Source organism: Microtus pennsylvanicus, chromosome 2 (genome assembly GCF_037038515.1).
Source record: "Microtus pennsylvanicus isolate mMicPen1 chromosome 2, mMicPen1.hap1, whole genome shotgun sequence".
NCBI classification, from domain to species: domain Eukaryota; kingdom Metazoa; phylum Chordata; class Mammalia; order Rodentia; family Cricetidae; genus Microtus; species Microtus pennsylvanicus.
Genome location: NC_134580.1, coordinates 106,892,487 through 107,011,244, shown reverse-complemented (window position 1 = coordinate 107,011,244; position 118,758 = coordinate 106,892,487). Strand labels below are relative to the sequence as shown.

The following is a 118,758-nucleotide window of genomic DNA, read 5'->3' as shown; positions in this document are numbered from 1 at the left end:
AATTGAACTCAGGACCTTTGGAAGAGCAGGCAATGCTCTTAACCTCTGAGCCATCTCTCCAGCCCACAAATAGTGTTTCTTTATAGAATCTTTCTCAGGCTGGTGATAGCTCAGCAATTAAGAACACTGGCTGCTCTTGCAGAAGAAAAGAAAATGAAATTTATGCCTGACCTGGGTTCAATTCCCAGCACCCACATGGCAGCTCACAACTGTCTGTAACTCCAGTTACAGTTCAATACCCTTATATAGAAAAGCATGCAACTTTTATCATTGGCTTATAAACAGTAGCCAGATTATATAGTTTTATAAAATATAAATGTGTGAGTTTCAGAATGTTTTGAACACAGCATACAATAGCATTTTCCAGGTATAGATGCAATTCTAAATATATGTGGAATGCATATTAGACAAATACCATAAGAGTTATGTTTAGCACCCTTCTGATACACAGAGTTCATCATTCTAGTGACTCTACCTAGAATCCTATTGAAAATACCAGCTAAGATTATTTTGGTTGTAGTTGGAGCCTACTGAATCAAGAAAGTAATTGCTTATGGTGCAAGGATCAGATAGGCTTAAGAAGGGAGGATACCGGAATAGATCCCTGGAAGCTCAGGAGGTTGTCTGAGAGTGAGCCTCTGCTCAGTGCCCTGTGGCTGCCTGCTGAGCTGATTGCTCCCCCGAAGGTTCACTAGAAGGTGCCAGATAAAAATTACAGAGGAAACCTCAAGGTGGTGGCTCACGCCTTTAATCATAGCACTCGAGAAGCAGAGGCCAGTGATCTCTGAGAATTTGAGGCCACTTTGGTCTGCAAAGCAAGTTCCAGGACAACCAGTGCTGTTACACAAAGAAACCCTGTCTTGAAAAAACAAAAAAGCAAAAATTAGAGAACTTTCCAAGGGTCTTTTTAAAAAATATTTATTTATTTATTATACAATATTATGTCAGTGTATATGCCTGCAGGCCAGAAAAGGGCACCAGACCCTATTACAGATGGTGTGAGCCACCATGTGGTTGCTGGGAATTGAACTCAGGACCTTTGGAAGAGCAGACAATGCTCTTAACCTCTGAGCCATCTTTCCAGCCCTCCAAGGGTCTTTTACAAAGCCTTAGGTCGTAAATTGGTGGGAAGGAGTGTTGTCACTGCACATAGGATGGATGCTTTTTCTCTTCTCTGAAGACCAGTTTGAACTGTAAGGAATTCAAGATGATCCTGTGGTTTATTTAAGACCAAGAAGAGTGTTGAGGGGCTTTACAGTCAAACAGAAGTTGGTAGTCATCACACCTTTCAATGAAGTGTTTTGAAGAGGTAAGCATACCTGCCCATGAAATCTATTAACTTGGTTTCAGTCAGTTTGGCAGAGACACTTTCTTAAATATGTCCTGTACATCCACACTAGGTTTCGTGTTCCTTAGCTGAGTCATTGCAACTCCTGCCAAATTACCGTGTTTCTTCTGCTTTCCTTGCCTACAGTTAACCATGGTTCCTAAGAGTAGGTTTCCTAATGCATGATGTCAGCCATGCCTTCATTGTGTAGCACCACCCTGTCCGCCTGGTTTTTAATGTTCTAAAAGAAGGTTGACTATCACAGCCGTAATCATAAGGACTGGCTCATTAAGAATTGTAGTCTAGCCAGGCAATGGTGGCGCATGCCTTTAATCCCAGTGCTCGGGGAGCAGAGTGAGTTTGAGGCCAGCCTAGGAATGTTCCTTATTGATCCCGTGGCTGTGACAAGATACCCGCCACAAAAGCAGCTGAAGGAAGCAAAGTCCATTCTGGTCCTCAGTTCAAGGACACAGTGTGTCATCTCTCTCTAAGAACAAAGGATTCTGAGGTTATGGAGAGAGTAGCTTAGGAGCGAAGTTTTAGTTAGGCAGGCGAGATTGGTTGGTGAATTGAGCTGGTGTGGATGAAAGGGAGTGGGGAGACAAGCTCATCATATTCCTCAGTTTTCCTTCCGGAAGTGTGGCCAGTACACTGGGGGTAAGAAAAGGCATTCCTAGACTCAGCAGGTAGAGGAAAGGGAGGGACTCAAGCCAGGGAGAACTCCTGCCCTAGCACTAGGGTTTCCCTGGATGCAGAGAGAACAGCAGTGAGGGCAAAGGAGTCCATGGCACAGTCTTCTCAACAAGACTCCTTCCCAGGTTTCAGCACCAGGTACTAAGTTTGAGGGAGGTAAGGAGAAGATATCTGACAGAGAAAGGCACCGAGTCAAGCTGTCTTCCAACGAGAGTTTATTAATACTAACAGCATATCAGAATTCCAAAGTAAAAAGCTTCGGCCTGCAAGGAGAAAGCAAAGTGTCTGCTTTAAAGGTCTGGAGATTTTTGTTGTTGTTTTCAGGGAGGCTGGAGAGATGGCTCAACAGTTAAGAGCATTGACTGTTCTTGCAGAGGGCCCAGCACCCACATGGTGGCTAACAATCACCTGTAAGTCCAGTCCCAAGGGATCCAATGTCTTCTGGACTCCCACAGGTACTAGGCACACACATGAAACACAGACACACATACAGGCAAAACACCTATACATATAAAAATTTGTTAAAAATATATTTTGGACTGAAGAGATGGCTCAGCCCTTAAAGACTAGGCTCACAACCAACTCTCTCTCTCTCTCTCTCTCTCTCTCTCTCTCTCTCTCTCTCTCTCTCTCTGTGTGTGTGTGTGTGTGTGTGTGTGTGTGTGCCTGGTGCCCATGGGGGCCAGAAGAGTGCACCAGATCCCCTAGAACTGAGATATTGTTAGCTGCCGTGCAAGTGTTGGGAATTGAAGCTGGGTATTCTGCAAGAACAGCCAGTGCTGTTGAGCACTGAGCCATCTCTTCAGCCCCTTTATTATTATGTTCTGAAAAACAGTCAGTAACAGTGTTAAACAGTTGCTGCTGGTTGTTTTGATCAAATAACCCACCAGTAAATCTATTTAAATCTATCTAGCTGTTTTGTGTTGGGATCCAAACCAGGGACTGTGTATGTTCGGCGAGTGTTAGACCCCCAGCCTCCAGAGTCAGAGAGCCCTCTTGACACTGGTCATGTGAGGGCAGTTCCTAAGTGTGCAGCTTTTCCAGTAAGCCATTGAACAGACCCAACCAACAGTGATGCTTTGAAAGTAACGGAACACTCAAAGCATCATCTACCCACTCCAGCAACGGTTACTAGGAATCTTTCACAGCGGTAAAGTGCAGGATTTCAGGGGCTAGGGAAAGGAGAATATGAGGGATTTCACCCAGATTCATCTGCTTTGCTTGAATACATTCTCTTCAAATTCTTATAAGCCATTAGTTCATTTTCAGAATTCTGGAAAACATTAATTTGATTATTTTCTTTACCAGTTCTCAAGCCTTTCATAAAGAGTTTTAAAAATCCTCTTTTTTGCCATTCCATAAACAGAAAGCTTCATTCATTTTTAAGTATTGTTTGTACCAAAAAATTCAGACATGTGTGATGACATCTAATTTGTAAATATTTGTTTCTAAATATATTTCATATAAACAGATATGTATAAATAAATGAATAGAATAAATAAATAGAAAAAGAAATAGCTGTGTGCATGTGTATGTTTATACATGTGTATAGCTGGATAAAGGCTGACTGTGTGCTGTTCTCCAGCACTTTTCATCCCAGAATCCCCCTTCCCTGCCTGGTGTGCCCAGGCTCATCTTCTGGGAACGCAATCCCACACGGAAGGACGAGACAGTAAGCAGCCACCAAAGTGCATGTGGCCATTGGCAGGAAGCTCCTGTTTCCTGTGTCTTTTGACCTTTATACTGTGTTCCAAGATTTTTAAACTATCTATTTTTAAGAATGTTTTTTAAATTCATTTTTATTTTATATCTATTGTCTTTTTTTTTTTTTTGCCTGCATGCATGTCTGTGTGAGGGTGCTAGAGCTCCTTGAAGTAGAGTTATAGACAGTTGTGAGCTGCCAAGCGGGTGCTGGGAATCGAACCCTGGTCCTGTGCAAGAGCAGCAGTGCTGTTATCCACTAAACTATCTCTCCAGCCCCCTAAACTGTCTTTATAAGAGACTCTATAAATAAGAAATGGTCTTATGATCCCTGTGATTTTAAAATAAATACATGCTTTGTATCTCAGATATAGCCTATGCAAAAATATTCTACATGTGTTTCTTGGAATGTGTTGTATATACACTAGACCTTAATCTTGGACTTCTTGAAAGAATTTCCGATTCCAGACCCGTGTCTTCTGACACCAGCTCTTTCCAGTCTTCCAGATGCCTCCAGATTGCAAGCCAATTTAAACTTCCTCATGTAGCCGAACTCAGTTAGGCAAACCTAGAATCAACAGAAATGACCCTAACCTTAGCCAAATGTACATGAAAACAGCCATTGCAGCTCGCAAAGAAGGACTGCCTGGTCCCTGTGAATTCCTTATTGTCTCTGAGGCTGAATGCCTGTCCTTATGTGGCTGTGAAGGGTTCTGTGTTCTTGAACGTTGGAGAGGTGATGTGAGCAGCCCCTCAGGAAATAGAAGCTTGCCCAGCCTCTCCAGCCCCTCCAGCCCCCACCAGCTCTTGGCTTCCAGGAGTTCTAGAGAGCTGTGTTCCTTAGGATGCACCCCACAGCTCAGTCTGAGCCAGGAAGATGAAAGATGAGGGGAAAAGCACCCCATTTTAATATGACGTGCAGACTTTCTTCACTGGAGGCCAAGGTGATAGAGGGTTCCCTGGAGCAATTGGAGAGACCTGAGAGACACTCAGGTGGGAGACACTGCAGGGGCCGTGGCCTTGTAAAATCTTGGGAAGAAAGTCATAGCTGTCGGGGCTGGGGAGATATTACAGTGATTAAGAATAGCACTGGCTATTCTAAAGGACCCGGGTTAGATTCTCGGCACCTACCTGGCAACTGATAACTGTCTGTAACACTAGTTCCCTGGGATCCAATAGCACAGTCACACATGGAGGGAAAACACTTATACACATATAAAATAATAATAAAGAATACCATACCTGTGGGTGAGCTGCCATGTGGGAGCTGCATGAAAACCCAATAAACAGACTTCTTTTTTTTTTCTTTTTTCTTTTTTGTATTTTCGAGACAGGGTTTCTCTGTGGCTTTGGAGCCTGTCCTGGAACTAGCTCTGTAGACCAGGCTGGTCTCGAACTCACAGAGATCGGCCTGCCTCTGCCTCCCAAGTGCTGGGATTAAAGGCATGCGCCACCACCGCCCGGCTATAAACAGACTTCTTGTGCCCACCCAGGAATTAAAGTTTGTTGTTCACAGACTTTGTTAATCGGTCACCCCTGCTATCTCTGAGGCCTCACCCCCTTTGCTGTATTACAGAAGGACTCAATTGTCTGTTGAACAGGCAGAGACACTCCTTACTCTCTACCCTCATGGGCCTCTTGTGTTAAATTGCCGTTGGGTATTCTTGAATATGAAGCACAACCAAGTTGTGTGCTCAAGGCTATATTTCCTGCAGATTCAGATCAAGAGAAGGGACTTGTTCAGTATTCATTGTGCCAATAAAATGTAAAAAATTTTTTAAAGGGTTTTCTTTCCATTGTAAGGAAAAATTAGAGTTTTTAAAAACTAATGTACAAATGTTGTCATAGCAAGGTCAGTTCATGAAGCATCACATACAGGAGTAATGTACGTTATACCCAGTCAATTCAAGAATTTCCCTGATGCATAAATTAAAAAGGGTACTGAGAATGCAGCTCAGTAGTTCCCTATGTGTGGACCAGGAACACAATATGACAGTTGTGTGTCCCCATGGCATTGCACAGTTCCTGAGTGAGCTATGTTCTTTTCTAACTTCCAGATTTGAAGATTTTTTTTTAATTAAATTTATTTATTACACATACAGTGTTCTGCCTGCAGGCCAGAAGAGGGCACCAGAGCTCATTACAGATGGTTGTGAGCCACCATGTGGTTCCTGGGAGTTGAACTCAGGACCTTTGGAAAAGCAAGCAGTACTCTTAACCACAAAGCCACCTCTCCAGTCCCCAGATTTGAGGATCTTAATTCGTACTAGCTACCAACTCCCCAGCACACGCTTTAAAGCTGGTCCCTACATACTGGTGGATCTAAGGACAGCTGTGGCAACTCGTGGCTGCTCGTGTTGGGAGTTGATGCCCATCAGTCAGAGTCCATCAGGAACCCACTAACTGTCAACAAAATAAGGTTGATTTTGCTACAAAAGAGAGTTTGCATATATGGGGGAACTGGGGATACATCAAGAGGAGGAAGCTAAAGATAGTGACTGGGTGTTTGAGATCTCCAGATGATTCTGGAAGGAAAAGGCCAGAGGTCATAAGTAGAAATATTTTTATATTACTAGAAGAGTCTGGTTGGCTGTGGGCCCCAGGGTTAGGAGAGTGCGGGCTTATACAGTTTGGGTGCCCTCGCTCTGAATGAGCACAGTCCAGGAGTGTTGCTGTGGAGGCTAAAAAATGCAGGCCCATTTCCACCTTGTCTGGTGGTCAGACAGTTTGGAAATTTGACAAGCACAGTTGCAGGTCCTAACTCAGGAGGTGATGGCTTGGGTCTTCTGGAATGAAGACAGCTCATTCTAGTAAGTCCACATCATCCTGACAGGTGTCAGAATATGCAGATGTACTTGTGCTCCTTGTATTGTGACTATGAGGTCACCTAGGGGAGGGCGGTCTTCAGCATACGTGACCCAGAGCATATTAGCTACCTAGACGACAGAATGCTAAGGATTTGATGTCTCAGAGTGATAAAGCCATGGACTGTGTGAGTTATCCTTTGTATCATATTAATAAAGTCTTTTGTTACCTTCTCCCCTGTTCATGCTGGGTATAAAAGCTGTGGAAAAATAAATGCGGGTGAATTTTAGGATTTCAGTCACTGGAATGCCCTCCCAATGCTTTCTATATTTTCTGTCTCATTATTTTTATGTCTCTTCATATTCTTTCCTTATATTTCTTCAATTCCCATGCCCCTACCCTGGTAAGAAGTATTTTTGTGAAGGCCCAGAGAAGCATGTTGGTTTCTATCTCAGTTCTTACTTCTAGTGATCAGTTTTTCTCCCTATCAGGAGGAAAGTGTAGCAAATGAGTGAGTTGAAGAGACTGAGGAAGGACCTCCGCACCTCACGTTGTCCCCCACCACACAGTGTTGTAAAGGAGAACCTCAGGCCCATCAGAGAGTGGGGAGGTGCCTTCTCGGGAGTGAGGAAGATTGACCTGGGAAGAATTTCTGTGGAATTCCCTGCCATTTGTTGTTTGATTCTTTCTTAAACTGGATCTCACTACATAGCCCTGGCTAGCCTGGAATTTCCTGTGTAGACCAAGCTGGCCTCAAATTCAGAGATCCACTTGCCTCTGCTTCCCCAGTGCTGGGAAGAAAATCATGAGCCTCCATGGCCTGGTGTGATTCACTCACACAGTCCTTCCCTTGTCCTATGCTGTCTTCTGAAGCTAACAAAAGCAGAGACTTTGGTGGGGAAAGCAGGCTGATTCTTTCCCTGGTAGACTCTGGGAATGGCAGCTGCCCTGGCTTTCGTCAGGGGATGGCTAGCTAGCTTAGACTGGATGGGTTATAATAACAGAATTTTATTTCTCATCATTTGAGAGCCAGGGAAATGAAAGATCAAAGTACCAGCAGATTCAGGGGCTGGCGAGGGTCCACTTTTGGTTCATAGATGCTGCCTCCTCATATGGTGAGAGGAGCAAACAGAGTCTCTGGGTCTCTTTTATCAGGATGGTCATCCCATGTGTGGAGGTAGCACACTCCTGACCCAATTGCTTCCTGTCCTCAGCTTCTCTTCACCATGATAAAAAAAAACCTCAGAAAAGAATCGACTTAAGGAAGGAAGGATTTGTTTGGGTCCACGGTTTCAGAGTTTTCAATCTGTTGCCACTAAGGGCGTGGAAAGATAGAAACATCATGGAGGAAGGGCACGGTGCAGGAATGCTGTTCACCCTGTGGCCTCCAGGAAGCTGAGAGGACGGGAGCCTTAGCAAACAAACCACTTCAATTACCTCCTAATAGCTCATTACAAACCTGTCAGTAGTGCCGGGCAGTGGTGGCACACGCCTTTAATCCCAGCACTCGGGAGGCAGAGGCAGGTGGATCTCCGTGTGTTTAAGGCCAGCCTGGGATACAGAGTAAGAATAAGACCAGCCAGGGATACACAGAGAAATCCTGCCTCAAAAAAGCAAAAGCAAAGAACAACCCCCCCCGCCCCCGCAGCAAAAACAAACCTGCCAGTGGATATGGAGGTTGATGCTGCCATCTTGGCGGGATCTAGAATAATCTAGAAACAGACCTCTGAACTTGTCTGTGACAAAGGGTCTAGACTGGAGTAACAGGAGTGGGAAGAACTCCCCTGTGTGTGTCATCATTCCATGGTCTCTGGTCCTGGACTTAGAATAAAAAGGAGGAAGTGAGCTGGGTACCAGCTTCCATCTTTGTCTCCTTCCTGACTCTAGACATGATATGACAAGCTGCCTCACACTCCTGTGGCCATTCCTTTTCTGTCATGGTGGGCTGTACCTTACAAAAAAAATTCATTTTAAAACAATTCTTTGGCAGGACTGGCTCAGTGGTTCAGAGTGTGTACTGCGCTAGCCAAGGGTCCAATTTCAGTTCCCAGCACCCAGGCAGGTGGTTCACAACTGCCTGTAACACCAGTTCCAATGGAACTGACCACCTGTTCTGGCCTCCGTGGGCATTCAGTCACATGCCCCTGCCCACACACAGTCACACACGCATAACTAAAAATAAAGCCAATCTTAAAAGTTTCTTTGGTTTATGTTACATTTACAATTTATTAAAGATGAGAGCAAATTTACGTACACATAGGATGAATGTGGATGCTATTTTTATGTAAGAATTAGATATTTGGGGTGGGGAGAAGGCTTTGTCAGTGAAGTGTTTTCCACGCAAGCATGAGGGCCTGACTTTAAACCCTAGCACCCATGTAAAAGCCAGGAGTAGTGAAAGGCAACTATGTAATCCCAGTGCTGCGTGGAGGGTAAGCACCCCATCCCTGGGAATTGCTGACGGCACTGGTGAACCCCAAGTCCAGGAAAGACCCTGTCTCAGTAAAGCAAGTGGAGAGTCTGGAGGAAGATGCTCAGTGTTAACCTCTGGCTTCCACACACATGTGCACATACATTCAAGTACACATGAACATGTACATGCACATATATGGCAAGAAGGAAGTGTTAGCCAACTACTTGACAGAGAAGGACATAAATCATCTTTCAGACTTTTCAGTGTTAACTGATATTTTGAGTCTGTCATCGTGTATACTGAACTTGCTACCTCACTTCACATAAAATATGGAGTAAAGTGATGCACTATGGTAAAAATATCTCACGTTCTAAGAGACTGAAACTTTTGCTGGACCTCACTGATGGAGGAAGGTCATTGGCTAATAAAGGAACTGCCTTGGCCCATTTTATTGGTCAGAGCATAGGTAGGTGGAATAAACAGAACAGAACGCTGGGAGGAAGAGGAAGTGAGCTCAGACTCGACAGCTCTCCTCTCCGGAGCAGACGCCTCAGAGAGACGCCATGCCCCAGCTCCGACCCAGGATGGACTTAGGCTAGAATCTTCCCGGGAAGACCGGTGCTCACAGATTATTAGAGATGGGTTGATCGGGATATCAGAATTAGCCAGTAAGGGCTAGAGCTAAAGGGCCAAGCAGTGACTAAAAGAATACAGTGTCCGTGTAATTATTTCGGGGCGTAAGCTAGCCGAGCAGGCGGCTGGGGTGTTGGGGACGCAGCCCCGCCGCCCATATTACTACACCTCACCTCACAGACAGAGTTAATAATATACTTTGAAGTCACTTGAGACTTAAGGCTGATACCCTATTTGTCTAGCCCGCGTTTTAAGAGAATGATAAAGCAGACAACCTTCCTCACCCTGGATTTCCTATGTAACCACCATTTACAGCCTATGGTAATGCATAGATGAAATATTGAGTTATTTATTCTTCTATGCCACTGATCCAGAGTAATCACCCATGTTCTAATACTCATCTGCTGAAAGCAGCAAAATAGAGGTTGAAAACAGTTTTAAAAAGGAATATCCATCATAAATGTCAAACACAACATCTGAATATTGCTGGATAAACAATGATGTTTGTAATACTGTTTGTTGTCTAGGTCAGTAAGAACCCGTTGGAGCTAGTGCCTTAATTCCTTATGAAACCTGGTTAAAGGTGTCTGTAAAGGTATCCCATTTCTTCCCATGCAATGCTTTCTGTGCTGTTCAGTAAATATGAAACCCTTTATTAGGAAAAGACACACATTCACACTGATATATATACACACAGCAGATAGACAAACACCCATGGAGAGAAACAAAAACCAGAACAGGGACAGATTGACAAGACAGCTTTCCAGCAGGCACAGATTCAGACCCATCCAGCAAACAGTCAGAAGGCAAAAGACACAGAGAGCAAGAAGCAGAGAATTCAAATCTGGGCTCGCTCTTTGTTAAATGACACCAAGAGGAAGTGCTTTTATTTCTTTTCTTAATATAACACCAGCACATTGTTGGTGACTCACAGTTCATCACTAATGTGTTAAATTCATGAAACATAATACAAAATAACAAAAATATGCTTAGGACCATTTCAGAAATAATTAGAATTTCTTTTTACTAATCCCAAGCTATAATTTACTGATTATTTGTCTTCTGAGACTCAAGTTGCAACTTAAACAATAATTTTCAAAATCAAACATCTGAGGACAATACAATCTAAAGAAAGAATAATTTAATATTTGTAAACAGAGAAATGATAAAGGAAAACATTGCATATTAAAAGTGGCTTATGGGGGCTAGAGAGATGGTTCAGCAGTTAAGATCACTGGCTGCTCTTTCAGAGGACCCAAGTTCAATTCCCAGCACCCACATGGCAGCTCACAACTGTCTGTACTGCCTGTTTCAAAAGACCTGACACCCTCACACAGATATACATGCAGGCAAAACGCCAATGTACATAAAATAAAAATAAAAATATTTTTTAAAAAGTAGTTTGTGTTATCATGATTCTATTATGTTTCTAGAAGAACAGAAAATTTAGTTTGCACAGCAGAAACTCTGTTCTTGGGAATACGACGGCCTCATCTCAGCCCAGGTATTTCAGGTGGTGTTCGTGGGCATAGTGTAGTGTGACAGCCTACATAGAGACAAACGCATAGATTGTGTGTTCACAACCAAAGCCACACTGAAGCCGCAGGCACACCTGGAGCTGCCAACACCTCAGATTCACTGCACATTAGATTTTGAATTAGCTTTTGATCATTGCATATTCAGAAACTGCTAAGAGTTGCCATAGGAGTATACAGCAGGTGACAACTAGTGTTCAGCAGGTCCACCCACCAGACAAATGACTCTGTGATGGGAAGTCCCACCTGGAAAGGCCATGGAGTCACTGACTGTAAATGACCAGCTGCTCTTGTTGGTAATTTCTCTCACACGCCTCTTCATTTCTTCCCTGAGAACTGCATTCCTTCCCTAACAACAGCTCTGGGTATTATTCTCACTGCTTATGTGTTTATTTCATGAGTATATTCCATCTTCGGGCACACATATAGCTGTGGATGGTCAGGAAGATGAGTTCTGCTTAACTGTATAATTTTGATGATTAGAAATAACACTAGGAGATTTTTCATTATTCAGACTGACATAGGAAAGTAATAGTACTTTCAGTCACCAAGACAATTAATTTCAGACTTAGGAAAAAGTTCAAAGCAAATCGGTTGGTTGCCCCTGGAGACAAATATATGAGGTTATTGTCCCAGGTGTTTGTTGCTGATTCAAGGTCTGGCTTGAGGCAACTTTAGTAGACATAACTCTCATGCAGAGGTGACTTTCTGCATGTACTCCCTGCCACTCAAGGCCCAGCTAACCAATCGTTCTTGTTATTTTCTGTCTGGGAACCCTCACCAACTGAGAGCTACGTGCTGGCCAAGTGTCACTCACTGGCCAGTCCATGGGACCTCCCTAGCCTGAGAAAAACTGTGTGACTTGTCTTGTTTGATGAGACTGGATTGGTCCTGAAAATGTCACACATGATTGTCCAGAGTTCGGCTGTGAAAGGAAGGCCGTAGAGCTAGAGATGTGGAGTCTGCGCAGAGCTAACTGGGGAGGCTGCTGTGTAGACAATGGGGAGCAGCGTCGAGCTAATTAGCGAGGTGTGTAGAGCTATGTAGAGGAGCAGAGAGATTTTTCAGAGAGGACTTTTTTTCAAGATGAAGAGAAAGTCACCATCAAAAAGTGTCTGTTTCTTTATTTACTCCTCAGATAGAAAAGTCTAGCACTGCCTCATTTGTGGATTTTTTTTTTTTGCATACCCTGATGCTAACTGAAGGCTGGTTTCCCTAGTTAGCAATAAGACACCTTGCTGTGGTGTGTGTGTGTGTGTGTGTGTGTGTGTGTGTGTGTGTAGGGGGGGCAGGCAGCACCACCTTCAGTTACCATCCCACGAGCAGTTGCAGCCTATAGTCCTGCGGTTTGAGAAGCTGGGCTCTAGGCTAATCCAGGGTTAGGATTAAGAGTCCAGATTCCTCCCTATTTCTGTATTCAATGAATCTCTTTATGAAATCTGCTGATTGAGCCCCTTGTTTTGATTTTTGCTGCTGAAGTAAGCAGAATTATGTCATTATCAGATATAAAACTAGTCAATGTCTCTTTCAGAAAAAGAAAAAAGACTGCAATGTTTAAGACCTGGCCTGCTGAGTGTCCTCCTCTGGACTCCCATTGGACTCCCTGCAAATGGCTGACCTCTCTTACTAAATTCAACAGCAATTACACTAATAAAATCACTGTCTTGCTCCACATTCTTGGCAAAGAAAAGAGTGACTTCGTCGGAAGGGGCACTGTGAAGAAATGTGTGTAGTTAGCAGGTGGTGGTCTCCAGTGTTCCCCAGGATGACTCTCTCCCAGCAAGGGGAGGTGGCGGACACAGCTGATGTTTGGGGGATCTGTGGCTAGTTCCTCATGCTACCTACCATTCCAAAGTCATACAGACTGGGTGGCTTAAATAACAGAGATGGATTCTCTCATGGTCTTGAGGACTGCAGTCCTAAAAGGTATTAACAGGGACACCTTTCCAGAAGGGATTTCCCACTGAAGACTCTAGAGAAGACTTTGCTCTTGCTTCTTCCTTGCTTCTGGATGTTTCCAGCAGCCCTCAGCTATCACATGACCGTCGCAGTACAATGGCAATCTGACCACCATCTTTCCTCTCTGTTGTGTCTGTTTTCTCTGAAACACTAGCCACTGAACTAAGGGCCCGCCTCAGTCTAGAATGGCTTCATATTAACTGCTTACATCTGTAGAAGACCTTGTTTCCAGTTAAGGTCCTCTTGAGGAGTGGCAGGTGTTAGGACTAAAGGTAATATTATGTGGTGTACACGTCCACCCTCAGCACAGGTTTATTATACCCCCCAGGAAAGTGTTTGGGATAAAGCTAGGGATTGCTCTTAAGAACCTTTTCAAATTCATTCTAGCGCCAGTTTTGCAATTTAAAGACAATTTATAAAGCAGGTGGAAGGAGTTGAATACGTTCAGTGTCTTAGTCCACGGTGGGATCTTATTGTCAATGATGGTAGGCGTCTTAGTTCATTTCCCCCCTTTTTGTCTGGATTGCAGTGCTTGAGTAACAACACTACAGCCTTAGTGAACAATACCATTTCCACCCATGCCCGTAGGCATCTACAGCAGCAGCTCACTGTCGTAACTCAGGAAGTTGAGCTAATGGAGCAACCACCACCCGGAGTGGAACCAGTTGCCATGTGAAGGAGAAGTGCACTCTGGGACTTCCAGCATCTTCAAGCCGCTGTACCACTTTTTCATCCAGTACACATAACTGCAAGGGGGCAGGAAGTCCAGCCTGCCACTGGGCTCCGAGGTGGCCAATTCACTATTGCCAGCCTCAGACGCCAACTTTTCTTCTGTGACCTGTCCGTCATCTTGTCCATGGTACAGGCAGGTGCCGGGGCTGCTTCAAGGTGCTCGCCCTAGTGGAGTTGGGATTCCAGCTTGTTCGGTCTGTAAGGATGCTTTTAGCATCGATGAAAACTTCATCTGAAATCACGTCAATCCTCTGTCGTCTCACATAGTAGGAAGCCCAGAGGCAGGAAAGACTCCACGTCCATCCCTGCTGGGAGCCTATCTCCATGTTCTTGGCTCTACTCACCAGGACATTGTGTCCTTTCCTGGCTTCCTTTGTTGCTAAAAAGATGGCTTCCAGCAGCAGCTGTGATGAGATATTTCCTCTCATTGGTGGAAAAGAAAAAGGCCATTCAGAAAGAAAATTCCTTCAGGGGCTGGAGAGATGGCTCGGTGGTTAAGAGCACTAACTGCTCTTCCAGAGGACCCCAGTTCAGGTGAGCACACATGGAGGCTTACAACTTTTTGTAACTCCAGTTCCAAGGAAATTGATACCTTCTTCTGACTGCTATGGGCACACACATGGAGTACAGTCATACACACAGGCAGACTATCCATACACATGCAAAAAATAATAAAAGTTATTTTAAGGATATTTATTTTAAAATGATTTTCCTCACTCTCCCTAAGACTCTCCCTGTAGAGATGCAGCGGCCGTCTAGGAATGCCATTCATTCGCAGCTGCTCTAGCCTGAGTTTCAGCTGATAGTGACTCACAGTGCTTGCCTTTGGTGTCTGGAGGGTGCCAGGTGAGTTGGTTTCCACGGAGACACAACAGCTGCCCTCAGAAAGTATCATAGCCTTGATGAGCTAAACCATAAAAGTTCGGGGATGACAGCATACAGATCTAGTGAGTAGGCAGCCAGACATAAGCCAAAGAGATGTCACACAAGAAAGCACCCATGGCCACGCCTTGATTTCACGCTTCTAGTTTTCAGAGCTATAAAAGAATAACTTCCTGGTAACTTAATAATATTATTATTATTACTTTTATTTTTTTATGAGACAGGATCTCACTGTGTGCCCTAGCTGGCCTGGAACTCGCTATGGAGAACAGGTTGATCTCAAACCCACAGAAATCCACCTTCCTGTGCCTCCCAAGTACTGGGATTAAAGGTGTGCATCATACTGACCAGTTTTTTTTGTTCTTAAGGTTGTGTGTGTGTGCCTGTGAAATTCAGAAGGGGCCATCAGATCCTCCGGAGGTAGAGTTACAGGCATCATAGGCTGCCTGATATGGATGCGAGAAACTGAATTCCAATCCTCTGAAGGAGCAGTGAGTGCTGTTTCTTCAACCCCGAACTTATCAGTGCAAGAATTTAGGGGCTCATTCCTGTATCCTCCAGCCACGGAGGGAACATAGCAATCCCGTTTGAAGATGGAGTGTGTGGAGCAGCTCAGGGGCCAACTTTGCACAGCTAAGTGTGGCCCACGAATAGAAAGACACAAAGGCAAGCTATTTATTCTACAAGTGTACCCATGGTGGCTGTGAGTCCTACCATAGGGTAGAGCCCACTTTCTCCCAACAGGGACTCTGGGAAGTTTTGTTGGGGAACATTATTTTAAGGTGTGTTTCTTTTGTTTATGCTGCATTTGTTTAACTCTGCGAAGCTGTGATTCTTTGCCTGTTTTAAACACCTGATGGTCTATTAAAGAGCTGAACAGTCAATAGCGAGGCAGGAGAGATAAATAGGAGGGGCTATCAGGCAGAGAGGATAAATATGAGGAGAAATCTGGGAGAAAAAAGAATCCAGGAAGGAGAGAGGAAGGAGGATGACCTTAGGAACCAGTTACACAGCCAGACACAGAACAGGAAGCAAAGAAATGACATACAGTAATAGGAAAGATAAAAGCCCTGAGGTCAAAAATAGATGGAATAACTTAAGAAAAACTGGCAAGAGATAAGCCAAGCTAAGGTCGGGCATTCATAACTAAGAATAAGACTCCATGTGTGATTTATTTGGGAGCTGGGTGGTGGGCCCCCCAAAGGCCAAAAGAGTAAAAGAGCCAAAACAACCAACAACAAAGTTTCTTTGAGATAAGGAACTAGATGTCTAAGGCCTTACTTTTTATTAGGAGAGGGTCAAACCCACTTGGCATCAATCGGACGCTCCTGTTTGTGAGTCAGCTTCCATTCCCATGACTCTGCTAATACTGGCTTTTGTTGGAAATCCTTGTATCAGAAGGATGGGGCCTGTGTTTCTCATCAAATTTACTTTAAAGAGAACCATTTCAAGTGCCAGCTTCTCCATGAACTATCTGTGACCCTTCCAGGAAATGTCCCTTCTGCTGGAAACTTGAGTCATGGTGTCAGAAGTCCAATTACGTGGAGGCCACCGTGCTCTGAGAGGGGCTAAATCACGCAGGGGCCCCAAGGGTAGGCACCCCAACTGTTGGTCCGTCTTTAACTCAACTGAGCCCACAAGAGTGACCAATCACCCTTGGGTAACCAGAGCCTCAGGCATGGAGTCTTCCCAGCTCAGAAAGTGTTATGGCTGGTGGACACCATACCCTAAGTGCTCTAGATCCAGGCTTCTTCAACGGGGTGATGACCTCATATGCAGCCATAAACTAAAGGTAGGGGTGCAAAATATTTGACACCAGCAGAAGGTTTCTGAGGTGGTAATGAACAAAAATGAATTCACAATCAAGCATGTGAGGAATCCGAGGGGTTTCTGACAGGGCTCACATGTGTTTCATCATACATCAGTATAGCCTTGGTTCAGAACACACAACAGGTACGTTATGTATCACATATAAGATAGAGTCGTACCACAAACCACCATTGGGTGCTGTCTGAAATACTATAGCACAGATTTGAGACCTTTGTATGTTGTGAAATGCAGTTATTTTACATTTTTTTCTGCCATTACAGAAACATAATGATTTAATTATGGAAGCAAAGTCTTTTAATATTTTTCTACTCTTAGTACCAGCTTAGTGTATCTTCGGATTGGATTGTGGTAGAATGCTCGATTTTATCATTTTCATCTTTCCCCCTTTTTCATTTTTCGTGTGTGCATGGTCTCTATCTGTGTACACATTTTTGCACGTATGTGGCCATAGATATGTGTGGGTGGCCATATACATGCACACAGAAAAGTCCAAGATTGATGCTGGAAGTATCCTTGATTATCTTCCACCTTACTCATTGAGGCAGGGACTCTCAATCAAACCCACAGATTGCCAAGTATGAGTAGTTGTCCTATTTAGCTTTATTTGTCAGCTTGGCAGAGGCTAGAGTCAATTGAAGGACTACCCACATCAGACAGAGCCTAGAGATAATTGAAGAACTCCGCACATCGGACTGGCCTGTGAGCACATCTGTGTGGGATTATCTTGGTTATTAGTTGATGCAGGGGGGTTAGACCCTCCCGAATCAATCACTATTAGTGAAAATATTCTTCAGGCTAGCCTATAGATTGATCTTATGGAGGCCTTTTCTTTTCTTTGGGAACGGGGGTGGGAGTGAGTGGGTGGGTGGGTGTTGAGACAGGGTCTCTCTGTGTAGCCTTGGTTGTCCTGGAACTTTCTCTGTAGATCAGCCTGATTTTGAACTCACAGAGATCCACCTGCTTCTGCCTCCCAAGTTCTGGGATTAAAGGCGTGTGCCACCACCATCTGACTGGAGGCATTTTCTCTATTGAGGTTTTTGTCTCTCAGATGACTATAGCTTGTGTCAAGTTGACATAAAACTAGCCAGCACACTGTATCTGAGGTCATGTAAACATTTCCCAAGCACAAAAGCATTAAGAATGGAAAAAGTGAGGCTGGAGAGATGGCTTAGCAGTTGACATTTGCTGATCTTAGGGAGGACCCAAGTTCACTTCCCAGCACCCTATCAGTCAGCTCATAGCTGCCTCTAACTCCAGTTCCAGATGCTCTGATTCCCTCTTCTGGCCTCTGAGGACAACTGCACTGTCACATGTATATCCTCACCCAGAAAAACACACACAGAGACTAAAAAGAGTAAAAATAGTTTTCTTTTTTTTTTTTTAAAGAATGGAAAAGGTTTAAGAAGCCCCACTCTAACTGAACTCTTGACCCACAGAATACATGATGATGCAGTAAGATAATAACTTAAAGTCACTGAGTTTGGGGCTACTTCATGTAGTAGTGAAAATAGATACTTAGAACACAAAATTATGCACTAATCCTCAGAGTCTGCGTACCCATTTTTCTTCTCTTCCTTTGTCGGCATCATTACTTTCTGTACCCTGACCAGGGGCCTTTTCTTCATGCATGTGAACTCGATGTGATCATACAGGCTTGGGTTTACGTCCTGATTGTGCCTGCAAGAGATTCTGAGCCGTAATCCCAAACACCACGGATGTGTGATCCAACTGCCACCACATATAATCTGTGTTTACAGCATGCAGGTTGCGTGGATGATAGATATTCAGTATTTATATACAACTTGTATGCATTTTTTTGCATGTTCATAGCCCTCTTTTACTGTTTTAATTTTACTTGTTTATAGAAAGCTCTGTTAAGTTTATTGGAATAGTCAAGACTGTAGCAGACTTAGGGAAATGTAATATTTTCTGACTATTATTTAATTGTTATTATTGTTTTGGAGGCAGGGTCTCATGTGTAGTCCAGGCTAGCCTAGCACTCACCACGTAAGCCAGACTGGCCTTGAACTCCTGTCTCAGCCTTCTAGGAGCTGAGAGTAAAGGTATGAGCCACCACACCTGGCTTGTTTGTATTCTTGCAGGCCCTGTTCCTCTTTGGTGACATATTTTCTCATCTTCACATACATTGTAATCTCCTCTGGTAAACATAAGCGTCAGCAGGACTGGAATTAGTGGTCTCATCATCCATTGCATCTTCAGGAAGCAGAGCAGGGCCAAGTCCTCAGTGGATACGCAGGCTGTCTTTGAACAAGCCCAGAGTTGGGAGGGCTCATCTTTCTAGCCCTGCCACGGGGACTTGGCCAAGCTGGGACAGCGGCTGGTGGAAAAGGATGCATTCCAGTCCCATCTCAGACTATAAACCCGTCAGGTTGATGGTGACCCTGGGATGGCATTTTGGGGTTTGGCGTATTTTCCTTTTTGTTTGCTACTGTTGGACAGGCTACAATTTAAAAATAGAGATTTTTAGAAAGCTCATCCAAACTCCTACTTAACTTTCCACTGCTCGACAGCTCATGACCTCCTGACTGGTCACACTCGTCTTCCTGGTGGACTGCTCCTCAGAGGTCTGAGACAGACAGTGGGGCAGGCTGCAGTCAGCCCTGTACTGGGGCCCCCCTTTTCTTAAAGCAGGGTCTGCTCAGGAAGCAGATGTGGCAGTGGTGTTGTTAGGACCCTCCCCCCCTTAGTGAGGAACAGGGCCTTTTTGGGGGGTGGAAGGCTGCCTACGTCTTGTGGAGGAAATATTGGCATCTAAGACATGAAGGCAAAAATATTAAAAGCTACACACACTGATGTAACATTTTCAATGGCAAAGGACTGAAAATGGCCTTGCTGTCATCTCCAAATGACTAGATGAAAAAAACCATGCTAAGCCGAGCGATGGTGGCGCACGCCTTTAATCCCAGCACTCGGGAGGCAGAGGCAGGCGGATCTCTGTGAGTTCGAGACCAGCCTGGTCTACAGAGCTAGTTCCAGGACAGGCTCCAAAGCCACAGGGAAACCCTATCTCGAAAAACCAAAAAAAAAAAAAAAAAGAAAAAGAAAAAGAAAAAAACCATGCTAAATTCTCAAAGTAGACAATCAATATGGGATATGGCTATGAGAAGTGATAACCAATGTTATTAAATAATAATTTTAAAAAGGTCAAAGGAAGCATTGACTATTATATTATCTATCATTAATTTATATTATTTTACTTTTAATTTTATTGTTATTAACATCAATAATGTATTTGTATTGTTTTATTTTTGTGCGTATGTGTGTTGTGTCTGTACACACAGAAAAGAGTGTTGGATCTCCTGGAACTGTACTTACAGGTAGTTGTGAGCCACCATGTGGGCGCTGCTAGGAATCTAACCTGGGTTCTCTGCACGAGTAGCTGTGATGTTAAGTAGGGAGCGTTACCCCAGTCCCTGGCATCCATCCCAGCATCCCCAGATCTGGGAGTTGTGTTGGTCTGAACTCCAAATCCCAGCATGCCAAGTCCTGACCCCTCCCCTCAGTGAGTACTGGGTCACACAGGTGGAACACAGACATACTTGCAGAGATAACACATCAAATTCAATTAAATTAAAAACCAAAAATCATGAGCAATTGCTAAAACATCAGGGCCAACAAGATGGCTCAGTTGGTAAATGCACTTGCTGTCAGGAGGGGTGACCTGAATTTGATCCCTGGAGCACTATAGTCAAGGATCAAAGCGACTCTTACAAGTTGTCCTCCACAGGCACGCTGTGGCACTCGCCACCCCTCTCACAGACGAATAAGTGAAAACTGTTGGAAATTTTAGCAAAATGAAATGTAACTGTTCTGATCGTAGTTTGAGACGGAGACACAAAGAATGATTTGAAGTGATTTGACAAACAAACCAGCTATACAACACTCATGCTTGATGACAACAAACGCTAGGACAAAACAAACAAACAAAACATGAAAGGATCATTGTAACCAGCAGTACTGGCGATGCTTTTCTGGGAGATATTTCCAAGATATAAAATTATTACTGTTTTGTTTTGAGACAGGGTCTCATTGTGTATCCCTGGCTGACCTGGAACTGTGATATGGGTTCTAGGAACCAAACCCAGGTCCTCTGCAAAAGAAACAAGTATTCCTAATGGCTGAGCCATCTCTCCAGCCATAAATATACTAAAATTTATTTTTAAAAAGAAAAAAACAGATACTAGGTGCCTTCCACTTGAGGAACCAGCCACTACTGATAAAGTCAATCCAAGTCTCACTAAATATCTGACTAGAACCTCAAGGGTAGATGGAAAAGAGAGGACAGAAGATCACAGTCACAGGTTCTGTAGAATAGCTCTCAGGAGGGGCTGGAGAGATGGCTCAGTGGTGCTCTTCCGGGGGTCCTGAGTTCAATTCCCAGCAACCACATGTGCTCACAACCATCTGTAATGAGATTTGGTGCCCTCTACTGGCCTGCAGGGATACATGCAGGCAGAACACTGAATACATAATAAATAAAGAAAGAAAAGAAAAAGAAAGAAAGCTCTCAGGAAAACCCAGAGTGTGAGGAAATTCTACAAGGATGCTCTAGGCCAGTCAGGGCTACTGGGGAGGCTGAAAAATGCAGGCCCATTTCTACCTTGTCTGAAGGTTAGAGAGTTTGGAGATTTGACAAGCACAGTTGCCGTCCTAACTCAGGAGGTGATTACTTGGTTCTTTTAAAATTAAGAGAGCTCAATGCCACCCTGAACAGTAGTCAGGATATGCAAATGTGCTTCTGCTCCTTTCTTTTGTAACTATGAGGTCACCTGGGAAAGGGCTGTCTTCAGTCTCTGTGACTCGGTGGACTTGACATGGTGCACCTCACTACCTAGGCAACAGAATGTCTCAGAATTAACCTTTCATATCAAGTTAATAAAGTCTTTGTTACCTTCTCCCCCAGTTTACATTGGATATAAAAGCTGTGGGGGGAAAACGCGGGTGATTTCAGGGCCTGAGTGATTCCTGAAATGCGCCCCCAATACTGTCTTATGTTTTCTGTCTTATTATTTTATGTGTCTTCATATTTCTTTTATTTCTTCCCACGCCCCTACCGTGGTAAGAGGTGATTTTATCGAGGCTGGTCCTTGACAGGATACATAGTGAGACTCTCCCCAAAAAAATCAAAAAGCAAATAGAAAAAAGAAAAAAATAAACAATCCAATATTCTGCCTCTAACAAACTTCCAGGCCATTTGGTAGAAGATGAAATGTGAGAATTCCCTGCTACATATTAAAGTTTATCAATAAATTATACTATATGGACCTAATTCAAGCAAAGGAAAACCCCAAGTCGCTCAGAGAAATTTAAACAATGATTAAATGGCTGGAGGTATTGAGGAGTCATTGTTAATTTTCTGTTTTTTAATTGTATTATTTATGTATTCATATATGTATGCATTTACTTATTTGTGGGTGTGTGTATGGATGCGCATGTACCACAGCACAGTGTGGGGGGTCAAAGGACAACTTGTAGAAGTTAATTCTCTTCTTCCACCACGTAGGTCCTGGGGATGGAAGTCAGGCTGTCAGTCCCCGTAGCTAACACCTTTACCAGCTGAGCCATCCCGCAGGCCCTGCTGTTAAATTTCCAGATAATGTTGAGGTCACACTTTAGAGAAATGTTTTAGAAATACACAATGAAATACAGATAGAATGATGCCATGTCTAGGACCTCCTTCAAGTTGTCGTGCCGAGGAGGGGGAGGAGGGACTGCAGGCAGGCTTTGACAGGGCTTGTGATAACACAAGGGGGTTCCTTATGCTATTCTAGCTGTGAATCTGCAGCACTTGGATCTGTCTTACCCAGAAAAACGGGTAAACGCATACACGTTGACAACTGGTCACACTGACTTAACAAAGACTGTAGCCTTAAGAGGACCCGGAAGCAGATCTCTGAAAGTAACAAGGGAGCATTGTTGTACTTTGGATCCAGAATGTCTACCTGAAAGCCCATGTGTTTGGAAGTACTGGGGAGAGGCAGGGCCTAATGGAAGATCTTTGGCCCATGAGGGCATGTTATTGAAGTAGATTATAAGACACGGTCTTCTGCTGTCTTTACTCCCGGCCACGAGGTGAACAGTCTTTGCTCTGCCTCCTGTCATCATGATGATGTATCACCTCATCATGGCTCCAAAACAAGAGAGCCAGAGGATCACGGACTATTATCTGTGAGCAAAAACAAACAAACAAACAAAAACAAAACCCTTTTCTCTATGAGTGGACCATCACAGCTAGTTTGCTACGGATAGGCCCATATTACCATATGGCAGGGCAGCCAAGCCATCAAGCCATAGGCCACATCTGAGATGGGTCGCTAACCTAACAAAAGATCAGGATGTTTTTGTTCCTTTCTTTGTAATTTGGAGGATGCCTGATTGAGATGTGCAGACAGGTAGTTGTGGACATGACAAAAAGCCATTCACCTGGTTACCTAGGAGACAGAATGCTAATGTATTTCCCCTAAGTTAAGTTTTGGTATGAAGACTGTTTGGAGAATAAATGGAGAATTTCTTCAGGATGTGAACTCAGGATTTCATGAGGGACCACTGAGAAAGAATCTCCCTCCCGATGAAACCGTGTGAATTGTGTCTTTATTCCCGTCTCCTCCATGCCGGTCCAGAGAGGGAAGAGTAGTTTATGTTGGGGCTTCAGACCCTGACAGCTACGGCAACACAAAGCTGACTAACACAGTAGAGAGAAGAGGAGGAAGGTTCTAAGGACAATCCACACGATGGAGCGAGATAGTCAGGCACTCAGACCAGTAAGTACCACAGGGACTGAAGCCAGGTGATTTCCTAAGTGGGAGGCAGCTTTGACGATGACAGATCTCAGTAGAGAAAAGTACTACTTAACACTGTTTGAGACCAGAATTGCTATCGGACACCACCATGTTACCATCTAGAAACGAAGGCTCTGGATAATGTTTTAAGGAGTCACATAACGACTGGAATAGCAGATCTTCAGGTCCTCGCCTGTGGTTGGAGAGCCTACCTCTGCTCCACGGGAAGGGTCTCGGCCTTTGTCTCGGGACAAACTCTTCTAGGGGCTTCACACTAGACTCATCACTAAACCAGGGACACCTAGTTCAGCTTCCTAGCGGCTGCCAGGACAAATGCAAAAGTGTATTTAGATGGGAAATAGGGAGCTGGCGTATTTTCTTGGTTTCTGTTTGATAAGAGTTTCATGTAGTCCAGGCCTGCCTCAAACTGGCTATGCAACCGAGATATGTAGAACCGTACTCAGTTTTATGCAGTGCCCGAAAATGAACTGAAGCCTTCGTACATGCTAGGTAATAACTCTCCCAAACAAGCTACGGGTCCAGCCCCCTTGTCTTGTTTGGGACACAGTCCCACTGCGTTATCCAGGGGGGTGTCCTCGAACTCACGATCCGCCTGTCCCATCCTCAAGAAACTGTTTTTAAATAAAAGCTATAAAAAGCAATATCAGTAGATTAATGCATATTTGGACTCTGTAACTCCTCTCAACCCATCTAGTTTTAAATTGGAATTGAAGGGGTTTCCCCCATCCCACCCAGTTCTCAGTGCTAGGGAGAGTTTTCCTGCTCTGTTCATCTAGAAGAAGACATCACCACTTGGTTCTTCCAGCAGCGGCAACAGAAGAAAGCCATGAAATGAAAGACGATTTGAGTATTCTAAACATGCCATGACCAGATGCCATCCTTCCTGATCTCCCATGTGACCAACCTATAGAGAAACGAGTGAAACAATTGGAAACATTACCTCTCTCACTCTCTTGTCCTTCTATGTCCAACCTGGCCTGGAAGAGAGCTATCCCATGCCAGAATGCGCCCTCCAGCTCAGGGAGAAGTCAGATGGGCAGAGAGGAGAACTCTATTTCCACAGCCATAATACCAGGTCATGTTTTTGAGACATGTTTTCTCTAAAGTGAAGAAACTCTGGCAGAATCCATGATTGAATGTTGACTCCTTGGTCTAGTAGGATCCGCTGGGGGTTCCTAGGCTCTCCTACAGCCTCCCCTCCCCAAGAAGGCTCACAGGGATGTTAGACCGTTCACAGAGCTAGAACATGCTCAGCCAGAACAAGCGTGGCAACCTCAATGCAGAACAGTCAGCCTGTATCTCAGGCAGGCCCCATGAGCTCCTTCCCCACCTCAGCTCATTCAAACTCACACAATCGTTCACACAGCATTTTGAGATTCTGTGCTGTCTCCAAAGAGGAGAGCTGCAGTGGGACTTAGAGCAGAAAAAACGAGAAGAGCAATGGTGGTACAGCATTTGTATTCTGGCTTCCCTTCTGTGCCGGCCCGTGGGACAAAGCACAGCACATTGCTCTAGAAGCCCTCCCTGATGAACAGGCAATGTGTGTGGGAACACGACAAAGAGGAGAAATGGCCAATGACCGTCGCAGCTCTTGCCTTCAGCTGTGTCGTTGGAGAAGAGAAATCAACCCAGATCTCAAATCTCAGTCCTCCGACTACCATGGCGTCCTTAGAATTCATAGGGAGACACAAAGATGGTGATTTTGGCAGTGTGGATGGCCTGGTAGGAGCGGACTAGGTATTCTGACATGTCAACGTCCACCTGCACAGTCTGAGGCCCTTTCAGGGTCTGTTTAAGGATGAGCTCCCCTGTCTGCCGGTCTGAGCGCTGTATTACAAAGTAGCCACGGCTGTTCCCACCCACAATTCTGAAGCGCAGGCTGTTGGGCCCAGACTGGCCAGGAACTGAGGCTGTGGCCATGCGGAAGAGCGTGGCGGGCGTCTTCAGGTTGGAAGGTAGAGAGAGGTAGTGGAAGGTGACGGTCTTCGGCATGTGGCGACACAGCCTGTTATCCATGGGACAGGGGCTTCGCTCGCACTGGCTGGAGCAGAGGTAAAATGGAGACGGTTAGGCTTGGGGAAACTCAAGAGGGGCTGCCCCCTCTGCCCTCCTGAAGAGGCCACACTCCTGTAGACTCTAGCATCTCTTTGGAAGCACAAAATGTCTGCGCTTCATGTGAGTTGGCAGTTGTAGGAGAAATGGAATCTCAGAGAAGCTTCTCTGTCTCTCCTATTTCCTGTGTACGGTGAAACTATCCTCCCTCCCCATAAACTGCATGCCCAGCCGTGGCCATGGATCCATGCTCCGGATCTACTCACAAGAGAGATGTCTTCACGTAGCTTATGTTGCCGCTGGCCTCAGGGCACTCAGGTTTGACACACTGGAAACTTCCTCCAGTGTTAAAGCATGTGGTCCCTTGGGGGCACGTGTGCTGTGAGCTCACACACTCATCAACATCTGTATTTCAGGAGATACAATGAAGGCTGTGAATCTTCCTGCCTTTCCTGTCTCAATACAGCCACTTGAAACCCCAATAGGCAATGGGATGGGAGACTCCACCAGGGATGAACTTTCCAAACACCCAACACTTACTCTGTGTGTCATGCATGTAGCGTGTATGTATTCAGAGACCAGAGGTTGACTATTTGGGTATTTTCCTCAATTACATATCCACACTGTTTTTTTAAACGGGGTCTCTCACTGAATCTGAGATTCACTGGTTCCGCTAGGTCGGCTGGCTAGTGAGTGCCAGGAGCCCACCCCCTAAGAGCAAGAACCTATCAGGTATTCTGTTTTCTTTCAACATCTGAAACTGAGGTCCTGCAGATGTACTCTAGGACTCTGGGGGTGAAGCCCCTTCCCTGGGATGCTGTCTTCTTTTCCTGGGGTGTGACAAGTGGTAGGGGTTCGTGTCAACACCAAGTGAGTCGCCTGCCTGCTTCTCAGCCCTAAGTGCTTTTGAGTCTCCTTAATGCCATGATCAGACTCAAACCTTTAGGGATGCCTGCCTCTCATACTAAAAGCAAACATCCCTGCTCAGTCGTTTTAAATCAGAGTTCTCTGTGCCCTTTACAGACATCCAGTGAGTTTATCCGGCTGGAGGCTGTCCCTCCCCAAGCCCAAGGACTCCGATGTGGACTCCTATGAGCCCTGTGAGAAGGAGATGGGGCGGATGGTGGAGGATAGATCAATGGGTGGGTGGGTTAGTGGAAGTATAGGTGGGTAGGTGTGATAATAGCTGTCTGGGCATCTCCTATTCCCCTGCTGCCCACTCCTCTACATACATTGCAGTCTCATAAGATGTCACCAGAGAACCACCTCTCTCTTTATATTCCAAGTCAGTCTGTGACTTAGCCCCCAGCCCTTTCTCTTGGCCTTCTCCAGTAATTCAGAGCCATTTTTTTGATGCCTGCTGGGTTCCCTTCACTGTGTCTCGTCCATGGAGGAGTCAGGCCTGGACATCCTCCCAGTGTGAGCCTGAAGCAGCCGCATTCTCCCCAGAGGTCCCCCCCCCGAAGCCCCAAGCCCCAATAGAGCTAAGTAAGAGGAGACTCTGCTTTCCCTTCAGGCCTGAACTGTGTACAGCAGCCCCAAATGACTTACCTGTGGCCAACTGTAGCTTGAAAATATTAAATAAAAATCTCTAGGGGCTAGAGAGATGGCTCAGTGGTTAAGAGCACTGGCTGCTCTTCCAGAGGTCCTGAGTTCGATTCCCAGCAACCACATGGTGGCTCACAACCATCTGTAATGAGATCTGGCACCCTCCTCTGGCGTGCAGTCATACATGAAAGCAGAATGTTGTATACTTAATAAATAAATAAATCTTTAAAAAAAATCTCTAGAAACAGGTAATTCATTGGTTTTTTAAATAAATTTTATTATAATATATTATAGTTATTTATCTTGTCATTAGTTATTGTTTTTGCTTGATCTGCCTACTTTATAAATCAAACTTCACGCTAGGTAGGTACTATAGGACAGAATCGTTGTGCAAGTAGGGTTAATACCGTTCAACTAGATTTGGGTATTGACCCATGGACGGAGGGAGGGGCTGCTGTATTCTGATTGTGTTAATATGGAGAACTGATGTATCTATGTTATTGATCTCTATGTTTCTCTTCAGAGGAGGTGTGGCAGCGGAAGGCCTCCTGTTGGTGTGCCCAGCCTCCGCTAGATTTGTCTGCTGTCCATGAAGGGGACTGCAGCTTCAGCCTCTCCTTTCTATGCCCCACTTGCCCTGCAGACACTCCTTGCTGGTGAAGGGGCTATCTGCACCGTTTCTGGAAACAGAGAACCCTCAGCCCTGTCATCCAGGGGGTCACAATGGATGGGTGGCCCTTAGGTAGAAGCTGAGGTGTTTTGCATTTACACCCCATGCTCTGATCTATTCTCTGTTCCTGGGAGACTGACTGGCCCGGCTGTCTGCCTAGGCTCTCAGGCCTTTTGGCCCCCAGGCCCTCTTGTTTTCAGGCCTCAGGTGTCTAGTGGAGCCTGCATATGGAGGCTGAGCAGCTGTGGTCTCTGTTTTCAGCCTGGGGGCAGCCTGGTGGTAGATGTACACTCCAGCCACAACTGTGGTCAGGCTCCTCTGAGGCCGGCCCCTAACCCTTGCCTGTCACTGCTGGCTCTGTGTCTCTGTTGTCCTAGCTAGCCACCACACGTGGCCAGTGCTGTAGAGCCTGGCCATGCTGAGGTACAGCACCTATAGTCAGAGGACACTAGTGGGTGGACACACAGGGCCATGAAGCCTCCTAGGTCCCTTCAGATTCCAGTAGAGTGGACTCTGGCTGGCTTTTTGGCCTTTGGGTTCAGGTCTGGCTGAAGGTATTGCTGAAAAAGAGGAAGAGACCTTCCCCAGAAATGTCACTCACATGAGGTCAGAAGAGGCTGGCTGGTTAAACAGCTAATTTGTATAGAAGATATATAACCTGATCTTTGAGAGTTCTCTTGATTAACTTCTTTTCCAAGATTGAATGTGTACCCGGCTTTGATTCTTTTAGCCTAATCCCTCCCGAATGGGAATCGGGTGAGAGCAGGGGTGACCTCTAGCCTGGTGGTCACCCGCCTCTGCTGCGGCCTCACTCACCCTCACAGGTCTTGCCATCAGCCAGGACCCCGTATCCACTGGGGCAGGCACAGCGGAAGGAGCCAGCAGTGTTCACACAGGTATGCAAGCAGAGCCGGGGGCGTCCCTCCTGCCCGTAGATCTCACACTCGTTCACATCTGGGGACAAAAGTGCCCTTGATTCCAGGAGGCTGTGCGGTCTCCATCAACTAGACTCGTTGGCAGCTGTGCCTAAACAGCTGGATGAAGCGACAAGCTACATCCCAGATGCTCCTCTTCCCCCAGTCTAGGGCCAAGAGAGCTGAAGGGAGGATTGGGAGGAGCTGATGTGGGCGACCCTAGGAGGGCTCCTCAGTCTGACTTGGGAAATGTTACAAAGTCTAGCAAGTCAGGTACCCCACTGGGAGAGGAAAACCAGATTCTGACACCTAGCTTAGCCCTCCTCATTTTCAGCAATGGAGAATGAGGTAAGAGAGACCCTGCAGCCTGGGTGTGGCAGGTCTGTATGCTCAGCATTTGGGAGGTTGAAGCATGGATCTCCATTTGAGGCCAGTCTGGGCTGTACATTGATATCCTCTTTAGAAGGCGATGGGGAGTAGTTTTACTTCTAATGCTGTGAAATGAACCTCTTAGCATTAACTGGCCAGATCTCAGGATGGCACTGTTGTCTAGCTGTTATCAAAAGCGGAATCTAGAGTTAGTTAAACTGAGGAGGTGACTAGGGAATGAATCTCAGGTTGTGCCCATGGCTCTGTCTGCCATAAATGTTCCCAGCGACTCGCTGGCCACGCCCCCCAGAGGCGGGGAGGAGGCTGTAGACACTTGTAGGCAAAAGGCTCCTCCAGGCTATCACCCCTTGACTGTCTTCTTCCTCCCCTACCCGCTCCTGTGTTACAGAAGATGGCCTTGAACTTTTGACCCTCTTGCCTCCATTATCTCAAGTGTTGCAACGGCACTCCAAGTTTAAGCGGTGATGAGGTTGCACTAAGGGTCTTGTGCATGCTAGGCAAGTGCTCTAGAGACTGAATGCAAATCCCCAGCACTCTATCTGCTGTGTATACTGTCTCAGAGAAGGCCCTGGGAGCCAGCCGTGGGAAGATAAGAGTGTACACTGGGAGGAGACCCAAGATGGGCTCGCAGCCATGTCTTTCTCTAGAATCCCCCTGAAGTCTACCCGTTAATTTCATTCATCTTGGCAACCCTTATCTAAAGGCAAATCACAGATATTTCTGAGACCATGCCCAGGGAGAACCTCGCCCCACCTCGCACTCCGCCCCAGGACTGCAGAGGGGACCGTTTGTTCCCAGGCTCACGTCCTCAAGTCTCCTCCCGTGGTCCCCGCTCCCCCGCGGAGCCCAATCCTACCCAGGCAGACGGCGTCGCTGCCCAGGGTGCCGCTCAACTGGAATCCCGCCTCGCAGCTGCAATGCTGCTCCTGCCCCACCTGCGTGCAATGCGGCGGGTGACTGAAGGCGGAGTCGCTGTGCATGCCGCCTTCCGGGGCCCCGGGGTCGCTGATCACACCATCCTCTGGGGCCTCTGCGGGAAGAAGACACACTCAGCGCCTGACCCGCCCCACCCCTCCAGCACCTGCTGTGCTCCCCAGGACGGGCGAGACCCTATCTCCCAATGTGTACTCCACAGAAGGGAAGGAATGACAAGTGAAAAGTCCTGAGTTCAATTCCCAGCAACCATTACTTTACCAACTATCTGTAATGAGATCTGGTGCCCTCTTGAGGAGGAAACTTCATCAGCTTAGACCATGAAACCCAATTATGGACAAGTTCAACAGAACCGCCATATACCGGTTGCCCACGCATGCTTCAGCATTGCCAGGGCATAAAACTCATTTTCATTTTCAACCTAAAGAGAGGGACTGCGACCCGGACAGGACTCGCAAGAGAGTAGAATGCAATAGCGGGACAGCCAGGTGTACTGCAGTATGAAGTCCGAGATTCATTTTACAATCTTGTGTAATACCCACAGTGCAGGGAGCACAATGCCCACAATGCCCACAATGCCCACAATGCCCACAATGCAGGGAGCTCTAAAGTTTAAAAATTTGAGCCTCTTCTTTTTCTGGTGTGTGTGTGTGTGTATACACTTGTGTATACAAGCTTGTGGCCTCCTCAATAAAATTGTTCTTTTATTACAGTTTTTGTGTCTTTCCAAGAACAGACAGTTGTTTTCAAACCACAATAAAAATAAAGTAAATGGGAAAAAAACAAGCAAAACCAGGGTCTCACTATGTAGGCTGGCCTAGAACTCACTGTGCAGACCAAGCTGGCCTTTAACTCCTGCCTCTGCCTCCTGAGTGTGGGGATGAAAGAATTTTTTTAAAAAAATATTATGGGTAAGTGCCTGTGTGTATATATGTACAGTCTGTGGTGCCTGGTGCCCATGGAGGCCAGAAGAGGATTTCTTGATCTCCTTGGAACTGGAGAGTTAGTTACATGTGGCTGTGGGCACCATGTGGGTGCTGGGAACCCCTGACCTCTGCAAGATTAGTACCTGCTGGAACTCACTAATCAAATGTCTGGTTATTTATATCTAAAACACCTTGCCCTGCTAACTCTGCAGGGTGTGATAGGAATGGGAAGAAAAAGTGATTCTGCTAGTGGATGAAACACCAACCAGGCAAAGGTGCCCCAGTGTGTCTTCCCAGGTCCTAAGACGCATGCTGTTAATTTGGAGTCTATCTCTCCAAAGGAAGGATCAATAATCTTTATAATCTCTGGTTATAAAAAAAGAGCTAATGGGACTGGAGAGATGGCTGAGAGGTTAAGAGCACTGGCTGTTCTTCCAGGGGACCAGGGTTCAACTCCCAGCACCCCTGTGGCAGTTCATGACTGTTTATAACTCCAGTTCCAGGGGATCTGATACCTTCACATAGACATATATGCAGGCGAAATACCAATGCACACAAAATAATAAATAAATTGTAAAAAAAAAAAAAAGAGCTAAGCCCATCCAAATGAGTACCTTAGGGATCAGTTCAATGCATGGTAACCAAGAATTCCTGACGTATCTGCCTTTGGTGACCATGACCAGCATCCTTGCCAGCCCCCAGGGGAGCATCCTTACCAAGTCCCGCAGTGGCTACATACCAGGCTGGGTCTGATTCTGACAGTGGTTGCCAGTTTTCCCTGGAGGACAGATGCATCTGTACTGGTTGGCTCCTTCCACACACGTGCCCCCATTGTGACAAGGCTGGCTAGAGCACTCACTGGCGGCTAGGAAAGGAAGTCAACACGTGATTACGCAGATTCCAGTGTGAAATCAAGCAAAAACCAACTACGGGTTTTCCCTTACATGGTAGGACCACTCCAGCTTCCTGTCTGGCTTGGGTTCTGGTTTGTTTTTGAGACGAGGTCTCATTATGAAGCCCAGCTGGGCACCCTTGCTTGTGATCCTCCTGCCTCAGCCTCCTGGGAACAGACTTGTTCCACACCACTACCCCGGCTTTCTCCGTTTTCACCTTGTCCTTGCCCTCTCTCTACCTGTGGGAACTGCGGAGTAACCGGGGAGCTGAGTGCAGCCCCTGCCTCACACTATGCCCACACGGGGCTCTGTGTGCAGGAACTGCCAGAGCACCATCCAGGCTCCGTGAAGAAACCCGGTGCTGTAATTTACGAGGGTGTAGTGTACACAGCCGCAGCCAGGTGTTGGCATCTGCTTGTGAGGGAGACCCTTCTGCTCTTTAACGCTGCTCCAAGGTGGAGCCCAGGCTGGCCTTGAACTCCCTCTCTTTGAAGGCAAGGATGAAACTGAATTTAGGGACTTCCTGCTTCCACCTCCTGGGTGCTAGGATTAACACTTATGTATCACTATGCCCGTTTTTATTTGATGCTGGGGCTGGAACCCAGGGCCTCGTGCCCGCTAGCCTTACTCTAACTGAGCCGCATTGTCATCCCTGGATCATCTTTCAAACAGGAGCTAAGTTCCAAGAAATTAAAAGGGGGAGAGAGGATGGTTCAATGGAATATCCAGAGATGACGGAAATTAACTCTCTGAATTTATACTCAGTACCCCTGAGCTCCATCAATGGGGGAGCTGTTCCATGAAGAAGAGAGGAGAGAAAAGGAGGGGAGGAGAGGGAAACGGAGGCAGAAAGAAAGAGAATTTTAAATGTTCAATAGATTTTTTTCCCCCCTGAGTTAGGTAGCTCAGCAGTTGCACACCTGCCCTGCATGCACAGGAAACTTGAGTTTCCAATTTTCTGTGCTAGGTTAATGGGTGGTTTTTTGTTTTTCGTTTGTTTGTTTTTAGTTTTTTCTCATTTATACTTTTTGTATTCTTCCCTTTTCGACAACAAATACTTACAAAATGTCTTACTTTGGAAAAGATGATTTTGTAAAACCTTCACTGTTCCAAATGTCCCAGGCCCATTTAAGCACAGGCACACAGGAGCCATTTCTGTCCAAAAGGAGCTTTGTCAGCTCGCTAACTTCGCTACAGTGTAGAACAGTACTTGCTCTTAGCCTCTGAGCATCTCTCAGAGGAGGGAGACACGAGAATGTCCCCTTCAGGCCTAATGACCTTTCTCTGTGTGTCTCTCAAGAGGAAGAAGCAGGGGCTCTGCGTCCAGCGAGAACCACAGCCTCATTCTGGGTCCCTCAAGACTCAGGCTGTCCACATCCACAGAGAAGGCACTATTTCCATCTCCCCGTACCCTCGGGTTGATGACATGCTTCCCAGTCAGCCTGTTTTGGATGATCAATTTCCAGGAATGCACTCAAGACCATACCATGCACAATTGCCCCCTCCCCCCAGGCCCTGTCAGTCTTCCAAGGTCTCTCAAGGTCCAACCCTATCTTTGCTTACTGCCCCCCTCTGAAAGCGGGCAGATCAATAAACCATGAAGGTACGGGAAGGAAGCCAGAGAGTGTGACCGTTTATATCCCTCAGCTTGGTGTCAGCACACCACAGCCGTTATCTGTCCTCGGGGAGACTCCAGTGGAAGACACTGAGCCGCGCTTGCACCTGAGCCCGTCAGGAGGGGCTAGGGTGACCGAGATGTGAACAGGTGCCCCGCGTATTCATTTCTCTGCAGGCTCCAGGCAGACGTTCTGCGTTTCTTATCTTGACGGGCAGTCAGAGGTATTCAATGGCCTGATGCCCAGGCAGGCAAATGCTATGTCCCAATTGAAGGACAGTTGTCATCACATTCAAGGGTATCCCAGGATGTGGCATTCAGTTATGACTTTAGAACTGTGAAGAGGGCCATGGCAGTGATGGGAAGAAAGGCTGGCGAGTCAAACAAAGCGTGGGCACAGTTATGGTTCTGTCTCCTGTTTCATGAATACTTGTGCTTCATGAAAGTGAATTGTCATAAGTATACTCTACCTTTTTCTCTCTTAAAAATATTTATGTATGCATGTATATATGCATGCATGTATGTATTTGAGTCGGGGTCTCCAGTAGCAGAGGCTGGTCTTGATCTTAATATATAGCGGCAGATGACCTTGATCTTTGATTTCCTGTCTCCTCATCTTGAGTGGTAAGGTTACAGGCCTGAACCACCATGCCTGATTTGTGTGGTGCTGGGCTTTGAACTCAGGGCCTCATGCACACAGAGCAAACACGCTACTGTAGTACAGCTACATTCCCATTCCTTTCCCCACCCCTTTTCCTTTTTCATTCTACTTTTTCCTGGCTTCTGAACTTCGTTTTAAATTTCCCATTATTCCAGTGACTTTATTTCTAAGATTTTCTTATTTTTAATGTTGCTTTTACATTTCATTATTTTGATTTGGGGGGAGGGCAGGGAACACATGAATGTCATGAGTGGAGAGGTTAGAGAATAACTTTTTAAGAGTTTGTTCTTTGCATCTACCCTGTGGGTTCCAGGGATTGAACTCAGGTCATCAGGCTTGGGGGTGAGAGCCTTTCCCTGCTGAGGCTAGATGTTTCGTAGTCTTTATATTTTACAACCTTCTATTGACTTGATCCGAAGTACTGGCTTATAATTTCCTTCTGTTTTAAGGGAATGTATTTCTGGCAAGTCTTTGTTATTTATGGAAACTTGTTCTCCATTTATTTTTATTTTTATTTTTGTACACCAGCTTGCATGGGTTTAGCAGGAGTCCTTTCTTCCCCCACTCGTACTTACATGAAGTAAGTTTCCCGTGGGCCTTTAGCACCTTCAGGCCTCTAAAATTTCCTTTCCTGTTATTTTTCTATCATGACCAAAACCAGAACCTCCTACCTCCTCAGCTCTGTCTTGATGATATCCATTTTGTTTTTAGATCTATTTTATTATCTTACGTGTTTGAGTGAGTTGCCTGCATGTATGTGCATGTGTATCCCATGCATGCAATTCCCATCAAGGCCAGAAGAGGGCAAAAGATTCCCCAGGCACTGGAGTTACAGATGACCGTGAGGGGTTGTGCATTCTTGGAACTAAACCCAGGTCCTCATCAAGAGGAGCAAGGACTTTGAACGGCTGAGTCAACTCTCTGACCCTCCTGATGGCATCTTTATGTGAACAACAATATCTTTTTTTGTTTTTTTTTTTTGTTTTTGTTTTTTTTGTTTTTTTTGTTTTTCGAGACAGGGTTTCTCTGTGGTTTTGGAGCCTGTCCTGGAACTAGCTCTTATAGACCAGGCTGGTCTCGAACTCACAGAGATCCGCCTGCCTCTGCCACCCCAGTGCTGGGATTAAAGGCGTGCACCACCACCGCCCGGTGAACAACAATATCATATTTGCACTTGTTTTCTTTGTGTTCAACTTGGGTTCTCGTCAACATTTTGGCGTGAAACTTTTGGGGATTCTTGTCCAGACTCCCCCTGGCACTAAGGTTTTCTATTAAAGAGTCCTGGCTCGGGGTATAACCTAATTGGCAGACTGCTTGCCTAGCATGCATCAGGGTCTGGGCTTGGTCCTCAGCATAAAACTGGGTGTGGTAGCCTATGCCTGTGATCAGATGCATAGCATCTAAAAGAGTCAAGGGAGCAGAAGGTGAGATGGCCAGTTTTACCTCCAATCAAGCTGACCTTTAATAGATTGTCTCTAAAATGTGTGAGCTCAGAGAACCAGCCCTGAATTTTTCTTGAAGTATCAACCAATGAATCTCAGAAGGAGAACCCAAGGGACACTTCCAGAGACGTAAGAGACAGGACAACCAGTTAGAAATACGGTCTGGGTTCCAATTCAAACAGTGTTAAAAACAATAGGGAAAATTGCATTTGAGCTAGACATTTTATGACACTAAGAAATTTACCTTGTGAAAGTTACTGGAGTTTTAGTTTATAAGATCTTCCTTCTTTACTTCTATGTGTTAAATTTTTTTCTTTTTTAAAGTATATTTTTATTTTATGTCTATGAATTGTATGCCTGCATGTATGTGTGAGTACCACACGTGTGCAGTGCCTGAATCCCCTGAAACTGGAATTACAGACAGTAATGAGCAGAGCTGTGGGTGCTGGGAACTGAACCCAGATCCTCTGCAGGAGCAGCTGGTGCTCTCGGCCTCTGAGCCATCTCTCCCTCAATGGTTCTTTTCCGTTCCTTTCCTTTCCTTTCCTTTCCTTTCCTTTCCTTTCCTCTCCTCTCCTCTCCTCTCCTCTCCTCTCCTCTCCTCTCCTCTCCTCTCCTCTCCTCTCCTCTCCTTTTCTTTCTCCTTCTCTTCCTTTTGAAATAAGGTCTCTCCATTATGTAGTTCCCACTGTCCTGGAACTCACTATGTAAACGAGGCTGGCCTCAAACTCACAAAGATCCATCTGTCTCTGCCTCCTGGGTGCTGGGATTAAAGGCATGCACTGGCATCACCTGGCTGAACTTTTTTCTTAATGAGAGAAAAAAATGTCTAAAATGATTGACACTTTTAAGCCTATGAAAACAGGAGAAAGGTTACCTAGGAAAGTATTGAATGGCCCCTGTAGGGAAGTGCTTCATGACTGTGGTAAGCGGCAAAGGGGTTTACTGCTCTGAAGTGTTTCCTTTGGTTTTCCCTGGGGTCAAAAGAGTCAAAATGAATGGCTATGACTTCTCCAACTCAGGAAGCCGCACACCCTAAAAAAACCCACCCTTGGACTGGAGCTGACACTCAGCTGATGGAGCTCTTGCCTACCATGGACAAAGCTTTGGATTTAATCTCTGGCACCACAAAAACTCAGTGTAATTGCAGCAGCACTCAGGAGGTAGAGGCCAGAGGGTCAGAAGATCAGGGTCATCCTTGGCTACACATGGAGTTCAAGGCCAGCCTGGGTTATACGAGGCTCTGTCTCAAAAGGAGCAAGAACAAGAATAACAACAATGCCCTTCACAGAGACCCGCAATGCCGACTGGCTGCTTTCCACTCTGGATTTCCAGAGCTCCTCTGTCTGCTGCATCTTTAATGGTGCTGTTATATATAATTTCCTTCTAGGCCAAGTAGGGTTCATCACCCTCTTTCCAATCAGTTGACTGCGGAGTGGGCACTGGACAGTTATTAAAGCGCTGCCAAGTGTTTCACTGGCACTGAGATTTTGTGTCTTGACGTGAAGGGCCGTAATTAAGATTTTTGTTCCCCGTGGTCACAACACACAGCGACAGAACTGCTGATGTGGAAATTGAACTGGGCACACTCAGCAGCTGCTGGTCACCAGATTGCTGAGCTCCAGCCCAATGGAACTGTCTTGGCAGGAGAGGAGGCGTTCTGAAGACATTTGGAATTGACACTCCCACCCATTGGCTCTCATAGGACTGAGACAAAGGACAGCAAGAATTGGAATTTTTCCAGGAATCTCATCCTGGGGGAAGGAAAGGCTAAAACATGGTGCCAACCAGAGGAGGAACTTGTCTCCCAGGAAGAGACTGTATACAGTTCTTTGTTGTGTGTGTGTGTGTGTGTGTGTGTGTGTGTATGTGTGTGTGTGTGTGTGTATGTGTATGTGTGTATGTGTGTGTGTGAGTGAGTGTGTGTATGTGTGTGTGTGTGTGTGTATGTGTGTGTGTGTATGTGTGTGTGTGTGTGTGTGTATGTGTGTGTATGTGTGTGTGTGTATGTGTGTGTGTATGTGTGTGTGTGTGTATGTGTGTGTGTATGTGTGTGTGTGTGTATGTGTGTGTGTATGTGTGTGTGTGTATGTGTGTGTGTGTGTATGTGTGTGTGTGTGTATGTGTGTGTGTGTGTGTGTATGTGTGTGTGTGTATGTGTGTGTGTGTGTGTATGTGTGTGTGTATGTGTGTGTGTGTATGTGTGTGTGTGTGTATGTGTGTGTGTGTGTGTGTATGTGTATGTGTGTGTGTATGTGTGTGTGTGTGTGTGTATGTGTGTGTGTATGTGTGTGTGTATGTGTGTGTATGTGTGTGTGTGTGTGTGTATGTGTGTGTGTATGTGTGTGTGTATGTGTGTCTATGTGTGTGTGTGTGTGTGTATAAGCGTCGCATGCCAGAATAGGGATCAGGAGTCAACACTGAGTGTCTTTCTCTACTGCTGTTCATGTTTAGATTATTCCATGTGAATATGTGTTTTGTCTGCATGTATGTCTTGCATCGTGTATATGTCTGGTGTCCACAGAAGCCAGAAGAAAGCATTGGATCCCCTGGAACTGGAGTTATAGACAGTTGTGCGTGAGCCACCACGTGGGTGCTAGGAATTGAACCCAGGTCTTCTGGAAGTGCAGCAAGTGCTCTTAACCACTGAGCCATCTTTCCAGGCCCCCTGTCTTAGTTTTTGAGAACTCAGAGCTCATCAATTCCACTAGCTTAGCTGGCCAACAGACTCTGATGACCTGCCTGTCCCTCAGCCCCCAGTGCTGGAGTTACAGATACACACCATCACACCCTGCTTTTATGTGGGTGCTGGGGCCCAAGCTCAGGCCTTTATACTTGGTTTTCACTACTACTTGTCTGTTTAATTGGCCCATCAAGGACAGGTGGCCAAGTGTAGTTAAGGCTGCCAGGGCTGAGTTCTGATCCTAACAACTCCAGCAACGCTAAGACTCATCCCCAGAATCAGGATGGTCATAGTTCCCTGAGAAGATTCAGTAGCAGCTATCTGGCATTGCTGTGCGGCCCTGGCTGAAGACAGCACCCATGTGTGCCAATGCAGGCACAGCGTGCCAACTTGGAGGAGGCTGAGCCTAGCGGCTTGTTGATCCAGTTGGTTGTAACCTAGTTCGTGCCATCAGTACAGTGTAAACGTCTAGGCCCAGTTTACACTTAGTGAGACGAAAAATATCCAAGATCTCATCTTGAAAAAGAAATTAAATATAATCACTTTATTCTAACCAACTCGCAAGTCAAGCATCACACAGTTGGTTTAAGGCAACCACCCACTGGCCCAGTCCCAATTCTGACCATCTCAGGAAACTTATACACAGAATGGCCACTCTGAAGCCATGGAACTTCGCTTGGGCTTTTACACTTTCACAATCAATTACTTTGGTTATTTATTTATTATTTATTTGTTTGTTTATTTAATGGTTCTAGATACTTCAATACCAAGAAATTCAAATTCACTTTTCCAACATGAATATATATGTGTATGTATACACACACACACACACACACACACACACACACACACACACATATATAGTGGCTCACAACTATCTATAATGAGATCTGGTGCCCTCTTGAAGAAGAGACCTGGTCAGTTATCCTCATCAACTTAGACCATGAAACCCAATATGAACAAGTTAAACAAAGCCGCCATGCATACCTCAGCATTGCCAGGGCATAAATTTCAAAATTCCATATGTATGTATGGACATATGTTTGTATGTATGTACTTATGTGTGTGTATGTATGTATATATGTATGTATATGAGACAGAGTTGAAACCAGAGAATAAAAGCTCTATAGTGTCTTTATGGCTCATGTGTCTTTGCCTCCATTCCGTGTGTCCTTCTTTATCACCTAATATTTTGGGGAAAATTTGAAAATGTTCATTTATGTTATATGCACGTGTGTGCCTGTCTGTGTGTTCATGTACCATATGTGTGTAGTGACCACAGAATCCAGAATAGGGTGTCGGATGTCTTGAAACTGTCCACTTTATTTCAAGACTTGGAGCCTTCTACTTCAACTAGACTGGCTGGCCAGTGGACTATGGTAACCCTGCAAGTTTGCTGACCGGCCAGCCTGGTATACACAGTGGCAAATAATGAGACTGAGGACAAACCGACAACCTACGGGTTAATCCATGTCTTTACCTGAACTCTCTGTCTTTCTCTGTCTCTGTCTCTCTCTGTCTCTGTCTCTCTGTCTCTCCCTCACACACACACACAAAGAAAAGAGAGAATCAGATGTCTCTGGCATGACCCTTTTTGACCAACACACCCACGCTGTGTGGTGTGGAGGGGGCAGAATGGCCATACCTCTGCAGTGCGGCTTTTCTTCATCCCAGGTGCCGTTAGCAAGACACACCACGCTGCTGGGACCAACCAGCTGGAACCCAGGGTTGCAGGTAAAATGGACTTCATGATCCACTAAGTACTTGCTTCCGAACTTCCTGCCATCAGCGGGGGCGTCCAGAGCAGGGCAGGAAACTGTAAGGTAAAGAGGAAGGGTTAGGAGCCCTCCTCCTGGGCTGCAGCTGTGGAGGCATGGATGCCACTCACAAGATCTCTCTCTCTCTCTCTCTCTCTCTCTCTCTCTCTCTCTCTCTCTCTCTCTCTCTCTTTCTCTCTCTCTCTTGAATGATTGCTGCAGACTAGGCATGGGGCTACACCTTTTACATGCCACATCTCATGAAGACCTCCCAGTGTTCTTGGAGAGGAAGAGGAGGGAACACACAGTTGGCCCATTGAAAGCTGAGGAAATTGATGCTCAGAGACACGGAGGGTTGTGTGTACAGGGCCTCACAGGGCGGTGCCGAGCATCAGGTTGATGAGACCAACACTTACTTCCTCTGCTCTCTCTTGTCTCCCGCCTCCTGGATGTCCTAAGTCTCCCGAACAGGCTCAGTTTACCACCAGGCCAGCTTCTCCTTGCTCTTCAGGTCTCTATTCAAATGTCACCTCTTCCCAGAGGGATCCCTGGCTGGCATGCATCTCCGTCCCTGTGTGCTTTGCTTTCTTCTTAGCATTTGTGACTACTGCACATTTGTGTCTTCATGCTTACTGTCAGCGTCCTCTGCCTAAGTGTGATCTGGCCTATGTTCTTTCTGTTGGCCCCAGCCAAGTGCTTGGCACACAGAGTATGTTCTATAAATGAGCCTTGAAAGAAATGTGATTTATTGAACCAATGATGAAAGCCTTCCCCAGGAAATGTGACTTCACATAACAGAGAAGGCCTTAAGAAAACAGTCACAGGGGACCAATGATGTCAGGTATCCCACAGGTTCCATCTCCTGTCCCCTAAGCCCCTAGACCAGGAGAAACCCAGTGCTCACCCCCAGGCCTAGAAAGTGAAAAGCATCACCAGGAAAACATGACCCAGTATTAGAGCCCTCCCATTGGTGGAGGGAATTGGGGTGTCCCATGGTCCCCCAGACAAGTGAGACTTACTCTGGGGGCCCTTATTCCCATACCAACTGGGTGAGTCACTGGAGAATGTACTTCCGGGCAGGAAAAGCCAGAGCCATGCTGGCTCGTGGAAAATCACAAGGGCTGTAGTGCCACATTCTGGGCAGGTCAGGGTGGAAGTGTGCCTGTGTGGAGGGCACAGGTGGGAAGGAGCTGAGCCTTCCAGGCTGTGAACTTCAAACCAGCCAGACAAAGAGACGTTACACCAAAAATGAAAACAGGGACAGAAGCAGAATGAGAGTGGACCGTGCTCTCTGGGGAGGAAACACACCTCTGCTTGCCGAGTGATGCGCCTGACAATTCCGTCAAATTATAGGTTGCTACCTATGTGGCTATTAAGCCTAGAATAAAAGGTGTAAGAGGAAAGGGGCTGGGTGTGGTGACAAACCATAGCTCTTGGGAGGCAGAGGTGGGAGGATCAGGAGTTCAAGATTATCCTTGGGGGCCAGGAGAGATGGCTCAGTAGTTAAGAGTAGTAAGGTAGTAAGTAAGTTAAGCCTGCTCTTCCAAAGGTCCTGAGTTCAATTCCCAGCAACCACATGGTGGCTCACAACCATCTGTAAAGAGGTCTGGCGCCCTTTTCTGGCCTTCAGGCACACACACAGACAGAATATTGTATACATAATAAGTAAATAATTATTAAAAAAAAAGATTATCCTTGGTTACACAGCAAATCGGAGGTCAACTTGAGCTACATAATATAAAAAGGAAACAAGGGGGCGGCAGAGATTTCTCAGTGATCAGGAGGGCTTGTTGCTCCTGAAGAGGACCAGGGATCCAACGCCCTCTCTGGCTTTCTTGGGCACATGCACACACATGTGCATACACACAGGCACACATAAATAAATCATTTTTTTAAAAACTGGAATAAATAAATCATTAAAAAAAACCCTAGAAATAGGTGACTATCAAATATAGGGGACAGGAGTAACTTTAATGTGTGCATGTGAACAGACACGCAGACACGCCAGGGGGAAACTGGATGGAGAGCTGCAGGGAAGGTTCTTGAGTGTAGTAGGGCTTGGCCCTAGCCTGATGATTTCGGACCCACCTGGAGGTGCACCTGGAACCATTTTGTTCAGAATAATTTGCAGCGCGGTCAGCCGACTCTTCATGTTTCGGATGCCTTCCGTGAAGCGGGTCTCCTGGCCGCTGAGCAGCAGCTGTAGCTGGCGGATGGTAGTCAGGAGCTGCTGCTGATTGGGGCAGCTCTGGGAAGAGGAGAGACTGTTATGAGCCTCACTCTCTCACTGTGCTCTGGGCTTCAGAAGTCTGACCCACAGGCTTCAAACTCCCCCATGCCTTGTAAAACACCTCAGTAGAGCAGCCTCTCCAAGGCACCCCTCCCTGCCAGACATTCTCTCCTCTGTTCTCAACCTGTGGGTTGCAGCCCCTTTGGGAGTTGACTGACCCTGTCACAGGGACTGCCTAAGACCATTAGCAAATCATATAAATCTTATAAATTATGATTTATAAGAGCAAAATTACACTTATAGAGTAGCAACGAAAATAATCTATGGTTGGGGTCCCTACAACATGAGGAACTGTATAAAGGGTCACTAGCATTAGGAAGGTGGAGAAGCCCTGCTCTACCTGAACAACAGCATCTGCTGGCTTAAGTTGCTAGGTGACAACCCATCAGAGCCCCACTTCACCCCCTGACACAACACAACCAGGGCAGAATTGGCGACTAAATGACTGGATGCTTAAGTGACCATCTGAACCCAAAGTTCCTTGTAATCACTAGTCTGTTACGCCGAAGGACTCTCTCTAAGTTAAGACTCTGAATTCTGGGCTGGCTGAAATTTTCCTTCCTTTCTCTATTGAAAAACAAGAGAACAGTCAGGGAGGCCTGGTGGTTACTAGGCTTTTAAAAATGTAACAAGTAAAATAAGGGGAAAATAGAATAAAGAATGTCCAGTTTTGATGATTTTTAATAGCTTTTTTTTTTTAAGGGAAATGGGACTGTACTTAACATCTACCAAGACCATCCAACTTAAAGCAACTTAAACATCATACTGGATGATAAAAATTGCAAGGTTTCCTTGCAGTCTCTGTTGCTTACAAGAGTCAGGACAGCAGGGACCAGAGAGATAGCTCAGTGGTTCCGAGTGCTTCCTGCTCTTGCAGAGGACTCAGGTTTAGTTTCTGTCACACACAGGAGCAGCTTGTAACCGCTTATAAGCTCCAGGGGTCTCATGCCCTCTTCTGGATTCTGAGGCTGTCTGCACGCACACAACACACACACAAACACCTACTGCTGCCCTTGCCTCCCCCCCCCCCCAACGCACTCCTCACACACGTATACACATCACTGAAATAGAAGAAATCTTAACGAGAAAAGAGCTGTGGGTGGGGACAAGAAGGGAATTCAGAAAGGAGAAAGGTGAAAAGCCTTGGGTAATTGATTATGGGTTAAGGTCATTCTCGCTCATTTGGGAACTGCACGTCATGAAGCAGAATCTGTCTGACCTGGTTTGTATGACTTGCAGGGGAGGAAAGGCAATACATCATCACTGTGACGATGCGTCTTAGGGATATGGATCATTACTTATTTGGGGCTTTTTCACTGAGTATCAGTTGTGTGTACTGTGTGTATATGTTCATGTATGTGGCCACGTGTGTACCAGTTGACGTATATAGAGGCCAGAGGTTGCTGTTTATGTTTTCCTCAGTTGCTCTTTCCCTGACCCCAGAGCTCACTGGTTGCAGGAGAACAGCTGGTCGGCAGGCTCCAGAGATGCTCCTGCCTTTGCCTACCCAGCTTTGAGAGTGCAGGCTCAGCAGCCTCTAAATGACTTCAGGGGATCTGAACTCAAGACCTCATGTTTGCGCTATGAGCGCTTTTCCCATCTCCCCAGCCCATGTCTAAGTTTTATAACTAAAAGAAGTGTGCACAAGCCAGTGGGGCATCTGGGCAGCTGAGGTATGTGGCCTCCAGAGCCTGGGTAGTGTCCAACCACACAGGGGAGCCACTGCGGCCACAGCGGGCCACTCTCCCGGAGAGACTGCCAGGCTGCCGCACCTTGGAGTTTTCACCAAACACATGACTCATGGCTAGATTCAATGGATGCTTTTGACAAAATTGAGTTCCCAGTTGTCCCTGGAACTCGTTAACCCACAGGGGCTCCTCAGACCGTAACCGGGTCTTGATGAAGCATCTCCCGAAAGGCAGCTGCCGGGAAGAGAAGTTTGCTTTTCTACTTCCTCCCCGACTGCTGGCCATCCTTTCCACACAAGTCCTGGGCTCCTGGGCGATGGCCAGTTCTTACCTGCCTGGCACTGCATGACCAACTCTCCCAGACCTGAGCTCCCACACCTATCTTCCTGTGCTAAAAAGAAAACGGATGTCTTTCTGGCTAGTGTCAATTCCATTTGGGATGCACTTCCACCTGTGAAGACATGCTTCTCTTCCTCAGAGGCTGCTTCCCAGCTGGCTGGCATCCACGTGTGGAGAAGGCAGCTTCTACTCGTGATTATTATTAGGATTATGCTAGTCCCCATGTCACACAGAGGCTGACCGTCAGGGTATTTGACCCAAATTATGTAACCTGGGAGGGCTAGCCTGAGCACCTGAGACTTCCAGCCTTCACCAAGGAGCAGACTCGTGTGCCTCACGTAGCCCTGAGTGCTGGGGTCTTTCTCAGGAACATGCACTAGGAACTCACACCCCTGGAGTGGAGTTTTAACTCTTGTGCAAGTTGGAGATTTGACAGCAGGGGCAGGACGTAGTAGCCTGGGGAAGAACCTCTCCTGGTCCAGATGTGTGAGGGGCTTGCTGGGTCCAGGGACATGCAAAGCTCAGGGTTGAAGTGGAGAATTCTGAATGCCTGAGAAGGGCAAACACATGGGAAGCTGGGGTGGAACCCTGGGACCCCAGGAAGTAACGACAGGAGGACGATGTGTACAATGTGAGGTGGGGAGAAAGGGCCGGCTGCCCTGTGACCACTGGGCGGTACCGTTTCTCTAGCCTTGGCACTGTCCCTCAGGACAACTACACCAGGTGCTTTATCCCTCCAGCTGTCACTGGGCTGACACCAGGCAGTGTTGACACAGGTGAAGAGGGAGCCAGCTGCGAGGCTGTGTGACACAATGAGACGGACTCTCTCTGACCCACCCCTGTCTGCCCTGTCTCAGGTAGTGCAAGGAAGATCTTGGGGGCTCTTGGCAAGCTGTCCTGCTGGATGAGAGGCAGGGGCTGAGCGAATGGGGGCCTTCCACAGGGAGTCCGAGGGTCCTGGTTGCTGCCACTAACCAGGCAGGTCTGTGGTCCCAAATGTTAGCTATGGAGCTGGTGGGAGCCAGGCTCAGAATCTGCTTCCCTAGTCCACCTGAGAATGGGGTGATGGCCCTGGAACCTCTGTCCAGCCAGGGCAAATGCTCAAGAAGCATGAATTTTGGGGATGAGTGAGTCATGGAAGAAGATAAAGGGCCCAAATGGTCCCCATTTTCTAATTGAGATAGGATTAATCATCTTCACTTCCTGAGGGAGAGCATCCACCTTGAGAAACCATCTGAAACACAAAACTAATCCAAGCAAAGAGACACGAATGTTAACTTCCTACTCCATGTCACTTTCTGAGTCGGACCAAACACACACATCTGCTATACTGTCCGGCCAGGCTCGATCACCATACTGTGCGGTTGGTTCCTCCTTTTGTGGGATGTGGTGTCCCTTCCAGCTCAGTGGGCACAGCACGTCACTAACTCAACTTCACTTCCATTTCTCTGTGGACTTCTTTAGTGTGTGTGTGTGTGAGGGGGCTCCTTTTCACCATCCCTCTGTCCACTGTGCCCTTCCACCCACTACCCTCGCCTGCTCAGAGCGCAAGCACCTGAGGCTTGGGAACCAACCATTTTCCTATTTCTTAAATTATAGGCTTTGCTGAGGTTGCCTGATTGACTGCAGAGGGTAAGAGGTAAGCCAGCTTGGCAGCAAAAGGCTGACCGGGCCTAGTCCTTCTCACTAGAAGATCCCAGACTCAGCCTGTACAAGGTGACCCTAGGCCCCCTATAACCTTCAGCAACAGACCTCCCATTCTGAAGGGGAAAATTCAACAAGGTTGTCACTAGGCAAGGTCAACCCCAGTCAGGGCTGCAGGAGACCCCACAACCCAGGAGGATAAAGGAACCCATTCTGTCTGGGCTTTCAATCTCAAGGGCTTTTCCCAGAACCCTCAATACCTTGTTTGTATGTTTGTTTTTGAAATTTTTTTTGAAGAGATTTCCCTAGGTTGATGTGAGCATTTGTCCCTGGCTGTCAGGCTGGAAGGACAGGACAGTGGGACAGCTCTTACCTAGCATGGTCAAGGTCATTAGTTCCAAGACTACAGAAATAACAGTGAAAGCCAAAACACAGCGAAACACCCTGGCTTCACACCCAGTGCTACTGATAAGAACCTGTGGGAAAATCATCTCTTACTTTTTAATAACATTTAAGGTGAAGTCAAGATGCTTAGAGAAATTTTTCCATTTCTGAGGGAATAAAAAGATCAGAGCTTATCTCCTCCCTCCCCACCCGAGACTGGGTTTCTCTGTATAACAACCCTGGCTGTCCTAGAACTCGCTTTGTAGACCAGGCTGGCTTCAAAGTTGCAAAGATCCTCCTGCCTTTGCCTCCCAATTGCTGGGATTAAAGGCGGGAGGCACCATGCCAGGCTCAGGGTTTCTCATGGTTGTTATGCAACTTTTGAAAGAGACAGCACTTGACCTAACTCAAACCCAGACTCAGAGTTGACAGATACGAAGCCTTCGGTGAGGAGCAGGGTCCTACCATCAGCTCTTCCCAGGCATAGATGGTTCTAGAACATGATATCTGTGCTGAGAGCTGGGCAGAGGAGCCAGAAGGGTCTAGAGAATGATGGGAATACTCTCTCTGGAGCCTAGAGAGATGGCTCAGTGGGTAAGAAGGCTCGTCTGGCACTCAAGTACTGGGCATGTGTGCATGTGTCTCTAACTCCAGAGCTATGGATGCCGATGACAGGAGGGTCACTGGAGTGGACCCCAACCTTGCTCCAGATTCACCAAGAGAGTCTGTCTCAAGGAAGTATGGTACAGAGTGATGGAACTGGATACCTGGTGCCCTCTTCTGGCTCCCAAGAGCAAGTGTATGTGCACATGCACACGCAAACACGCGCACACACACCACACACATCCCATCTCCCGGGTCCTCCTCAGGGAAGGCCTTGCCAACCCTTTACATAGTTGGCTCCCTCACAGTGTTTTCTCACAGTCCCTCAGAATTTGCTATGCCCCTCTTTCTCTGAGAACCAACCAGGAGAGATGAGTCTGCAGGGACCCTTTATACCCAGATCCCACAAGTTGATTGAGGGGGGCCACAGCTAAGGATTGTGTGTGACCCCAAGATCACCTGTCTTCATCCCAGAATTTACTAGGCCTAGCCCTTGCCATCTCATCCAGGCCTCTTTGCTATTGGGCTCAATTTATACATAAAGTCAAGGCCCAGAGTCTGCTGTCAGGACTCCCACAGGCAGGGCGTGTGGGGTGAGGGCTCCAGACGGTCCTTGAGGCTTTTCTGTACCCAGCTGAGGGGGTCTCCTTCACAGTGCCAACATGAACTAGCATGGCAACAACTTCAACAGCTACCTTGCTGATAGAGCCTTGGGCTCTCAGGCGGCCACAGATGACCCCTCAGGCTGGGAGGGGCTGCCTCTTACACTCCTTTCCCCTAAGCCACAACTATGTGTCTCGTCAGCATATTCTTAATGGAAACACAGATGTTTTGGTGCCTTTAGGTCTCTGAGAGGACAGATAGCACTTGCCAACTCAGGCCTGAGAAGCCAAGGCTCGAGGCCGTCACCACTGAGTCATGGTGAAATTCCTGCACTGCTTTTCTCTGGAGCTTTGCTTTTGCACCCAGTGGAGGGCTATAACTCCTCCACTGAGCACGTGCATGCGAGTGCGTATACGCACATGCGTGCACACACACACATACATACACACACACACACAGAGGGAGAACCGAGAATTCACACTGGGAGCTGCCCACAGCCCTTGCATTAGGCGTCTCCAGAGAAACAGAGGCAATAGGAACAAGAATAAGCCACACAGTTAATATACTAGGATATGCATAATATCTAAGCTACAACATGCATATTTGATATATATCACATTTTTATAGTTAAGGTTGATTTATTTTTAAATTTGATGTGTATAGGTGTTTTGCTGGTGTTTATGTTGTACACAAAAAGCATGCAGTGCCTATGGAAGCCAGAAGAGGGCGTTGGAGTCCCTAGAACTGGAGCTACAGATGGTTGTAAACCACCATGTGGGTGCTAGGAACTGAACCCAGGTTCTCTGCAAAAGCAGAAGGTGTTCTTAACACAGCCAACTCTCCAGCCCTTGATGTATAGACCGTGTGTGAGTGTGTGTGTGTGTGTATTACCTGCATTCCTGCTCACTAGGGAGAGAGAGATGTGGGAGCCGGGAAGAGCTCATTGGTAATTGTTGGGCAGTCTATGGTGCTGTTGGACCTCACATTCAAAGACAGCCTGGAAGAAGGTCCTCTTTCCTTGTTTACATAAGACAAAGACTCCACATTAAGGAGTAATCACTTTTATTGAGGCCACTGCTGTAAGGTTAATCACACCTATGTAACACTTTCCCGGGACATAGAGGGAAGCCATGGCTTAGCTAAACTAACACAGGATTCATTATGCCAGGCTTCCAGCTGGAGTCTCCCTTTGAGGGCTGGAGCCCAGGGTATTTTGAGGTTCTCTGTGCTTGTGGTGCGGGGATAGAATCCACACACAGGAGGCAGGTGTCTACCGCTGTTCCACACACACAGCCTGTGGTTTGAATTTATACCCTGCTGGCTGTCAGTGATTTTATATTCGCACTAAAACCGTCTTCTTTGTTTTCTCGGTCAAGGGAAGAGTAACAGTGGCTCCTCCTGTTTCCCTCTCACCCCTCAGCAAGCTGTGTGATGGCAGGAGCCGAGCCAGCTCACCCTTCTCTCTCTAACATGTGCCAAACACGCGGCACGCGTCTTTTCGTCTATGTATTTCCTCTTTACCATACCCCATGATCCAGGAATGGCTATTGTCATCACTATTTAGAGAAGGAAACTGAGTCTCAAGGGGCAGAAACCTGCTTCCATTACCCAGCCAGGAAAAGGCTTAGCAGGACAGGACATGGGCCAACCACAGGGAGTCCATACCCCCTGGGCACTGCTGCCTTTTGGGACAGTGTCTGTGCTGGTGGCGAGCTAAGCTCCCAGGCTATGGTTAGCGACATGCTTTCTTTTCATGAAGTCAGGGACAGATGCGTTAGGGTGATACTGGCATGATCACGTGACACCAGCACACTAATGTGTTTTTACACTAGGTTGTAAATGACTTACTTTTCTACAACCAATCTTTTCTCCTTCCTTCCTTCCTTCCTTCCTTCCTTCCTTCCTTCCTCCCTCCCTCCCTCCCTCCCTTCCTTCCTTCCTTCCTTCCTTCCTTCTTTCCTCCCTTCCCTCCTTCCTTCCTTCCTTCCTTCCTTCCTTCCTTCCTTCCTTCCTTCCTTCCTTCCTTCCTTCCTCTCTTCTTCCCTCCCTCCCTCCCTGCCTGCTTGTCTTGCTCACCCCTAACCCAGGTCTGGCCCCTCAATTCTCACAGCCAGTAGCTCCCTCTGGATGCATATGCTCCTACAAATGGTGACTCCCTAGACATATACATTGCACTTTTTGAGACTGGTGGCTTTGAGTGCTATCAGATTAGGAGTGCGATTTTTCCTTAGTGAAAATATGTGCAGGTGTGCATCATCCCTCTAATCCCAGTAAGAGGCAAAGGCAGGAAGATTGCTTCTAGTTAGAGGCTTGCTTGGTCTACATAAGAGGTTCAGGCCTGCCAGGGAGTACATAATGAGATTCCATATTTTATTCTATGTTTTCAGATGACTTTGTTTACAGAGGAACTCGGAAGCTCCTCAACAAGCGGCAATGAAAGTCTGGTGCCAGCTCACTTCCTAGGCTGATTCTCCAGGAGCCTTGTATTCTTCCACTCAGTCTTGGTCCTCCACTTCTATAAGAGAAGTCCCAGCTAGCCTTGTGGAACAGAGCCATGATATCCGATATAAGAGCCACAGACTACTCCACTAGCTGACTTGACAGCTGATCCTAGAGAAAGAGCAAGCCCTGTCCAGAGGAGTGGAGGACCCGAGTGTCACAGCAACCCACCTGAACCTAACTCGGATTGCCACCCTAGTCTGCCTGTACTAGGTTCTAAGGGCCCTATTCAAACTCAGGGTCCTTGTTTGTTTTGCTTCTGCTGTGGGAGCTGTTGAAGGCATCAAATATTTGTTTCATAGCATACCCCATTTGGATCTGGATGGCCCATTAGATAAGAAATTTCAATTAATTTCTATATATTTTGTCTAAAACTCCGTACTGAAGGGCTGACAATCTTCTAGTGCTGTGACCACAGAGACATCACTGATCAAGCACAGCCTTCCTCAACAGAGAAGGATCCGTCTTCACTTAAGGGTATAGGAGTGTCTGTGCTCCTCTGCTTGCTGAAGAAGGACCTGTGCCTGCAGAGTCGAGCGGTTTGACCGGCTCTGAAGTAGTGGGCTTGAAATAATTTCCATAAGGAGAGGCTCGTGATGTAGGAGAGCAAACCAAGGAGGAGGATCAGAGCCTCAAAAAGTTCATGAGAGCAGAGGGGGCCTGTCCTCAGCCTCTAGGTCAGCAGGCAGGACCACAAGTCCAGCAAACCGTAGAGGGTTGGAGAGCACAGGCCTGCAAAGAGATGTCCTGGCTGAATGGCTAGTAGGAAAGAGCAATAGGAAGTAGTTATGGCAACGTCCATGACAGACAGACTCAGCTGAGGGGAATCCTACCAGGGAACTTGGAAAGTTAGACAAGGTCTAACCGTAGTAGACCACCTGGCCCTGTGGTGACCATGGAACAAAGTGCCCACCTGTGTTGACATTTGGTGACAAACAGGTGTCTACCTGTTTTAGACAGGGCATTTCAAAGGAGCAGAGTTATGAGTTCATTCCTTTCACTTTTTAATGAAGAGTCTTGCTGTGTAATCCAGGCTGGCCTCAAACTCGAGAACCCCCTGGTTTCAACCTCTCAACTGCTGGGATTACAGTGTGTGCAACTCTGCCCAGTTACTTATTTCTTGAGAGAAACACACTTCCCAAAGGGAATGGTTCCACTCTGTGGAAGGAATTGAATTTGTAGGTGTGATCTTCCAGAAAAAGAGTCTCCAGGCCTCCAGGGTCTCATCAGCAAATGCTATCACATATTACAAAAACTATCACCAAGGCTGGGCATGATGGCACATGCCTTTAACCCCAGCCCTCAGGAGGCAGAGACACAAAGATCTCTGAGGGATCTCTGAGTTCAAAGTCAGCCTTGTCTACAGAGCAAGATCCAGGACAGCTGGGGCTACATAGAGAAGCCCTGTTTGAAACAAACAAAAACGGTCACCAGTTTCTTTAAGGGATTGAAAAACTACAAGATTGTTGGAACTGAACAAGAAAAAGAAAGTGTGTTTCAAACTCAACATCATTGCTGGTAACACTGAAGCAGAAGGAAGAGGAACCGCTGACCACATACATAGCAACCATACATCTAGAGCTAGCACCACTTGATGCTGGGATGCACAGTGCTTTCTGGAACTAGACTAAGATGTGGTCTCCCCTGTGAACAATGGAAGTTCTATGCACAAATGTCAAGCAACAACAACAGCAACAACAACAAAAATCTTCACAAAAACAAGATACAAGGTCAACACAAAAAGCCCAATTGCTATGTACTAGAAACACACCATTTGAATTGTTTCCTATATGTATATATGTGAGGTATACATATGCATGTGTGTTTTTGCATATATGTGGCACATGTGTATGTGCATGTGTATGTGGAGGTAGGTACAACATTGACATAAGTGTCTTCATTAGTCGCTCTCCGTGGAGGACATGGGAGTATATAGCAGGTGACAATTAGTATCTAACAGGTCAATCAACCAGATGATGGGGGAGCCTTACTTAGACTATGGGGTCACTGACTGTAAATGACTGGTTATTTCTGTCTGTAATTTTCTCATATGCATACATTTCTTCCCTAAAAACAGCTCTGGGTGTTTTCTCCACTGCCTGTATGTTTATCTTGTATAAATATTTCATCTACTGGGCACACATATAACTGTGGTCAGGAAGATGATTTCTTCTTAATCTGTATAATTCTGATGAACAGAAAAAAATATTAGGATATTTTTCATTTCTCAGACTGACATAGGAAAGGAATAGTATTCTCAGTCACAAAGACAGATGTTTTTAGACTTCAGAGCACATTCAAAGCAAACTGGCTGCCCCTGGAGATAAATACACAAGGATGAACTCCCAGGTGTTTACTACTGAATCAAGATCAGACATGAAGCAACTTTAGTAGATATAACCCCCTGCAGTAATGGACTTCCTCCACGTACTCCTAGCCTCAAGGTTCAGCCAACTAACTTTATTGTTTAAGTCCTGAATTTCAATGTCTCTTTCTGTCTGGGACTTAGAGCTACGTGCATGGCCAAGCACATGCTGGCTGGTCAGCGTGACATGTGTAGCCAGAGAGAAAGTATGTTATCAGTGTGGCTCTGTTTCTTATTGCTCACTCAAGAAGTGCTGTGTGTAAACCGGGCGGTGGTGGCGTGTGCATTCGGGAGGCAGAGGCAGGCGGATCTCTGTGAGTTCTAGGCCAGCCTGGTCTGCAAGAGCTAGTTCCAGGACAGGAACCAAAAAGCTACGGAGAAACCCTGTCTCGAAAAATAAAAAAAAAAGAAGTGCTGTGTGACTCTGGAAATGTGATTCCTATTTGTCCAGAGGCTCTGCTGTTGTAGGGGAAGGATGAGAGACTGAGCGAGGAGTGCTGTGCAGCTGTGTGGAAAGAGATGAGATGTAGCTGTGTGGAGACCGAGAGATTTTCAGAAAGGAAACTTTTTAAGATGAAGGTTGGCATCAGAAGGTGTGTGTGTTTCCTTATTTACCCTCAGAAAGAGAAGAATTTTTTCCAAGTCCCAATACTTTGAAGGCATTCTTTCTGTAACCCTGGGTGCAGACCTGGGAGTTGGTCTCCCAGGCTGTCGAAGCTCTCCATCCTATATATTGAACCTGGAGCTTGGCATTTTGGCTCACTTGGCGATCAGCATGCCCTGAAGTTTTCTATCTGTACCTCCCATGTGCTGGGACCACCAGAAAGCAACCAACCTGCCCAGTATTTATATGGGCACAGGGATCTGAATTTTTATCATCACACTTGCAAAGCAAATACTTTACCCACTGAGCCATCTCTTCAAATCAATTAAAAGCATTTTACATGACTACAAATTAAAATAACTAGATACAAATATAATAAAAACACATTCTGTTAAACTAAAAACACTGACAGTAAAAAAAAGTCAAGTAGTAGCTAAGCAAATAGGAAGACATACTGTATCTATACCCAGAAAGCCTGTTGTTCCATAATTGATCTGTAAATGTAATATGATACCAATCAAAATTGTGCAGGATTGTTCATATATAAAGAAGAGCTCATTCTAAAATGTTTTTAAATTTTGTTTTATTTATTTATATACTCTGGTGTGCGTGTGTGTGTGTGTATTTGCACATGCCATGTATGTGTAGCTTAGACCAGAGGCCAAGTTTTAGGGGTCAGTTCTCTCCTTCCCCCGTATGGGTACCAGGAATCAACTCGGGTTGTCAAGCTTGGTACCCAGTGCCTCTACCTGCCTGCCCATCTTATCAGTCCTCACAATAAAACTTTTCGTGAAAAAAAAATGAAGATGCTAAAATAGTTAAAAAACAATCTTGGAAAGAAATTATAAAGATGAAGGACTGTTTTTTCCCACTAATCAGTTTCTAGTAGCACATGAAGGTCACACGCATGAGCGTGTGTGTGAGTACACATACACAAGAGGTGAATAAATACATTTTTGAGAAAAGATAGTGATCTGGGTGAGGTGGCGCACACCTTTAATCCGAGCACTCGGGAGACAGAGGCAGACGGATCTCTGTGAGTTCGAGGCCAGCTTGGTCTACAAAGTGAGTTCTAGGACAGAGAAACCCTGTCTTGAGAAAAAAAGAAAGAAAAAATATAATATACTATTGACACAGAAATAATCCCATATTTGTAAGAGAATTAGCTTTTGACTGTTGCTAAGGCAACTCAAAGATAATTTAGTGGCATTTCCATAAATACTATTAAAATAATTGAAAATCCATATGCAAAAATGTGATTTTCACATAAATCCCACACTATTAAAAGAAACACAAAATGAATTATAGGAAAAAAGTGCAGAGCTATGAACATTTTAGAGGAAAACAGAAGAAAAATGTTTTGGCCTAAAAAGTTAGGCCAAAGGTTCTTAAATTTGATTACTAAAATTCAGGCCAATAAATAGGGCTTTATTAAACTTTTTTATAATAAATATTATGCATATAAAACTTTATTATTCTGTTCTATAGAAGACATTTTAGCTGGGTGCGGCTGTGCACACCTGTGACCTCAGTACCTAGGAGCAGAGAGATTAGGAGTTCAAGTCCAACCTTAGGTACGTAGGTAGCTCAAAGCCATCCTGGGCTACATGAGACCTCATCTTTGAAAGAAAAAGAAAAAAAGCAGTTTAAAGCTACAAATGGAAAATGTATTTTTAGTTCGCTTGTATTTAGAATCTGTAAAGAAAGCTCCGAACTGAACAAGAATACAAATAATCCATCTCAAAACTGGTCAAGGTGGGCATGGCATGTCATGACTATAGTCCAGGCTGCTGGAAAGTCTGAAGTGAGAGGGTCACTTGGGCCCACAAATTGGACATATAGTGACTTCCATCTCACAAATAAAACCAAAAGGAAGATAGTCTGAATGGCATTTGCCTCAGGCATTCACAGGGCAACCAGCACTCGAGAAAACATCCTACACCATTTGCCAGTTATTAGAGAAACAGAAACAGAAACCACACAGAGGTCCCACTGGACACCTGTTGGAATGATCTAGGGTGAAAAGCCTGGTGAATGCTAGCCCTGGCAAAGGAACAGAGTGGCTGGGTCTCTCCTAGGTAGCTGGTGGAACACATCAACTGTGAAATAGAGTTTGAAATTTTCTTGCGACGTTACACATTTATTTTCCACTTGATTCAGCAATCCCACTCCTACAAATTCATAGTGGAGAAAAAACTTGTGCACAGTTCTGTGTAAAACTTAAATTTTTTTTTATCTATTTGTATGTGGAGATCACCTAACCTTGTTTGTTTGCTTGTTTTATGAGACAGGATTTCTCTGTGTAACAGTCCTGGCTGTCCTGGAACATGCTTTGTAGACCAGGCTGGCCTTGAACTCACAGAGATCCTCCTGAGTGCTGGAATTAGAAGAGTGTGCCACCTTGCTGGGCTGATCATCCAGCCTTCAATGGCAAATGCTTTTACTTGCTGAGTCAGCTCCCTTCCCTGACCCATGATGTTCTGCCCATGATAGCCAAAATCTAGAAATGACACCACGGATGCTGTTCTATGGGAGAACTGATAACGTGTGTTCATCCCTAGACTGACAGCATGTGTCAACACAATGACAACATGCTGGTTTTGGTTAGGGTTTTATCACAGCAGCAGATGAGAAACTAAAATACCACCATTGCATGCAGCCATGTTTTCACCACATGCACGTATGTACTTTAACATATGTACATACATTCACACACACGCTGCAACACTCGAATACCTCAACACACGCACACACACAATACCCACCACTACAACACAACCATGCATTCATATACACACATATGATAACACACATACTAACACACACTCCCTCATATACTCTGACACATGCAAACACCCATTCACCTTCATCACACAGAAGGCAATTGTGAATTCACAGACACATGCATGCACTCATACACTCATGCAGGCATACACCTATAATGTCATTCTTAGAAGTCACAAAAGTCAGCAAAGTGAGGACATTTACATACAAAGAGGAATCCCAGACAGGGATCCTCTATAGGAGCTCACACTGGCTCCGCTTGGTGGCCCTCTGGCTTCTGCTGATGAAGTTCCCTTGCCCATCCTAGCCAACCTCCCCCATGAGAAGGGGTGGTTCTGTGGGAAATTCCATTCTTTCTGCTTGCCCGCCGGTCTCATCACTGGACCGGAGAGCCTGGGGGTTTATACTGTCAGGTAGACCTCAGGTATACCATGTCACCTGATTCCTCGTGAGTCCCCTACTGAATCCGCTGTGAACTCTCCTGACCTCGATCCTCTCCTGAGTGCTAACTGACTCCATATTGTGACTCTGAGAGCTAGGACCGCTCTGGGTCTCAGGCATGGTCTCTGTAAGAGTCACTAGGGATGTCTTTAACAACAGCCCTTCCTGAGATGCAACGTAGACTAACCAAACTTTGGAACCACCTTTGGAGTAAGGCTGGCAGCAGGACTTCTAGAAGTCCCTTGGGTCATGTTATGCACAGCCAGGATCTGCCCAGAGACTGCCTGGCACTGACTAATGTTGAGCTGCCCTTCAGGAGACCACAGCAGGAGAAAAGCAGATGCAGGGAAGGATCTATGTGGAGCAGTGGGCCAGGAAGCCTCTGTGAAGGTGTGCGTATCAGAACAGAGACGAGAGGGACCGGGTAACATGAAGACTTCCTGTGGCTCCTTCCTCGGCTTGCCCAGCCTGGAGCTGGAAGGACAGGGGAGCTCCAAATACTCAGTTTGGGTGAAGGTCATTTTCACTAGAACTCCTCCCCAACCCCAAACAGGGTTTCTCTGTCTAACAGTTCTGGCTGTCCTGGAACTTACTCTGTAGACCAGGCTGTCCTTGAACTCGTAGAGATCCACCTGTTTCTGCCTCCAGAGTGCTGGGATTAGAGGCTTGTGCCACTATCACCCATCCTAATTTCACTAGAACTTTGAAACAGACATCTATGGCTGATCCTTTTCATTTCCTTTGGCTTTACCGGCAAGAGCTGTTTTGCAGATAAAGAAGTCAACGCTGAGCAGCAAAGGGGGTGAGAAAAGCTGGCCAGGGCAGGGCTTAAATCTCTCAGTAACTCAGGATCATGTTCAAGCTGAGGCAAGTTCAGGGCTGCCTCTGCACCAGATCCACCAATTGCCCTGATCTCACTGTTTCCCATGGAACCCCACGTGACAGATGTCCACCCAATGACAAACCCTGCTGAGACCAGGAGATGGCTGAGCTCTGGAGCATCTCCTCTCTTGCCCTGCCCATCTGCAGCCTGGGATGGAGGAGCCCCTGGGAGATGTATCTTCTGTGCTTCTGGCATGGGGCATGGGATGAGGTTTAGTTTGGTTTTGCAATCTACAAACCCGGGGCGATCCCATTGCTCTTGTGGGTGGGTTCACTTTCGCCCCAGGCTGGGCCTCTGCCATTTGGCTGCTCAGCTGCTTCCTGTGACTCCCACTCATTACCTTCTGCAGGAACATGAGCAGGTCTGACCTAAACCAAATTCTCCAGGCATGGAAACTTGCTGTCCCCCCAAGGGGCTTCTCAGTAACCTCAGGGCATCCTTGCCCGTGCCCAGCAATTTAGCTCCAGGACATGCAGTATGGGACAAGGATCAGGAGGTCAGGGACAGAATTTATACTACCCCTTTCTGACTGGGTGGCCTTCTAGAAGACTTAGAAGACCAACAAGAATCTCGACATTCAGCAGGCACCCAGTGTCTCTCCACATCCTGCAGCAGTTTATGATGCTGTTGGCATGGTTGGAGAAGCTGGCGGGTTACTCCTCCGCCAGGGCTCTCAATGGGGTAAAGGGACTCTCTCTGGCTGCTGGACCCGTAACTTGGCAATACCAAGTCTCTAAAATGATCTTTTATTTACATTTTTAATTTTAAAAATTAGCTTCCAATGGTTAATGTGAAAAGAAAAGAAAAAGAATATGATTAAGTAAATAAATCCAGTGGGATTCGGGCACGTAAATGACAAAAAAAAAAGAAAGGAAAGAAACCAAAAACCGCCGCTGCCCATAGGGGTAAGAAAATGTAATTGCAATTCTAACACCTCCAGTGCTCAGAATAGGACCACCTGAGGATATTCCAGGTCAATGCTATGCAGTCCTAAGAATGGAATGGTTAAGGTCCATGGTGGCGGCAAGAACATTTTAGTTTGAAATGTAAACGCTGGGTTTGGAAGGCGAGAACATTCTCTAACAGAATTGGGCGGCCAGGTGTTCTCAACGAGACCCACAAAAGACCAATGTCTCAGAAGTCCCCGGGCAACAACTTTCCTGTACCGGCGATTCCCACGCGGAGCCGCTTTCCCCTGCTGGGCTGCTGCAGCCCAGGTCCTCCCAGGTCTCCTGGCCCGCGCGGTGCCTCTGCGATGACAGATGGAGGACCCCACTCCTCTCTCCAAGATCCGAACCCCAGCCCGAGATTCCTCTCCAAGCCCCCAACTCCAGCACACGAGTGGAACCTGGCATGCCCCAGCCTCGGCGTTACCTCCTCGGGAAGCGGGACCCCGGGAGGGGCTGCGGGGACACTGACCTGGGAAGCCCGCGCTCTAGGGCAGGCAAGGAGCAGCAGGAGAAGGACGAGCGCGCGCTGAGAGCCGGGTCCCATCTCGCCCAGCACAGTCTGGCTGCTGAGGAAGGCAGGTAGCTGTTCCCTGACGGACACTGAGTCCCCGCGGTGCGCCAGTCCTTTTAAGCTCCCGCGGCCACCAGAGACCGTAGCCGCCGGCGGCACGAGACTGTCCGGACGACGCGGGGAGGCGCCAGCCCCGTGGCGGAGGCCGGGAGAGGAGGGGCTGCAGAGCCTGGAATGCGCCTGGGAGCGCGCCCAAGCCACGACTCCTGGAGGAGGCCGGGCGCGACCAAGGGTGGCCGGTGCCCACCCTGGATTGCCCTACTGCCCACTGTCCCTACTCCCCGCCGGGAGCGACCCAGGCTTTCGCCAGCCACACGTGGCTGACTGATGAGCCAAACTTAGGTTTGTCCTACCTCAAAGCCCACACAAGGACACCTTCCTCCAGGACAGCAGAGAATAAGGCAAGTGTGGCAGGAAGAGGGGCTTCATAAACTTGGCCTAGGTTAGACCACGTCTTTTTAAACTGTGTACCAAAATATGGGAGTTGAGTTGCTGAATTTAGCAAATTGTAAAAGCACAAGACCAAAAAATGAATCCAAGGGGTCCTTGGTCACCGTGACTGGTGCTGGTCAGTTGTCCCTGGACACCACGTGAATGAGACATCTACGACACTTGGCTCAGATCCAGACTATTTATGTTATGAAATAAAGTGGGTTTTTTTGTTTGTTTTTTTCCCGCACAAACAACCTTTTCTGCCACTTTGTACATATTTCTGTGAAGTGGTGTGCTTGGTGTAACAATTATCAAACTATCGATCAATTTGGGGAAAAAATGTCAAAAATGCTTCTTGTTCAATATCAAATAGACAAGATCTAGTTCTTCGTGTAAAAATAAATAAGCACACCAGATTTCCTTTAGTCTTTAATAAATGGTAAAATTATATTTATAGCAAAGTATTACTTTAAAAATCAATGGAAAAGTTTTAGAAGAGTACTGCCCAGGGTTTAGGAGCGCTCGCCCGGGTGACTAAGAGTCCACAGGCTTCCTTCTAGTGTGCAGTCTGTTTCCCCAGAGTTTCAGCAGAGACCCCATTCTAGAACCTCACTAAGGTCTGGGTGGGTAACAACCCGAGGATGGACAGGCACCAAGTTGAAGTCCCTGCACCCAGGCTATGGGTGAAGCAGGTGCTTCAGACCCCTGGAAAATGTAACTTAATTCTCCCTGGAAGAGCGTCTTGGGAAGCTCCCTCTGATTGTACAGAATGCTTCTGAAGCCCACAGCCCCTGAAACGGAGCTGTTTTCAGTGGGAATCAGGACGGCAAGCCCGGTGTCCTCTCTTGGCCTATGAGGGCTGCTATGACAAAGTGCCACGGACTAGGCAGTGTCTAACAATACAACTGCGCGCCTCGAGACTCGGGGAGCTGGGAGTCGGGATCAAGGTATTTATTGGCAGATTTGGTGGCGATGCGGGTTTACTTCATCCTCAACTGTGGAAATAGGCAGAGTAGCTCTTTGAGGCCTCTTTTCTTGGGGGGGGGTCAGGTGGGTGGGGTTTCAAGACAGACTTTCTCTGTGTAGCCCTGGCTGTCCTGGAACTTGTTCTATAGACCAGGCTGGGCTTGAACTTGGAGATCCACCTGCCTCTATCTCCTGAGTGCTGGGATTAAAGGCATGCGCCACCCCACCCTGCATAAGGCCTCTTTTGTAACAACACCACAGTGATCTAATTCAGAAATATCCTAATACTACCATACTGAGGAGGGAGTTCAAATTATGACCATAGCCGGTTCCCTGGAAAGCATGGAACCATGGAACACAGGGCATTGGGCACTGGGCCTGGGGACCACCCAAACTTTGGCTCCCCAACAAATCCCACTGAGCTGTTTCCTCTGGCTTCCTGAAGCAGAGCAAGGTCCATGTCCTTGTGCTTTGGAAGTGTTGTGGAGAGACCTAGTCAGAACACTGCTTGGCACTGTCCAGGTAGGGAGGAAAGGACAGCAGCCAAACCAGGGTAGGCCGGAGAGATGATGGGCCTCTGTGTCAGTCTCCAGTGTGTCCGCTGTCTATGAGCGAGCCACCCGTTTCCTGGCTGCGCTTACCTCCTGGGAATGAAAGGTTCCATTCTGCTTGGAGTGGCTATTTATTTTGAGTTTTCTCCTGCCCCGTATTTACATGGCAACCCCCAAGCACGCTTAGTTGGTTCTGGCTGCACACTGGACACCAGAGGCTGGGCAGATGTGAGCAAGCCCTCTTTTCTCTCCCATTACCCTCTCCTCGGAGTCTCAAGGCAGACCAGATCGCATAGAGGCAGAGAATGAAGCAAGGTTATAGGTGGTTAAACTTCCTCGTCAGCCTGGAGCGGTTTGAAATCACCTGGGAGACAGACCTCCAAGCACGTGCGTACCCAGAGAGGTTAAATTAGGAGAAAAGACCCGCTCTGAATGTGGGGACAGCCCGTCTGAAGACCCCTGGACCGGCGCGGGGGTGGTGGTGGTGGTGGTGGTGGTGGTGCTGGACTAAGGGAGAATGGGTGGGGAAAGAGGAAGCCCGGATGAACTCTGCCACGCTGCGCTCAACCCAGGAGCCCAAGGAAACCCTTCCTCTTTCAGTTGCCTCTTGTCGGGTATTAAGCCACAGTATTGAGGCAAATAACTAACGCAGCACGGTTGGTGAGCAGCCTGGGGTATGCGGACTCAATTCTAAACGTCTCGGCTCAGAAAGGCGCTTCCAGGACATTTGGTCTTGACCTAATCCCTACTTTACTTTATGGAATCTCAGGACTGCAACAATTTTACTCAAAGCGACACAGCTGCCTCTTGGGTTTGCTGTTCTGCGTTTCTAAGGTTTCTAAACGTCAACAGGAATTTTTGCTTTGGTGTTGTCCCTATTTGCTAACTTCCATTTGTGACTTTGGCCCTATGGCTGACTCCGCTTCGTGCTCAAGGTTCATCTGAATTAGTTTTCTGAGGCCTGGCTGCCCTTCTTTCTCTGTCGTCCACTACGGTGATCTGCAGTAACCGAAGCAGATGCCCACAAGCAGAACTTGCCGCGGCTCTCTCCAGAGTGACTGACTGTTGGAGCCACGCTCAGCGGTTCAGAGCAGCGCTGGCTGCTCTTGCAGAGGACTCGGGGTTCAGTTCCACTACCCAGATGGTAGCTCACAACCATCCCTCCTTCCAGTTCCAGGGGATTCAGCATCCTCTTCTGGCCTCTGTGGTCACTGGCATGCATGTGGTGTACACACATATGTTCAAACAAAACACTCATATACACAAAACAAATCTAAAATGGAGAAGGCTAGGAACATTAGCTGTTCGGTTAGGGCTTCCCTCTGCCCTAATAAAATGGTTCTATCAGCTAGTTTGTGCCCTCTGTTTTCCCTCTATTGTTTCTTGGGGAGTATCTGGGGGGGTACTGGGGCTGTTTTGGAGACTGTGAGATGGATTGGCAGATAAAGGTTCTTGTCACCGAGGCTGATGACCTGAATGTGGTCCTTTGAATCTACACAGTAGGAGAGAACTAAGTTCCGCAGGTTGTTGCCCACCCTCCACATGAATGCCATCATGTGCGAAAGAATGCATAATAAATAAATAAATAAATAAAATAAAGATTTTTTTTTAAATGAGAGAAAGACTCTAGGAGCTGAGGGTGTAGCCCAGTTGGCAGGAAACTTGACTGACATTCATGAGGACTTGAATTGGACCCTCAACCCCACACAGCCAGGTGTGGAAGTACACCTATAAAACCAGCACTTGGGAGGTGAAAGCAAGATATAAAGTTCAAAGTCATCCTCGGCTACACAGGGGGTTTGAGGCCAGCCTGGGCTACATAAGATCTGCTGTAATATCCTCAGTTCTCCATATGATATGGGAACGCAAAGAAAGAAGAAGGAAGTTGGATTTTAATTATTAATATTCTCTCCTCCCCTCCTGTGCGCTCTCTCTCTCTCTCTCTCTCTCTCTCTCTCTCTCTCTCTCCCTCACCCTCTCTCCCTCTCTCTCTCCCAGCCTCCTGTGTCATTCTTCAGGCCCTGTGCACCTTTTCCTTTAGAGATAGGATCTCTCATTGGCCTGGAATTTGCTGAACAGGCTAGGCTGCCTGGCCCCAGGGTTCCCCTGTCTCTGTCTCTCTAGCACCGGGATTAGAAAGGAGCCCCACCATGCCCTGGCTTTATATACACGGGTTCTGGGGCACAAACTCAGGTCCTCATGCTTACAAGGTAAGCATTTATTTTTTAGAGACAGGGTTTCTCTGTGTAACCACCGTAGCTGTCCTGGAACTCTCTCTGTAGACCAGGATGACCTCAAACTTACAGAAATCTGCCTGCCTCTGCCTCCTGAGTAACAAGGCAAAGCATTTTACCGCATTAACCGCCTGCTCAGCATTTAAAATTCTATTTGTTTGTTTGTTTGTTTATGTCTGATAGGCTCTTACTAGTAGCCCAGGCTATAGTTCTAGAAGCCACACTACTCTTGGCTGAAAGAGAAGGATTTGTTGTTGAAATCTATGTCGGAGACCTGGCAACTGGCAGCATACAGTGGAGAGCAGTGACTCCCTGCTGTCCTGTGAGGCCCTCATGGTCTCTTACGGTGCCCACATCATGTTGCTTCCCTCCTGATGCATCTGTGACCTGGTCTTGCTGTTGGCACAGTCACGGTCCTGCATCTGTCTCTGCTCTAAGTATCATCAAGCCTCTAAGAAGCTACTCTGTAACGGTCACAGGAACAAAGACTGGCACATTAGTCTGACCAGGGATAACAGGGCAAGCGGAGGGAGGGGATCACTCAGCAGGAGAGCCATGACTTCATCCAATTCCTTCATTAAACAAATATTTATCAAGTGCCAACTGTAGGCCTGGCTCTGAGCCAGGCACTACATTATGCTCACACGTTATAACCAGCGATTCTGCCAGCAAGCCATGCAGTCACGTGTAGAACATTGAAGACATTGTCTGCCTGTGGACAACATCAGGACAGACAGTAGAAGCTGCTGGCCATGCCCTGAAGACCATTTCCAATAAAAAAAAAAGGCTAGACTTCACTGTGTCATAATTATAGACCAAGTATCATTCAGTGTCTGCCAAGGGGAGAGAAGCTTTGAAAGTCCACAAATGCCATTCCCCAATGAAGTCCAAATGTCTGTGGAAGGGGCAGAGTAGTGGGCCCAGTTGGTGGATGATGTAGTTCTTGGAGTCAGATGTGCCTGAGCCAAACCTCACCACCTGCAGGGACCAAGAGGGCCTTGCATCTCTCCGTTCTTTGCAGGAATCACTTTCAACATTTACATGAGAATAAAGACATTTATCATAGTCAATAAGTCATCCTAAACTATAGAGTCAGACATGATGAAGGAGCTGAGATAAATAACACTATGGATGGTTGAAGAAGCCAAAGGAAATTATTTTCTGTTTACTTAAAGTTATGTACCACCCCTCCCCGATATATCATTTAATTAAAGTTACACCACTTGGGATAATAATGCTCTTCCCCTAAAAGTCACAGAGTTTCTAACAAAAACCCCAGGGCCAGGCATGGGACACTTCCTTTTGAGCTGTTGGTCACAAGAGTCTAGGAGACTCCAAACCATAGAGGCTGTTGCTGTTGTCCTTGGTGCCTTCCAGAAAAAGATGCCACACACATTGTGAACACAGAACTTAAAGAGGTGGAGCCGAAACTGACCTGGAAGCCTGGGACTAGCCTTGGATGGAGCCATGACACTGCCAAGGGAGAAAAGCAATCAGGAGTTCTATCTCGCTGTAGGCACCTACAGACCACGACGATCATGGGCATGGCGAGATAGTCTGAAAGGTACCATAGTGGCACTTACGTCCTGGGAGCAAACAAAGAGCTGTCTAATTGGACTTAAGGCTGGTTCAGTAGGAAGGAATCCGTGCCTGGTGCCATAAACTAGTCAACTCCCTGTGTCTACAGAGTCCATGAGATCTGAGGAATGCTGTGGAATAATCCTCCACTTATAATTAATATTAAATCTCTGTGCATTGATTAGAGCAGTCGGCAGTCCTGACAAAAACCTCCACTTACAGAGGAGAATCTACTGTTATCAGCTTCCTGAACCAGGGTGATTCCTAACTACACTCTAAACACTCATTCTTATACCCACAGATCAGTGTAGCTCTCTCTCCCCCATTGTCATAGAAGCTTCTTTTGCAGCAAGTGGAGACCATTGCAGAAACCCACACGTTGTCAGAATGCAAAGATCACCTGACTGTGGGGTGTCTGTCTCCAGCCAAGACTTCACAACACAACTCCTAAGGCTCAGGGAACAACATAGAAGAGGAGGGGGAAAGATCGTAAGAGTCATAGGATCAGGACATCTGCTTTAAGATAGTCTCTTCTAAAAAGAAAGAAGATGAAGTATTAGAGGGGTGGGGAGGAAGTGGTGGGGGTGGGAGAAGGGATGGATATGGGAGGAGCTGGGGAAGAGTGGGCAATGAATGTGATCGAGATACAGTGTATGAAATTCTGAAAGAATTAATAAAAATGTTATATATTTAAAATAATAATATTTAAGATATATATATGTGTATATATATATCCAAGTTCTATCTTCGGAGTTGGAGAGATGGGTCAGAGGGTAAAGGTGTTTGTTGGCTGTCTAGTCTGACAACATGAGTTTGATCTCTGGGAACCACATGGTAGAAAGAAAGAACTGACTCCTGGAATTTGTCCTCTGACTGAAACACACACACACACACACACACACACACACACACACACACCCTCAACACACAACAAACAAAAAAGTGAACAAAATGTAAAACAATTTCAAAAATTACTTTTGTCTTTGCCACTTGATGATGCAAATTCGTATTTCATATGAATTGCCAATTTTATTTTGCAGAAATTTATTAATCATTTGATTAATAATTTTTTAAAAAAATTATTATTTTTGTTATACTGTATATAGGTTTCTACTCTTGTTTAAGGTATTGTACCTATGCAGCTCATTTAAAAAATGTAGTTTTAGTCCTTGAAAATTATTCAGGATAATAAAGAAATACATGTTAATAGTCAGTCATCTATAATAATCAAACTTATAGTCATGTTAGGTATGGTTTTTAAGGTCAAACAGATAAATTTTAGATAGATAGTCTTCAAACATTTTAGGGATCTACAAAATATGACATTTAAAGTGTTAAAGACAGTGAGACACAAGACTCCTGGTAGCACCAATTTACTTCAAAAACAGATGATGGGCATCGAAAAAACCTCCATATGCTGTTTGCTTTCTTTGTGGAAAAAGCTAACTATTTGGGCAAGAAACTACCCTTGCCTCAACTGCTGACAGTATGTTATCCAAATAAAGAGGACACATACACACAAAAAGGAACTGCCAAACTTTGTCAAGACAGGGTAGGAAGTTCTTCAAAAATTCCTACTTCACAAAAAATATTTTTAGGCCTGTAGGCCAAAGATGGATGCCCCAATGTTGCAGAAGAACCTTAGGTCACTGTCCAGGCAGTCAGCTGTTTCTGTCATTTCCAGTTTTGAAAGTTGTTTGCTCTGCACTTCCTGTTTACCCAGGTAATATTATATCTTTCTCTGATCTCTGATGGAGCTGAAGATTAGATAGTTATAATTACAGTTTTCCTTGTTAGTAAATTCAGAAGAGAAACTCACAAAAGAGGTTTAAAGTGTATAAGGCTGAGAGGCATAAAAACTTAAATTGTTTATCTACAAAATGTTTTGAGGTCTAAAAATATAGTTTTAGGTTTGTAATACAAGTTAGGATAGACAGTGAATTGGGTATAATACTTTGGACTTACCAAGTTAGGATAGATAATGGAATATTTTCTCTAAATTTGCCAATGCAAGTGGACTGTACATTATGAATGCTATTCTTACCTGATAATTGTTCTTAATGTATGTAGTTTTACTATGTTAGAGTTAAAACCTTTCTTCTTTATTTAGACAAAAAGAAGGAAATGTTGTGGCATAATCTTTTTGTACTCTTGGGGAAGATGTGTCTTCCCCAAGGCACCTTCTGATTGGTTTAATAAAGAGCTGAATGGCCAATAGGTAGACAGGAAGAGGTTGGGTGAGACTTTTGAACAGAGAGCAAAGAAGAGATGAATCTAGGTGTGGGGGAAATGCCAGAGGAGATGGAGAAGAAGCAGGACATGCAGGAGGAGATGTAAAAGCCACAAGCCATGTGACAGCACACAGATTAATCAAAATGGGATAGCTTAAGTTATAAGAGCTAGTTAGAAACAAGCCTAAGCTTTCATAACTAATAATGTCTCTGTGTCGTGAGACTGGCTGACTACACATGCCTCATATATTTGGTTCTGCTTCTGCTTTTCTGAGTCCCCAAGATGTCAACCTCAGTCCCTTAAGGCCATACTTGGGCCTGACAGGTGAAGGTGGAAGATATGGAAGAAATGCTGCCAGAACAGGCGACACCCTCTTCTGGCCGTGCAGCCTCCTACTGTGTAGGGCAGGCAGGCATGGGCTGACACCAGGACCGTCACAGTGTGAACCACGGGTGCAGACCTTCAGGGCCTGCAGGAGTGAACAGTGGGCACATGAGCAGCAGGAACAAGCCAAGACTGACCTCCAAGACCTCCAACCACCTGCCCTGTGATGATGGTCCCACAGAAACCAGTGTCTAGAAAGACCATGGAAAGAAGAAACCCCAAAGGGTTGTAGTGTAGGTACTCACTGAAACAGGACCATGAGTTTGGACAGGACTATCAGGGATCTCACTTTAATGGGAGATCTTGAAATGTTGGGTCTCAACGGTCAATTCAATTGGATTGAGAGACACCTAGGTGATTAGTAAAACTTCTGCGTGTGCCTTTGAGGGTGCATTCAGAGGCCATTGATCATGGAGTCTCTGACCAAATCAAGGTCCAATTCACAGATGGATTTAATCCACGAAAGGATTATCAGGAAGGGGTGGATCTTACGAACGTCCTGGCTAAGATGCATCTTCCCTCAGCCCCTTCCATCCATCTCTTCCTGCCTCCTGGTCACCATGAGGTGGTCTCTGCACATACTCCTACTGCCCATCCAGCTCTCTCTGCTTCCCGGCCACCGTGAGGTGAGCCTCTGCACACTATTACTGTGATATATATTTACATACACACACATGAATACAATCTGTGGGTATATTCAGTGTTGCTTGTGTGTACATGTGTTTAAGGCCGACCCCCTGGGACCTATCAGGAGGCTATTCCTTAGAGAAGAGTGATTATCCATCTCTCAGCAGCCACTAATGGTCTGTAGTTCTTTACCTAACGGTGGAGTCTTCCGAGCGTTCCCCCACCATATCAGCATTTCAACTGGCATTGTATCGGGCAGGTCTTGTTTAGACAATCGTATCGCTGAGATTTCATGGAGATACTTGTCATGTATAGGAGATACTCTAGCAAATGCCCTGGCCCTCTGGCTCTTACAATCTTTCTGTATCCCTTTTGACAATATTCCCTGGGTTTTAGATGTAGGGGTTGTGTTGTAGCTGGACCAGTTAGGGCTGGGCACCTTGTGGTCAGCTGTTCTCTGAACTTTGACCTGCTGTGGATTTCTGTAATAGTCTCTATCTACTGCAAAAAGATGCTTCTTTGATGAGGAGTAAGAGCTAACTTACCTCTTGGTACAAAGATAAGTACTTAGAACGCAGCTAGAAATTATACCAGGGGCTAGTGGGATGGCTCAGTGGCTAGAGGCAGTGATTATTCTCCCAAAGGACACTGGTTGAATCCCAGCACCCTCATGTCAGCTAACAATGACTTATAGCTCTAGTTCTAAGGGATCTGATGCCCTATTCAGCCTCTGGGCAACAGGCATGCATGTGTGCATAGACATACATGCAAGCAAAACACCCATTCACATAAAATGAAAATGAATTTTTTAAAAAAGAAATTATACTGGTTTTGGAAAGTAGTAATAGCAGGCTCTCCTCTAGGGTCAATGACCTCACAATGAAGTTGGTTGGGTTTACAGTATCAGGGATGAATTCCCCTCTATTGAGTGTCCCTTACATCCAAATGTGTGGCTTATACCTTGCTTACCCCAAGATATAAGCACTACTATTGCACCTTGGGGGATATCTTGTCATGCTGGTCATTGTGTTTTGTGTCATAGCAAGGAAGGACTATTGATTGCACAGCCTAGGGACAAAAGTTTGCATAGTGACTGCATATTCTGAGAGCTAGTCCTCAAGGCAGGGGCTTCTGGGTCAGTTTCGTGTACTGTTTCCAAAGTGTGTGGTGTCCTCTGCAATAGGGTCTCACCTGTAAGTTCTGGAAGATAAGAAAGGGCAATGGCAATAGCCTATATTGTTTGGGGAGTCATCTAGATTTCCCCTAGTCAACAATTTGAAGGGAGAATTCCTATGCTTGACACTAAGGATTTTATTAGTCTATGGTTCTTGGGGAGAAAATGTCATCCTACGTGGCATACTCCATTCAAACCCTGCCTGTCATCTATCATCTATCTAATCTATCACCTATACACACATATGTATTTTTAAGTTAACATAAAACAATGCTTCCATAAGGCTTTTTCAAACACCCTTAATATTATGTATCTCCCCTCCTTCTTTTCCTTTATACTGGCTTCCCTCACCAGTTTCCAGCTAAATTCTTCCTGCCCTCTTGTCTTAGGGTTTTTATTGCTGTGAAGAGACACTATGACCATAAAAACTCTTATGAAGTAAAACCTTTAACTGTGGCAGTGGTTTACAGTTTCAGTCCATGATCTTCGTGGTAGGACATGGCAGCATGCAAGCAGACATGGTGCTGGAGAGGTAGGTAAGAGTTCTACATCTTTTAGGCATTAGGAAGTGGACTTAGACACTAGGCAGTATCTTGAGCATACGAGACCTCAAAGCCCGCCTCCGCAGTGATGCATTTCCTCCAACAAGACCACGGCTATTCCAACAAAGCCACACCTCCTAATAATGAGTCTATGCGGATCAATTACATCCAAGATACCGTACCCCTTTGTCCCACTTCTCCCCTCCACCATCTGTGTCCAGCCACCCTGCTCTTTAGAGTTCTTTCCTCTATTATTTTGTGTGTAGTGGGTACTAGGAATTGAACCTAGGGACTCATGCCTATTAAACAGATTTTAAAAGTCTAAATTTAAATATGTAGTAAGATTTGAGCATTGTGACACACACCTTTAATCCCAGCACTCAGGAGGTAGAGGCAGGCAGATCTCTTGAGTTTGAGGCCAGCCTGGTCTACAGAGTGAGCCCCATTATAGCCAGGGCTATATAGAGAGAACTCATCTATAAAAGTAAATAAATAAAAGTTTTTTAAAAGGTAGCACGCTTAATGTCTTTAATTTTCAAAGTCACTGACTGACATTTAGTAAGTAAAATACATTTTTTAGTTGTTAAAGGAAAAGAAAACAGATTCTTCAGGGATGATGTTTGGCACCACCTGCTGAATCGTTTGGGTATTTTTGCCCGTGTATAAACTGACTTTGAGGAATTGCTGTCAAGGTTATTTTCACAGGAATTCAGCTTCGGGACAGCCTGTGGTAGAAGTTCGAAAGTGAATCCATGATCACTTGAGGTGAGGGCTTGCCCTGGGCAACTTCCTTTCAACATGAGTACATCACCTTCAAATATTTCAGGTGGAATTCATCAGCCAAGTCTCAGCTGTCTCCCCACAACCCAGCCTCAGCTGCCTCAGAAAGGCTGCACCCCAGGCAGGCCCTTTTTGTATTACCTTCCCAGCTGACTAACTGATGTGGGAGTCTTCTGTTTTGTGTTGATTTCATTGGTTAAATAAAGAAACTGCCTTGGCCCTTTGATAGGACAGAAAATTAGGTAGGCGGAGAAAACAGAACAGAATGCTGGGAGAAAGAAGCTGAGTCAGGCAGTCGCCATGATTCTTCCACTCCAGACAGACGCAGGTTAAGATCTTTCCTGGTAAGCCAGCTCGTGGTGCTACACAGATTATTAGAAATGGGTTAGATCAATATGTAAGAGCTAGCCAATAAGAGGCTAGAACTAATGGGCCAGGCAGTGTTTAAAAGAATACAGTTTCCATGTAATTATTTTCGGGTATAAAGCTAGCCGGGCTGTGGGCCCGCTGCTCCTCACAACAACTAACAAGTAAACAGAACTCCTCCTCCCCCTCCCAGGACCTCGAGGACAGTCTGTCCCCAGGACCGCAAGGACAGTCTGTCTCTCCACAGGACCACGAGCAGTCTCTCGCAGACAATTCCTGCTAGTATACTTGCCTATTCACTTTGTCAGGAGGGTGACGCTTAGAGAGCGGTTTAACCTCTGTGACTGTTTTCTCATCTTTAAACCAAGGGAGGGGAGTTATAGAAATATACCTCCTTAACACGTGGGTAGCACAACTCTGAACAAGGCCTGGAACCCCTCCTAAATTATTGTCATCAAAACAGCTCAGGCTTTCCCTCTGAGTCAGTGCCTGTTGTTCCCCCACCACAGCTAATGACTGGGAGGGTGTCTGTGAAGTGTCCCCGCCACATCTGCTTACAGTGGGATGTGCTTTATTCCTGTGCCCTCAGGCCACAATGGCTTCTCCTTTTTTCTGGTATCATGTACTTTCTTTTTTTTTTTGAGACAGGGTCTCTGTAATGATCTGTTCTGTCTCTTTAAGAGACAAGCCACGCCCACTCCCCCCACCCCTCTGCTGAGACAGGCAGATCTTCAGCTTCCAGCCTGAGTTCTCTCTCTTTTCCGTCTCCCTCTCAGAGAGGCAGCTTCTGTCTCTCCCTTCTCTCTCCCTCCCTGCCCCTCTCTCTGCTCTTCTCCTTCTTCCCCTTCCCCCTTCATAACCCTAATAAATCAACCTCACACTGCATGGCGTGCCTATTTATGTCTCTGTCTTTTTTCTTCCACACCAGCACGTCTCCCTGCCCTGGACCAGCCACCGATTGGCCACCTCTAGGGTACCTGCAGCCTGGGAATGGCTGCTCTCAGGGCCCGCTACCGCTGCTTGGGGACCAGCAGCGTTTTTGCTGCCTGCTGCCGCCACCGCCACCGGGGATCCTGCAGCATTTTAAATAATCCATTACAATCTCACTACGTCACTCTGGCTGGCCTAGAATTTTCTAAGTAGAACAAGTGTCCTTGAAATCATTGAGATTCAGCTGGACTGCTGAGATTAAAGACTTGGACCACCACGCCCAGCTTACATACCTTTTCTTAAGGCACTATCAAGTATTTTATTTTTTAGTGTGCTTTCCTTTTAAAAATTAGGAAAACACAGAAAAGCAGTGGGTAGGGCTTCGAGTCCCCCATAATCCACTGCTCCCAAACAACCTAGTATTAGGTTCTGCCTTCTACAGAACTAGAGCAGGGACAGGCACATGACTGTGACTTTCTAGACTAACTGGAAGACTGGTGTGGCCATATGACTCTAAGACAATATACTCAGAAGCAAAGCTCACCACTTCCGGGTCCAGCCTCTCAACTTTCCAGACTGTCCTTGCCCCTTTTGCTGACTGGATGTGGATGTTGGTAGGTCTTGCTTCCACAGATAAAAATAAACTGTGGGATCTTGCAGGGTCATACTCTGCTCTTCCTACCTCTTCACCATTCCAGAACTGTTATTTGACCAGATAACATTTATTTTTGTTTTTCAATACAAGGTTTCTCTGTAGCCCTAGCTGTCCTAGAACTCTTTCTGGCCTCAAACTCAAGAGATTCACCTGCTCCTGCCACCCAAGGGCTGGGACTAAAGTTGCACACCACTATGAGTGGCTCAGATAACTTTTTAAAACCCTGCCGTGATGTTTTGTTTGTGATCTAACAAATAAAGCTTGCCTGAATATCAGAATGCAGAGCTAAGCCACTAGTTATTCATAGAGGCCAGGCGGTGGTGGCACACACCTTGGGAGACAGAGGCAAAGGGATTTCTGTGAGTTCAAGGTCACCCTGGGCTATGTTAGACTGAATCAGTATAAAAGAGAAACAGAGCTCACACAAAGGTGATCCCAGCACTTGCAGTCACAGGCCTTTAATCCCAGTATTAGGGAAGTGGAGACAGGAGTGATATGGCTGAACAGAAAGAGGAACATAAGGTGGGAGGAGCTCAGATTCAGTCTGAGGATTCCTAGGGACAGGATCACTCCTTTGGTCTGAGGATTCAGTAGAGTTAAGAATTAGTGGCTGGTTGCTCTGCTTCTCTGATCTTTCAGCTTTAACCCTTATATCTGACTTTGGGTTTTATTAAGATCAATTAGAATTCATGCTACAAATCCCATCCTTTTTTATGTGAATGGGTTTCTTGTGTGCATGTACATGGTGTGTAATACTAAGGCAGAGGAAGGCTTCTGATTCTTTGGGAATAGTTATGGACAGTGTGAGCTACCGTGAGGGTGCTGGGAAAGATCCAGGTCCTCTTCAAGAACAAGTGATCTTAACCACCGAGTCATCTCTCCAGTCCACAGGTAACTAACTGTATGAAGATCTGGAGCCCAGCTGTGGTCATGGTACCTGAACTCAGTGGCAGCACAAGCTGTGGGGCCACTTATTCCTCCACACATGTGCCCCTGCTCATGCTTCATATATGTATTTTCTATTATCACAAATTCTTCATTTTTACTCAAAAGCTGAAACCATCCTGTAAGAAGTAGACAGGAATCCACTCACTATTCTTGTCTGGTGCTGACATTTAGTTTGTCTATAGTTTGTGTGTGTGTGTAGAAACCTTACTCTTTATTTTGAGACATCTTTGAAAATATCAAGAGAATTGACATCATTCAAAGGTCTTAAATATTGCTGGATATTTCACAAAGACTGAGTCAATGATGTCATCAGGAATGAGTGCTCTCATTTCACTAGATTGAGAGATGACAGGTCTCTCTCACATGAAAACATAAACACACACAGGTGCACAAACTTAGGTTAACTTGATTTAAATATTTCCATTTTGTTCTGATCTAGCACAACTAAGGCTCAATATTTTTCTGACTTTTAGCTGTACCTCCCCTTTAAAGAATCCCACGCCCTGCCCTCTCCTGGAGAGCACATTTCCTACAGATTTTCATGAGGTAGCGCTAACAGATAATCTCAGAAAACAATCTCCAAACATCAGAAAGCAATTTATTACAAAAAAACAAATATTAAGGCATAAAAATACATTTTTTCAAACAGAAGTCCTTTAAATTGCTATTATATATTCAAGGAAATTTCCCCCAAATAATAACTTAATCTTTTTAAATAGTGAATATATTTTAACCTCTAAACATTCTCCCCCAAGAATGAATGTTTTCCTAGTTCTAAAGAAGCTTAATACAGTATCAAGTTCCTGTCCTATGACATACACTTCCTTAAAAAAATCTATTTTTGTCACTTAAATACATTTATATGTTCAGAATTTTGTATATTACACTTCCTCTGACAGATGTAAGGCTTAGTGTTTTGTATTGCTTACTGCATGCTGTCAATCACTCACAGACATAAGTATCAGAACAAGAGACAAAACCTAGCATGGTCTCTCTCAGCTTTAGTGATAGACAGCCAGGTCAACAGCCCCAAACCTCCTTGAAAAAGGGTGTACAAATCAACTTTGTATGCACACTTTAAGTCAAATCTTGACATTATTGTAGTCTAAATATGATGTACCATAATCCAGAGGGAAAGGTGGCACTTTCCACAAGATAGGAAAAGTTAACCAAAGCAAAATCTAAAAACCAAACAAACAAACAGGAAAAGCATGGGGGCATCCTACCACCTCCCAAGCTTATAATTTCCATCTCTCGTTTCTTACTGAAATAACACAACTACCCCAGAAGGCACATATTTCAATATTAACCCAATTCAAATCATGAAAAATGTCTTAAGCAAACCTCATACATCACCAAAATCTAACATGAATTGTATTCAAGAAGTTCTGAGCACAAAACTGGAGCCTTATCCTCACACCTCAACTAAAGGGGAGGTCTGTCCAACAGCATTTTGAGCAAACTGAGCTGGGCACCTGGAAGTCCCAACGTTGTCTGGAGCCTCGGAGTAGATGGGGAAGGAGGTTGAAGAGCTGCATGGTAGCCCTGGGTGGACAACCTAGTCCTTGTGAATTACACCAACATTGTAGGGCCCCCAAGAAAAGCTCAACACAGGTCATTAAACATTAGCACCTGGCACCATAATCACTAAATACAACAGACAGCACACACACTCAAAACATTTCTAGTGAGGTTGTCAAGATGAAACTCCACTTTCTCTGGAAAGAAGTGTTCATTTCAACCTGGAGCTAGGCCAGGGGCAGCATCCTTTGTCTTTCCTGGTTTGTTTGTTTGTTTATTTTGTTTTTAGAAACACTACTGACAGGGTATCAAAAGCATTTCCCTGGCCAGCAACTCCTCCCCCCACACCCACTCAGTGTGTAATCCCTGCTAGCTATAAGCAGAAATATCAACTGCAGGCATGTGGGTTGCGGCTCAACTGCCTCCTCCCGTGAAGGCAGGGTATTAAATACACATGTGAAGTGGGCTTCAGTGGTGCATGCCTGCAATCTTAGCAAGAGGTTCACAAGTCTAACGTCAATCAGTGTGGGCTACGCAGCACCCTGCAACCTCCGACCCCCACCTTGCAAGGGTGTCTCCAGTTCTCAAACAACTGGGTTAGAAGGTGGACTATGCCAAAGCAAAATGTACAAGCATGCAGGGAAGCATAGTGGACAGGAGAAGCCCATCACTATGGCAGAAACTGACAGAAGCAATGGACCCACCTTGGTTGAATTGGCCACTCTCCCCCAGGAAGCACCAGGAAGCAGGGGGGCTGTGAACCAGCCTCTCTCCACCAGGGCTGCCAACACTGCACCATTTCCCAGTGTCCACTATGGGAAATTTTCAAGAGATACAACTACAGAAATGTATCTCTACCAACCCCTATGGAATGAGTACGGAGGAAATAAACTCAGAAGAGTAAGTTTTTGAAAGAAAGGGTTGTTTTGTGGCATCAAAGTGAAAATCACTGCAGGTTGTGGTTAAGTGCTCCTGGTCAGATTTTCATGTTTTCTCAATTATTCCACATTATTCTAATTCACAAGGCCAGACATCGTCCAGAGAAAAGCCACAGACCCTGCCTTTCATCACTAATGCCTGCCAGCCTGGTGTCTTTGGTCATGAGAGCAGCAAAGCATTCACATCTCCAAACTACATTCAAGTGCCTTTCAAGTTACAACATTCTATATTTAAAAAATATCAGAATAGAAATTTTCAATCATACATTATGAACATAATTTAACAAAACGAGGTGTAAAATATGATTAAGGGCTGGTTAATTACATGTGGATGCATGGTATAGTTAGATGTTTTTATCCTGAAACGGAAAACACCGAGAACGTGTAGCCAACCTGATACTGTGCAAGTCCCCACAAAGCTCACAAGGAATGGTGCACCAAGAGGCTTGGAAGGAAGTGCTTTTGGGGAGCCACATGGCCGGGGGTCATAGCGGAATTAGCAGCAGCACGTGTACCCATAGCCTGAAAATCTTTGGACGTATCCTCAAGACGTCTCTCTTTGTGCACTTGTGTTCCCCTGAGCTCATACTCCATGACGTGCAGTGCATGGTGGTATTTACAAATAGGAGTTTTGTGTACACCAACAGAGGGGACAAGATAAAACATATGAACATGCTCACGTTCCAATACGATGTCACTTCAGTATAAAAAACTGAATAGTTATCACAACAAAAGATGAACACTGCTGTGGAGCATTCAGGAGAATCAATCTCGAAGGTGCAAGGGAAGGAGTGGTCATAGAGAATCTTTTCCACTGTTTGTTTTCTTTTTTTGTTTTGTTTTTTGAGACAGGGTCTCACTCAGTAGCTCTCTCTGGTTGTCCTGGAACTACGCAGACCAGGCTGCCCTTGATTCCACAGAGATTCAACTGCCAGGCATGTGCCACCACACCCAGGTACAAATTCTTTTTTTCTGGAGAAAACCTGAGACCCAAAGCTGCATGCCTGTAGCTGTCACCTTTCATGCTTCTGTGTACACTTGGTTAAGATGTATCAGATTATTTCCAAATTCAGGCAACTTAACGGCAATTAAACTGACCTTATGAGTCAGTTTTAAAGATGGCTTTATGAGGGTGGCGGACCCTCCCACACCTGATTCTTCATTTGCACACACAGATCTTCATGACAACACAACAAAACGTATCATAGTGAAGCTGTCAGTTTTGATGAGACAGGCTTTTCCCATCACTCAACTGCAGGTTCCAGTCACATTATCTTTTCTGAAGAGAACATTTTTTCAGCTATTTCAGATCTGGTCATAATTTCCTAGAGGGGAAAAAGATATGTGTCAATTGTTGGGGCTACATCCAGAACCTACCAAGATGCTCTAATCTTACAAGTCACTATATTTACTCTTTTTAACAGACCTAACTTTGGGGAAGTATAAGATAAGACCATGGTCCCCACATAATTCAACAGGTCAATAATCAGCCAAAGTTGGAAAAAGTCAGCTTCCTTCTTTCTACAAATGAGTTTAGGTTCTCTGTAAGAGGCAGAACCAGAGCTAATAGGGATCTCATATAAGATTTGTCTCATGTTACTGGACCCAAGACAGTATTTATCATGTCAAATGAACTAAGTGCACCACTAAATAGCCTCCCAGCATATCCCTGTGGGCTGTAGGTCCCACAGTGTCATGTGGGAAGGCCTCCTCCACCCTGTCATCCTGCTACAGAGGAACACAGCACTGCTTCAGAGGCATCACCTTTCCCATTTTTCTCTTGCTCTACTGGAAACACAGAGCACACCCACTGCTAAGAGCCGCCCTCCTCTGTATGAGCCATGGTTATCCTTTAATCCATATATTGAAGATGAACCCTGCCTTGGGCTACCCTGCAATGTCTAGCTGACCAAAATCTAATCCCCCCCAATACTTTATTTAAATTTCATGCTTAGTTAGTAAAGCTGGAAACTATTCCAATACATTATACGTGTCAGAAGCTAAACAATGGACACACAATGCCTTAAAAATAAAAAATTGCACTTTCAAACAAAAACCTCATGAAATGCCTCTTCTCTTCATTTATATCAAGTATCTTTCATTCTGCTTCTGCCAGCAGTGAATCTTAGCCCACAATCCTCACACTTCAAGCCAGCTCTGTGTTCTTCTGTCTGCTTAGTTGGTAATTACTTCAAGAGGTTATTTTTGAATTAGCTTCTGAAATACAGTGTAAAAACAGAAACCGCTCTAAGGAGATTTGTAAAAGGAGGCTTACCTCATCTGAGTCCACTAACACTGGGAGAGCGCTGAAACAAAAGAGAAATAACAGTGAACTCTACAAGAACTCTATAGCCAGAGCTGCGGGGCAGCAGGGCATCTGGGAGGGACCAGGGCTTAGTGGACTGGCAGTGTTCTGCCTTCTGATTATAGGATGTGTGCAGTTTCCAGAATGCATGTTCCTTTGAAAAAGTTCAGTCTAAAGTTAAGAGAAATACTTTAAAGATCTGAACTTTAAACAGAAACAAGCTGGTACTATAAGGGCACTCCTACTACATATGGGGCAGTGAGCTGAACTCACAGGAGCATTCATTCAAACACACCCCACTCCCTATTTACTTTTCAATCCTCGACAATTGGCTGGGTATCTGCCACTTTAACTACAAAACTAAATTCCGTGCTTTTGTGAAAATGAGAGAGAAGCACATTATCAAACATAGTATTTTTTTTTCTGGAAAACATCTGTTTGGAGATGTATTTATTGACTGTACATGATAGCAGGTGTGGATTGGAGCACAGGTGTGGACATCAGAGGGCTACTCGGGCTGGCTCTCGCCCTCTTCCCCACAGGCCCTGGGACTGAACTTCCTGCCTTTGTCTGCTGTTCCAGATACAAACACACCTAAAATTCTCAGCATTCAAGGATGAGATGTAAAGAACCTTGATGCTTATGAGGAATATATAAAAAAGCAAATATATAAAAAATAAAACTACCACACAAAATGAAGAAGTCCACAATACACACAGGGGTGACAACAAAAGCAGACTTCCCCTGAAGCCATGAAAGCTTGAGCTGGTAAGACAGCTCAGAGGTTAAGTATGCCACCAACATGGTGACTTGAATTAAGATTCCTAGGCCCATATGGAAGGAGGGAACCAACTTCTACAAATTTTCACCTGACCTTTACATATACAAATGGATGTAAAAAAATAGTTTTACATGTCTGAACTTTTCTGTGGTAAAAAATTAAAATGAGGGCTGGAGAGATGGCTCGGTGGTTAAGAGCATTGCCTGCTCTTCCAAGGGTTCTGAGTTCAATTCCCAGCAACCACTTGGTGGCTCACAACCATCTGTAATGAGGTCTAGTGCCCTCTTTTGGCTTGCAGACATACACACAGACAGAATATTGTATATATAATAAATAAATATTTTTTAAAAATTAAAATGAAATAAAAAGATTCTGAAAACTGTAACCAGGAAGAGAGCGAATTGGTTACAGGTCGCTAGTACTGAAATGGCTGTACAGTGGAAAGGGGTTGGGGCTATGTTCAGTTCTGCAAGAAGTTTACACACACACACACACACACACACACACACACACACACACACACACACACACAAACACACGCTTTGAAAAACACCCAATAAAATCTCCTTAAACTACAGCCTCAGGTTCAAACTTGGAACAGAGGATATTTACACATCTGTGAATGAAGAGGGAATATTTTCTTCCACCCACTTCAAATCTTCATCCTGTAGAAATAAATATTTTATTTAGTATTTGCTAAATATCACCTGAAAACATACATTTTTTGGTAGCATGTTTCCTTACAAACTTAAATCAGATGTATGGGATCTGTTAGTTGTGACACGTGCTGGCTTAGAATGTCACACCCAAGTGTGACAGCGTTTCATAAACAGACAGAACATTACTGATTTTTCTGTTTCTTGGTTTTAACTAAGAATATTACTGATCTTCCCCACCCCCACTTTTGTTTATTTGCTTTTCACTGGTTTAAATCCAGGAAGGGTACAGCTTCACAAGGATTCTGTGTCCAATGGCCTTTGCAGGAAAGTTGCTTCAGAAACTGGCAGGAACCACGCCACTGTTTCCATGGGCCTGAGTTACTTTTCTCCAGATCGTTCTGGTTTTGTTTGGTTTGCCTCCAGGCGCTACTGTGTTGTGTTTTGCTTTGTACGCACAAGCACATCTCTTTCCCAAGTAGAACTCAGTTTCATCTCGGGCATAAACATCTTCAATTTAAAGAACAGCTGTGTGCTGCTCTCTCTGGTTCTGGAGACCTCGTCTATAGCCAGCTGAAATGGATTTGCACCACTGCCATTCCCAGCAGGCCCCAGGAATCTGCCTCTAAGGTCAACAGCAAGAACTTCCCTCACCTCCACAGGTACCAAGATGGCGGAAAGAGCTTGTTCGCTTTTTGTCTTAAGAAGTCAAACTAACGCCGGGAGGTGGTGGCGCACGCCTTTAATCCCAGCACTCGGGAGGCAGAGGCAGGTGGATCTCTGTGAGTTCGAGACCAGCCTGGTCTACAAGAGCTAGTTCCAGGACAGGCTCCAAAACCACAGAGAAACCCTGTCTCAAAAAACCAAAAAAAAAAAAAAAAAAAAAAAAAAGTCAAACTAAAAATGTAGAATTGATTTTTAAGACAGAAAACGGCAAGGTCCACTGTTTTTGCTTCTATCCCTCATTATGCCTAATTTGTACACATTCTTGGGTTTATATTTATATTCAATTGAAAACAATAATGGACAATGCTCTAACCTCAGCAAAGCACTGAAATGGAGTGTTCATATTCCTATACCAGACAAGGAAGGCCAATCAGCTGGAGTAGGTAGAGGTTTCCCTTCTAGTAGAAATTTACACTGTATACATAATGAATGTTTTTTTTTATTTTTTTATTTTTTTGTTTTTTTTGAGACAGGGTTTCTCTGTGGTTTTGGAGCCTGTCCTGGAACTAGCTCTTGTAGACCAGGCTGGTCTCGAACTCACAGAGATCCACCTGCCTCTGCCTCCCGAGTGCTGGGATTAAAGGCGTGCGCCACCACCGCCCAGCTTAATGAATGTTTTTTTAAAGAAGGAAATTTACTTCTAGTTATTACACTCAAATCTAGTTTTTCTTTCCTGTGTACCTGGCTATCTGGGTCATTCTACTTCGGCAATAAGCACCTTGCTGACTGAGACAAGGCAACAGAGTCCTGTTTCTGGTCCTAGGTAGAAATTAGTAACGACAAATAAGACCTCTAATTTCTGATCAAAAGCCGACAACACTGAGTCTAGAAAAATGAGTAAACTCCACTGACATGTTTGTGACTACCGAGTTTTAAATAAACTGATACACATCACTACAGGGGAACTAACAAGTTGGAACCGTTAACACAGCTTAAGTATCCCTCCCTCATCTGAAATTCTTGGAGCCAGAATTTCATGTATTATATTTCCAAGTATTTACATACACAGAGTGAAAAGCACAGGGATGGGACCCAAGTTGAAACATGAAATTCACTTATGACTCATCTACTTTGCACACAGAAGCGAAGGCAATTTTATACAGTATTTGTAAGAATCTGGTATATGACATAAAGTTTCACAGCAGGTTTTTTATTGTGCCATGTTGATGCTCAAAAATTTGGGGGCTTTGAATTCTCAAATTAGAGTGCTCTATCTGCAGCTTTAAGGCAAACTAAGTACAACTAGAGGTTTTTAAATTACCAAGAAACTACTCAAAGGATATATTTTACAACTGCCAAAGTAAAAAATAAGAGAATTTGTCAATCTGAAAAGAGAAATATGATTACTAACATTGATGGATTCTGAACTTAAAGATATCACAAGTGAGTTTGAAAAATGAAAGGACTATAAGTTCTAGAATTTGAGGGCTCTACACTAGCCGTGGGTGAAATGTTTGTGATCAACACGAGAGTGAAAAGGCTATTTTAATTTTCTGAGTGTTAATAATTTTTAAATAACTTGTTAAGAAAATTCTATAAGAAGGCCTATTATTAATTATGAATTCCTTATATAAAAGTAACCCTTCTGATAGCTATTACATATTCAAAAAATAAAGAAATTATTTTTCTCTTTGTAAAAAAAAAAGAGAGAGAATTTGTCAAATCCTACTGAGAACAGTGTTGTCTGCCACAGAGCACTTGTTCTGTGGAACGCCCACACATATGTGATTTTATGTATCATTCCATGGCAGCAGAGTGGAAGAATGTGTAAGGTTCATTGTGCTTAGCTGTCATCACCATCACGTTCGTGCACAGCAACATGTGTAAGGTATTTTAAGACTCATCTTTGAGCCAGGTGTGGTGGTGCAGGTCTTTTATCCCAGCACTTGGGAGGCAGAGGCAGGCAGATCTATGAGTTCGAGGTCTATAGAGTGATCTCGAGGCCTGGTCTACAGAATGAGCTCTGGGTTTGGTTCCTTGCACCCCAGTGGTGACTCACAATCAACCATCACTGCAGTTCAGAGGCTGATTCTCTCCTCTGACCTGAGGGCACCAGGCACATACATGATGCACATCCATGCAACAACACTTTTATACATAGAAAGGAATAAATAGTTTATAGACTCACCCCTGCCTTAAGGTCTACATTTGACTTATGTGTTCATGGTTTTAGAAGTCTGTTGTTTTAGAAAGTGAACAAGACATAAATTCTTTCCCCAACAGGTGACAACCTGGATCTAACGCAGCTTCAGAAGAAATTGCTTGGATGTGCTGAAGAGCTACCACTGACTTTACCAAGACAAAGCCTCTCCACCTGGGGTGAGTCTGGTAGAGCCCTGGCCAGACGTGGACTGAGACCCAACAGGGCTGGGAAGCCTGAGGTGCTGCACCTCCAACAAGCACCCGACCTCGGGCTGCTGGCCCAAGCATAGCACCTGACAAATGAGGACAGACAGCAGCGGCATTGCAGTCATGGGCCTGAACCTGCAACCAGTGCATGGACACAGCTAATTTAATAACAACAAACCTTAGCAAAAGCTCCCTTGACAATCAGCGACTCTGACATGGGCAGACTCTAAAGTATCAGACAAAGATCCACTAAATACACAGATACTCACGAAATTATCAGAAGTAGGTTTAGCTGTTCCATTCGAAACCGTTTTTGAGGCTCTTAGTTTTATTCCTTCAGCTACAATGAGAAACATCACAGAGACATATAAAAGATTACTAATTATACTTTCCTTTATAACTTCACACTTAATACCCCAATAAGAAAAAAAGATAATTTTTTAAAGAGTAAGCAGTAGCCACTTTGGCCAGGGGAGTAGCTTTAATATGCCGTTTTGGAATGAGAAAAGAGGCACTGGGAAAGCTAATAGGCTTTTGAATTGATAAGTACCAGTTGAACATTTTATGAGTACAGTGGTATTTCAACCCACACACATACCCAGTGTGTCAGAAACACATCAGGGCAGTTCATCAAATGTCACTTCAAAATGATCGTTTCTCTGTGCTGGGAACGGAGCCCCCCTAGCTATTTGAAAAAACAATGAATTAATAACTGTAGTCACCCCACTGTACTACCCACTAGGACTTGTCCTTCTGTCTAACTTGAATTTTGTCCGCCCCCGTTGTGTTTTTCGAGATAGGGTTTCTTGGAGCCTGTCCTGGAACTAGCTCTTGTAGACCAGGCTGGCCTCGAACTCACAGAGATCTGCCTGTCTCTGCCTCCCGAGTGCTGGGATTAAAGCCTGCACCACCACTGCCCAGCTGAATTCTGTCCGTTTTAAACAACTGTTGTCTATTATTGTTCCTGTTTTTTCTCCTCACCTCAACTTATTACTCCCTGCATCCAAGATCAACTGTTTTGCTTCTCTATTGGTACAAACATGTTTGTCTACCTTTCTGTCCCTGGCCTAATTCACCGAGTAGTATCCTCCAGGCTTAGGTTCTGGTAACTATTTCACAACAAGCAGGTTTTCAACTTGCTGGTCTAAAATGCACCTGCGGAGGAGCTCAAGCATATATACTTCCCTAATTCAATTTTAAGTTTAAGGACAAACGTGTAAGGCTTACAGTATTTCAAAAATAAGACATCTTGGGAACTTGGGATATATCTCAGGGGTAGAGCATTTGTGAATTGTGAAAAAAGCCCTAGATTTTATCATAACACCCCAACACACATGTATCTTAGAAATTTTTACTTGCTTGACATAGAAACAGCAGGGTATGCTTATGGTATAAAATATGAAAATTATTTTCTTCATATTGACTAAAGTTTTAGATTTTTTAAAAAAATTATGCATGTGTGTTGATGTGGGTATGTCACAGTTCTCTTTAAGAGACTTTACATTGTCCATGACTGGTAGTAAGTAGTGTGTGAGGAGTCACGCTGACTGTGAGCAGTGGGAGTTGTAGTAGCTTACTGCTGTCTTGTGTCCCTGATTACTGAGAACACTGAGCACTTTCAATGTGCACACGGCCTGGCCAAGTCTCCTGTTCACTGTTTACCATGCAGGAAACCTTTCAATGGATGTCTTCCTTTATCATTCTCCACCTTATTTCTTTTCGGGGTGGGGGTGTCTCTCACTTAGCCTACAGTTCACTATTTCGGGAAGACTGACTGGCTAAACAGACCTGTCTGTTTACACTGCCTCTCCCCTCCATCCCCAACTCTATCATGTTGTTGCACCTGGCTATTATGTAGGTGCTATGATCCAAACTCAATTTCTCATATGTAAACACTCCTGAGCTTCCTCCCCAGGGTGTGTGAGTGCTGGGCACCTGTGTGTGTGTGTGGTGGTGGTGGTGGTCAGAGGACAACCTCTGGTGTTGTTCCTTGGGTACCACCCACTTACACTTGCCTGGAATCAGCCAAGGCCAGGTTGGCTGGCAGTGAGCCCCAGTGATCTGCCTCCCCTGCACATGGGTTAAACATGCATGCTACCCAGCATTTTCTTTTTTTTTTTAATAATCGTTCTGGGGACTAAACTCATATCCTCATGCCTTCAAGGCAAACACTTTACAAGCTGAGACATTTCCCCAGTCCTCATAGGAAAGATTTTAAACACACGTGTGACCTTGCATCTCAAGTAAAAATTTCTTTTTTTAAAAAATATGTATAATAGTCATTTTGAAAAAATAAACCCACACATCACGCACTTAAATTTTCAGATGTTACCATGAATTCCTCAACTTCATCATCAGAATCATCTATCAAAGGCATGAAGGCATACCTAGGTAAAAACAAAGGAGTCTTTAAACCTGATCACTGTCAGTCATGGCATATAAAAAGCTTATTGTCCAAGTTTCTAATGCATTAAGATAATAACTAACCTTCCACCTCATTTTAGCATTTTTTTGATGAAAGGAAAGTGCTAATCTGATTTGTGAAATTAAAGATCAAATACTTTCTCAAAAATACTGTTGATGACAAAATTTATTTCTACAGATTGTCCTATATAGCAAGGAGGAATTTTTTTTTTTTTTTTTTTTGGTTTTTCGAGACAGGGTTTCTCTGTGGTTTTGGAGCCTGTCCTGGAACTAGCTCTTGTAGACCAGGCTGGTCTCGAACTCACAGAGATCCGCCTGCCTCTGCCTCCCAAGTGCTGGGATTAAAGGCGTGCGCCACCACCGCCCGGCAAGGAGGAATTTTTTTAAAAGATTATGTGTATGAATATATTGCCTACTAAATACATTGCATGCCTGATGTCTGCAAAGGCCAGAAAAGGGGATCAGATGCCCTGGAGCTGGAGTTATAGGTGGTTGTGAGCTGCTATGTGGGTAGTGAGAGCTAAACCTGGGTCCTCTGCAAAAGCAACCAGTGCTCTTCTTAACCACTGAGCTTTCTCTTTAGCCCTCAAGGAGAAAAATGTTTTTCTATTTATTTATTTATTTATTTTGTATATAATATTCTTTCTGTGTGTATGCCTGCAGGCCAGAAAAGGGCACCAGACCCCATTACAGATGGTTGTGAGCCACCATGTGGTTGCTGGGAATTGAACTCAGGACCTTTGGAAGAGCAGGTAATGCTCTTAACCTCTGAGCCATCTCTCCAGCTGGAGAAAATGTTTATAGACAAAAAAAGCATTACATTTAGAGGATTGATGTTCTATTTTTATATCACTAAATGAATCTATATTTAAACAAACAAACATTTACATTTTAGAATCCTCTAAGAATTTTTGTATTTTAATTATTAAATACATCATATATTAAACATCTTTCCAAAGGTAAGTGCCTCCAAAAGCATTCAGGAAATATTGCTGGTAATAGCAAAAGTCAAATGTCCAGTATTTTTGGAGTGTGTGTGTGTGTGTGTGTGTGTGTGTGTGTGTGTGTATACATACACATTGTCTCTCACATTACAAAATACTGCACAGCCCCTGGTTACGGTGATGCATCTATCCATGGTGATACCCAGATATATTTTTAAAAAAGAAAAGTGTAGAAGAGTATTTTATTTATTTTTAATTCTTTTGGGAGAGGATTCAAGACAGGGTTTCTCTTCATAACAGCTCTGGCTGTCCTGGAACTCGCTTTATAAACCAGGTTGGCCTCGACTCAGAGATCCACCTGCTTCTGCCTGTGCTAGAATTAAAGACATGCGCCACCACTGCACAGTTTAAAAATTCTCTTTTTTTTTTTTTTTTGGATTTTCGAGACAGGGTTTCTCCGTAGCTTTTGGTTTCTGTCCTGGAACTAGCTCTTGTAGACCAGGCTGGCCTCGAACTCACAGAGATCCGCCTGCCTCTGCCTCCCGAGTGCTGGGATTAAAGGCATGCTAAAAATTCTCTTAAAGATAGGGTCTTGATGTGTATCCCAGGCTGGCCTTGAACTCACAGAGCTTCTGCTTCCTGATTGTTCTGACCCAACATGCCCAGTTATTTAAATTTTTATTATTTATTTGTGTGTGCGCATGTGCTCACACAATTGAAGGTCAGAGGACAACTTTGAGGAGTTGGTTCTCTCCTTCCAACAAATGGGTCCCAGGCAATGAACTCAGGTCCACAGACTTGATAGAAAGAGCCTTTACCTGCTGAGCCACCTCACTGGCCCAGTATTTGTTGTTGTTGTTTTTTTAAAATATTTATTTATTTATTTATTATATATACAATATTCTGTCTGTGTGTATGTCTGCAGGCCAGAAGAGGGCACCAGACCCCATTACAGATGGTTGTGAGCCACCATGTGGTTGCTGGGAATTGAACTCAGGACCTTTGGAAGAGCAGGCAATGCTCTTAACCTCTGAGTCACCTCTCCAGTCCCTGGCCCAGTATTTGTTAAAGGAAGAAGGAAACACATTTCCTAGTATGCCTGTCTCATTTTCCCTAGAGGGATACTCAGAAACTCAATAGTTCTCTCCTTGGAGAAGAAGGTAGGCAGGAGAAGGTGGGAATGGCCGCCACCACAGTCCAAAATACAGATTTCTGAACTGGAACTCAGTCCTGTGCCGTTCAGTCCTGCTCTCCCTGTCCAGCTTTTCTGAAATAAAGAATAGGCTGAATACCTTGACTCTCAAACTGCATACCTGCCTGTCTAAGCATCAGGTCAGTGCTCTAGAAGTTTCTGGCTCTGTGGATCCTGGATTTCAGATTAGGATGTTTAGTCAGTAAAATTTATGCAAATATTCTAAACTAAAGGCACTTCCAAGAATGTGGGATAAGAATGCTGCACCTGAACACAGTAGATCTGGTCCTGATGGTGCAGGTGTGGGCGAGCTGACCCTGAGGATGTGAAAGCAGGAGAACTGGCCCCACCCCTTGCTCACTGCTGCAAGGGTGAAATAGCTAGGGCAATCGGGGAGAGCTCACCCTGGTGGTGAGGATAGGGGAGAACTGGCGGGCAAGAACCAGGGTTGATTTGACCTACTTCAACATCTACCACCCATAATCTGCTGGAGCATGTGAAGGGGCCTGACCCACAGAACCAAAGCCACAGGATCTCCACAACACAGGGCAACAACAAGATATCCAAGAAGAGTACTAACGAGGGCCCAGCATTGATAGTGCAGCAGAAACCAGAGGTCTCAAATCAGATCAAATGACTCTTTGCAACAAACACTTGCAAGTAAAGATATATGGACGAAGGGGTTTACTGTGTGACACACTCTGTCACACGGCAGATGAAGAGATTTTTAATTTTTTTCTTTTTTTCTCTCTCTTAAATTGTTTTATTTTGAGGGGAGTTATAGGGGTGGAGGGTGGATATGAGGGGATAGGAAAATGAATGGGATCAAGATGCATGAAGTGAAAGACACATGGGATAAATAAAACAAAAGAAGGAAAAAATGCTGCCCCTGCCATACTAGCTATACTGCATACTTTGCTGACTTCTGTGTACCGTGACTTTTCTCCCCATCTCAATCTTTCGCTGTTTTATTGCTATTTTAAAGCTTTTCCATAAATTCTGGCTCTTCACAGAATCTGTTTAGTTTTGTTTTTCGAGACAGGATTTCTCTGTAGCTTTGGAGCCTGTCCTGGAACTTGCTCTGTAGACCAGGCTAGCCTTGAACTTACAGAGATCTGCCTGCTTCTATCTCCTGAGTGCTGGAATTAAAGGCGCCACCACCGCCTGGCTCTTCATAGAGTCTTTATCTTCCTCCTGGACTGCTTAATGCCTCCTACTGTCTTCCATTTGCTATGCCTGCTTTCTCACTTGACTATACAGCTGCTTAAAAACAAAGTACTTCCCAGCAGTCTCCATGTGTGTGGGGTCCCTGCAAGCATCAAGACCAGCACGGACCCCACACACATGGATCTGATGAAACTTGGGTCAGCACCACTTTTTAGTAGGTGGCAGGTCAAAACTTAAGGAGTCTGATCTTGAGGTTTCTTTTTCTTACACATTTAAGCACAGTAAAACTTTGGGGGAAAGTCTCCATGTAACAATTAACACAACAAAGCTTCAGGGATGGCTATATCAAAACTCCCTAGCAAAGCAGACCTCTATAGGAAAGCACCTGTGATCTTTGCTGTAAGAATGACTTCTATTGATAGTCAGGGCAAGGGTGTAAGGAGGAAGGACTTGTAATAAGTATAAGGGGAACTTTTATTGTTGAAGGATGCAAAGTACATGAGGCCTCTTTCATGAGGAAGGGTTCTATTCACTGAGAGACAAAGTTCAGGATTAGGGTTGAAACAGCTTAGGATTTTGGAGGACTCAAGTAAAGGCTGGACCCACAGAATAGCAAAAGATCACCAGGTTGTTTGACAACATCCACTCCTACTTTCCAGGTGAATGAACAGGCATCATTTCCTTCCCTTGGGGGAAAAAAAAAAGGCCTTTGTGTTTAACAGTTTTGGATTTCCTAATGCTTCCTGGGAGCTGTGCCTCCTAAGGTTCTCAACAGCACGGAAGGTAGCTAACAAATGCCTCCGAGTCATAATTCCCTGTGTTGTTACCTCTGATTATTTGCTGATGGCCTCCATAAGAACATGATCACAATAAGGATGAGTGAAAAGAGGAAGCTCCAAAATGCATCATCAACCCAGAGCTCCATCCAATCCTAGAACAAGGATGATCCAAACATGAACTGTCAACTTTCTGTTAAGTGTGCAAATGTCCATTCAAAGAATACATAGGAGTACTGAGATCTTTCCAGTCTGCCTAGCAAGTAAACATGTAATAATCTTTTTCTAAGGAAACCTATGTTGTAAGCATTGTTTCTAAAGGTAATACACATAATTCCCTTCACAAACAGATTTAGGAAAAAAAATCAAAACATGTAACTTCAAGCAGAAAATTTCAAGAGGGAACTATGCCAACCAAAGTTCAGTTTCTTTCCTTCAACTGTCTCTTACACGGCAGCAGATGAGGGCACCTGGCCCTTTGTGAGTACATCTGTGATCTCAAGAAAGAGGTTCTGAGTGAGAACTGAGATGAAGTAGGGGGCATCTCTCCTAAGCCAAGGCTAAGTGTGATATCAAAGCAGTACCCCACCTTGGGTGTGTAGTTCCATTCGGTACAGAGCCAGGCTGGGGTGTAGCTCTGTGAAGCAGAGCATGTGCAATGCCCCAGGTGCCATCTCTAGCACCAAAAGGTAAAAAGAAAGAAAAAGGGAGAAAGGGGGCACAAAATTTCTTTTCAAATACATAAAAACAAGTTCAGAAAAGGGGATAACAAATCTGAGGAACTTGCTCAAATATTTATTTATTTTTGGTATTGTGATACAGGCTAAAATATAAATTCAAGCCCAGGCTGGCCTTGAACTTCTGATCCTCCGGCCTCCTCCAGCTCCTGAAGCTGGGATTACAGGATTGTTCAACTACTGAGAGTTTATATGGCACTTGGATTAAACCCAGGATTTGTTCATGTGAGACAAGCATTCTACCAACTGAGATCCACCCCTAGTTTCAGAGTTATTTAAAAGAGAAAAAACTTTTGATAACTCTATAAAAAATACGTCAAAGTAAAAGGGAAAAACCCAAGAAAATTATTACTTTACAAACTAAATTCTTTGAAATTCTACAATAGTATAATTAAAAACAATAACTGCTTGAATAATTAACTTAAACACTTTAATAGTTTAATTAACCATTGATTTTTTTTGTCAGCTTAGTGGCTGCATATCAATCTACTTATATTTTAATTATCGTCTGTAGCCCCACAGTTGCTCAGTCAGCACCCCATCAGTCACTCAGGCCAAGGCATAGCAGAGCTTCCTGTCTCACAGCCCTGGCTCTTCCAAGGCCACGATATGTGGTTTAAATTAAGTCTCTATCATTCTATTTATCAATAAGACTCAGGGGTCAAAGGCTGGGGTAAAACCTTGATAGCTCGGGGAAGCTGAGTAGCAATTAGCTAACCCTATTTTAGGCCAGAGATGCCACAAGAGAAGGTTGAGAGATGCCACTCTTCCCTCTTCCCAGAACCAAAAGGTTCCAGTCCCTATCCTTTCCTTCCCAAGTATCTTTTCTATCCAAACTTTGGCTTCTCAAAGGCCAATTTCAGAAAGCCATTCGCTGGTTCTGCCCCGATTTAGAGCATAACTTTATTGGGCAGTCTCAGGAATGTTAAGAGTGTGATCAAAATAACCCACAACATTTCCCCCCTTTTGTCTAAATAAAAAGACAGGTCTCTTGTGGTGTCTCTGGCCAAAATACAAGGCCAAGCTTGTTGTTACTCAGCCTTTCTATGCTAGCAGGTTTTACCCCAGCCTTTTACTCCTGAGTCTTATTGATAAACAGAATGATAGAGACTTAATTTAAACCTACATATTGCAGCTGTAAGAAGGCTTAATTTAAACCTACATAGTGCAGTCAGAAAAGTAGAACCAGAAGCCCTGCCAGGCCACAGCCTGAGTGGCTGGTGGGGCACTAAGGGAGCTGTGGAACCACTGATAATAATTAAAATATCAGTAGATTTATGTGCAGTCACTAAGCCTACAAAAAAAAATCATTTGGCATTCTACACTGGATGCCATAAGTAATGAGACTTTTTATGTCTCTCCAGGCAGCTCCCAAATAATAATATAGAGACTTCTTTTGAGTTATAAAAGCTCAGCCTTGTCTTAGGATTGTTCCTAACTAGCTCTTATAACTTAAATTAACCCATTTATATTAATCTATGTTCTATTGCATGGCGTTACCTCTTTTCCACCTTGAACCTCCTGTGTTCTTCTCCATGTCTCCTGGCATCCCCTGTGTACCTAGATTCCTTCTCCTCTTCCTTTCTCTCCCCTATAAATCCCACCTATAACTCCTGCCTAGCTATTAGCTGTTCAACTTTTTATTACACCAATCACAGCAGTATACCTTCACACAATGTACAAATACCCCATAACAAACCACTTTAATTATCTAGCCAATGATTTAATTAAATTTTAAAATACTTAAGACTTTACTTACTGATTGGCATTTTGCAATCCTGAAGGTCTTGGTTGTCCACACCATAAACACTATAGAAGCTGAAAGACAAAGTCACCTTTGAAAGAACATACAACACTGAAATGGGTTGTTTTAGAAAGAGGCACAGATAGCTTACCTAGCACAGCAAAGATGAGTGTATTTGTAAAATGCCTATACAATGAAAATTTCACTGTGTTCTTTCTTAGCCTTAGAGTCTTCATAGTCTGTGCCAAACTTATAAAAATGTGAAAAACTAGTTAAGGAAAAACATGGAAAATGGCAAAGTATAGTTAAAGAAAATATAGTAAGAACCTTAAACTATAATCCCAAACACAGCAGTGCTAAATACAACTCTTAAAACAGAACACAGAAAATGAAACTTAATCTATACCATTCTAAAATTACAATTAATTACACAGTTTTCTATATAAAATTTCCATTGTCTAAAATGAATAAACAGACTTTAAGGAAAAAAGGCAAGAAAACCTGTGATGTATTCCTGTGAAACAGGACAGTGTAGTGTACACAGTCAAAGCAGAAACCCTCAGTTAAGACACCTCTTGCTACCTATGACACCATTTCTGTTGCTTTCTTGTTTTCTTTTTCTAGTTGGTTCTTATGTTATTCTCTAAATAGCCATAATTGAGGAGTCAGAGCATCTATCAATTCCTTTTTATAAACTAAAAAACTGACAAAAGAAGCCTGAGTTTAAGGAGACATCTCTTGGAAGGACAAGGGCATGTAAGCTATCCAAGCAACTTAAAGGCCAAGGAGAAAAGACCCGTGGACGGAAGGATGCAAGCACAGGGAGTTGGCCGGGCACAGTGACAACATACAAGTCTTTCCCGGGGGGGGGGGCTGATGGTTCTCATGAGGCCCTTTAAAGAGGTAGGTACGTGTTCGGGCTGACAATGGGTTCAAGGATCGTTGGAGGGAAAAGTCTTTAAGTTTGGTAAAGTTAGTATTTTGTCTTGATTAGACAAGGAAACAGAAAGTTTAGCTAATCATTCATAAGGCAAAGCATGGGAATTTGGAGGGTCTGGGTCTGGCTTAGTCAGCTAAAGCAGGAACATCCTGGACCAAGTTCTATGGAAAGGAACAATAGCCTTTTCCAGAACACAAATGGTTGAGGGAAGATTTTCTTTTAATATTTATTTATTTATTATGAATACAATATTCTGTCTGTATGTCTGCAGGCCAGAAGAGGGCACCAGACCTCATTACAGATGGTTGTGAGCCACCATGTGGTTGCTGGGAATTGAACTCAGGACCTTTGGAAGAGCAGGCAATGCTGTTAACCATCTCTCCAGCCCTTGAGGGAAGATTTTGCATTGGTTGCTTTCCAAGAGTATCAGGCTCAAGTAAGGCTCATACTATCCAGAAAGAGGAAACAGAGAGATTTCCTTGCTGAACCCTGAGGTCAGCAGAGGCCTGCAGGTCTCTGCTCTTGCAGTTGAGTTCCTCCTTGGGGGCACACCAGGGGCCTTTATTTATGAACCAGATACCAACAGAGAGCAGGGCAAGCTTTGAATTTGTACCTCTTTAAAAGATTAAATACTTCAAAAAGCTGGGTGGTGGTGGTACACACCTTTAATCCCAGTACTTGGGAGGCAGATGCAGGCGGATCTCTCTGTGAGTTCAAGGCCAGTCTGATCTACAGAAAGAGTTCAAGGACAGCTAGAGAAACCCTGTCTCAAAAAAAAAAAAAGACTAGATATTAAAAAAAAAGTTTTCGTTCAGTCATTCTAGATATCCAATACTTTTATAATAAAAATTTTCCCCTTTCTTTCTTAAAAATTTTAGTTAATTAAAAAACGTTCTTTCAGAAAGGGTCTCACTGTGTAGCCATGGCTGGTCTGGAACTCAGAGATCCTTCTGCCTGCCTCTAAGTGCTGGGATTAAGATGTGTACCACTATGGCTGACAAGATCAGCTTCTAAAGTAACACACTCCAATCAAGTAGGCCCTACTGTGAGACCCTACAAAAGTGCAAACACACTGTACTCCTTAAACACATCGGATGAAACAAACAAATCTGTTCTTGTTAGATCATTCAAAGGTGTTCTTTGAGCCACAGGGTTAAAAATATCAAAAGTAAATTTGAAACTGCCTAAGCCTTTACTTACCAAGACACTGTTTAATTGGGTCAAGTTTAACTCACCCCAGCGCTACCCCCTGCAGAAGAGAAAGCAGTGATGAAAGTGCAGAGGCTCCACAAGGTGGAGAGAGCCAGGGGAGCATGCTGCTGCAGTAAGAAAAGGATATCCACCAGCACAAGCCCGAGTCAAGGAGAGAGAGAGGCAGGCTGGCCAGAAGAACAAGATCAGAGTCATTCGCCTGCAGCAAAACAGCAAAACAAATAACCAAGCAGCAAAGGGGGTATGGGGAGACATAAGAAAGACTACCAACTTTGAATTTCTGTCAGTTAAGATTCTTACAGGATTAACTGTTTTTGTGTTAGGTTCATCAAAATCAAAGAGAGCAAGGTCATTGCCCTAAACCATCAATTTCGTATTCAGCCCTGCTTACATCTGCTTATCATCCATAACCACCCAGGACACTGACTTCTTACTTTACAGTGGTAAAAATGACCAAACAGCAGGTGACAGAAAACTTGGCAAATTCAGATTCAAAGGAAAGGGCTATTATAGTAACTTATTTCTGGTCACCATTCAGTACTGTACAGGCTAATTTTAATTTTTGAATTTCTTTATGAACACTGAGTAAATTAAACCTGTCTCCTTGCTTTTCCTACCTCTCCACTCTGTTGACTCACTGTACAGGAAGGTAATGAAGTCAATGCTGTCCAAAGGCGATAGCCTGCCCATATTAACACAGAGATGGGATCAGAAAATACAGAGCTTTTTCCTTGAAAATTTCTGCCAGTTACTACGTGAATGTTTTCCCAATGAATCACCCTGTGGAGGGTTAAGAAGAAATCTTTGGGATAAGTATCTGTAAGTCCCAAGAGAAAACAGCACATTTTGTTATTTGTTTGTTTTGGGACAGGATCTCTTTAAGGAGCCCCAGCTGTCTTTGAACTCTCTTTGAAGCTCAGGCTGGCCTCTAACTTAGAGATCAGCTGCCTCTGCCTCCCAAGTACTAGTATTAAAGGCATGTACCACCACACCTGGCTACAAAATTCTTCTGGATGAGAAGTCTGAAGTTCAATTGCTTAATGCAAGGGCATATTCCCTAACTTGTCAAAAACTCCAGGCACAAACTACTTTAGAAAATAGGTAATTTCAAAAGAGACAGCCCAGGGTCCTTTCTAAATACACAGTGGCATAGGACAAGCCATCAGGGCAGCGATGTACTGCTGAGGGCGGGGTTGCTCCATCTCTACTGTAGCTCTATCAACCGAATTCCAGAGGTGTCTATTTCTTCTGTTCGTTCTCCACAGGAAGGCAAGCATCTCTAAGAAGCCACAGCAGAGGCTGCACAGGACCCATCGTTACATCATTTACATCTTTCGTTCCATCTTTCCCCATGGCCTCATCTGCCATAATCCCCCCACCATATTTACATGTAAAAATCTAATCTGGGACATTCTGCCACTGTCTCCTTTAGCTTTACACTTCCAACTATGCTATCCCCTCAATTCTCTTCCTACTTACTCAACCATTTCTGTGAAGTCTTTACTTTTATTGCCAGAGTTTTCCTCTTGCCTCTATTCTCACACCAACACTCTAAAATGGCAATTTCTCCTGCTGTGCTGTTCCAGTGAAGTTACATATTTGTCTCTATCAGGCGTGAATTCTGTAAATGCAGAGACAATATTCTCTATTTGTGCCTCACTGTGTCAGGTGTACACTGAGCACTTTATTTAGTGAACTAACAGAAAAATAAAGACATTTCTATCTGGGGAGTTACTACTTTCTTGCCTTTAGCTAAACTACTATATTGAGAAAACAATAATGCACAATTATATTTCATCCCACCATTATTATAAATTAAAAGTAATCTAATTTTAATAATACCACAAACTATTTTGGGAGGACATGGTAAAGGATATGAACCACACAAAAATGGAGTCAATAACTGCTAAAATAATGTCACTCAAAACAACAGCTAAATGTTTAGAACCCTGAAAGATAAAAGTAGGGAAGGTCTAAATTTACACACGATTCACTGCAGTGTATAAGTATCACCTGAAGAGAAACAATTTTGCTTTTTATCACCTACAATACCATGGAAGACTTTATAGCTTGATGGAATTGTGTTTAGCAAACAGAAATCATCTGTTTTGGGAAAACCAAATGTAATTTCTTACCAATTTATTTCATGCTGGGATTAAATAGACTGGCAAATAATAATAATAATAAAAAAAAATGCTTGCCATGCCCCAATCTCACCCGGACCTGCCATTTCAATGCTCGTCCTCGTCATACCAAATCTAGAGCTGATCCTATGAAAGGAACAGACTCCTGCCCTCCCTTGATGATAAAGGCATACACTCATGTAAAAAAGTCAAAGTAAAGGTAGGATATTATGTGGAAAGGGAGGAACAAACTATAAATTAGATACCTGTTTCAACAGCTACATTGAAAACAGCCAGTATCTAAAGTGTTGGTTATGTAAATGTTAAAATGTATAATACTATATTTATATGCAGGGTATTATTTTTCCTATAGTCTTTTTAGTAAAGACTAATTTTCTATGAATTATATGTTTACATATATATTTAAACAGATAGGAGGCTAGCCAGGTGTGGTGGCACAGACCTTTAATCCCAGCACTCAGGAGGCAGAAGCAGGTGGATCTCTGTGAGCTCAAGACCAGGCTGGTCTACAAAGAGAGTTTCAGGACAGGCAGGACCGTTACACAGAGAAACCCTGTCGCAACACAGACACACACAAGGGATTCTTCATGATTATGAAAAGAAACAAATATACTCAAAGAATAAAAGAATAGGTTCATAACACGGAATGCAGATACATCAGGATAATGGAATGAGGCTTCTTAATACTGCTCAAAAATGTCCTCCTTCAAGAGCCAAACAAAAATATGTGAGGGAAGCTCATGTTAATTGCTCTGTGCAGTGATCTGAGCTACACACTGGATTCAATACATTTCGGGTAAGATGTAAGTCTATGAGTCAGGTAAACCCCAGTAAGCTTCTCAATTTGGCTTCCCAAGAACTCAAGCTCCTTTCACAGGAGCAGTTCAGCTAGTTTTGCTTTTCTCTTAGGGGTTTTCAGAAACTAAAATCCAACACTTCCTCAGAGGACAAGTGCTACTGCCTACATGACCACAGTCTTCCCTGAACATGACCTCCTCCTGGTTCTTCCAACTATAGGAAGCGCTGACTCCCTAGAGAGTAAATCCAGCTAGAGCAAAGTTAGAGTCAAATGAGAGGAGGGATGCTTACATGAGTGAAGGGAATAATTCCCTTTCTGCTCATTTGATCCATTTCTAAGCCCAGGATTAAGAAAGATATGCCTGTGTTCAAACTACGTCAGGGCAGAAATAGACACCCTTAATAATGACCATAGACGTAGACGTTTCTGGAAGGAGCTGCTTCCAAGGATGCTAATCAGTGCTTCCCCTGTCCACTTTTAGAAAGCTCTCTGGGCTCTTCCTTCACCAATTATTAAAAAAAGACTATTCCATCTGAAAAATACTCAAATAGGAACTCTCTCATACATTTTTATCTTAAAAACAAAGAGATATTAAGAGACTAAGTACAATTTCATTCCATAGCAACAAAAAGGGGTGATTGGGTTAATGTGGCTTTTACCCCAATGACTCTCATGACGCCTTCAATGGCTGCAAAGATCAAGTAAAGCAGTCCCAGTCCGATCACCCGGTGCATGACTGTTCCTAACCGAGGCCTAGAATAAGCAAGAGAGAGTGGGGGGAGAGAAAGCATGAGTCAGGAGAGCACATCTGAACACAGAACTCACAGGGTCTGTACACAGAGAGCACTATTTAGTTACATGGCTATGCCTGGAACTCTGTGTTCTCTTTCACAGGACACCAGGACTTCCCCCTAGGACTTGAAGCTGTGAAGGTGTCAGAGGATTTGAAGTTCAAGCAACAGGATGAACATAACCAAGTACTACTTAGAATTGAGGAGCAGGTTGGTGAATCCAGGCAGGGTTATGTCAGTGTCTAGGGGCTGCTGACAGAGACTATGACTTCCACTAACTATAACCGCAAGCTATATGGAGCACTATCTTGGAGGAGCCCACTGATCTTGTGACTGGACACAGAGCAGGGCATGAGCACAAGGAACCTCTCTTTCCTGTCTCTCATCCCATAGCAAGGGTAATAACATAATTTGGCTTTTAATCTTTAAACTTAAAAGTTAAAATAATATTTTTGATTCTTACAACATAAATGAGTAGGGGAAATTTTATTTCTTTTACAATTAACAACCTGAATACAGATGGGATCTACAAATCAGAACTGATTACATATGCTCTTACAATACTTTAAACCCTCTTCTAGAGTAAGGAAAAAATGGCTTTGAAAACATACCTAAGACAGTCATGTTAAAGCAAAACCTAAGGCAAGGAGCTGTCGGGTGTGGAGAAGGGGACCAGGGTGGTAGCCCCCTTGAGGTTACAGGCAAGAAAGGGCTTGGAATGCTGCCCAGGTTGGCCCTGAACTGGAGGTCATTTGGGGAGTGCTGGGATTACTCAACAGACCTAGCTGTAACCTAACAATTCTATCCAAGGTACTTACTCAAGAAAGACAAAATAAGAAAGCCTAAAAGCCCGTCTGTCAGTGATCATGACAGCTTTACCATTATTGCCAAGAGTTAGGGAGGAAAATTTTTACCAGCTAGTAATAGCCCAACAGCTTTAGGGAGAAAAGCAGCCTCATTACCTTGGGAAAGTTATATAACAGAACTCTTCAGGAAACATGGAAAAACACCTGTGTGCCCCTTTTAAGATAAAAACATACGCTGTTCCTGTTTACCTTCCTGCCTTTAGGAGGGAAAGAACTGGGAAGAACTACGTGTGGATAATGATCACCTATTAGAAAGCCAACAAAACCAGGCTTGCTCTCAGCACCATCAAGAGCTAAGCAACTTGGCTAATCCCTACTCTAGCACTATCCGTCTACACCAGCCACATTCAATTAGAAGTAAAATGGGATTAAAAAAAATTATTAAAGTAATCAGAACTCCAAGCCATCTATGATTTAAACTAGTCAATGATCCATGAGAAACTGGGGCTTAAAAGCTAGTAAACCATCTTAGTCCTTATGGCAGTCAGAATCCTCCTTACATCAGAGGGAATGGCAGATCAGAATTACAACAGATAAGAAAGAATGTCTGTAATTCAAAAACATAGCTGAGTTGCCATGTTTGCATCTGGGCTTAGATGGCATTTTCTTTATTTAAATAGTTTACTTATTTTCCTTTCATGTGCATTCATGTTTTGCCTGCACGTATGTCAGTGTAAAGGTGTCAGATCCCCTGATACTGGAGTTACAGGCAATTCTGAACTGCCATGTGGGTGCTAGGAATTGAACCCGGGTCCTCTGGATGAGTAGCTGGTGCTCTTAACTACTGAGCCATCTCCCTAGCCCCTAGATGGCAGTTCTAAACAGTCTCTCTACTGTCCTTGTGAATGAAACACCTGACACAGCAATGTCACCCCTGCCTGGATCCCAGAGACAACTGAACCCAACTCCATTTGTTTTAGTTTTACTCCTGTCAACTCTTCAGGAAGGGCCTGGGAGCCTGACATCTTGATGCTAGCCGTGTTCCCAAACAATGAGAATACACAAATCAGCATAAGGAATACAGATCTTTGAAGTCACACCCTTAGTACCACTTTTCTACCTTTGTCTTCACTGTGAACACTTCAGAGCTCCTAGATTTCTCCTAGTTTTTTTTTTTTTTATTAGCTGACATCAATGTTGTTTCTCCTGCGATCCTACTTTAACTTGAAAATACCCTTAACCAAGCACCTCAAACACCTGCCAAACATTTGCACTGTGCAGAGAACAGCTAAAGTTACTAACAGGGCTTTCTACTTCAAAATGACCTTCCTCTCACCTCTCCCAAGCTGCTTGTGCCTACGCTGCAGTGGTAGGGTTACTCTCAGGTAGGAGGGCTACTCTGGGAGTGCATGGCCTCTGCTGGTTCCCTGGGTAGGTCAATGGTACAAGAGCCCATTAGCGAATCCTTTAGATGAGAGTGACCCAAATGATGACCATCTTCGCAGTCTCCTACCAGAGATCACCCACAAAAGATAGGTAGGAGTTCCTATTGGTTACGAACCTCCCAAGCACTGAGTTCATCTCTAGGTACACACCCCCATCCCCAGATTGCTTTATAGACGTAACAGTATTGCTACCTGGATGGCTAGGGGCATTCGGCCCTCTGCTACTACTGTCACTACTCCAAGTTGGGCCCATCCATGTTTCCTGTAGACCTAGGGACATCTTAATGTGCAGGTCTTATATCAGCCCCTAGCCTTTTCTGCAAGCTTGTTAAAACAGAAAAGGCAAGACAGGGTAAATGAGGTCCTGAGAAAGGAAGATTCAAAGTGGTGTGACCAGTTCTCCTGCCTTCACTTTCACAAAGTTTCTGTACCTTTCATGGCGCCCTCAGTGGCTCTAATGTTATAACAGGGTGTCCAGAACTTCATAGCTTTGTGGTCTGCAGGGCAAGGGAAGATCGTATGTCCAGTGGAAAATAAATGATGATCCCCAGCAATGATGGTTCTGTACTTTGGGCCTGGATTTGTTGCACCTTTATAGTAAGACACAGACTACTTATAAGGTGTGGTGGCACATACCTATAACCCCAACACTCTGGGAGGTGCAGGCCCCCTTGGGCTACTGGGATTCAATTCAGGACCTTCATTTGGAGATAATATAAAATAGCTAGCCCATGCAAGGTTTGTATTTTTTTTTTCTTTCTTTTTCAAGACAAGGTTTCTCAGTAGCTATGGAGCCAGTCCTAGAACTTGCTCTATAGACAAGGCTGGACTCGAACTCACAGAGATCCACCTGCCTCTGCCTCCTGAGTGTTGGGATTAAAGGCAAGAGCCACCACCACTTGGTCCGTGCAAATTTTTCAAACCCATGCTCTTGCAGGGTTTTCCCTTGGGGATTCAGGCTGCAACACTGACAAGTCCTGAGTTCCACAGATGTGCATGGGCAAAAGCACAAGACAGGAGAATTGGGAGTTGTTCAATACAGCAGTACTTACTTCACAATGCCGTAACCCAAGCTCACAATGATCACAAGCAGGCGAGCCAATGTCCTCTTAACTGCAGATATCAACTCTGCAAATATCAGTAAACCTTGGGCTGAGGGGAAGAAAAGAAAACAATTTATTATGTTTATTTTTAGAAACCTTTTAACTAAGACTCCAAAGAATTACCATCATATGCAAGGACACTAGCCTCAGACTAATTAGCCATATGTGATTTACAAGCCATTTAATCCAACTGATATTTCAAGCCTCAGTGGAAAGCAGCACTACTTTCTAAAGATTCATCAGTTCTACTGGGCAGTTTTCTTACGTCAACCTGAAATCTACCGGAGCTCCCCTCCAAGTCATGTTCAGCAAATATCTGAAAGCCATTACGCTCTCTGGAGTTCTCTTTTCTCCGTGTGCCTTCATCATTTATTCATTTAAAAAGCATATTTATAACAGTAAAGTGCTAGCCTAGAATGTGCAAGGCCCTAGGTTCAAACCCTAACACCTCAAAAAGAAATCAAAGTATCTATTGTGCTCCTACCATATTTCTGCAGTAATAAAGAGGCCTCTTGATCCCTATCTGCAAAGACTCTGAACTCTGGTTAGGCCATGTAAGCGGACATAACTAAGCATGGGGAGCGCTACATGTGACACAGTAATCCCGAGACTAGGAGAAAGAGCACCTAATACATTATACACTTAGGGGAGGCATAATTGGTCTGGAAATCTCACAGGTGAGTAAACGAGGACTTAAAAAACCAAGTGGACAGGGGCTGGAGAGATGGCTCAGCAGTTAAGAGTACTGACTGCTCTTCCAGAGGACCTGGGTTCGATTCCCAGTACCCACATGGCAGCTCACAACTGTCTGAAAATGCAGTTCCATGAGATCTGACACCTTCGCACCAACGAACATAATAAAGTTAAATAAATAAACAAAAATATTTAAAAAAAAAAGGAGAAAAACCAAGTGGACATATGTGGGGGAAGGAAGTATGAAGAAGGGAAAAGCATGGTGTATATACAGCAGACTGCAACATGCCAAGAAAAGAGCACAGGTTAGAGGCTAGGACCACTCATGGCTCTAGGGACTCCATTATGGAGTCTAGACTTAATGCTGAAGGCAGTGAGAAGTCAACAGTAGACAGAGAAGAGGAGGGTGGGATTGAGGCCAGGACCAGGATCACTCATGGCTCCAGGGGCTCCACAATGGAGTCTAGACTTGATGCTAAGAGCAGTGGGAAGTCAACAACAGTAAATACAGACAAAGAATTGGTAAACTACAGCCCAGGGGCTAAATCTGGCCTTGCATATCTCTGTAAATCAAGTTTTAACACAACACAGACAGGTTTATTTGTTTATTGTCGTCTGTGGCTACTTTCATAATGGCAGAGCTGAGTGATTACAACATAGACCATGTGGTGTACAAAGTCAAAATATTTAGTACGTGGCCTTTACACAACTCTTCAAACATACTAACAGTGGCTCAGTTTCTTTGACAACCCCTTTGGTGACACTTCAGATGAAAGACTTGGATTCCCTGTTAGCTGCAAATGGCCCTTCATCTCTTCATGGATTTCTGGTTTTTGCTGTTCCTCAGTTCATACTGCCCTTGCTTTCTCTAGATAAGAGACCCTTACCAGAACAGAAAGGGAAGGAACTGCCTTCTCTGACACTCAGTAGGTTTCAACCCTCATCATCCATACTACTCCCAGCCTACCCCTACAGTGCTTGGGAAGGAATCCAGGGCCTATGTATGCTAGGCGAGTTATCCACCACTGGGATATAACCCAGCACCACACTCTCTTGACTTAGAGCACATATGCAAACATCTGTGTGCATGTATACACAAGCACATATACAGCAGGAACAGCTCTACTATGCAGACCTCCATGTTGGCCTCTGTTTAGCCTTTTGTGGATATGCTTTTAGCCTTTCTATTTTAATGTATTTTCAACATTCCTCAACAGAAAGAAATTAGTGTAATAAATTTCTATGAACGCATCGTTTAGTTTCGATAAATAGTAACTTGAATCCAAAGTGGTTTCATGTGTATTTCAATTCAGTTTTTTTTTCCTGGAGTGGGCCAGCATCACAGCGTCGATTAATAATCTATGCAAGATCATCTGTAACTGCACTCAAAGGTCATTTTTACCCCTTTGAAATTCTCTCTCCCTTTCCAAAGTGTCTGTGGTAAGAATGAACCCTCACGTTTCCAGTCTGCTTGAATCTATCTTCTACAAGCCTGAGGCACACATCTGAAATGTACAATAGTATCCTTCCCAGCTTCAAACAACTGTGCAAACCATGGCAGTGCCGAAAAGCTCATGCAGGGTGAAGGAGAGAAGAACAGACTACAGAGACCACACAATTTGGTGCTACTCATTTTATTCTCTGGGGCCAAAGTGTCTCTCTTTTCTTTTTCAAAGAAGAGAAAAAATTGGAGAAGGAAAAATATCAAAAGCACTGGCCACACCTAAGGCACCCTTACCCATGTCTTGGTATTGTTTTAATACCACTCACTGTTTCTTTTTCTAGAAACAAAAGTGAAGGGAAAATTAGCAGAAAAAAAAAAGCAAATGGAGAACTAGCTCAGATAATTAGAGTCCTCCTCTAACATTCCCACTTCTGCGTAGGGTTGGAGAGTGCACATGTCACTTCATACCTGTACACCGGAGGACACAGGTGTCCTCACTCACTACTCTCTTCACTTTATTCCTGAGACCAAGTCTCTCACTGAACCTACAGCTAGGCTGCTATCAAGCAAGCCACCCCCCCCCCCCCCGCCAGTGTTGGGGTTAGAAGTTATGTGTGGCCACATCCAGCTCTTAAGTGAGTACTGAATTCTGCCTCAGGTCCTCATGTACTGAGCCATCTTCCCAGCCTTCTGACATTTTCCTGTTGGCTGCCATCCTCTTCACCTAGGTATAAAAGGGGCCTGCCTACAGCTCTGCTCACATCACATCAGCTATAATACACTACACATAACTCATGAAACAGTCAAAACTTACTTGACAGTCCAGTGCTGTTGATGTTTTGGTATTCACTATAAAAAACTGCCTTTTCAAGCATTCCTAGGAAAATAACAGCTGCAATCCAGAACTGGATTCTTAATATATCTTTCCAGTAACAGGCAGACCACATGAGCCAGAGGACACCATACAATATGTAAACAATACACATCACCATGTAAAACTGCAGGAAGAGAAACAGTGTTAGTAGCCTCTGACCCTTCGACTCTACAGAGTCGACATCTCAGGAGCTTCCCTTCCCTCAGCCCCTTCATTTCCTCATCACTCTAGAAGCAGAAACAGAGGGCTTGTCAGAGCAACCCTACAGAGAAGTTATACTACTGAACTCCTACAAATTAACTTGAGAAAAATGATGAGACATACTCACAATCATTAGAGGCCAGTCTGATGCAGAGATGTATCCATGAGGCCCCACCATAGAAAGAGAAACTAGTCACAGCAGGAGGGAGGAAGAAGAAGAAATTTAAGAGTTAACTAATAATCAGGGTTTGGGGTTTTTTGTTTTTGTTTTGTTTTTATGAGGCAGAGTTTCTCTGTGTAGCCTTCCCTGTCCTAGAACTCACATCGTAGACCAGGCTGGTCTTGAACTTACAGAGATCCACCTGCCTTTGCTTCCCCAGTATTGGAATTAAAGGTGTGCACTACCATGCCCACAACAATCAGGTTTTAAAAACATCTTAAACATAAACTCATTTATCCCCATCTATTAAAAAAAGTTTATTAGTATTAAGCATCAAGTTTTAAGTCTTCAAAATAGATGTATGGCAACAAATCCATTTTTGAAAGACATGTTTTAAACAGGCAATATAGATTCACATTAATGATAAAAACTATAGAAAACAGAGAATGCATACAAAGGGATTAACTATACCATTCAAATTCCAGGTTGCATCTGTTTTTTCTGTTTTAATAGAAACGATGAAGATATGGAAGCCATCTTTCTGGGTCCTGGCTACAACATCCTGCAATAAGGAGAGTAAGACTTTGTTCTTTTAAACAGATTAGCAAGTGAGATACAGTTAGACACTCAACATCTTTAAACAGTTTTAGTAACTGAACAGATAAAAGCGAGAAGGAATGGCAGACAGTGGATGGGAAGACAGTCCTGCCAAACTTTTTCTTACCCTACACCCCCATACCCAGACGGGGAACAAAAGGTTCTCATCCTCAGTAATCTTCTACTACCTATACTGCCACAGGTTTCCCTTGGATTCTCATTCTATATTTTCTTTAATATTATCACTCAAATATTTTTTCTATGTTAGTCTTGGTAGCACATGCCTTTATCCCAATACTTAGGAGGCAGAGGCAAGTGGATCTCTGTGGGTTCAAGGCCAGGTTGGTCATAAAGCTTCAGGCTATCCAGGACTTCAGAGTGAGACCCTGTCTTAAAAGGAAAAAAATTTGGGCTGGAGAGATGGCTTAGAGGTTAAGAGCACTGGTCCTATCTTTCAGAGGACCTGAGTTCAATTCCCAGCACCCACATGGTGACCTACAGCCATCTGTAATGGATCTGGTGCCCTGTTGGGGCATGCAGGGATACACGTGGGCAGAACACTGTATATATAATAAATAAAATCTTAAAAAAAAATCTAACATTGGAATTCTCATATTTCATCCTAATATTATTGAGCATTCAATTATAACAAAATGTTTTTTAAAAATTGAGAGAGAAGTGAGATAATGTCAAAATTAAGTCAGACTAGCTAGAGAAGTTGATTCTGAGGTCAGTCTGGGCAGCAGTAAGACTGTGTCACAAAACAAAATTAAACTATAGATAGAATTGGTCCTCAGACTCCACAGGGAAAGGTCCCAGCACCACCCCAATAGGTTCCAAAATCCTTGAATGCTCAAGTCCTTCATATACAATGCCATGGATGTGCAGTCTTCTGCACACTTAAAATCGTCTCTAGGTTGTTTCTTGACCTAACATGTAAGTGCTATGCGGACAGCTGTTACGCGGATTGTCTAGAGAATGACATGAAAAATATCTGTAAAATCAATATGGCACAGTCCACACCATGGAGTACTTTCTTCCTTTCATGGCTTACTCTTCCACAAAATTAGATGGTTTGTGCCAGTCACTGCACTGAATGTCTTCCTATTAGATTTCTCTTTGGAATAGCTGAGGAAAGATGCGATCAGTATATACATGCTACATTTAAGCTCTCCTATCCCCAACTCAGTACCTACACATGACTCCTCCTGACCCTCTATAGTTCTTACTCAGTCTCTGCCTCTTAGTAATTCCCCAAAGGCCACAATTTCTCCAACCAGCTGTGCTATACTCCTGTTTTCTCATTGTATGGTGACAGCAGCAGCCCACAGCTATACTGTCTTGCACACTGAGAAATTGCATTTTTTTAAAGAAAAAAAACTGGCTGCAGAGCTAGTCTTCAAAAAGATTTTAAAACAAAAGCAGAAATAGTATATGTAAAATATATATCGAAACAAAAGAAAACACTGCTTTAAATAGTTTCTCTTTTTCTTTTCCAACTTAAATAATTATCATTCTCCAAGCAGCCATCTGATTGATTTGTCAGTCTCACTATAGTTTGTGCATATTGGATTTAAAGACAAAGGGTTTACCGTTGATCCTTCTTGGCTTGAAACATTTCTGCTGCCTGTTAGCTCTTTATTCTGAAAAAGAGTAAAACAATACCATTCTATATTACTGCAGATAATAATTCATTCTAAACAATGGATTTATTATCTAAGTTATCTAATTATAACAATTATCTAATAACAATCCACCCTAAATAACTATATTTCTATGGAGAAAAGTTGTTTTTAGTAACTAAGACAAAGCTTTAGAAGAAAATCGATTTAAAAGTTGAATATGAGAAAATAAGTCTCACTGTACTCTGAACATGAGTTAACAAAGCTCTTCTGTGGGGCTGGAGAGACAGTTCAGCAGTTAAGACTGACTACTCTTTCAGAGGACCAAGGTTCAATTCCCAGTACCATATGCAGCCCACAATTGTCTGTAACTCCAGTTCCAAGGGATCTGGTATCCTTACACATACATACAAGCAAAACAACAATGCACATAAAACAAAAATAAATGAAGTTTTTAAAAAAGCTTTCTTTAAAAAAAGTTCTTCTGCTTAAAAGAAAAAGTTCTTGCTTCCTTAATAGTGTGATTAATGTTGAAGAGTGGGTATGGTTAGAGAAATGCAGGAAATAAACAGGGGCTCTCAGTGCTAAAGCTCTGTAATTGGTCGAAACCTGCAGTTTCTGAAAACCACTGAGGCACATTTGTGTTCTTTTCTTATGTTTATTATGCTTCCAAACACATTTTTAAAAGAACTTTAAATTTTTTACTAAAGGCATTTTCACTTTAGAATTTCTAGGAAAAAGTAAATTATAATGATCCATAATCTCCCTATCTGCTCATATAAGAATTTCTATTGCTATGATAAACTCCATGACCAAAAGCAGCACAGGGAGGAAAGGGTTTAATTCTTACAACTCTCAGGTCACACTCCATCACTGAGGGAAGTCAGGACAGGAACCTGGAGGCAGGACTGAAATTGAAGCTATGGAGGAACACTGCTTACTGTCTTGCTCCCCATGACTTTCTCAGTCTACTTTCTTATAGAACTCAGGACCACCTGTCCAGTGTCCTGTACCACCACCCACAATGAACTGGACCCTTCCACATTAATCATTAATCAAGAAAATTCCCCACAGACTTGTCTACAGGCAATCTGATGGAGGCATTTTCTCAATTAAAGTTCCTCTTCCCAGATGATTATAGCTTGTGTCAAGTTGACACCCCTGTCGTCCCACCCCCACCCCCGACTGCACCACACCACCCCAAAACCCCAGGAAGTAAGGTATGACTGTTTTATTAACATTTATAAGACCACTTGCTGGGAGACAGAACAAGCACATAAGAATTGTTCAGGCAGGGGCTGGAGAAATGGCTCATAGGTTAAGAGCACTGGCTGCTCTTCCAGAGGTCCTGAGTTCAATTCCCAGCAACCACATGGTGGCTCACAACCATCTATAATGAGAAGGGATAAATGCAGGCAGAACACTTTATACATAATAAAAAAATCATTAAGAGGAATGTTCAGGCTGTTAAATGCTGGTGACAAGGCAAGAAGACCTTTGGTAAGGGTAGCAGATCACTGGTCTTAACAACACTGATAATCTTGACCAGGGCTCATATGACAGGATGCTGGGAGCAAAAGCCAGAGAACAGTGAAGAGAAGAATGAGAGATAAAATGGGAGAGAGCAGATCATAAAAACCTCTTGTAAGGTTGAAAAGAGAATGATCTGGAAGCATGGTGGTGCACACTTTTAATCCCAGCAATTTGGAGGTTAAAACAGGTATATCTGGGTTCCAAGACAGCCTTGTCTACATAGAGGGTTCCAGGTCAGTTAGGACTATAATGAGACTACCTCAAATAAATAAATAAAATAAAAAAGGAATAGAATATCAATTTTTTTCTTACATCCTAATGCACACATGCAAAAATTAAAACCAAGACTTAAAGGCAAACACCTTCCTTTCTGAAAATACTGACAAAACATTATTCAAGCTTGGCATTTGTATTCACTTCAAGTAAAATCAGCTGATTTTTAACACGGTGAGGCAGATACTTACAGTTAATGAGGGAAATGCCTGTAAATCACTGCTGCAATCTAAGTTCTCACTTTTTGTTGTCCAACAGTCTATGTTCTTGAAATAAGCACAGAAGTCCGCATCAGCATTAAGTTCATGTTTTTGGGACAGCTCCTATCCAAGGTAAAATTCTAGGTTATAATTTACTTCTACACTTTTTTTTTCTAGAAGAAATAAAACTTCATATCTAAAGAATGCCAAGAATTAATTCAGTTTGGAATATTTGAAAATATGCAACAAAATAAAATACCGAAGATAAAAAACTATTAACTGTGATTCTAAGTATAGCTGAAGTGGCCATACCATTTTAGCCATTCCAATGTGTTTGTACCCAGTATCAAGTGCAATCATGGTCTTACTATGAGGAAAGAGATGAAGACACTATCTTAGGTGGGCCTGGAGCATAGCTGCCTGGGAAACACAAAGAGACTGTCTCAAAAAAACAAAGCAGTAGCTGGGATTAGTGCTATGCATCTTTAACATCAGTACTGTGGAGATAGAGGCAGGTAGATGTCTGAGTTCAAGACCAGCTTAGGTAAATTCCAGGAGAGTCAGAGGTACATAATAAAACCCTGCTTCAAGATAAAATAAAAATCAATATGCTATCACAAAGAAATAGCTTCTAGAAAAATAAAACATGCCCTAGGGCTACTTCTATTTTATCCTATATATAAAAATGTCACAAAGAAAGAGAAAAGTATTTACTTACAAAGACGTAGAAAGCAAATGGTAAATAAACCAAAAGCAGCTAACCTAGTCTAACGCTTCTGGACCAATAACAGAGGACTAAGGTAAGTCACTAACACAAGCGCCCCATCTTCCAAGAATTGCCTCTCACAGACCAAATACAGCACAATTGGAGCAGAGCAAATAAAAACATTGTCTCTGGGACACACAGGGAGACTCTGTCTCAAAAAACAAAATAGGTGGAAATAATGGCACACATCTTTAATCCCAGCACTTGGGAGGCAGAGTATCTCTGTGAGTTTGAGGCCAGCCTTGTCTACAAAGACAGTCCCCCATCTTGAGAAAACAAAAACATAAAAACAACAACAAAAAATAACTGATCATGGCTTATGAAACAAAATAAAAATTAATGTGTCCATAATGTTGCCTGGGATCAATAGAAAAAAATAGGAAAAACAGGGCAGCTCATTCACAAAGGAAAACACTAAAAAATATAAAAGAAAACTGGAAATAATAGAATCATTGTTTGGCAATTATTAAAACAACTGATTCATAAGGCAAGACTCATAGAATGCTGCTAAAATAAATGGATAGATATTTGATGAAAAAAAAAAAAAACCCGGGGGGCTGGAGAGATGGCTCAGTGGTTAAGAGCACCGGCTGCTCTTCCAGAGGTTCTGAGTTCAATCCCCAGCAACCACATGGTGGCTCACAGCCATCTGTAATGAGATCTGGCACCCTCTGGCATGTGGACATACATGGAGGTAGAATGTTGTATACATAATAAATAAATAAATCTTTAAAAAAAATAACCCGGACATTTACATAGCTATAAAAATACTGTCCTATACACCAACAAAAAGCAGTAACTCTATAGTGGAAACATCAATAAGTACTTCCTCTATCAACTGTTTGAGTTAGCATCACCAAACAAAGGACAATTCGGTATTGTGTGGGATGCCTGCTAGAAGTACTTACCTGGAATCTGATCGTGAAGAAGTAGAGCTAGTCAAATTGAAGGACATTTGTTCTAAATGAAAAGCCAGAACTAATAAAATAGAAACCCAACATTACTCAGGATAGAAGCCAAACATAACAGAGAAGGCTTCTAAGCAATTGTCGTAAGACCCATCAAAGAGCACCTTGCAAGGGGCTACAAGGAGCACCCCCAATCCAGAAGAGGAGACTCCATCCTTAGCACAGACTCTTTCCTCCTCTCTGCCCTTCCTCAGATGTTTCCACTCTCCTCAGCGACTGACTTGAACTCACAAAATCTACTTGTGCCCCTAAGGTTCTGGGTTCCTAGCAACTCATTGTTTGAATAATGAGAAACTTCAATTTCCTTCTCAAATTAAGTTGACTTGTCACAGCCCTCCCACAAGCCTGATTTAAACATTGTTTTATAAGATACCTCATGAGGAGATTACACAGCTTATAGTTTTGTCAAGAAGCACGCACTTTCATTTATTGTCTTAAGTCACAACATCAATTTGGAGCATTTCTCAATTGTGAGCTCCACGTGTACCTCCTCACCTGGTCCTCTATCAAATCCTCTTACTGACAATCCTTCAGAGCTTTGTAGACACTACAGACTTGTTTCCACTCACCTCCTCCAGCTCAGGGTATTCGTTGTGACAGGTGTGATACTTCAAATGCCACTCTATGGTAAACTTCACAGGTGCAGAACAACTGAACGACTTCACTGTTCAGACAAAGAGTTTCATTGTACATTAATAACAGTCTATATGGACTTGAGACTTAAGAGTACTGTTTGAAACTGGCTGTTTTAATGCTAACAGGAGTAAAACATTACCTAATTTCTCTAAATCACTGAGAAGGATAAATAAAATGAGAAGGATAAATTCATTAAATTGTAACAATTGGCCAGAACTTACTACAACTATTCAAATGTAAGTCCTATGTTATAATCAACTAAGCATCCTGGCTTGCTATGCTATGGCCTCTCTCAGTCTAACATATTCTCTCACTTACTCATCCAGACCATGCTGAATAAACTCCTTGCTGTGTAGCACAGAAGGCCAGCAGCTAACAAGAACAGCTCCTTCTTATGAACTACAATCTGTTGGAGTTAACAAGTGGGTGCTCTGTGAGGATGAGAGGCTGAGAACAGGCTGTCAAGGGCACTGGACACCTGACATGACCCATGATCTAGGGCTAAGGCATGTTACCTGGAGGAAGAAAAGCAGGCTAGTCAAGTGAAGCAGTCAAGCCTAGTCTAGTTGTGAGTCTAGACCAAGGATGACTGCCTGGATACAGGTCACACAGACCGAGCAGTCTGACCTTTAGTTTGAATACCATAAAGCACCACCAATACTTAAAAGTTCTAGATGGCATGATTAAGACTGAAAAGGGTTAGATCCAAAGCCAGAGAAAGCTCTTGTTGGGAGTGTCTATGCCACTACAGCCGACTTCCAGAGCAATAACACAGAGCAAATTATCAGGAAAGGGCAGAGAAGCCAGAGCATCTTTCTCCAACATAACCTCACATTTAAGAGCAACTCTGTAGAACGTGGTGGATGATGAGTACCAGAAGGTGAGGATCACTGAGTATCATCTTTAAAGGATGGTAACCCAAACAGAGCCCACAAATAAGGCTGATAGAATTGAAAAAACTCTACTGTTATACATAACTAAGCCCTGAATGAAACTAAATTCTAAAAAGTTAGAATCAGTTAAAAACAAAAAGTTCAGTGTTGTAAAATATTATTTTAACTAGTCAAAGATGTGTTACATTTGTTTATGCTGCAGAATATTACTTTAGCTGTGTAAAGGTGTGTTACTTTTGTTTATGCTGTATTTGTTTAACGAAGTAAGGATGTGTTGCACCTGTTTTACCTTGCCTTCCTAAGGCATCTAATTGGCCTTATAAAGAGCTGAATGGCCAATAGCTAGGCAGGAGAAAGAATAGGCAGGACTGGCCAGCAGAGAGAAAAAATAGGAAGAGAAATCTAGGCTTGAGATAGAAAAAAGAACCAGGAAGGAGGAGAGAATGATGGTCAGACAGGCAGACACCAGCCAGTTAGACATAGAGAAGCAGTGAAAGTAAGATTTACAAAAGTAAGAAAGGTAGGTAACAAGCCCCAAGGCAAAAGGTAGATAAAGAAAAACAGGTTAAAAGAGATAGCCAGAAATGTGCCTAAATTAGGCCAAGCATTCAAAATAGTAAGTTTCTGTGTCATAATCTGGAAGCTCGTTGGTGGTCTAAAAGAAAAAGCCTGGTAAAATTCAGCTTAATGTATCTTACATTAGTTCATATTATTGGGTTCATTTATAATATGTCAGAATTGTATTAGTATACTTACCAGAAAACTTGATATCAGTAGAGTTAAACATAGTTTTCCTAAATATCAAAGGTCCTGATTTCTAAAATGAAAAACAAATACAGAAATATCTTAGTTAAAACTTTCTTTCTCTATTGTTTAAATCTAGTTTCATCTTCTAAATACAGCACTCTAAATCCTGTGACACTGTCTGAGCAGAGTGATTATCTTTTAAAGTTTCCACATCTAGCTTTTGAGTCAAGACATTTTAAAACCATAAAACTGGGGCAAGAGAGATGGCTGGGTGGTTAAGAATGCCTACTGCTCTTACAGAGGACGTGAGTTCAGTTACCAGCATCCATTATCACAAGGTTCACAACTCCCTATAAATCCAGCTTGATGTCCTCTTCTGACCTCTGCAGGTACCTGAATTCATGTACACATTTTCCCCTACCCCTATACACGTAATTAAAAATTAAAAATAAATCTTTAAAATGTAAATTAATCACATCTCTTGCTCGCTTACAATCCCATTGCTATGTCTATTTCCTAGTTATCTTCAGTAAGGATTGGTGTAGGAGGTCCTTCTTTCTATGTGTTGCTTGTATTGGTTAATGAATAAAGAAACTGCTTTGGCCTGATAAGCCAGAACTTAGGTAGGTAGAGAAGACAGAACTGAATTCTGGGAGGAAGAAAGCAGAGTGAGAGAGGAATACCATGGAGCCACCTGAGTCAGACATGCTGAATCTTTCCAGGTAAGCCACTGCCACGTGGCAATATACAGATTAATAGAAGCTAGAATAATTAGCAGTTCTGCCAAAATCCCTGTAATGGCTTTCTGTAATTCATATCCAAAACTACCTACTGATAATCCCAGGTCCAAATCAAACCCCAAATAGATGGGGGAAGGGTATATGTCTGGCTCATGATAAACAATTAAAAAAAAATCCAAGTTAGGTGACAAAATAAACACATTAGTTTAAGTGCTCCGAGCTGCACTTAACAGAAGTCCTGGCAATTCTGCGCCTATGAACCATAGTGCTCCCTCATGTGGAGCCAAATGGCAGCTGCGCTGTATAGCTGGCTTCAAACTCTCCTTCCTGAGGGAAGAGGGCAGTCTAAAGCTTAAAAAGTTCACAAGGCTGACAACAGTCCGCCTTGAAGTTACAGGAGCAGGGAACAGTTGCTAGGGTGGAGTAGCTGCCTGCAGGTTGTAGCGTGGATCTTCAGTGACATAGCTTTCAGTTCTTACCCACGCCAGGAGCACCCTGGTTCTTATGAGGGACCGCAGTGCACTGGCTGGTCCACTAAGCCGGACTCCACAGTTGCCACTTTCATTTGTCACCATCCTATCAGAAACAGTCTCAGAGGAAAGCTACATGACAGCTACCAATTTCAAGACACAGCTTCAGGATGCTCTGTCTCCGTCCTGGACTGTAAGGCTAAAGTCTAGTGACCTTCGTTCCCCACCTTCCAGAACTTCATTCAACATAAACATCCACAATTTCCCACAATGCTATTGTTCCACACCTTTTCTCACAAAGGAAATAGCTACTCGCACCTCCCTGGTCAGGATTAGGCTGGCTCCATCGGTACTTGAATACTAGTATCCCAAGAATGCTATGATGTACTAAGTATCTACTCATAAATGTGTTTCCCACACTGTCCTAGCTCCTTAAGAGAAAGCACTGTATCAAAAGTTCATCTTTGCAAGAGTAATGACCAATCTAGTGCATGGCATACAGCAGTGCTCAATCTATCTGCTGAGTTTTATATCCAAAAGAACCTTTTTTTTTTCTTCTGATGAACTCACAAAACAAATGAAACTCTCATTCTTTCTGTTCTAAAAGACAAATTCTGACGAGTCAACTTAAGAAGAAAATAATCAGCCTGCTTATTGCAAAGAAAAGCTTGCTGATGCTCCTGGTCTGAGCTAAACAGGAAATAAACTCTGCCTGACCATAGCAAATGATAATCAAGAAACAAACTTCTCTGCTTGTCAAAAGAGCCTGTCATTCTTCCCCGTGGGAGTCTTACTATCCAAAGTATGCTGGGCAAAGATCTTTACAGTTTTCACGTAGCTGATTCGCTTGCAGTGCTTTTACTTTCAGTTTACAAACACTGGCTTGATTACATTCACAGCAGAGGCAGCAGGAACTGTGAATCGTGCCTCAACAAATGTTTTTTATTGATGAGAAGTTCAGCATCTGGGATGGGCAGCCCCTATCGCTGCTAAGTCTATATAACACGGGGCACCGACTCAGAACGATCTTAGAAGAAATGCTACACTGAGCCAGGATACAGAAACAAGCCTACGTTTGACCCCCTCCGTAGTCTTGGGTTCGGACATCTATGCAGCTTCTGATATTACATTTGGTGGAGGAAGAATAAAGTTCATCTTTAAAATTTGGACGTCGTTCTAGTACACCCTAAGCAGATCTGGGTGAGTTATCTGACTCTCGAGAAACTCTCAGAGACAATGTCGCTTCCCGACATCCTGTCTCTTTTTCAAGACTTTCTATAATTCTTCTGCCCCTGTATTTCCCCCACATCATCTCTTAACCACACAGAACATCAAGTTCTCTACTGGCCTGCCCAGTTAAGGAACTTTTCACACACCCAAAGCCTCCAGACTCGCCTTTGAAACACTCCTAAACACACACCTTGCCCCGCCCACACACGCAGAAGTCCCTCAAGTATGATAGGAGCGCTAAAGAATATGCGGAAACCCCAGCAAGAGAGGCGAGGTGACTGTGTGCAAGAGTATAGGGCATATTAAATGTACGCTCCAACAGAAGGGCTGGGCAAACCTCCCTGCGGCCTTGAGCAGTAATCGAGCCGAAGGGTTCGGTCCCAACGCTGTCGCTGGGAATGCAGAGACTGGGGGCTCTGAACTGAACAAATAAAAGCATGAGCTAGACACACTGTGCCCGGTACAGTGAGAGGCCTGGATGAAGTCGGGAAGAGACGCACGAGCAGCAAGAGCGTTTGGAAGGGGAAGCGGCCTAAGCACCTTGGGACCTTGGGATCGCTCTTTCCTGAAGCCCACGTAGGGCAGAGGAGGGGACGCTCCTTTCCCAGAGCCCACCCTATACAAAAGGCTCAGTAAACCTGTCAGAGGACCCACTGCCGGCTCGACAGAGCTCCAGTGAACAAGCCCCGAGGCCAGACCGGTGCGCGGGAGGAGCTACCCTGCCAGGGCCCAGTGAGTCCGAGGAGCGCCACGCCTCAGCCCCCACGGTACTTACGTTATTGACCGTCCTTGTCCAAAGCCCGAGCTCAGGGACGGCTTCCACGGCCGCCGGGGCCCAGCACAGGAGGCACAGGGCGACGCGAAGCAGCTGGGCCCCGGCAGGCAGGCGGCACAGGAGGCCGGGGGCGAAGCAGGGCGGAGAGCCACAGGCGGCGGCCATCTTGACGCGGAAGCCGCACCTGCACTCCCGGAACCCGGCCACGCCCCGGGGCCGCCCCTGGCGCAGCTCCGCCCCTGGAGGGACGGGCCCACGCGGGAAAGCGCGCTGGAGCCGGGGGTGCGGAGAGCGAGGAGGAGCGGTCAGAGTCTGAGAAGCGGGGCGGAACCCCGGAGGTGGCTTCAGGGACAGGCCTGGGAGAAACCGAGGAGCGCGGAGGGGGAGGATGAGAGTCGGGAGACGGACCCGTGGCACAGGAAGGGGCGGGGCCGAAAGAGGAGGCGGGGCCAAGAGCTTAAGTAGGGAGGGTTTATGATCGCGGGGCGCGGCAAGGAGGCGGGGTCTTCCCGGGTAGGGGCGGGGGAAGGCAGGGCTGCGAGGAGATTAAGGGGTCGAGTGGGCGGAACTAGAAGCTGCTTGGTGGAGAAGCTTGAGTATCTGGAAGATGGAGGCGGGGAAAGGAAAGGGAGGAAAAAGAGGCAGGGCCTGCAGGGAGGCTAGAAAATAAAGGTCTGGTCTGGAGGATAATGGGATCTCTAGTTAAGAATTGGCAGAAATGAAGATCCCAGAACTGGGAGGTTGGAGGATCGTGGGAATTCAAAGACAGCCTAAGCTACATAGCAAGCTTGAGGCCAGCTTGAGGTGAGCTACGTGAGACCTTGTCTAAAAGCAACACAAAACAACAGAACGCTTGTTAAATAACCATCAAAACGAGCTCTAAAGGAAAAAAAAAATCATTCCTAGAGCAATAGTCAGATCTCACCAGTAGGTGGCACTAGTAAGTTGATGTTTTATAGAAACTTGACTCTTCCCTGACGGTCTTTTTAGTCCCAATTAGATAACAGTTGCTAACTTCAGTAGGAGTTGTTGTCCATATCTCTAATTTACGCATTTTTAGTTAATTATTTTGCAAGCACATTAAGTTTACGGTGAAATAGAGAGGAATGTATCTTTAAAGAGTTCTAATAACTTCCTGGTCCCCTGGTCCCCCCAAAAGCTCTCCCGCACCTAAGCAATATCCCACGCTTCAAGAAGGGCCTTAATAGAGATCATTAAACCAGTTAGCAATTCAGAACACCTGTGTCTTACTGCTCATTAAGTATCACACAACGGTAGGCTCAACAGGGATTTTACACTATTGAAGAGCCGGTCCCGAGGTTAAAGGTACTCGCTGCAAAGCCAGACCACCTGAGTTCTTTCCCTGGGTCCACATGCTGTAAGGAGAGAACAGACTCTGGCATGTTGTTCCCTAACCTCCACATGCTCCCCGCTTGATATATAAATAAAATGTAATTAATTTTTTTTCTGGTTTTTTGAGACAGGGTTTTCCTGTAGCTTTGGAGCCTGTCCTGGAACTAGCTTTTTTGTTTTGTTTTGGTTTTTGTTTTTGTTTTGTTTTGTTTTTTGAGACAGGGTTTCTCTGTAGCTTTGGAGCCTGTCCTGGAACTAGCTCTTGTAGACCAGGCTGGCCTCGAACTCACAGAGATCCGCCTGCCTCTGCCTCCTGAGTGCTGGGATTAAAGGCATGTGCCACCACCGTCTGGCCATAATTACATTTTTGAAAGAGTAATTACTTTTATATAATTAGATGTTTCTTATTCTAGGGTAATTTCATTGCTAAGGAAGAGTGGTACTAACATTGCCTCTTTAAGTAAGTCAGGCTGCCTTTACCACCACCTAGATCCACAGCATTCTACCTGGATAAGATCATTAAAACCCATCATTGCTGGGCGGTGGTGGCGCACGCCTTTAATCCCAGCACTTGGGAGGCAGAGACAGGCGGATCTCTGTGAGTTCGAGACCAACCTGGTCTACAAGAGCTAGTTCCAGGACAGGCTCCAAAGCCACAGAGAAACCCTGTCTCGAAAAAAAAAAAAGGAAATAAAACCCATCATACAGCAAAGAGCTATTAGCAGCCAGTGAATATAGCATTTGCCCAATGTACCCTACCCTGGTTTGATTCCCCAGCACTACAGAAAGAGCTAATAGAACTGGAGAAAGTGGCCACATACTGAGGTGTCTGGAGACATGGCTCAGAGGTAAGGGCACAGGCTGCTCTTCCATAGGACCAGGGTTCTGTTTCCAGCATCCTGGCAACAGCTCACAACCGTCTTCAGCTCTACTTCCAGGGGATCTGTTATCCTCTTCTGACCTTCTTGGGCACCAGCCACATTCATACATACAGGCGAAATACTCAAACATATAAATAAAATAAATAAACCTAAAAATATTTTTATTTTAAAAAGTCTATAAGCAACTTTTTAAAAATCCTTATATTGAGGCTGGAGAGATGGCTCAGCTGTTGAGAGATCGTGAGTTCAATTCCTAGCAACCACCTGGTGGCTCACAACCATCAGTAATGAGATCTGATGCCCTCTTCTGGCATGTTGGTACATGTGCAGACAGAACACTGTATACAAAATAAATAATTTTGGGGGGGAGTTCTTTGATTTAAATGCTTCTAGAAGTAGTCTCTGGGGTAAAGACTCCACGTTCATCAGGAAAGGATGGTAAACGCCAGTAGATTAGCCTTATGGGGCAGATACTGTGCCCTGAAATTCCTTCACGTGCTGGTTCTAATCTTCAATTCAACAAATGTGAACGTTTAGAGAGATAATTAAAGTAAGATGAGGTCTTCAGGGTGGGCCCTTATCCAGCCTGACCAGTGTCCCTATCACAGGAGGAACTCAGGGCACATTCATAGCCTGGGAAGGACACTGTAGACCAAAGGAGCAGTGACAGGCAGTCAGAAGAATCTATCTGTGTCAACAACTTTGTCTTGGACTTTCGGCCTCCACAGCCACGAGGAGCTCGTTGCTGTTGTCTGAGCCGCCCAGCCTTCTGCTGCTTTGTTCTGTCAATCTTAATCAGTCCAGACAGTGAGCGAATGCGACAGGGATTGGAATGTAAGCAATAAAGACAAGGTCTTAATCCAGCCGGCTACCACGGTGGCAAATGGCATGCAGTCTCAGGGAGACTTTGGAAAGGTGTGTGAGCCATGTCCCTGAGTCACCTCCCCAGGAAGCTGGATTGTGTGTGTAGATGGCTCCCCGGCTTAGGATCCACTCAGAGTTTTTCAGCCTTGTGATGTTACAGAAGCAGCACACACTCAGAGCACACAAACAGGACTGTGTTTTGAATTTCAATCTGTCCATGACCAGAGCTGTGTGATGTGGTGCCCTTGGTGGCCCTGGGCAGCCTAAAGTCAACTAACAAAACAGAAACTCTGTAGTGTGCTGTGCTACTTACCCGGGCTGCTGTAGGTCGGGTGAACTGAATGCCTCTGTCTTCTTTAGCAAGACAGGGTCTCTCTCACTAAACACCCCAGTCCTTGGATTCACGACCCCTGTTTCCACCTCCTAAGTGCTAGAAACAGGCATATACTATCATACCCAGCTGCTTCCCACCCCTC

At 44.5% G+C, this 118,758-nt stretch overlaps 2 protein-coding genes and 1 pseudogene across 3 annotated transcripts; all 3 read right to left on the bottom strand.

Annotated features, from left to right (window-relative positions):
• Nucleotides 1-24,780: 24,780 nt before the first annotated feature.
• Nucleotides 24,781-58,548, bottom strand: Fbln7 (fibulin 7). Its single transcript, XM_075963818.1, has 8 exons — nucleotides 58,362-58,548; nucleotides 41,904-42,063; nucleotides 39,704-39,874; nucleotides 31,504-31,629; nucleotides 29,762-29,935; nucleotides 28,418-28,555; nucleotides 25,650-25,788; nucleotides 24,781-25,372 (listed from the first exon to the last, which is right to left on the bottom strand). The coding sequence occupies exons 1-8, from the start codon at nucleotides 58,434-58,436 to the stop codon at nucleotides 25,000-25,002; spliced, it is 1,356 nt and encodes a 451-aa protein (XP_075819933.1). The 5' UTR covers nucleotides 58,437-58,548; the 3' UTR covers nucleotides 24,781-24,999.
• A 14,892-nt stretch (nucleotides 58,549-73,440) lies between these two features.
• Tmem87b (transmembrane protein 87B) lies at nucleotides 73,441-115,528 on the bottom strand. Of its 2 annotated transcripts, none has more exons than XM_075962116.1 (19): nucleotides 115,185-115,528; nucleotides 111,979-112,039; nucleotides 110,263-110,357; nucleotides 107,951-108,082; nucleotides 105,924-105,974; nucleotides 104,206-104,296; nucleotides 103,702-103,763; nucleotides 103,314-103,497; nucleotides 100,312-100,411; nucleotides 96,877-96,970; nucleotides 95,153-95,223; nucleotides 91,274-91,383; nucleotides 91,138-91,196; nucleotides 88,693-88,796; nucleotides 84,452-84,525; nucleotides 82,408-82,478; nucleotides 79,020-79,072; nucleotides 77,597-77,627; nucleotides 73,441-76,646 (listed from the first exon to the last, which is right to left on the bottom strand). In XM_075962116.1, exons 1-19 carry the CDS (start codon nucleotides 115,347-115,349, stop codon nucleotides 76,587-76,589), a joined length of 1,668 nt encoding a protein of 555 aa, XP_075818231.1. In that variant the 5' UTR covers nucleotides 115,350-115,528; the 3' UTR covers nucleotides 73,441-76,586. The 2 variants fall into 2 exon arrangements, with proteins under 2 accessions (XP_075818231.1, XP_075818230.1); XM_075962115.1 differs by lacking the exon at nucleotides 95,153-95,223 and adding an exon at nucleotides 93,402-93,473 and having other exon boundaries at nucleotides 91,274-91,382; nucleotides 115,185-115,490.
• LOC142845231 (large ribosomal subunit protein eL33-like) lies at nucleotides 79,252-82,254 on the bottom strand (annotated as a pseudogene).
• Nucleotides 115,529-118,758: the final 3,230 nt, after the last annotated feature.

Excerpts from the sequence above, each read along its gene's own strand:
- Fbln7 (XM_075963818.1), bottom strand. The coding sequence starts at position 58,436 with ATGGGACCCGGCTCTCAGCGCGCGCTCGTCCTTCTCCTGCTGCTCCTT. Across the intron at positions 29,936-31,503 it reads TCAGAATCAGACCCAGCCTG|AGGCCCCAGAGGATGGTGTG; the intron begins GTATGTAGCCAC and ends TTCTTCCCGCAG. Across the intron at positions 28,556-29,761 it reads CAGCGACGCCGTCTGCCTGG|ATGTGAACGAGTGTGAGATC; the intron begins GTAGGATTGGGC and ends TTTTGTCCCCAG.
- Tmem87b (XM_075962116.1), bottom strand. The coding sequence starts at position 115,349 with ATGGCCGCCGCCTGTGGCTCTCCGCCCTGCTTCGCCCCCGGCCTCCTG. Across the intron at positions 112,040-115,184 it reads GGACAAGGACGGTCAATAAC|AAATCAGGACCTTTGATATT; the intron begins GTAAGTACCGTG and ends TTTTCATTTTAG. Across the intron at positions 77,628-79,019 it reads CCCTCTTCATTCACAGATGT|CGCTCTCCCAGTGTTAGTGG; the intron begins GTAAATATCCTC and ends CTTTTGTTTCAG.